Source organism: Triticum aestivum, chromosome 1A (assembly GCF_018294505.1).
Source record: "Triticum aestivum cultivar Chinese Spring chromosome 1A, IWGSC CS RefSeq v2.1, whole genome shotgun sequence".
NCBI lineage: Eukaryota > Viridiplantae > Streptophyta > Magnoliopsida > Poales > Poaceae > Triticum > Triticum aestivum.
The window spans coordinates 438,351,783-438,495,961 of NC_057794.1; positions in this window are offsets into that span (position 1 = coordinate 438,351,783).

The following is a 144,179-nucleotide window of genomic DNA, read 5'->3' on the forward strand; positions in this document are numbered from 1 at the left end:
ATAGTACGGTGCTCCTCGTCGATGGAGGCGCCGTCAAGCACCTCAAGCAGATTGTCCGGCACCTCCGGTTGGACGGAGGCCGCCGGCTCAGAAGGCTTGCTCCTCTTGGAAGGAGTTCGCCTACCGTGGTCCGGAACTGTTGAAGATTCCGGCGCGGTGTCCGGCACAAAGCCGGACTTGGAGCCCTGGGGGGTCTTGTCCCCTTTACTCCTGGGGTTCGGGAGGTCGCCTTGCGACTCCTCCAGGACCACCTCCTCCTACCCCGGAGCTCGTTGCGACGCCACTTCGGCGTCGTCCACAGTGCGGGGGGAGACAGCAAGTGGAACTGAGTTCACGTCTGATGAATCCAGGGAGCCGCTCGATGACTCGTTGAGTTCGGCCCAGGGCGGGCTGCATAATTATGTTCGACATTAGGGAAAGCTGTGCGACAAAGGAACATCATGAGTTACTCTGATATCCGAATACTTACGATTTCGCCGGATGCTTGGCCCTATCTGGCCACTCCTCTTCGTCCTCTTCGGCGTCGGGGGAGTAGTTCGGCGGAGGGGTCTTCCTCTTCCTGGACCCTTCGGCCTCCCCCGTTGGGGCGGCCTTCCTTTTCTTTCCTCCCCTCGCTGGAGGGGGAGAGTTTTCTTCTTCCTCCTCCTCGTTCTCACGGGAGGAGAGCGTCTCGGACTCGTAGGATGACGAGTCCGACACCACCACATTACGGGCACTCTTTCGAGTCCCCGTGGCCTTCTTCTTCTTGGCCTTATTCTCCGACACCACATAAGGCACCGGAACCAGCAGCTTCACTAGGAGAGCAGGGGCTCGGTCTTCGGGCAAGGGAGCCGGACAGTTAATCGATCCGGACTGCGCCTGCCAAGCCTGTCAAAGGTGAGGGAGTTTAGATCCCGCATAGAGTCAGACTATGAAAAAACTTAACATCCCGTAAAAGGTGAAAATAGCTTACCTCGCTAGCGTGACGCCACGAGCTGTATCCGCGGTCCTCGGAAGTGGATGTGGGAGCCTTGGCGCCTTTGGTTAGCACCTTCCAGACGTCTTCATACATCATGTCGAAGAGCCTGTTAAGGGTTTGGTGCTGCGCCGGGTCGAACTCCCATAGATTAAAGTCCCGTTGTTGACACAGGAGGATCCGGCGGACGAGCATAACCTGGACTACATTGACGAGCTTGATCGGCTTGCTCACCAGGGACTGGATGCATGTCTACAGTCCGGTCACCTCTTTTTCGTCGCCCCATGATAGGCTCGTCTCTTTCCAGGACATAAGCCGCGTGGGGGGTCCGGATCGGAACTCGGGGGCTGCGATCCATTTCGGATCGCGCGGCTCGGTGATGTAAAACCACCACGATTGCCACCCCTTCAGGGTCTCCATGAAGGAGCCCTCGAGCCAGAGGACGTTGGCCATCTTGCCCGCCATGGCGCCTCCGCACTCCGCCTGGCTGCCACGCACCACCTTGGGCTTGACGTCGAAGGTCTTGAGCCAGAGGCCGAAATGGGGGCGGATGCGGAGGAAAGCCTCGCACACGACGATAAACACCGAGATGTTGAGGATGAAGTTCGGGGCCAGATCATGGAAATCCAGGCCATAGTAAAACATGAGCCCCCGAACAAATGGGTGGAGTGGAAAACCCAGTCCGCGGAGGAAGTGGGGAAGGAATACTACCCTCTCATGGGGCCTTGGGGTGGGGAGAAGCTGCCCCTCCTCGGGAAGTCGGTGCATGATGTCTTTGGAAAAGTATCCGGCCTTCCTTAGCTTTTTGACATGGCCCTCCGTGACGGAGGAGACCATCCACTTGCCTCCCGCTCCGGACATTGCTGGAGAAGGTTGAGGTGGGAAGTGCGGGCTTGGGCACTGGAGCTCGAGTGTGCAGGAGATGGATAGGCAAAGGAGGAAGAAGGCGTAGGTAAAAAGGTGGATCCTTATCCCCTTATATGGGAGGATGCAGTTGTGCGTCCCCACCTGCCTAGTAAAACTCGCTTGCCTCCCAAGCGCCGTGATAAGTGGCACGATTGGATTACCCACGTCCGTATTGATGAGAATCCCGTAAAGGGGGTACACGATCTCTGCTATGACAAGACGTGCCAAGGAAACCGCCTCGCAAAACATGCTGAGGTGGAAAAGTAAAAATGATTCGAGTAAAGGACTTGGCTGTAGTGTGATTTCGCACTGCGGAATACGACAACAGATTTGATTTGTGTTAATACTATTCTCTCTATGGCAATATGTTGAAGCTTATTTTGCAGATCCAGACACTACTCTTGGTGTTTACAATCTTCTATGAAGGACTTGGAGGAGGAACCCGCCTTGCAATGTCGAATACAATTTGCGCGCCAGACTCGTCGTCATTGAAGCCTGGTTCAGGGGCTACTGAGGGAGTCCTGGATTAGGGGGTGTTCGGGTAGCCGGACTATACCTTCAGCCGGACTCCTGGACTATGAAGATACAAGATTGAAGACTTCGTCCCGTGTCCGGATGGGACTTTCCTTGGCGTGGAAGGCAAGCTTGGCGATGCGGATATTCAAGATCTCCTACCATTGTAACCGACTCTGTGTAACCCTAACCCTATCCGGTGTCTATATAAACCGGAGGGTTGTAGTCCGTAGGCAATCAACTCCATACACAACAATCATACCATAGGCTAGCTTCTAGGGTTTAGCCTCCTTGATCTCGTGGTAGATCTACTCTTGTACTACCCATATCATCAATATTAATCAAGCAGGACGTAGGGTTTTACCTCCATCAAGAGGGCCCGAACCTGGGTAAAACATCGTGTTCCATGCCTCCTGTTACCATCCGGCCTAGACGCACAGTTTGGGACCCACTACCCGAGATCCGCCGGTTTTGACACCGACACCAATCCTTTGTTTTGTTTTCATTGTGGTATTCGAGTTGCTTCGAAGTCAAATGTTGATTCCATACCTTTCCTAAGCAGTATTCTCATATTGCTATGTGAATACTAAACCTTCTTGACAATCGAGATTGTCATGTCAATCCTTTTCAGTCGGCGTGTTTCTCGTCAAGTGGATCCGATCATTTTCAACATCCGCAAGATGAACTCAATTTTCGTCAACGGTGTTTGTTTCATCCGTCTCCAAGTTGCCTTTGTTTTCTCGCCCTCCCACCCTTTTTCTTAGAGGACTAAGATTTCTTAATCAAGTATCCATCTTATTGATGTGAAGTCTTTCCATTCTTTTCCGTCAATGTTCTTATCCGGTGATTCTCAGGAAGATTGTAACGAAGCTTCAAGTTCATCATTCTTCGTTACTTTTTCTTCTCTGGTGGATTCAAGACAAGTTTTGGGTGTTGATCGTATTCCCTTCCTTGCTTCAAGTGCTTTCGTATGCCGGTGTATCTCTTAATCATTCACCTCTCGCTATTCATTTGTTCCGGAGTGCTGAAGATATCTCAGAAGATTCAAGTTTTCATTCTCAATTCGTTCAAGTTCTTTTGAGGACGTTTTCTCATTCAAGCCATTTAATTCAACCGGCGCTGTCGTGGGTTTGTCACGGCAGATGTCCTCGTGAAAGGACTTAGTCATGGAGCCATCGCAACTGGTTAGCTTAAAGGGGTTAAACTGGACAAGGGGACACGAGAGTTTATACTAGTTCAGCCCCTTCGATGAAGGTAAAAGCCTACGTCTAGTTGTGATTGGTATTGCTAGGGTTTCAAAGGCCAGGGAGTGAATCCGCTTTGTCTGGCTCTCGAGTTGTTGTTGTCTGTCCCTAAACCGCGGCCGGGTCGTCCCTTTATATACATAGGTTGACGCCCGCCGGGCTACAGAGCCCCAAGTCGGTTTATAAACGTATCCGGTTCAGCCTCTCTCTTTCTATCTTACTATACAAGTTACATGACTAGGCCGGTTTACATTTACAGACTGTAACCCGCCTTTGGGCCCTCCGTAAAGCGCCATCATCTTTACATCTTCATGGGCTTCTAATCTTCAAAGAGTCAACCCGGCTACATAAGGCCGGTTTACCTCCGGTAGTAATATCCCCAACATTAGGCCCCAGATTGGTTTGAACTTGTTCATGTCAATCTTCCACACTTTAGAAAAAATCTTCTCTCTTATCTTCATTTTTGATCTTGTAAACCGCCATGACGTCATACTTCAAAATTACGATAAACCATCCTGACGTCATCCATCCGTTGATGTCGGAGATTTCCTTCATTTAATATATATCCAGTCATCGAGGCGACACCTTTATTAACTTATCCATTTTTTGGGCTCCTCGATTCCCGTACTTGCCATTTTTCACTTTGCCTTATAAATAGGACTGAGGGGTCATTTTCACCGTTTCCCCCCGTGCCTCTTTGCGTCGTCTTCCTCGCGCCGCTCAGCCTCTAGAACTCCGTCGCCACCATCGACCGTCGTCTCTGCTCCGACCTTGGCCGCTGCATCGCCCTGAACGCACCAGAAAACTGCGGCGCCCTTCCGCTTCTTCACCAGCTCTGGTAAGTTCTCTACTTTTTTCACCATAGATATGTTCTAGGGTTTCGACATTCTTCGCAGTTCTTCCGAAGTTCATTAGTGCTATTCTTCCTTGTTCTTCCTTTAATAGATGGACACTTCATGCTTGATGCATCTCTTGCCGTAGCTTACCTACCATGGTCATCACAAATCCTTATGCGCAAAGAACTGATCTAATCTGTCAAAAATTGCTTCAGTTCTGCACCCCTTCAAGATCCAATTATTTTTGCTTTTCTGTCTTATCTTTAGATCCGAAAGTTTTATACATCACTGTGAGATCTGTTTCTATGTTCCTATGAGATCCGTTTCTCCTCGCACCAATATAAGCGGTTTATCATTGTATAAATAGTCTATGCCATTAGCCCTCTGATAAACCGGAAGAGCATGTTACCTTCATAATTATGCTCCGGTTTAACAGTGTTTGGTCAATCCTGCGCTAGCATTACCTTTCTTTATCATTATACTAGTCTCCGGGTTGTACCATTTATCATATCAGTATGTTTCTTACTCCCTTGTCTCTTGTGTATAATCATGCATAATTTGTAAACCGGCCTTTCATTTTCAGTTTGTTCGCTTTGCAATGGCCAAACAATTCACTACCTGCAACTGGGCTCGTTCCTGGGTTACTGAGGCTCAATTGAATGAGATGGTTAGCACTGGCTCTCTGCCTAAAAAAACTGAGATCAAATGGCGAGTTCCAGGAACTGAGAATCCTCCAACCCCAAGACAAGGCGAAGTGGTAATCTTTGTTGACCATATAGGCCGTGGTTTCAAACCGCCAGGGTCAAAATTTTATCGAGATGTGCTTGCCAGCTTCCAACTGCATCCACAAGATATTGGTCCCAACTCAGTCTCCAACTTATGCAATTTCCAAGTCTTTTGTGAAGTCTATTTACAAGAAGAACCAACTACAGAACTGTTCCGGGATTTCTTTCACTTAAACCGGCGCACAGAGTTTGTGAATGGCCCGAACACAGAGCTTGGTGGTGTCTCGATTCAAAAGCGGAAAGAAGTGGAATTTCCTCATGCCAAACATCATAGCCACCCAAAGGAATGGAACCAAACATGGTTCTATTGCAGAGACACTTCGCCTGAGGATGAAAATCCCCTCCCCGGCTTCCGTGATCATAGATTATCCAATACTCACCCAATGCCACAACGCCTGAGCTCTTCAGAAAGGGCAAAATACGCTCCTCAAATCGCCAAGCTCCGGGCCTTTATGGCAAACGGTTTAACAGGTGTGGATTTTGTGCGCTGTTGGATATCCTGGAGTATCTTGCCGCTAAGCCGGCGTCCCGGTTTAATGTGCGAATATACCGGTGAAGTTGACGATCTTCAACGCCACTGCAACATCCAATTATCCGAGGAAGAAGTTACTGAAGGTGTAAAGAAAATTCTGAATGAATCGGAACTGGTCTGTAGTCAAACCGGTCTGAATCCCTTCTACACCAAGAACAAACCGCCTGCTGTAAGCATTACACTTCCTCTTCATCTCTAATATCTTTGACTTATACAAGCTGTAACCCTTCTTCTTTATATGTATAGGGTGATGACCCTTTCTGGAAACGGAAATCCATAGAGAAAGCGGCAAAGCCAACTGGAGATAAAGTGGTCAAACCAACCCGCCCGAAGACCAAAGCCGTAAAACGGACGTCAAAGCGGAAAACGGCTGACCGGATTACTATGGAACTTGATGATGATACTGATGACCCAGAAGTTGAGGTAGAACTTGACTCACTTGGCTCTCTTTTTATGCATCTTGTTAACAATGATCTTCCTCAGGAGGAGGCAGAAGCTAGTCAGGCTGAGGACGTAGAGGTAATTACCCTTTCCTCCGGTTCAGACTCTATGCCAACACAAAAAACTCGCCAAACAATCCGGAAAGTAAGCTTTTCTCATCCTCTTGCTCACTTGGATCCAACATTTATTTTGAAGACTCAACAACATGAAGCTCGCCGGACAACCCGGCACAGTGGCCAACAGGTCACCTCTACCGGTTTACCTGATACTCCGGTTCGGAAGCGCCGGTCTGAGGTCTCTCCTACTTCTGACCATTCTTACCCCAAGGCAGGTTATTTCAGACAGCCTCTTAATCCGTCCGATTCAAATTATCAGGTGACACCTCCTTCCTCTTCTGGTGAATCGACAGCAACTCAACTCCCCCCTTTGAAAACTGTGTCCGGGTGAGTTATGAAAAACATTTCCTTTCGATGTGCCCTACATCTTTTGAACAGGATATTAATCCTTTTTTATTCTGTTTGCAGGGCCAAAGCCAGACCCAACAAGAAAGGTTGGGTCACCAATCCACTAGAAGACCCTGTTGCCGAAGAAGAAGAACCAAGAGGTGAACCGGAGCAGACTGGTGAACCAGAAGGCCTCCATCCTGAAACAACTTTTGATGATCCGCCCCTTGACGGCCAACATACTGACGAACCAACAGATGCTGAGCCTGCCGCCCCTGATACTGAACCGGCAGAACCAAACCGGGCTAATCCAATGAAAGACACTAAAATTCCATCATCATCCACCAAAAATCCTGAAGGCCAAGGTGATGACGTTATTATTACTGGAGCAGGCCATAGCTCTCCTGGTCATCCCGTCATTTTGGCTCAGCATAGTGCCAAAGAAGAGCAAATTGCCAGGGATAAAAGTAAATGGAGCAGCGACTTATCAAACTATGCTCATCTTAACGCTGATGAGCTTCATTCCGGCTTCTTGAACCGTCTACACTCAAACCGGGATTATGAAGCCGGTTTGGTGAATTTGATGAAAGAACGATATGAGGTAAATGCTTCTCCCTTGCACATTGATTTATAGCTGAAATACTATTCCAAGTAGCCTCCAAGAGCCGTTCTATGATTGTCAATCATAAATCGGGTCTTTGTAACACTTTAAGCATCCCATCATTGATCCTTGCCAAGGCGTGTCCTCAATCATAGATAAGACTCATGTTTGAAAAATTAGATAACGTTCTGCAGCATAGCCCCCAAAGGCCGGTTTAACTTGGCAAGTTAATCCGGTTTTTAATCCACACCGCCGGTTTAGAACAAACGTACATTAGCCCCCAAGTGTCAAGGATAATGCTTGCATTGTTCTGGAGACTTGCATAGAGGGTAGTATTTGAGAGCAAATAGGCATTAGCCCCCAAGTATGAAGTGGATAACTTGTTATATGCTTTATACTTAGTGCATAAATATGTTGTTTTGTTGAATATACCTTCAATGTTGCAGGCTGAACTGAGAAGCAAAGATGCCCAAAACTCTGACTTGCAAGAAAATGTGAAGTCTCAACAAGCCGAAGCTGCAAAAGCCAAAGAGGAGCTGACGCAGGCCCTGGCCGGAATGGAAAAATTGAAAGAATCCTTTAATCAAGATCGTGCTGAATGGGAAACCGAAAAAGCCGGTTTGACCAAAAGAGCTGTAGATGCCGAGGAAGCCCTGAAACCGGTGGTTGAAGAACTAGCCGGTTTGAAGCGCCAAATCAACGCTATGACCTCTGCTATCTTTGGTAAGTATCTGCTTATGTATGTTGCACCAGTCAATGAATCTTAAAACTGACCAAAATGTTGTTAAAATCTTTGGCAGGAACTCGGATCACCCATCTTGGTGCAGATATGCGGATGAAGCTCAAAGCGGCATATACATTGGTTGAGCAGCTATACTCTGGATCTCAGCGAGCCATTAGTACAGCGGCTTATAACAAACCGGCGCCAACGTTGATTAAAGAGACCCTTGAGAAGCTGAGCATGTTACCGGCGCGTATTGTCGAGTTGAAAAGAGCCGCTGCGAGAGCAGGAGCATTAACCGCCCTTATTCGAGCCAAGGCCTGGATTCCAGACCTTGAAGCGGAGGATATCATTAAAGGATATCCAGGCGTTAAAGAAGACGGTTCAAACTTTGACAATGATGATCTTCGGCGGCTGACCAAACAGATGCGGCCAGCGGCCAGCAAATTGGCTGAGGACACCGATTTGTCCCATTTTCAACCGTTTTATGATGCAGAAGGGAGAAGACAGCCGACCGAGATCCATGAAGTCGAAGAACTTGTGCCTCCGATTCGTAAGCACACTTATGCCCCTGATATTAACCCTTCTGATCTTATCCATGAGGAAGCAGTGTTCCAAGCTTTAACCGGAATCGATTGGTCAACGGCTGATTTCCAGCGGCTGGGGAGGGATGAAGAAGTGCCTACACCAACTGATCCGCAACCGTCAAACCGTCGTGATGAAGAGTCCTGATCCGGTCGCTGGTTTACATGGCTACTGCGAAAAACAATGGCACTGTTTGAGCCACTTTGAAGCTTCATGTAATAGGATAGCTGAAACTTTGTTTATCTGCCATGCCATCGAGCATGTTTCATAACACTTGGTGACAATCCATGCCGCCCTTCAGGATATATTTTATGCATAGCCTATGATGACTTGCCTTCCTGGGTCCAAAAAACTTAAAAAGTGTCTAGCGGCTTACTGCTAAAAATGTCACAATATCCAAGAAGTATATAGTACTTGAGCTGAGTAATCAAGTGTTTGTACAAAAAATAATGTACAGAACATACCTCATTGATTGACCAAACGTGTATATAGCAAAGGTGTTTAACACCAACCCGATACGTTTGATAATTTCATCTTCATAATGCTGGTCTATCTGTTAAACCAGACCGGTATAAGTACCGGATTTTCTTCATAACACTGGTGATTTAGTCAAACCAGACCGGGTCAATGACCACCGGTTTATAATTGATCATGTGCCAACAACTGGTGGTTGGAAAGCAAGCCGGGTCAAGGACGCCGGTTTATCAAAAAATACTTATGATTGTCAACAAACAAAATTCAAATAGGAAAATATGCGAGGCTTTTTACGAGCTGCCAGGCTCCAAATCGAGGCTTTTCATGGGCTGCCAGGCCTCTGAGTTAAACCATTTAACAAAGCCTTTTAAGATGGGCCTCCAATTAACCAATCATCGTTTTAACTGTGACAAGTTCAGGGTCTGTAAAAGATTGACTTGTCAAACGTTCGATGGGTCATGCCAGGATTACCTGGATAGGAGTGGCTTACTTGATGAAGGCAGGTTAACCCGGGGTTTTAGGTGAATACACCAGGCTTCCAAGCCGTGGCTTGATAGCCAATTACGAGGGTCCTTTCAAACTCTTTGTTGCTTTGCAAAAAAGAGCCCCCAAGTAACTTTGTGAGCGATGCTCAGCGTGTGCCTATGTTTGAGTTTGTACTGTGTACAATACTCTCTTTGGCTCCACAAATTTTTCCTTGTGTGGCTGAAATGCCTATCAAGAGGTGTAGCTGTGGTTCAAACATGACCAAGCCCCCTAGTGATTTTCCTTATCTTTATGCAGCTGCTAAAGCCGGTTTAACAAAGACTCCGCTTTGACCGTTAACTTGGAAAAGCACACACATGATATAAGAAAGAACAGATACCCCGCTTATAACGGAGGCTCCGGTTTATTATATGGTATATACACTGTCATAAATATGTACAGGTGAAGAGCCTATGGCTTCAAGTATAGTAAGGCCGAAGGAGAGCTATGTTCCATGGCCGCTTTGTCTCCTCCTCCGATTGACGTGAGTCTTCATGCTCTCGAACATCAATGAGGTAGTAGGATCCGTTGTGCAGATTTTTGCTGACCACAAAGGGTCCTTCCCAAGGGGGGGATAACTTGTGCATATCAGTCTGATCCTGGATGAGCCGGAGCACCAAATCACCTTCTTGAAAGGTTCTAGTTTTAACCCGGCGGCTGTGATAACGTCGAAGATCTTGTTGATAAATCGCCGAACGTGCTGCTGCAAGATCCCGCTCTTCATCCAACAGGTCCAGAGAATCCTGACGTGCCTTCTCATTATCAGCTTCAACATAAGCTGCCACACGGGGCGAATCGTGACGGATGTCACTAGGAAGAACCGCCTCCGCTCCATAAACCATGAAGAAAGGCGTGTAACCCGTAGACCTATTGGGTGTGGTGTTGATGCTCCATAACACAGAAGGTAGCTCCTCGACCCAACAACCCGGCGTCCGCTTTAAGGGAACCATAAGCCTTGGTTTGATACCCCGTAGAATTTCTTGATTTGCCCTTTCCGCTTGACCATTAGATTGGGGGTGAGCCACTGATGCTAGATCAAGCCGGATGTGCTCACGTTGACAGAATTCTTCCATCTCTCCTTTTGACAAGTTAGTGCCATTATCTGTTATAATGCTATGTGGAAAGCCAAACCGGAATATCACCTTTTTGATGAATTGAACCGCCGTGGCTGCATCACACTTGCTGACTGGCTCTGCCTCTACCCATTTAGTGAATTTATCAACTGCTACTAACAGATGGGTCTTCTTGTCCTTGGAGCGCTTGAAGGGTCCAACCATATCCAGCCCCCAAGTTGCAAACGGCCACGTAATTGGAATCATCCGCAACTCTTGAGCCGGAACGTGCGCACGGCGGGCAAACTTTTGACATCCATCACATCTTTTGACTAAATCCTCCGCATCAGCATGCGCCGTCAACCAGTAAAAACCGTGGCGAAAAGCTTTAGCAACCAACGACTTTGAACCGGCGTGGTGACCGCAATCCCCTTCATGAATTTCTCGCAAAATCTCACAACCTTCTTGAGGAGAAACGCATCGCTGAATTGCTCCTGAAACACTGTAACGATGTAACTCCCCGTTGAGTATGGTCATGGACTTGGAACGCCGGATTATCTGTCGAGCCAACGTTTCCTCAGCTGGTAACTCGCCCCGGTTCATGTAATCCAGATATGGGATCGTCCAATCCGGTATGGCATGCAGAGCTGCCACCAACTGAGCCTCCGGATCAGGAATAGCCAAATCTTCTTCGGTTGGTATTTTGACTGACGGATTGTGCAATACATCAAGAAAGACATTGGGCGGAACCGGTTTACGTTGGGAACCAAGACGACTTAAAGCGTCCGCCGCTTCATTCTTCCGCCGGTCTATATGGTCCACCTGATAACCTTTAAAGTGACCAGCCACTGCGTCCACCTCTCGCCGATATGCAGCCATGAGTGGGTCCTTAGAATCCCAAGTGCCAGACACTTGCTGAGCCACTAGATCTGAATCGCCGAAGCACTTAACCCGGCTCAAATTCATCTCTTTAGCCATCCGAAGACCGTGGAGTAAAGCCTCATATTCAGCTGCATTGTTAGTACAAGGGAACATTAAACGGAGGACATAACAAAACTTATCACCTCGTGGGGAAGTTAATACGACTCCAGCCCCCGAACCCTCTAACTGTCTGGACCCATCAAAATGAATAGTCCAATATGTATTATCTGGTTTCTCCTCAGGTGCCTGTAACTCCGTCCAATCGTTGATGAAATCTACGAGTGCCTGGGACTTGATCGCCGTGCGGGGTATATATTTGAGCCCGTGGGGTCCAAGCTCAATGGCCCACTTGGCAATCCGGCCAGTTGCCTCTCTGTTTTGAATGATGTCGCCCAGAGGAGCTGAACTGACCACTGTGATAGGATGGCCCTGAAAATAGTGTTTGAGCTTCCGGCTTGCCATAAACACCCCATACACCAGTTTCTGCCAATGCGGATACCTCTGCTTTGACTCAATGAGCACCTCACTGATATAATAAACCCGCCGTTGAACCGGATACTCTTTGCCAGGCTCCTTGCGCTCTACCATAATGGCTACGCTGACAGCCCGGGCATTAGCAGCCACATATAATAATAATGGCTCTTTATCGATCGGTGCTGCCAGCACGGGCGGTTCCACGAGCTGCCTCTTCAGATCTTCAAACGCCTTATCAGCTGCCTCACTCCAGACAAAGTTATCCGTTTTCTTGAGCATCTGATATAAGGGGATGGCCTTCTCTCCAAGGCGGCTGATAAACCGGCTCAAGGCTGTAATCCGGCCGGCCAGACGTTGCACATTGTTAATACACGCCGGTTTAGCCAAGGATGTAATTGCTGCAATCTTTTCCGGATTAGCCTCAATGCCTCTGTTTGAAACCAGAAAGCCTAAGAGCTTGCCTGCCGGGACACCGAAAACACACTTCTCCGGATTGAGCATCATCTTGTAAACCCGGAGATTGTCAAAGGTTTCCCGTAGATCATCTATCAAAGTCTCCTCCTTTCTGGATTTGACCACAATATCATCTACATACGCATGAACATTGCGCCCAATTTGCTTATGAAGGCAATTCTGAACACATCGCTGGTAAGTTGCCTGGGCACTCTTGAGTCCAAAGGGCATGGAAACATAGCAGAAGGCTCCAAAGGGAGTTATAAAGGCTGTCTTCTCCTGGTCCTTAACTGCCATTTTGATTTGATGATAACCAGAGTAAGCATCCAAAAAACACAAACGGTCACAACCCGCTGTAGCATCAATTATCTGATCAATGCGAGGGAGAGCAAAGGGGTCTGCAGGGCAAGCCTTGTTTAAATCTGTGTAGTCCACACACATGTGCCAAGTGCCGTTTTTCTTAAGAACCAGCACCGGATTGGCTAACCACTCTGGATGAAAAACTTCAACAATAAACCCAGCAGCCAACAAACGGGCGACCTCTTCACCTATAGTCTTGCACCTTTCCTCGTTGAAACGGCAGAGGAACTGTCGGACTGGTTTGAATTTAGGATCAATGTTGAGTGTGTGCTCAACGAGTTCTTTCGGTACACCTGGCATGTCAGAAGGTTTCCATGCAAAGATGTCCCGATTCTCACGGATGAACTCGATGAGCGCGCTTTCCTATTTGGGATCCAGGTTAGCGCTGATGCTGAACTGTTTGGATGAATCGCCAGGGACAAAGTCAACCATCTTAGTGTCTGTAGCTGATTTGAACTTCAATGCTGGATCATGTTCCGTAGTTGGCTTTTTTAAGGAGGTCATGTCTGCCGGATCAACTTGCTCCTTAGAGAATTTTAACTCCTCCGTGGCACAAACCGACTCAGCATAAGCCGCATCGCCTTCTTCACACTCCAAAGCAATCTTTCTACTTCCATGTACTGTGATAGTCCCCTTATGACCTGGCATTTTAAGCTGTAGGTAAACATAACATGGCCTTGCCATAAACTTAGCATAAATCGGCCGCCCAAATAAGGCGTGGTACGGACTTTTGATCTTCACCACCTCAAATGTCAATGTTTCTGACCTTGAATCGTAGTCATCTCCAAAAGCTACCTCCAAAGCTATCTTACCAACGGGATATGCAAACTTACCAGGCACCACACCATGAAATACCGTATTTGATGGTTTAAGATCCTTATCTGTCAACCCCATACGGCGGAATGTATCATAATACAAAATATTGATACTACTTCCCCCATCAATGAGCACTTTACTGAACTTGTATCCCCCAACTTGAGGGGCTACCACCAAGGCCAAATGACCTGGATTATCAACCCGGGGCGGGTGATCCTCTCTGCTCCACTAAATAGGTTGCTCCGAGCAGCGTAAATACTAAGGTACTATCGGCTCAACAGAGTTGACTGCCCTTTTGTGAAGCTTCTGATCATGTTTGCACAAACTAGTAGTGAAGACATGATATTGCCCGTGTCCGGTTTGATTGACGTGTCCGATTTGATTGCCTAGAAACCCTGAACCGGAACCACCGCCTCCGTAACCTGGCCCGTGGAAACCTCCTCCTGAACCGCCGGGCGGGCCGTTGTCATATTGGAACATATTGGAATTCTTGAAATCCCGCATGATATAACAATCTTTCCAGAGATGTGATGCCGGTTTCTCCTTCAATCCATGCTTTGGACAGGGCTGATTTAACAAACGCTCCAAATTGTTGCCTGGACCTCCACCCCTCTGGGGCTGCTTGCCTTTACGGCGCTGGACATTCTCCTGCGCGTTGGTATTTGCGACAAAGTCCAAACCACTATCAGCCTTGCGCTTACCAGCATTTCCATGGCCTACCGGATTGTGTTGTTGGCCTTTGGCATTGCCGGTCTTCTTACCCTTCTCCGGTTTGTCCTCCTCTGAATCCGGATCCTTGGTATTATCTGAATCGGCATATTTAACCAAAGCGGCCATGAGTGTTGACATGTCGTTACAGTGACGTTTGAGCCTTCCCAACTTCTGTTTTAATGGTTTGAAACGGCAATTGCCCTCTAACGTTAACACTGCGGTGTCTGCATTGATACGATCTGATGAATGCAAAATCGCTGAGACCCGTTTGACCCAATGGGTCGTGGACTCCCCTTCCTCTTGGACACAAGCGGCCAGATCTACAATTGACATTGGCTGCTTACACGTATCCTTGAAGTTCTGGATAAACAAGTGCTTCAGTTCGGCCCATGATCCAATAGAGTTGGTCGGCAAGCTCTTCAACCAAGTGCGAACTATTCCTTCCAACATCATGGTGAAATATTTAGCACACACCACCTCATCCACATCTAACATCTCCACTTCCATCTCATAGCTCTCCACCCACGCCTCTGGCTGCAAATCGGCGGTATAATTTTGTATCTTACGAGGTCCCTTGAAATGCTTGGGTAGTCGCACATTACACAAAGCAGGAGTTAAACACGGTATCCCTAAGGAACTGAACATCGCCCCTGGCTCCATGGAGGCGGTGGGGTGAACCGGAGTATGATGTCGTGCTTCATGTCGAGCTGTCAACTCGGCCTCTTGACGTGCGCGGCCATGGTCCACAACATCTTGCGCATTAGCACCTCCCCCAGCGGGGTTGTTCCCTCATGGTGAATTTCGGTGGCGTGCACTACTGGACACGGCCAGTTTGTCTTCTACGTGTCTGCTATAACTCCGGCTTGGATGGGGAGTGGAATGAATCCTCTCACGGCTGTGTGAATATGCTTGCTGTTGATTTAGTGCTGTCTGAAGGAGATCCCTGGCCTGACGTGCTTCCACTTCAACTGGTGACTCGTCGTCGGTTGGGAGGGCCGCCAGGCGTGAAGCGGCGGCCACAATGTTGTCCAACGGGTTGGAATAATGCCCGGGCGGCGTTGATGGTACAACATTGTTCTGGCGAGGCAGGTCCGTCATGCGCGGCTGAACCGGCGCTCTTGCTCCCAGCGCCCCCGCCCGATTTAGCGTGGGTTGGTTACCAGCTCCTGCACCTGGCGTGTTGAAAAGATTCTGCGGCTCATAAACCGACGGGAGACATGATCGGTACCTTCTTCTCATGACTTCCTCTGAAGCATTCTGATCCAGTCTAATCCGGTAAGCCTGTGCTTCCAACTCGGCCCGCTCTGTAGCCATCTTGGCGTTCTCTGCTGTCAGGTCCGCTTTAGCCTGGGCTATCTGATCTTTCACTTTTGCAATATCCGCATTGTGCTGATCCCTGGCTGCTGCGTCTACCTCCACGGACATCAATGTTGCCAGAGCGTCGGACAAATCAGACAAGACTTGGGCCAGAGGTGGCGCCGAGCTTCCTGCCCCTGCTGGTGTGGCCGTCGCTGAACCGGAGAGCATTGCTGCGGCGGTAGATGAATGAGGCGCTGATTGTGTGCCGGCCATGAAGATGGCGGCCCGGTTTGGCAAACCGAGGGAATCCAGAATACTGTTGCCCTCGGATCCTCCCTCAATCCGGCCGTCCTGCAACTGGTAAAGCGATTCGGTTTCTCCAGAAGACTCGTCATCAGGGTAGACTACGGTTTCCCCATCGGACACCGGTCCGTCCTCGTACCCTGATCCATGGATGACACCTATGAAAACATGCCTTGCCTCGGGCTGAACCGGCGAAGAACTTGCACGCCGAGCCGTTTCGATGATGTCAGTGCAGATGTCCGGCTCGGGGGCCGATTCGCCGGTCTTGCCGATGAAGACGTGAATCCCACCGAAGGGGACCCGGTACCCGTATTCGATTGAATCGGCCTCGGGACCCCATCCTGCATTGTTGATGTAGAGCTTGCCGCGGCGACTCTTCATCATCCGGCCCACAGCGTATCCCTTGAGTCCATCGAAGCTGCCCTTCAAGAACTCGAAACCATCATGCGATAGCCCCATGATGGGCGCCAACTGTCGTGGGTTTGTCACGACAGATGTCCTCGTGAAAGGACTTAGTCGTGGAGCCATCGCAACGAGTTAGCTTAAAGGGGTTAAACCGGACAAGGGGACACGGGAGTTTATACTAGTTCGGCCCCTTCGATGAAGGTAAAAGCCTACGTCTAGTTGTGATTGGTATTGCTAGGGTTTCGAAGGCTAGGGAGCAAATCCGCTTTGTCTGGCTCTCGAGTTGTTGTTGTCTGTCCCTAAACCGCGGCCGGGTCATCCCTTTATATACATAGGTTGACGCCCGCCGGGCTACAGAGTCCCGAAGCCGGTTTATAAACGTATCCGGTTCGGCCTCTCTCTTTCTATCTTACTATACAAGTTACATGACTAGGCCGGTTTACATTTATAGACTATAACCCGCCTTTGGGCCCTCCGTAAAGCGCCATCATCTTTACATCTTCATGGGCTTCTAATCTTCAAAGAGTCAACCCGGCTACATAAGGCTGGTTTACCTCCGGTAGTAATATCCCCAATAGGCGCAATCTCTCTTAAGTTGTTCAACGGTGTATCTTCGAGTGGGCCCTAACCCACAGGTATTTCCCAGGATCTTACCTGACTCTTCTAATTTTTCTAGAGTTACTCTCAAATTCTTCTCCAAGTTTGACGTAAGAATGAATTATCATCAGCCATATGTCTTCCTCCAAGATCTTTCAAATTCTTTCATCGTTGGCTCAACCTCTTCGCTTTTGATTCTCCCGGAGTGTCTAAACAATTCTTAGTGGTGGTTCTCGTCATCATTCTCAACATTTGAAGACCGAAGAAGATTTTCTCCTAAATCTTGCTTCGTTCTCTTGAAGATGCATAGTTCAAGCTTGATGCCATCCTCTCATAGTTGTTTTCGATTGTGAGAATTCTTTTCACCCATCCAAAGCATTTCAGGAGTCTTTTCAGTTTGTTTCTCCGGAGGCCATCATTTCGGGTTTATTCATTCCATGTTTTATCTCTAGTTCTTGAATTCTTTCGGTGCATCATTCAAGTATGATCTAACCAGCTTAGGATCTCTTCGTTAACTTGTACCTAAATTCTCTCAAGTATCTTCATTCATCTTCTAATTCTTCCCAGTGTTTCCTTATCTTTTCTTCATTCTTTTTCAATTCTTACGGTGTTTTGTTAAAGTTTCTTCTTCCTTCGTTTTCATATCAATTCATTCGTTATTTCCAAATCCTACCGGTGGTTCGTTGAAGGCCTCTCCAAGTTGGCGCTATATCTATCTTAATCCTTTCTACGAGAATAAGTAGTATGCCAAATCCGTTGCTTGTCATCAATTTAAATTGGTGAAGGATAAGCATAATGTAATTCTTATTCTTATTTCATCGAGTAAATTCAATTCCTTATTCCAGAGGTTCATCAAAATTCTTGGTTTCTAGTGTTTCATCTTTTCTTTTCCGGAGTTCCAAGTTTTTCTCGGTTATATCATCGTGAAGATCCATCTAATCATTGCAAGTCTTCACCTTGTGTTTTCAACTTCTCTTTCCTTTTGTTTGATCATTCTTTTCTTACCGGAGTTCTTCGTGGAGGCTCTACATGGTGATTCGTCAAGGATTCTTTTCATTCTTCAATTGTTCTTCAAGATTTCTCTCGGAATTTTGATCCGCCAAGCTATACTCTAAAATAAACATGGTGCTCAACACATGTTTTTTTAAGGAGTTCAAGTATTCTTCATCTTGCATTCCGAAGTGCAATTCTTTCTATCTTGTCTCTTGCGGTGGTGTTATGTCATTCTTGACAATTTCTTTCGTGTTTCATGACTCGCAAGTTGTCAGGAATGAGGTATTTAAACCCATCATTTTCTTCCTTCGAGTTATCTTGGTATAAATTTAACCTAAAGCCTTCCATTGGGAATGTTGCTCTTTGTGATGATTACCTATGATCCAAGTTCTCTTATCACCTCGGTGGGAGAAGCTTTCTATCATTTCTAGCTCTTAATCAACTCTTTTTCCCGTGAGTGGCAGGTTGTCACCCCATAATTTTGAGATGTCTTCCATAAGCCCACATCAAGCTTATGCTTTGGTTGTTGATAATCCAACAACTCTGTTCAACCTTTTCTTTGTAAACATGCTCTTTCAATTTTATTTGTGAGAGTTGTCATTCTTCTTCTCCGTTCTTTTCTTTCCAACCATCTAGTTTTCCATTCATTCGTTCCAGAGGCATTGTGATGTTGCTCTCTTCACTCATCATCTCGGATTGTCAGGACCATGTTCTTTTCGTGCTTATCCATTTAACCAGAGTGTCGTGCCATCTTTCCAAGTTCTCTCATCTTATCAAGTTTCGCCTTCCTTCTCAACCGGAGTGCTGTTTGAAATCTTTCTTATCCATTGTGCCATTCTTTCAATAGTTCCAGAGGCAGTGTGTTGTTGATTTCATCAAGTATCTTCTCATCTTGTCAAGTTCATGTTTGATTCCTTCCATTTTATAGTCGGTGTCGGTGTCAAAACCGGCGGATCTCGGGTAGGGGGTTCCGAACTGTGCGTCTAGGCGGATGGTAACAGGAGGCAAGGGACACAATGTTTTACCCAGGTTCGGGCCCTCTTGATGGAGGTAAAACCCTACGTCCTGCTCGATTAATATTGATGATATGGGTAGTACAAGAGTAGATCTACCACGAGATCAAGGAGGCTAAACCCTAGAAGCTAGCCTATGGTATGATTGTTGTATGATGAAGTTGTCCTACGGACTAAAACCCTCTGGTTTATATAGACACCGGAGAGGCTTAGGGTTACACAAAGTCGGTTACAATGGTAGGAGATCTTGAATATCCGCATCGCCAAGCTTGCCTTCCATGCCAAGGAAAGTCCCATCCGGACGTGGGACGAAGTCTTCAATCTTGTATCTTCATAGTCCTGGAGTCCGGCTGAAGGTATAGTCCGGCTACCCGAACACCCCCTAATCTAGGACTCCCTCAGTAGCCCCTGAACGAGGCTTCAATGACGACGAGTCTGGCGTGCAGATTGTCTTCGGCATTGCAAGGCGGGTTCCTCCTCCAAATTCTTCATAAAAGTTTGTAAACACCAAGAGTAGTGTCCGGCTCTGCAAAATAAGTTTCCACGTATTGCCACAGAGAGAATAATATTAACACAAATCTAATCTGCTGACGTATTCCGCAGCGTGACATCACACTACGGCCAAGCCTTTATTCGAATCCTTTTCACTTTTCCACCTCAGCATGTTTTGTGAGGCGGTTTCCTTGGCACGTCTTGTCAAAGCAGAGATCGTGTCCCCTTTATTTACGGGATTCTCATCAATACGGATGTGGGTAACCCAATCGTGCCCGTTAGCATGTCTTCTCGATTAAAGGCGAGTTCCAAATGGTTACGGAGAGGGCTCCTGGTATTCAACCTCTTATAAAGAGACCAGGGCCTTACTCCTTTTCCCCAATCTCAAAACAAGTTCGCCCGTTGCCTCGAGTTCCAACACCCTAGGCTCCAGATTCCAGGTGCTTCGGACCTTCGACAATGTCCTGTTCCGACCTTCAAGGCTGATGGATGCCCTCCTCCGTCATGGAGGAGGACGTGCTAAAGTTGAGAGAGGCTAAGTTCTTGACCGCCGAAATTTCGCATAGGTTGCCTGCTCAAAGGCAGGCTATTCCCAGTCCCTAGCCCGGTGAGAGCGTAGTGTTCATGTCTCACTTCCTTTGGGGGTTAGGCTTCCCAATGGATCCCTTCGTGAGGGGGCTTATGTTCTATTATGGGTTGGAATTTCATGACTTAGCTCCGGAGTCCATCCTCCACATTTCCTCATTTATCATTGTGTGTGAAGCGTTCCTCCGTGTTACTCCTCACTTCGGATTATGGCTCAAGACTTTTGGAGTGGAGCCGAAGATGATCGAGGGACGGCACGCAGAGTGCGGAGGCGCTGTCATAAGTAAGAATGCTGATGCTCCATGGCCCGAGGGCTCCTTTCAAGAGGAGCTCGGTTTGTGGCAACGATAGTGGTTCTATATCACCGCTCCCAGGAGCGCCAAGTGGGTGACGCCTCCTGCCTTTCGCTCGGGTCCCCCCTCCCACGGCTAGCGTCATGGGTTAACAAAGGATTAGATTGGGGGTTATCCAAAGACGTGCCCTTGTTGCAGGGGCGCATCAGGGATCTCTTAGAAAGAGACCTCAACCTGGTCAAGGTGATGCAGGTCATGCTGATTCGCCGAACGCTGCCCGGCAAACGTTGCTCCCTTCGTCTGTGGGAGTTTAATCCGGAGGGACCACGAGCTCTCCAGCATTTTATGGGCACAACGCCCGTGGAGATGTATAAAATGTTCTTCGGATCACAAGCAATGTGTTCGGATTTGACCGAGGACGCAGGTTTAAGCTGCAATCGCCCGGATACTCAAGTAAGTAACCTTGTGCCCGGACTCACTATCCGTAAAATTGTCATAAATTCGCCCCTAAAAGAGATGTCCTTTTAAACAGGAGTGGATAGCGAAGGCAAAGCTGATCAGGTGTCCGGCTCCCCTTCCTGAGACCAGGTCGGATCCCGTGCTAGTCAGGATGTTGAAGATCGTGCCTTTGGAGGGAAGTGAGGGGGAGGACAAGGAAACTATGGCCTCCTCAAAGGAGGCTGCTCCGAAGGGAGGAACCGACAATTCCTCTCCTAAGGGGAAGAAGAGGGCCGCCTCTGACGACCCGGAGACCATGGCCTCAAAGCGGGGGAAAAGTTCTCGTCACAGGGTCCGACGCCGGGGAGATCCTTGGCCAAACTACGCCCTCAAAGGGATCAGTCCTCCAGCGAGCCGTAAGTAGAGAAAGATTTTCCTTTAGAGGGATGAGAGAAATCCTTGCTTTTTATCTGAGAAGATTAACCGAAATTTTACTTTGTAGCTCGGACCTCAGCCCTTCTCAGCAGAGCTCGTCTTCGGGGGATCTTCTTCCGGAGATGATGGAGAGTGGAACACCTCCCCCTGCCGTACCGCCTGGCGAGGCGGGCGACCCTGAGGTGTCGTCGCGGAGGGTTTCTCCGAATCCGACTGGGGTGGAAGGTAGCCATATGTCCCCCCCAAGGTTCTCCGCGTCCGGCCTTCGATGGAGGTCATAGGACGAGTCCGACACCGTCCGATGCGCGGTCGGAGGAGCTAATGATTCTGCTGGGGCGAGCTTCTATCTCAGAGGAGCACCGTGCATTGATGGGTACGGTGATTGGAAGGATTTCATCCACGGAAAGCGGATTGCATGAGGCCGTCAGAAGTTTGCTGACGGGTTTTGAGGTACGTTTGATAATGTACTTCTTTGTCAGTTGCGCATGAACAAGATGCGCCCTATGTAGATAGTAGCCCCTGAGGCTCTGTGCGTTGTCAAAATTGACGGCGCGCAGAGGATCATAATCCCAGGTCTAAAATGTCGCCTTTGTATACAGGTGGCGAAGTGTCCGGAATCGAGCCGGACTGATGATTTTGCCGAACTAAAGCGGCAACTTGACGTGGCGGGTGCCGACATCGCGCTCGTCAACAAGCGGCTTGATGAGGCTCAAGGTATGCAATTCCTTGGGCGACAGCTGGTAAGAGGAGCTTTATGCCAGTATCTTACAATGAGTGTGCTTGACGCAGATGGTGCGGCCGTCGTGGAGAGTCTTCGGGCAGAACTTGCCCGAGCTAAGGAACAAGCCAGGAAAAGTGATGCGGCTGCCGAGAAGGCCCTTGAAGAGCTGAGAGCCGAACAGGCTACTCACTGCCGAAGCAAGAAGGAGATGGCCGTGAAGTTTAAAAGTTCTGCTGACCGTTGCAAGTTTCTTGAGAAAGAAGACTGGGCAAGACAGACGGACTTAGAGAAGGCCGTTGCTGATGCCAAGGGCGCTCGCTCTGCGATGAGAGCTGCGAAGGAGGAGCTGCGTCAGGCCGGACAGATTGCGGCTGGAAAGCCCTTTATGCTGCGGAGGAAGTTTTGCGATCCGAAGTTTGCTCCGTTGGACCGGATGTGGAGTGCGGAGGACACCTATATGGATTTGGCAGCGAGTGCTGCTGATGCAACCGAATACTTTCGAGATCGAGAAGATCACGAAGTGGAAAGGCTTTTCTGGTCGCAGTTCTAGAATCCAGAGCGTCCACTGGCAGTGGATGATCATCTGGCTCAATGGGCCGAACTGAATAGATTGTCCCGGACTCGCCATGAAGTACGTCATGGGTCATCTGTGGCCGGGGAAATCGGGGCCGAAAAGTTATTTCAGCTTGGTGCAGCAATTCCTTGACGCGGCGCCACGTATCAATGCAATGAAGAGGTCAGCATGCATAGAGGCGCGCATGGATGGCTCTTGACCGTGTCAAGACATACTGGGTAGAGATGGAGACCACCGTTGTTGCATCCCGAGATTCGGACAAAAGCCGAGTACCCTCCGAGCACTATTTACAGGAAGTCCTTGAAGGCGCTCGTGTAATAGAGGCGCAGTGCTCGAAGGATGCTATGTTCTGATAGCATATGTAATTATAAAGCAATATTTTGATGAATTGTAGTAGCCTTTTATACTTGTGCCTGCAAGTATTTGGAACACCTCCTATGCGGCCGTTTTAAGATATATATACAAAATCTGAAAGATTGCAGTCGTTGGCTTCAGCCCCCACGCACATAGTGCGGGGGTGCTCGCAGAAGGCGCATTTTCACACTTAATCCAACGTCTTGGTCCTACAAAGGAGGTGATAGCGCAACGAGCTAGGCAACCGGACTATAATGCTTTAACACTTTCACTTAGCCATAGGAGCTTGATAATGGGACTATTTAGGTAGCCCCTGGTGGCGACTGCGCTCGCCCGAATTCGGGGCGCGTATGTGCCTGGCCGGGAAACGACCCTTCATTAATGCGGAGGAATCCTACAGATTCCGGAGAGTTATCGAGTGGTTGACCAGTCTCACGCCATATCATGACAGTCGGTTTTTGGCTTTCTCTACTGTGGTGCTCGCCTGGCCGAACCAGGGCACAATCGCAGTAGTTCTCCCGGTGCCGCCTTAGCCGATAGAGCGGAACGTAAGGCGGCCGAACATAGGAGCCAGGCAACCCAACATTTGACCAAAATCATGACTCGGAGCTGATGCATATAAGGCCAAACTCGCGACGCCGAACACTCCCTAAGGTATTCGATCTTTATGAGAGCGGGCGAGGTAACGCCCTGAGGTATAAGCCCCTAGTGTCCAGGTACGCGCAAGAATTCTGACGTGGCCACATGCCAAGACGCCAGCCTCCTCCTTGGTCATAGAACCAGGGGATGTGTATCAACAAGAGACAGTAAAAAAGGTTTACACATGGTCTTAATCTGAAAAGAATCCTTGGAATGGGTCCCTACTGCACGTCTGCGCCCGTGTCTCCGTTGTGCCGTATCCTGGACGGGTGCAGCACGACATTCATCTGTAAAAAGAGAGCAACTAAGTTGAAAAAGGGGCGTGCCGAACAAAAGTTATATGAAATAAACAAAGTGTAAAGTAAAATATGGAAAATTGAGCTTTATTGTCTCTTATTTTATACGTGTGAAGCCCCTAGTGCAGGGGTATATGGCCACTAAGCCTTTATTAATGATACTTTTGTGCTGGACTCGTCTATCCGTGTCCGTGGTCTTAATGACCTGTTCCGATGTTCTGGCTGGTGAAGCCATTGTATTGTGGGGCTGTTAAAGCAGACGCACAATCCTCCACTTGGGGGAGGTGTTCTCATTGCTTCCCCTTTAAGGAGATGATGCCGCATGGACCGGGCATCTTAAGCGTAAGAGATGCATAATGCGGTATTGCGTTAAAGCGGGCGAAAGCTTCGCGTCCCAGTAGTGCTTGGTAGCGACTTGAGAATGGGACGATGTGGAAAGTCAGCTTTTCACAACGGAAGTTATCGGCAGAGTCAAAAATAACCTCGAGCCAGAGAAAACCCATGCAATGGGTGTCCGGACCTGGCGTTACTCCTTGAAAGGAGGTTTTGCTGTGGCGAATTCTTTTTGGTTGATCCCCATGTGGCGGATTGAGTCCTGATATATCAGGTTGAGTCCGCTGCCACCGTCCATAAGGACATTTGAAAACTGGAGTCCGCCAATTATTGGATCGAGAACCAGGGCAGTCCAGCCTGGGTTCCGGATACTTCTAGAATAATCCAGATGATCGAAGATGATTGGTTTTGACAACCAGTGGCGGGATTCCTTTGGGATAGGCCATGGGGCGTGTACCTTTATGGGTGTCGCACGTTTTGTTATGTGGAGTAAGTTTACTATTTTTACTTCTTGTGGGAAATTCTTTTGTTTCCTGGTACTCTGCTTTTGGGGTTCGTCCTCGTCTTCGCTTGGTGTGTCGAGCCCCTTGTGTTCGGCGTTGAGTCTGCCGTATTGTTTGAAAACCCAACAATCTTTGTGGGTATGGTTAGCAGGCTTTTCGGGAGTGCTGTGCATTTGACATATCCTATCCAAGATTTTGTTTAGGTTGGATAGGTCGTCCCTGTTATCTTGGAGGGGCGGCTTTTTCTGATTTTGTCGTGGGCTTTTGAATCCGGCGTTGACTGTCGTGCTCTTCGGACTTTTTTCCTTAGTCCGGCGACGGTCCTTATTGCGTCGCGGTTTTCCATTTCCGTCCCTAGTTTCGGATGTACTTGGGTCACTGGTGCTGCATCTTGCCAACCAGCTGTCCTCTCCTGCGCAAAAGCGAGTCATGAGGCTTGTTAGTGCGGCGATTGTTCTTGGCTTTTCTTGGCCGAGGTGTCTGGCGAGCCATTCGTCTCAGACATTATGCCTGAAAGCTGCTAAGGCTTCAGCGTCCAGACAGTCAACTATCTGATTCTTTTTAGTAAGAAATCGATTCCAGAATTGTCGAGCTGACTCTCCGGGCTGTTGAGTTATGTGACTAAGATCGTCTGCATCCGGAGGGCGGACATAGGTCCCTTGAAAATTTGCTTGGAAAGCGTCCTTGAGCTCTTCCCAACTTCCGATTGTGTTTTCAGGAAGGCTTTTGAGCCAATGCCGGGCTGGCCCTTTAAGCTTGAGGGGTAAGTATTTTATGGCGTGGAGGTCATCTCCTCTAGCCATATGTATGTGGAGGATATAGTCCTCGATCCAGACTCCGGGGTCTATTGTTCCATCATATGCCTCTATGTTTACGGGTTTGAATCCCGCTGGAAATTCATAATCCAGGACCTCATCGGTGAAACATAGGGGGTGTGCGGCACCCCTGTATTTGGGTGTGCCGGATTCTGATAATGGCTTTATTGCATTGCTTACAAGAGCTTGCTTTCTTGGCCCATAAATGGACCTGGCTGGGCCATGATGTGAATCCTTAAGTGGGTCGCATGCCGGCTTAAGTGCAGCGCTGCTTGCCGCTTTATGCTGGCCATGGGGTCGTCTATCCAACCGTGTGGCTTTCTCACTTTTGGAATGCGAGGGCTCTAAGGCCTCCTCGTCGAATTCAGGCAGTAGCTTTCTCTTCGGATAGCTTTTAGTGCGGCGACTATCGCTGTATTTGTCTGCGGTATTGATTACTTTACTCCATCTGATCCTGAGCGCATCTTCCGCAGTTTTTAGCTTCCGCTTCTGCTTTTTCAGGCTGTGTGCTGTTGCAACGAGCCGTTTGTGGAGGTTATTCTGCTTCGTGGGCTTGTCCGGCGTAGGGTCGTCCGGAATGCCATTTTCGCCGGGGGAGGGATGTTCGGTTTCTCTATCCGGGTTGTCCTGTTGGGACGGTTGCTCTAAGGCATGCTCGTCGTCTACCGGCTCATCCTGCTCTATGGCTGGGTCTTTATCGAGGTGGGGCTTGGGTCGGCGTTTACGCCGACGCTTTGATTGTTTTTCGAGAGATCGATCCCTCTTTCCATCCCTGTTTTCCTCATTGTTGCTTCCTTTAGGGGTATCCACCATGTACACATCGTGAGATGAGGTGGCTGTCCGATGCCCTATAGGCGTTGGTTCTTGGTTGTCTCCTGCATCGTCGTCCATACCGTCGATGTCTTTGGAGTCGAAGTCGAGCATGTCGATTAAGTCATCGACAGTGGCTACAAAGTGGGTGGTGGGTGGGTTTTGAATATCTTCATCATCCGAATCCCATCCTTGTTGACCGTAGTCTGGCCAGGGCTCTCCTGATAAAGAGAGAGACTTTAGCGAATTCAGGATGTCGCCGAAGGGCGAGTGCTGAAAGATGTCTGCGGCGGTGAACTCCATTATCGGCGTCCAATCGGATTTGATCGGCAGGGGTGCGGGGGGCTCGGAGTTCGGAGAGGAATCCGGCTCCTTGGAGTCACGGGCCATGCAGAGTGCGGGGCTGGAGTTCGACTCGATCACCTCTGAGATCACAGCCCCTGAGGCAGCGTCCAACCGCTGATCCTCGATCGGCGCAGTAGGCTCCGAATCAATGGTCGGAACCGATGCGTGTGCGGCCTCCAAGGCGCTGTTCGGCGGCAGAGCTATATCATGCCCATCGAGACAGTGCGGCGCGCTTGGTTGTGGCTCGAATCCATCGAAGATCAAGTCCCCGCGGATGTCAGTCGTATAGTTTAGGCTTCCAAACCTGACCTGATGGCCAGGGGCGTAGCTTTCGATCTGCTCAAGGTGGCCAAGCAATTGGCCCGCAGTGCGAAGCCGCCGAAGACGAAGATCTGTCCGGGGAGAAAAGTCTCAGCCTGGACTGCATCGTTGTTGATGATCGAAGGAGCCATCGGGCCTAAAAGCGATGACACAGAGGAACTCTCAGTGAAAGCACCAATGTCGGTGTCAAAACCGGCGGATCTCGGGTAGGGGGTCCCGAACTGTGCGTCTAGGCGGATGGTAACAGGAGGCAAGGGACACAATGTTTTACCTAGGTTCGGGCCCTCTTGATGAAGGTAAAACCCTACGTCTTGCTCGTTTAATATTGATGATATGGGTAGTACAAGAGTAGATCTACCACGAGATCAAGGAGGCTAAACCCTAGAAGCTAGCCTATGGTATGATTGTTGTATGATGAAGTTGTCCTACGGACTAAAACCCTCCGGTTTATATAGACACCGGAGAGGGTTAGGGTTACACAAAGTCGGTTACAATGGTAGGAGATCTTGAATATCCGCATCTCCAAGCTTGCCTTCCACGCCAAGGAAAGTCCCATCCGGACACGGGACGAAGTCTTCAATCTTGTATCTTCATAGTCCTGGAGTCCGACTGAAGGTATAGTCCGGCTACCCGAACACCCCTAATCCAGGACTCCCTCAGTCGGAGTGCTGCCCAAATTATATCATTCTTATTCCTTTCTCTATCTTGTTTTAACCGGAGTGTTATGTCTATCATTCCTCTTTTAACCGGAGTCTTCATCCAAGTGCTTTCGTTTTGCCAAGTTCATATTCTATGCCTTCCATTTTCAACCGAAGTGTTGTCGTAATTGATCCTTATCATTCCTTGTACATCTCGTTCAACCGGAGTGCTTGCATGTACTTCTTATCCATTGCACCCTTTTTCTTATGTCTTTCAACCTACAAGGTTCTCGTAATGTTCCTTGTTCCTATTTTCTAACGGAGTGCTTTCAACTTCGTTCATCTCTGTTGCATTCTTTCTTTCAAGTTGTTCAACCTCTAAGGTTCACCGGTTTCACTCTTTTGTCAAAGAAGCAACTTAGTTTTACCTCTTCTCTTCCCCTTCCGTTTCTCTCCGATGCCATCCTAGATCTCGGGACGAGATCCTCTCGTAGTGGTGGAGTGTTGTGACGCCCCGAGACCGTTGCGCCAGCTGTCTTCGAGTTTTTCGCTGTCTTTGCCATGTCTTTCGCTTGCGTGCTGCATCATTCACATTGCATCATGCCATCATGTCATAAATCTTTTGCATCTCAACTAAATAATTTGTGTGGATCTTCGATCCATTTAAATCAAAGGAAGAGTGACTTCTCTTCATAACATATCCTCCTAATATTTAGGGAGCTATTATAAATATTCCATTAATTTGGAATCACCAAAACACACTTGCAAGTAATTCCCCAGGCCTTTGTTATCTCACATCTTGACCTCAAACGTTGTCCATAAATTCTTTCATCACTTTTCCAATCTCCACCAAAATTCCCAACATTTTGGACTTCTCAAACACCCCATTCCTATTCAAATCCATTTGAATTAAATTCAAATGAATATGAATTCAATTCTTGCAATCTTGCCAATTCATTTTTTCTGGGATCATACACATTTTTGTGAGTCCGGGAAAATAGCCCCCACGCACAAATTCTTTCCCTAAACCCCTCTTCCTTTTCTTCTCTCTAATGCGTTTTTGTTAAAGGAAATAAGAGAGGGAGAAGAGAGCCCAGCCCAGGCCGGCCTCCCTAGGCCATCCCTGCCAAGGCCCATGTCCTTTAAGGCCCACCTAATCCCTTCTAAACCCTAACCCGACCGAACCCCACTCCCTCTCGATCCCCAGCGCCGCCTCCTCTCGATCACCACTCCTCTTCTCTTCCGCCTCGACTCAGAAGAGGAGCCCCCGCGCCCATTTCCCCAGCGACATCGGCGACAACCAAGCCTCCCCTCCCGGCGCACCTCTTCTCCTTCCTCCGCCTAGAACCTGCGGAACCCGCGGAGCCCCGCGCCCCTGACATCCCCACGCTCGTCGCCTCCCCTTCGCTCAAGCCCTGCGTCCCTGCCGAGGAAAGCGCCAAGTTCCCTCGCAAGCCGCCGCCCGGATCAGGCCGTCCCCGTGTCATCCCTGTCGTTAAGTTCGTCGCCCGCAATGGCGCAGCCGCCTCGTTCCCCTGCTTCATCGGAGTTCCTCGCAGCCAGACCCTTCCTCAAGGAGCGCCGCTGTCCTGCTGCCATGTTCCGCCGCTGCCGGCTGCCGCCTCGTCACCACGCGGTTCTCCTCGCTGCACCTCCCCGAGCTAGAGCCTCCTCTCCTCCCTGCGCCCTTCGCCAAGGCCGCCCGTCCATGGCTGCTGCGCAGCCCCAACCTTCACCGCCGCCCGCTGGAGTAGTCCAGTGCCTCCGCTGTCACCACCGGCGACCGCGCCACCCAGACCCTCGTGACCTCAAGTCCCTCGCCGTACAAGGTGCTCCGCTTTGCCGCCCCTGCTCCGACCTGCAAGCTCCGCCGCCGCTCACCCTCGGCGCCATGGCCTCTGCCTCCTTTAGATGACCCGTTGCCGCCGTGCACAACTTCTGTCGTGCCCTGTTATGCGTGCTCTTCGCAGCCTATCACTGTTGACGTGAAGACCATGGGTGCCAAGTTCCTCTTCCAGAGTCGTTAAAGTGCATGAGGACCTCGATGTACGACTACACGATTACGCGCCAAGTTCCCCTCCGACCGTGTACAACTACTCATGCTAAAGACCACGTGTACCTCTACCGTTGCCAAGTAGCCCTCGGATCCGTCAAGTTTGACTACCCTCGTGTGTACCACTACCGTCGTCCCGAAGACGTTGGAGTCATCAAGTGCCTCTCCGAACGGACGTGAACGACTACCGTCGCAAGAACGGGACCGACAAGGCCGAAGACCCCAAGTACCACGACACCAATAACATGAACATCTATGGAATGTGTGCGGCTATGCGATGTGACGCCAAGTCCGATGACGACCGTGTTGTTGGGGAACGTAGTAATTTCAAAAAAATTCCTACGCACACGCAAGAACATGGTGATGCATAGCAACGAGAGGGGAGAGTGTGATCTACGTACCCTCGTAGACCGATAGCGGAAGCGTTATGACAACAACGCGGTTGATGTAGTCGTACGTCTTCACGGCCCGACCGATCAAGTACCGAAACTACGACACCTCTGAGTTCTAGCACACGTTCAGCTCGATGACGATCCCCGGACTCCGATCCAGCAAAGTGTCGGGGAAGAGTTCCGTTAGCACGACAGCGTGGTGACGATCTTGATGTTCAACTGTCATAGGGCTTCTCCTAAGCACCACTACAATATTATCGAGGACTATGGTGGAAGGGGGCACCGCACACGGCTAAGAGAACGATCTTAGAGATCAACTTGTGTGTCTAGGGGTGCCCCTGCCTCCGTATATAAAGGAGCCAAGGGGGGGTGCGACCGACCCTAGTAGGAGGCGCGCAGGAGGAGTCCTACTCTTTCCTTGTCCAAGTAGGAGAGGGGGAAGGAAGGGAGAGAGGAGAGGAAGGAAAGGGGGGCGCCGCCCCTCCCTCCTTGTCCAATTCGGACTAGGGGGAGAGGGGGCGCGCGGCCTGCCCTGGCTGCCCCTCCTCTTCTCCACTTTAGGCCCATGAGGCCCATTAACCCTCCGGGGGGTTCCGGTAACCCCCCGATACTCCGGTTTTATCCGAAACTTCCCCGGAACACTTGCGGTGTCCGAATATAGCCGTACAATATATCAATCTTTATGTCTCGACCATTTCGAGACTCCTCGTTATGTCCGTGATCATATCCGGGATTCCGAACTAACTTCGGTACATCAAAACTCATAAACTCATAATATAACTGTCATCGAAACCTTAAGCGTGCGGACCCTACGGGTTCGAGAACAATGTAGACATGACCGAGACACGTCTCCGGTCAATAACCAATAGCGGAACCTGGATGCTCATATTGGCTCCCACATATTCTATGAAGATCTTTCTCGGTCAGACCGCATAACAACATACGTTGTTCCCTTTGTCATCGGTATGTTACTTGCCCGAGATTCAATCGTCGGTATCTCAATACCTAGTTCGATATCGTTACCGGCAAGTCTCTTTACTCGTTTCGTAATACATCATCTCGCAACTAACTCATTAGTTGCAATGCTTGCAAGGCTTATGTGATGTGCATTACCGAGAGGGCCCAGAGATACCTCTCCGACGATCGGAGTGACAAATCCTAATCTCGAAATACACCAACCCAACATTTACCTTTGGAGACACCTGTAGAGCTCCTTTATAATCACCCAGTTACGTTGTGATGTTTGGTAGCACACAAAGTGTTCCTCCAGCAAACGGGAGTTGCATAATCTCATAGTCATAGGAACATGTATAAGTTATGAAGAAAGCAATAGCAACATACTAAACGATCGGGTGCTAAGCTAATGGAATGGGTCATGTCAATCACATCATTCTCCTAATGATGTGATCCCGTTAATCAAATGACAACACATGTCTATGGTTAGGAAACATAACTATCTTTGATTAATGAGCTAGTCAAGTAGAGGCATACTAGTGACGTTTAGTTTGTTTATGTATTCACACAAGTATTATGTTTCCAGATAATACAATTCTAGCATGAATAATAAACATTTATCATGATATAAGGAAATAAAATAATAACATTATTATTGCCTCTAGGGCATATTTCCTTCAGTCTCCCACTTGCACTAGAGTCAATAATCTAGATTACACAGTAATGATTCTAACACCCATGGAGCTTTGGTGTTGATCATGTTTTGCTCGTGGAAGAGGCTTAGTCAACGGGTCTGCAACATTCAGATCCGTATGTATCTTGCAAATCTCTATGTCTCCCACCTGGACTAGATCCCGGATCGAATTGAAGCGTCTCTTGATGTGCTTGGTTCTCTTGTGAAATCTGGATTCCTTTGCCAGGGCAATTGCACCAGTATTGTCACAAAAGATTTTCATTGGACCCGATGCACTAGGTATGACACCTAGATCGGATATGAACTCCTTCATCCAGACTCCTTCATTTGCTGCTTCCGAAGCAGCTATGTACTCCGCTTCACATGTAGATCCCGCCACAACGCTTTGTTTAGAACTGCACCAACTGACAGCTCCACCGTTTAATGTAAACACGTATCCGGTTTGCGATTTAGAATCGTCCGGATCAGTGTCAAAGCTTGCATCAACGTAACCATTTACGATGAGCTCTTTGTCACCTCCATATATGAGAAACATATCCTTAGTCCTTTTCAGGTATTCCAGGATGTTCTTGACCGCTGTCTAGTGATCCACTCCTGGATTACTTTGGTACCTCCCTGCTAGACTTATAGCAAGACACGCATCAGGTCTGGTACACAACATTGCATACATGATAGAGCCTATGGCTGAACATAGGGAACATCTTTCATTTTCTCTCTATCTTCTGCATTGGTCGGGCATTGAGTCTTACTCAATTTCACACCTTGTAACACATGCAAGAATCCTTTCTTTTCTTGATCCATTTTGAACTTCTTCAAAACTTTGTCAAGGTATGTGCTTTGTGAAAGTCCAATTAAGCGTCTTGATCTATCTCTATAGATCTTAATGCCCAATATGTAAGCAGCTTCACCGAGGTCTTTCATTGAAAAACTCTTATTCAAGTATCACTTTATGCTATCCAGAAATTCTATATCATTTTCGATTAGTAATATGTCATCTACATATAATATCAGAAATGCTACAGAGCTCCCACTCACTTTCTTGTAAATACAGGCTTCTCCAAAAGTCTGTACAAAACCAAATGCTTTGATCACACTATCAAAGCGTTTATTCCAACTCCGAGAGGCTTGCACCAGTCCATAAATGGATCACTGAAGCTTGCACACTTTGTTAGCTCCGTTTGGATCGACAAAACCTTCCGGCTGCATCATATACAACTCTTCTTCCAGAAATCCATTCAGGAATGCAGTTTTAACATCCATCTGCCAAATTTCATAATCATAAAATGCGGCAATTGCTAACATGATTCGGACAGACTTAAGCATCGCTACGGGTGAGAAGGTTCTGCAGACTCAAGGGTCATCTTTATTTTAAACCCCCGGGCCAATGCTCCTCTGAGTGTTGGTCCAAAACAGAGCTACTTGCAGCGCCACCTCAGGGAAACTTGAGGGTTGGTTTTAGTTGTACGTAGTGTTCATCCGGTGTGCCCTGAGAACGAGATATGTGCAGCTCCTATCGGGATTTGTCGGCACATCGGGCGGCTTTGCTGGTCTTGTTTTACCATTGTCGAAATGTCTTATAACCGGGATTTCGAGTCTGATCAGGTCGTCCTGGGAGAAGGAATATCCTTCGTTGACCGTGAGAGCTTGTGATGGGCTAAGTTGGGACACCCCTGCAGGGTTTTGAACTTTCGAAAGCCGTGCCCGTGATTATGGGCAGATGGGAATTTGTTAATATCCGGTTGTAGAGAACTTGACTCTAAACTTAATTTAAAATGCATCAACCGCGTGTGTAGCCGTGATGGTCTCTTTCCGGCGGAGTCCGGGAAGTGAACATGGTTCTTGTGTTATGCTTGAACGTAAGTAGTTTCAGGATCACTTCTTGATCACTTCTAGTTCACGACCGTGCTTTGCTTCTCTTCTCGCTCTTATTTGTGTATGTTAGCCACCATATATGCTAGTGCTTGCTGCAGCTCCACCTCACTACCTTTTTCCTACCCATAAGCTTAAATAGTCTTGATCTCGCGGGTGTGAGATTGCTGAGTCCCCATGACTCACAGATTACTTTGAAACAGTTGCAGGTGCCGATGATACCAGTGCAGGTGACGCAACCGATCTCAAGGAGGAGATCTATGAAGACCTTGGTCATTGTTTTGTTTTTGTTTCTTTTTGATCAGTAGTGGAGCCCAGTTGGGGCGATCGGGGATCTAGCATTAGGGGTTGTCTTTCTTTATTTGGTTCCGTAGTCGGACCTTAATTGTATTCTGGTTGATGTAATGCTATATTTATGTTTTGTGTGAAGTGGCGATTGTAAGCCAACTCTTTATCCCTTTCTTATTCACTACATGGGATGTGTAAAGATTACCCCTCTTGTGACATGCCTACTATGCGGTTATGCCTCTAAGTCATGCTCCGACACGTGGGAGATATAGCCGCATCATGGGTGTTACAGTTTGTGTTATCATGAGATATGATGTTAATGTGTGAGAACATACATTAGTTTCTATTCTCTCCAATCTGCTTGTCACTCGATGGCTTCACCCGAAGAAAACATCTCCAAAGCTTTCTGAATATGATGATTAGATCTTGTTGTTTCTCCTAATAGTTCTGTAAGAAAAGTCATCAATAACCACATCAGTATTTATTTCATCAAACTTTTCTTTCTCAATACATAAAGTAGCAAGAATATACTGTTTTTTTCACTTCCTTTTCTCACTTATAACATTTTTCAGAAGACATGTCACCAAACAATTGCAAAAAAACAGTCAGTACAGGGAACAAAAGCATCTGAATATGGGCATATGGCTTGATGTCGAATTGTCGATGTAGCTTCCCATATCTGCAAGGGTGCAAACTGTTGGAAATATGCCCTAGAGGCAATAATAAAAGTATTATTATATTTCAATGTTCATGATAAATGTCTTTTATTCATGCTATAACTGTATTATCCGGAAATCGTAATACACGTGTGAATACTTAGACCACAATATGTCCCTGGTGAGCCTCTAGTTGACCAGCTCGTTGTGATCAACAGATAGTCATGGTTTCCTGACTATGGACATTGGATGTCGTTGATAACGGGATCACATCATTAGGAGAATGATGTGATGGACAAGACCCAATCCTAAGCATAGCATAAAAGATCGTGTAGTTCGTTTTGCTAGAGCTTTGCCAGTGTCAAGTATCTCTTCCTTCGACCATGAGATCGTGTAACTCCCGGATACCGTAAGAGTGCCTTGGGTGTATCAAACGTCACAACGTAACTGGGTGACTATAAAGGTGCATTACAGGTATCTCCGAAATTAGCTGTTGGGTTGACACGGATCGAGACTGGGATTTGTCACTCCGTATGACGGAAAGGTATCTCTGGGCCCACTCGGTAATGCATCATCACAATGAGCTCAATGTGACCAAGGTGTTGGACACGGGATCATGCATTACGGTACGAGTAAAGTGACTTGCCGATAACGAGACTGAACAAGGTATTGGGATACCGACGATCGAGTCTCGGGCAAGTAACGTACCGATTGACAAAGGGAATTGCATACAGGGTTTGATCGAATCCTCGACATCGTGGTTCATCCGATGACAACATCGAGGAGCATGTGGGAACCATCATGGGTATCCAAATCCCGCTGTTGGTTATTGACTGAGAGCGTCTCGGTCATGTCTGCATGTCTCCCGAACCCGTAGGGTCTACACACTTAAGGTTCGGTGACGCTAGGGTTATTAGGAAGACTAGTATGTGACTACCGAATGTTGTTCGGAGTCCCGGATGGGATCCTGGACGTCACGAGGAGCTCCGAAAGGGTCCGGAGGTAAAGATTTATATATGGGAAGTTGTCAAACGGACACCGGGAAGTTTCGGGGTCATACCGGTATTGTACCGGGGCCACCGGAAGGGTACCGGGGGTCCACCGGGAGGGGCCACCCCTCCCGGGGGGCCACATGGGCTGCGTGGGGCAGGGAGCCAGCCCCTGGTGGGCTGGCCGCACCCCCTCCCTTGGGCCCATGCGCCTAGGGTTGAGGGGGGAACCCTAGAGGGGGCGCCCCCCTTGGCTTGGGGGGCAAGCCACCCTCTCCCCTCTCCCCTAGGCCGCCGCACCCCCCTAGATGGGTTCTAGGGGGCCGGCCCCCTTCTCCCTTCCCCCTATAAATAGAGGGGTGAGGGGAGGGCAGCCGCACCACCCTCCAAGGCGCAGCCCTCCCCTCCCCAACACCTCTCCTCCTCCGTTGTGTGCTTGGCGAAGCCCTGTCGGAGTACTGCCTCTCCACCATCACCACGTCGTCGTGCTGCCGGTGGAGTTGTCTTCCTCAACCTCTCCTTCCCCCTTGCTGGATCAAGAAGGAGGAGACGTCTCCCGTCCCGTACGTGTGTTGAACGCGGAGGTGCTGTCCGTTCAGCACTTGGTCATCGGTGATTCGAATCACATCGAGTACGACTACATCATCACCTTGCAAGATTCCGCACGCGATCTACAAGTGGTATGTAGATGCAAACTCTCTCCCTTGACTCGTTGCTTAGATGAACTCATAGATGGATCTTGGTGAAACCGTAGGAAAATTTTTAATTTTCTGCAACGTTCCCCAACAGTGGCATCATGAGCTAGGTCTATGCGTAGTTCTCTTTGCACGAGTAGAACACAACTTTTGTTGTGGGCGTGGATTTTGTCATCTTACTTGCCTCTACTAGTCTTTTCTTGCTCAACGGTATTGTGGGATGAAGCGGCCCGGACCAACCTTACACGTACGCTTACGTGAGACCAGTTCCACCGACTGGCATGCACTAGTTGCATAAGGTGGCTGGCGGGTGTCTGTCTCTCCCACTTTAGTTGGAGCGGAATCGATGAACAGGGCCCTTATGAAGGGTAAATAGAAGTTGACAAAATCACGTTGTGGTGATTCGTAGGTAAGAAAACGTTCTTGCTAGAACCCAATTGCAGCCACGTAAAAGATGCAACAACAATTAGAGGACGTCTAACTTGTTTTTGCAGCGATTGATCATGTGATGTGATATGGCCAGAAGTTGTGATGAATGATGAATTGTGATGTATGAGATCATGTTCTTTGTAATAGGATTCACGACTTGCATGTCGATGAGTATGACAACCGGCAGGAGCCATAGGAGTTGTCTTTATTTTTTGTATGACCTGCGTGTCATTGAACAACGCCATGTAAACTACTTTACTTTATTGCTAAACGTTAGTCATAGAAGTAGAAGTAGTCGTTGGCGTGACAACTTCATGAAGACACGATGATGGAGATCATGATGATGGAGATCATGGTGTCAAGCCGGTGACAAGATGATCATGGAGCCCCGAAGATGAAGATCAATGGAGCTATATGATATTGGCCGTATCATGTCACAACTATATAATTGCATGTGATGTTTATTATGTATTATGCATCTTGTTTACTTAGGACGACGGTAGTAAATAAGATGATCCCTTATAAAATTTCAAGAAGTGTTCTCCCCTAACTGTGCACCGTTGCTACAGTTCGTCGCTTCTAAGCACCACGTGATGATCGGGTGTGATGGATTCTTACGTTCACATACAACGGGTGTAAGACAGTTTTACACAGCGAAAACACTTAGGGTTAACTTGACGAGCCTAGCATGTGCAGACATGGCCCCGGAACACGGAGACCGAAAGGTCGAACACGAATCGTATGGAAGATACGATCAACATGAGAATGTTCACCGACGATGACTAGTCCGTCTCACGTGATGATCGGACACGGGCTAGTCGACTCGGATCGTGTAACACTTAGATGACTAGAGGGATGTCTAATCTAAGTGGGAGTTCATAATTTGATTAGAACTTTATTATCATGAACTTAGTCTAAAACCTTTGCAAATATGTCTTGTAGATCAATGGCCAACGCTAATGTCAACATGAACTTCAACGCGTTCCTAGAGAAAACCAAGCTGAAAGATGATGGCAGCAACTATACGGACTGGGTCCGGAACCTGAGGATCATCCTCATAGCTGCCAGGAAACAATATGTCCTAGAAGGACCGCTAGGTGACGCTCCCGTCCCAGAGAACCAAGACATTATGAATGCTTGGCAGTCTCGTGCTGATGATTACTCCCTCGTTCAGTGCGGCATGCTTTACAGCTTAGAACCGGGGCTCCAAAAGCGTTTTGAGCACCATGGAGCATATGAGATGTTCGAAGAGCTGAAACTAGTTTTTCAAGCTCATGCCCGGGTCGAGAGATATGATGTCTCCGACAAGTTCTACAGTTGTAAGATGGAGGAAAACAGTTCTGTCAGTGAGCACATCCTGAAGATGTCTGGGTTGCACAACCGTATGACCTAGCTGAACATTAACCTCCCAGATGAGGCGGTCATTGACAGAATCCTCCAGTCGCTCCCACCAAGCTACAAGAGCTTTGTGATGAACTACAACATGCAGGGGATGGAAAAGACCATTCCTGAAGTGTTCTCAATGCTGAAGTCAGCAGAGGCTGAAATCAAGAAAGAACATCAAGTGTTGATGGTCAATAAGACCACTAAGTTCAAGAAGGGCAAGGGTAAGAAGAACTTCAAGAAGGACGGCAAAGATGTTGCCGCGCCTGGTAAGCCAGTTACTGGGAAGAAGTCAAAGAATGGACCCAAGCCTGAGACTGAGTGCTTTTATTGCAAGGGGAAGGGTCACTGGAAGCGGAACTGCCCCAAATACTTAGCGGATAAGAAGGCCGGCAACACCAAAGGTATATTTGATATACATGTGATTGATGTGTACCTTACCAGTACTCGTAGTAACTCCTGGGTATTTGATACCGGTGCCGTTGCTTATATTTGTAACTCACAGCAGGAGCTGCGGAATAAACGGAGACTGGCGAAGGACGAGGTGACGATGCGCGTCGGGAATGGTTCCAGAGTCGATGTGATCGCCGTCGGCACGCTGCCTCTACATTTACCTACGGGATTAGTTTTGAACCTTAATAATTGTTATTTAGTGCCAAGTTTGAGCATGAACATTGTATCTGGATCTCGTTTAATACGAGATGGCTACTCATTTAAGTCTGAGAATAATGGTTGTTCGATTTATATGAGAGATATGTTTTATGGTCATGCTCCGATGGTCAATGGTTTATTCTTAATGAATCTCGAGCGTAATATTACACATGTTCATAGTGTAGATGCCAAAAGATTTGAAGTTGATAACGATAGTCCCACATACTTGTGGCACTGCCGCCTTGGTCACATTGGTGTCAAGCGCATGAAGAAGCTCCATGCCGATGGACTTTTAGAGTCTCTTGATTATGAATCGTTTGACACGTGCGAACCATGCCTTTTGGGCAAAATGACCAAGACTCCGTTCTCCGGAACAATGGAGCGAGCAACCAACTTGTTGGAAATCATACATACCGATGTGTGCGGTCCAATGAGCGTTGAGGCTCGCGGAGGATATCGTTATGTTCTCACTCTCACAGATGACTTGAGTAGATATGGGTATGTCTACTTAATGAAACACAAGTCTGAGACCTTTGAAAAGTTCAAGGAATTTCAGAATGAGGTAGAGAATCAACGTGACCGAAAGATAAAATTCTTACGATCAGATCGTGGAGGAGAATACTTAAGTCACGAATTTGGTACACACTTAAGGAAATGTGGAATCGTTTCACAGCTCACGCCGCCTGGAACACCTCAGCGAAACGGTGTGTCTGAACGTCGTAATCACACCCTATTGGATATGGTGCGGTCTATGATGTCTCTTACCGATTTACCGCTATCATTTTGGGGATACGCTCTAGAGACAGCTACATTCACTTTAAATAGGGCACCGTCTAAATCCGTTGAGACGACACCGTATGAATTATGGTTTGGAAAGAAACCTAAGCTGTCGTTTCTAAAAGTTTGGGGATGCGATGCTTATGTCAAGAAACTTCAACCTGAAAAGCTCGAACCCAAGTCGGAAAAATGCGTATTCATAGGATACCCTAAGGAAACTGTCGGGTATACCTTCTACTTAAGATCCGAAGGCAAGATCTTTGTTGCCAAGAACGGATGCTTTCTGGAAAAAGAGTTTCTCTCGAAAGAAGTAAGTGGGAGGAAAGTAGAACTCGATGAAGTACTACCTCTTGAGCGGGAAAGTGGCGCAGCGCAGGAAACCGTTCCTGTGATGCCCACACCAACTAAAGAGGAAAACAATGATGATGATCAAGGTACTTCGGATCAAGTTACTGCTGAACTTCGTAGGTCCACAAGGACACGTTCCGCACCAGAGTGGTACGGCAACCCTGTCCTGGAAATCATGTTGTTAGATAACAATGAACCTTCGAACTATGGAGAAGCGATGGCGGGCCCGGATTCCAACAAATGGCTTGAAGCCATGAAATCCGAGATAGAATCCATGTATGAAAACAAAGTATGGACTTTGACAGACTTGCCCGATGATCGGCGAGTGATAGAAAACAAATGGATCTTTAAAAAGAAGACGGACGCAGATGGTAATGTTACAATCTATAAGGCTCGACTTGTCGCTAAGGGTTATCGACAAGTTCAAGGGATTGACTACGACGAGACTTTCTCTCCCGTAGCGAAGCTGAAGTCCGTCCGAATCATGTTAGCAATTGCCGCATACTATGATTATGAGATATGGCAAATGGACGTCAAAACGACATTCCTTAACGGGCATCTTAAGGAAGAACTGTATATGATGCAGCCGGAAGGTTTTGTCGATCCTCGGAACGCTAACAAAGTATGCAAGCTCCAGCGATCCATTTATGGACTGGTGCAAGCATCTCGGAGTTGGAACATTCGCTTTGATGAGATGATCAAAGCGTTTGGGTTTATGCAGACTTATGGAGAAGCCTGCGTTTACAAGAAAGTGAGTGGGAGCTCTGTAGCATTTCTCATATTATATGTAGATGACATACTCTTGATGGGAAATAATATAGAATTTCTGGACAGCATTAAGGCCTACTTGAATAAATGTTTTTCAATGAAGGACCTTGGAGAAGCTGCTTATATATTAGGCATCAAGATCTATAGAGATAGATCGAGACGCCTCATAGGTCTTTCACAAAGCACATACCTTGATAAGATTTTGAAGAGGTTCAAAATGGATCAGTCCAAGAAGGGGTTCTTGCCTATGTTACAAGGTGTGAGATTGAGCTCGGCTCAGTCACCGACCACGGCAAAAGATAAAGAAGAGATGAGTGTCATCCCCTATGCTTCAGCCATAGGATCTATTATGTATGCCATGCTGTGTACCAGACCCGATGTAAACCTTGCCGTAAGTTTGGTAGCAAGATACCAAAATAATCCCGGCAAGGAACACTGGACAGCGGTCAAGAATATCCTGAAGTACCTGAAAAGGACGAAGGACATGTTTCTCGTTTATGGAAGAGACGAAGAGCTCGTCGTAAAGGGTTACGTCGATGCTAGCTTCGACTCAGATCTGGATGACTCTAAGTCACAAACCGGATACGTGTATATGTTGAATGGTGGAGCAGTAAGATGGTGCAGCTGCAAGCAGAGTGTCGTGGCGGGATCTACGTGTGAAGCGGAGTACATGGCAGCCTCGGAGGCAGCGCATGAAGCGATTTGGGTGAAGGAGTTCATCACCGACCTAGGAGTCATACCCAATGCGTCGGGGCCGATCAAACTCTTCTGTGACAACACTGGAGCTATTGCCCTCGCCAAGGAGCCCAGGTTTCACAAGAAGACCAGGCACATCAAGCGTCGTTTCAACTCCATCCGTGAAAATGTTCAAGATGGAGACATAGAGATTTGCAAAGTGCACACGGATCTGAATGTCGCAGATCCGCTGACTAAACCTCTCTCGCGTGCAAAACATGATCAACACCAGAACTCTATGGGTGTTCGATTCATCACAATGTAACTAGATTGGTGACTCTAGTGCAAGTGGGAGACTGTTGGAAATATGCCCTAGAGGCAATAATAAAAGTATTATTATATTTCAATGTTCATGATAAATATCTTTTATTCATGCTATAACTGTATTATCCGGAAATCGTAATACACGTGTGAATACTTAGACCACAATATGTCCCTGGTGAGCCTCTAGTTGACCAGCTCGTTGTGATCAACAGATAGTCATGGTTTCCTGACTATGGACATTGGATGTCGTTGATAACGGGATCACATCATTAGGAGAATGATGTGATGGACAAGACCCAATCCTAAGCATAGCATAAAAGATCGTGTAGTTCGTTTTGCTAGAGCTTTGCCAGTGTCAAGTATCTCTTCCTTCGACCATGAGATCGTGTAACTCCCGGATACCGTAAGAGTGCCTTGGGTGTATCAAACGTCACAACGTAACTGGGTGACTATAAAGGTGCATTACAGGTATCTCCAAAAGTAGCTGTTGGGTTGACACGGATCGAGACTGGGATTTGTCACTCCGTATGACGGAAAGGTATCTCTGGGCCCACTCGGTAATGCATCATCACAATGAGCTCAATGTGACCAAGGTGTTGGACACGGGATCATGCATTACGGTACGAGTAAAGTGACTTGCCGGTAACGAGACTGAACAAGGTATTGGGATACCGACGATCGAGTCTCGGGCAAGTAACGTACCGATTGACAAAGGGAATTGCATACAGGGTTTGATCGAATCCTCGACATCGTGGTTCATCCGATGACAACATCGAGGAGCATGTGGGAACCATCATGGGTATCCAGATCCCGCTGTTGGTTATTGACTGAGAGCGTCTCGGTCATGTCTGCATGTCTCCCGAACCCGTAGGGTCTACACACTTAAGGTTCGGTGACGCTAGGGTTATTAGGAAGACTAGTATGTGACTACCGAATGTTGTTCGGAGTCCCGGATGGGATCCTGGACGTCACGAGGAGCTCCGGAAGGGTCCGGAGGTAAAGATTTATATATGGGAAGTTGTCAAACGGACACCGGGAAGTTTCGGGGTCATACCGGTATTGTACCGGGGCCACCGGAAGGGTACCGGGGGTCCACCGGGAGGGGCCACCCCTCCCGGGGGGCCACATGGGCTGCGTGGGGCAGGGAGCCAACCCCTGGTGGGCTGGCCGCACCCCCTCCCTTGGGCCCATGCGCCTAGGGTTGAGGGGGGAACCCTAGAGGGGGCGCCCCCCTTGGCTTGGGGGGCAAGCCACCCTCTCCCCTCTCCCCTAGGCCGCCGCACCCCCCTAGATGGGTTCTAGGGGGCCGGCCCCCTTCTCCCTTCCCCCTATAAATAGAGGGGTGAGGGGAGGGCAGCCGCACCACCCTCCAAGGCGCAGCCCTCCCCTGCCCAACACCTCTCCTCCTCCGTTGTGTGCTTGGCGAAGCCCTGTCGGAGTACTGCCTCTCCACCATCACCATGCCGTCGTGCTGCCGGTGGAGCTGTCTTCCTCAACCTCTCCTCCCCCCTTGCTGGATCAAGAAGGAGGAGACGTCTCCCGTCCCGTACGTGTGTTGAACGCGGAGGTGCTGTCCGTTCAGCACTTGGTCATCGGTGATTCAAATCACGTCGAGTACGACTACATCATCACCTTGCAAGCTTCCGCACGCGATCTACAAGTGGTATGTAGATGCAAACTCTCTCCCTTGACTCGTTTCTTAGATGAACTCATAGATGGATCTTGGTGAAACCGTAGGAAAAATTTTAATTTTCTGCAACGTTCCCCAACACAAAACTCATTCCCCGTCCCCCCTTCTCATCTCTGGATCTAATGAAGCTTTGAAAACTAGGCTAACTGAAGAGTAGGAACTAGGAAGAGAAGAATTGAAGATGTCAGATAGAGACATGGAGCAATCAGAGGCGGAGCGCCGGGCTATTTAACAGCGACTCAAAATAGTACTTTTTTTACATCAAATCAAAAGAGTGCTTGATTAGGGGAATGGGGTAGACGTACCATCTCTGATGCGGTGATGACTCAAATGTCTCCTTGATGGGGAAGGGAATAGCACCGTTGGTCTCCATTGATGGATGCACGGAGCGGCGCCTCGAATTTGGAAGTGCACGGGAGCGGCGACGCTGTTCACTTGGATTGGATAATTTGGGGGAGCAGCCAAGGAGGCGAGGAGACTAATGTAGATTGATGGACTGCTGCAGCAGTGTAGCGAACTAGCGATCGAGTCTTTTTGGGTCCGTGAGTGCTAGCTACATGGTGGGCTTGGGCCTTATTTTTTCCACTTTTTTTCTGGATCTAAAGAAGAAATATCCTAATACTGTACTGTACTACTACTTGGCCAGGGCCTCTGTCAGGGCGGTCGCCGCGTTGCCCCGGCCTATGGGCCGACCCTGCCGGCGCCTCGTCGCCGCGACATGCATCGACGCCGTTGGGCCTGATGGAGGACCAATAACGCGACATACCCGCCGCGCGCGCCGACGAGGCCTTCGTATTTGCCTCCGCAGCCGACAATGCGTCCATCTTCGCTGCCACGCCTGTCGTCGTCTATTCAAACACACTCCATAGATACGATACATACATATACAAGGCATCGTGCATGACCGTTTCTTAAACTAACGGTCATGCACAAGCACAGGCGCACAGCCCAATCACCATTAATGGTCAACGCGGAGCTTGATCATGAGCTCAAGGTAGTAGGTGCGGCTATGATCAAGCTCTTGAGGACTTGCAGCGATGATGCAGCGAATGACGAGCTCAGGTTATTTACTTTCTCATCTCTATTTAGTCCATTGATGACCCACAAGTATAGGGGATCTATTGTAGTCCTTTCGATAAGTAAGAGTGTTGAAACCAACGAGGAGCAGAAGGAAATGATAAGCAGTTTTCAGTAAGGTATTCTCTGCAAGCACTGAAATTATTGGTAACAGATAGTTTTGTGATAAGGTAATTTGTAACGGGTAACAAGGAATAAAAGTAAATAAGGTACAAAAAATGGCCAAATCCTTTTTGTAGCAAAGGACAAGCCTGGACAAACTCTTATATAAAGGAAAGCGCTCCCGAGGACACATGGGAATTATCGTCAAGCTAGTTTTCATCACGTTCATATGATTCACGTTCGGTACTTTGATAATTTGATATGTGGGTGGACCGGTGCTTGGGTACTGCCCTTCCTTGGACAAGCATCTCACTTATGATTAACCCCTATTGCAAGCATCCACAACTACAAAATAAGTATTAAGGTAAACCTAACCATAGCATGAAACATATGGATACAAATCAACCCCTTACGAAGCAATTCATAAACTAGGGTTTAAGCTTTTGTCACTCTAGCAACCCATCATCTACTTATTACTTCCCAATGCCTTCCTCTAGGCCCAATCAATGGTGAAGTGTCATGTAGTCTACGTTCACATGACACCACTAGAGGAGAGACAACATACATCTCATCAAAATATCGAACGAATACCAAATTCACATGACTACTTATAGCAAGACTTCTCCCATGTCCTCAGGAACGAACGTAACTACCCACAAATCATATTCATATTCATAATCAGAGGGGTATTAATATGCATAAAGGATCTGAACATATGATCTTCCACCAAGTAAACCAACTAGCATCAACTACAAGGAGTAATCAATACTACTAGCAACCCACAGGTACCAATCTGAGGTTTTGGGACAAGGATTTGATACAAGAGATGAACTAGGGTTTGAGATGAGATGGTGCTGGTGAAGATGTTGATGGAGATTGACCCCCTCCCGATGAGAGGATGGATGGTGATGACGATGGTGATGATTTCCCCCTCCCGAAGGGATGTTTCCCTGGCAGAACAGCTCCGTCGGAGCCCTAGATTGGTTCCGCCAAGGTTCCGCCTCGTGGCGGCGGAGTTTCGTCCCGTGAGCTTGCTTATGATTTTTCTCAGACGAAAGACTTCATATAGCAGAAGATGGGCACCGGAGGCCTGCCAGGGGGCCCACGAGACAGGGGGGCACGCCCAGGGGGTAGGGCGCGCCCCCACCCTCGTGGCCAGGGTGTGGGCCCCCTCTGGTAAATTCTTTCACCAGTATTTTTATATATTCCAAGACATGCTCCCGTGAAGTTTCAGGACTTTTGGAGTTGTGCAGAATAGGTCTCTAATATTTGCTCCTTTTCCAGCCCAGAATTCCAGCTGCCGGCATTCTCCCTCTTCATGCAAACCTTGTAAAATAAGAGATAATAGGCATAAGTATTGTGACATAATGTGCTGTAAGTGCATCTAGTGCCACCCCTAGTTTGTTTTGGAGTATTGACGAAAAACCTGGTTGAGGGACTAATGTGTTTGTGAGAATTGCAGGATAACATAGGTAGTAGTCCCTCATTGATTCGTTTTACCTACCGGAGATGACCCCTAAAAATATGTGAAGACATTAAAGACAATGGTGGTATGTGAAGATATTCACACTGAAGACTATGACATGAGAAGACATCGCATGAAGACTTTGGAGCGTGAAGACATAGTTGTTTCGTAGTTTCATCTTCTTCTTTGTTGAGTCATAGGAACCATCGTACTGTTAAGTGGGGTCCAAGTGAACATAGTGAGAATGACTAAAGTGATGCTCAACCAAATCCTAAGTCTTCGAGCCAAGACAATGAGAGCAAATCTTATCCAGAGCTGGATAAGTCAGCTTTACTTGTAGCCCAAGTCAAGCTGCCGCGTGTGTTTGAAAACTGACCGTTGGAACACATGTCAGTTCCTTAGTGACCCAGGGTCATTTCGGACAAATTAGGTCGGGTTTCCTAGTGGCTATAAATAGCCCACCCCCTACACCATAAATTGGTGGCTGCTCAGAGTTAGTGCACGAATTTTGTCGTTTGAGAGCAACCCACCTCCGAAGCCTTTGAGAGAGAAATCCTCGCGAGGACAAAGCCCTAAACACCCAGAGCCAAAGAGTGTTAGGCATCACTGAGTCTTCCTGTCTGTGTGATCTGAAGACTTGTTACACTTGAGGACTCTGAATCCTCCAACTGGTTAGGCGTCACGTTCTGAGCATCCAATAGTCATTGTGGATCGCCGGTGAACGAAGTTTGTGAAGGTCTGGAAGTCTACCTTGAAGACTTACCTGAGTGATTGGGCAAGGACTGTGTGTCCTTAGCTCAAGGGGAATAAGGTGAAGACACGGTCTTCTGAGTTAAATCTCAGCCTCCCTAACCAGACGTACAGTGTCACAACAACTGGAACTGGTCCAACAAATCCTTGTCTTCACCAAGCAACTGGTTCTATCCTTTCCTTCTATTTATCTACAGTTGGTCCTTGTGAAGTCATTGCCTGCTTGCATTATCTGTCTGTCTTCACTATGTGACTGTTTGTTCTGATTGGCTTCATACTATCTTCCATCCTGATCCATACTGCCTAGCTGCTATTAGTCTTCATGCTTTCACTTCATTGTATACTTGACTATGGCTTGCTTAGAGTAGTATACCTTCCGCTGCATGTTAATAGGTTCATTTCTATCGTTTGTCTTCAAAACTTCCATGTTTTGAAGACTTTCATAAAAATCGCCTATTCACCCCCTCTAGTCGATAACTAGCACTTTCAATTGGTATCAGAGCAAGGTACTTCCTTGTTCTGTGTGATTCGGTTTAACCACCTGGAACTTTAGCTATGTCGACTGCATGGATAATCAAAGTCTCGGCTGCGTGCCCTGTCTTTGATTGAACTGAATATCCCTACTGGAAGAATAAGATGCGCATGCATCTTGAAGCCATTGATGTCGACCTCTGGTATGTCGTCAAGATGGCGTTCCCAAGACTGGTGAAGGTGTCACCCCTGCTGATGTCAAGGAGTTCGTTCAACTGGATTCTACTACCAAGAACATCATCTGTGGTCATCTGACCAAAGGACAGTATGGCTGTGTGAGTGCTCTGGAAACATCAAAGCTAGTCTGGGACTGGCTCTCCAAGGTCAACGAAGGCGTCTCAACCCAGAGAGATCAAAATATCAGTGTCCTTCGCAACCTCTTCAACCGCTTCAAGAGAAACGACAATGAGAATGTTCAGCTCATGTTTGATCGCCTCACTGACATCACAAATGAGCTTCAAGCTCTCGGCGCTACTGAGATCACCAAGCATGAAATCGTCAAGACGCTCCTGAGATCACTTGACAGCTCTTTTGACACCCTATCCCTGATGATTTAAGAACGCCCTGACTTCAATACACTCGATCCGTCTGACATACTTGAAAGGCTCAACACACATGAGTTTCAGCTTTCTCAGAAAAGAGATATCTATGGTCCCAAAATATGGCCGAACTCGCGCTTTGAAGGCAAAAGCTGTTTCCTCATCTAAAGAAGAATCTTACTGCAGTTCTGCTGATCCTGAAGATATAGGAAAGGAGCTTGCTATGCTTGTGAAGAAGTTCCAGAAGTTCACTAGGAAGAAAGGCTTCAGAAAGTCTTCACGATCCAACTCAAGGAATGATGAAGCTTCTACTCATGACTACAAGAAGAGAACATGCCACAAGTGCAAGAAACCTGGTCACTACATCTCTGAGTGTCCGCAGTGGGACAATGAGAACAAGAAGAAGAAGAAGAAGAGCAAGGAATATGATTCTAATGACAAGAAGAAGAAGAAATACTCAAAGTCTTCTTCCAAGTCTTCCTCAAAGTCTTCATCACACAAGAAGAGCTCATCTGTCAAGGCTCGTGCATTTGTCGGCAAGGAAATGGATTCAGAGGAGGAGTCTTCTTCTGAGGAGGCGGAGGTGGAGTCAGAGGAGGAGTCCGACTCTGGCGTTGCAAGTCTAGCTACAGCCTATGTTGCCAAGTCCATCCTCAACACTGAAGATAATGGCCTCATCACCTACATTGATGCTAATGACAAGGACGACTCCGCTCCCACCTATTGCTTCATGGCACGTGGTACCAAGGTAAACTCACACAATGCTCACTATCAAACATCCAGTGAAGACGACTCTGATTGTGATTCCAAACCCAGCTACAAAACACTTGCTAAAATTGCAACTGAACAACAGAAAGCTATGGAACATATTCAAAAACTGTTAGACAAAAGCGATGACCTGTTGGACGCGGAAATGACTCAATCTCAGTCCTTAATTGAAGACATAAAAAATCTTCATGTTAAGTATGAGGAACTTGAAAGTCATCATGAAACGCTCCCAACAATTCATGAAAAGATTTCCTATGATTATCTTCAAAGGAAGCAAGAACTTGAGAAATTGAGAGCAATTCATGAAGATCTTCAAAAGGAGAACGAGTCACTTAACGCTCAACAGATCAGTCCCGCTCAGGAAGGATTTGAACCACCATGTCTAAAATGCCTTGAGCATGATAACACTACTTCTGTTGCTGAATGTTCTACTGCTGCTACTGTTGCAATATCTTCAACTTTTGATGTGGTAACTAACCCCTCTGCTGAGGATGCCACTGCTATTGCTGATGAAAATGCTAGGTTGAAGACATTGCTTGAAACAGGGATGTACAAAAGTCTCAAAGGGCATCAGACACTATGTGATGTCCTCAAAAGGCAGATTCTGAACCGAAACCCTATGAAAGAGGGTGTTGGGTTCAAAAGGAAAATGAATGCTGATGGCTCTTACTGGAAGCTTGAGCAGTACCCCAAAACCACATGGGTTTCTGCAAAGGAACCTTCAGTTGATCCATCCACCTTATCTGGCTTCACTTGTGCTAACCCTATTATCGTTGATGAATCCTTTGATGCAAACTATAAACTTTTTAAGAATCAGAATGGTGAAGTGTTTGCCAGGTATATCGGTACTAACTACAGGAATGGGCCACTTATGAAGAAAGTCTGGGTGCCCAAAAGGTGTCTGGAGAATCTTCCTGTGAATGTCGTCATGACACCACAAGGGAAGAAGACAAACCCCAGACCACATGCTTCATATGGTCCAAAGGCTTCATACAGACAAAGGACTCACCAGAGTCGCACTAACACAAATGTTTTGCAGGGAAACCATACTCAGGCCTATGAACATGAGCATGTTTCATCAAACCGCCATGTTCATAAGACCAAGAACTACTCTGCTTATTCTTATGAGTATTATTCACCTCCTGCAAGACTATTTGCTAGGGCTCCAAAGCCAAAATTCTCAGATGTTGCACTTAGACTCATTGCTTCGAAGCCACCCCTGAAGATGTGGGTGGCTAAGAAAACTTAACTCTCTTCGCAGGGAAAGGTCTCTAGCCGGAAATGAAAGGCGTCTAAAGCTATTGCTGGGGACCTAAAACATCTTGTGGGGCACAAGATAAAATGCCCAAATGGTCTTATTATGTATTTCGTTCCTGAGTCGCTTGCTATTCATCCTATCAGTCCTAACCTCGATCTAAGCTTTCATAATCCACTTGCTCGTCAAATGTTTATGCTTCACAATGCTCTTCGTGAAGCCTATCCCCCTAACTGCACTGTAGGGTATGACACCAGCGGCTTCAGAATGGATTATTGATAGTGATGCACTAACCACATGACTGGCGAAGAAAGTCTTCTCATGGACTCAACCTTACATCCATCTGACAAGAGTCACATCACATTTGTTAACACTGGTAAAAGCAAGGTATTGGGTCTAGGTAGAGTTGCAATCTCAAAGGATCAACACATGGATAAAGTGATGCTTGTTGAATCCCTTGGTTTCAACTTAATGTCTGTCTCAATGCTTTGTGACTTGAACATGATTGTGATATTTGGAAAATATCGATGCCTTGTTCTAATGGAATCTGACAAGTCTCTAGTCTTTGAAGGGTATCGCAAAGATGATTTGTACATGGTAGATTTCTCAGCAGGACCACAGCTTGCCATATGTCTTCTTGCAAAAGCTTTAGAGTGCTGGCTCTGGCATCGGGGGCTAGGGCATGCTGGCATGAGGAACTTGCATACTCTCGCAAAGAAGAAGCACGTCATAGGCATCGAGGGCATCAAGTTCAAGAAGGATCACTTATGCGGTGCCTGCGAAGCTGGAAAGATGATGAGGGCCAAGCATCCCTCAAAGACAATCATGACAACAACTCAACCCTTCGAACTGCTACACATGGACCTTTTCGGCCCTACTCACTACTCTACTCTAACTACTACTGCTTGTCTATATGGCTTCATCATTGTTGATGATTATTCAAGATATACATGGGTACACATAATCCTCTACAAGACTGAAGTGCATGATGTCTTCAGACGCTTCGCCAATCGAGCCATGAACAACTATGGCGTCAAGATCAAGCACATCAGAAGTGACAATGGCATAGAATTCAAGAACACCGGCCTCGACACTTATCTTGACACCTTGGGTATCACTCATGAGTTCTCAGCTCCATACACGCCGCAGCAGAATGGCATCGTGGAACGCAAGAACAGAACACTCATTCAGATGACAAGGAAGATGCTTGATGAATACAAGACTCCAAGAAAGTTCTGGCCCAGAGCCATTGATACTACATGCCATGTCATCAACCATGTCTATCTTCACAAGCTTGTGAAGAAGACATCCTATGAACTCCTTACTGGTAAGAAGCCAAATGTCAGTTACTTCAGAGTATTTGGTGCTAGGTGCTGGATCAAGGATCCACATCACACTTCAAAATTTGCACCGAAAGCACATGAAGGTTTTATGATTGGTTACGAAAAGGATTCGCACTCCTACACAGTCTTCAACCTCTTTCACTATAAAGTGGTTGAAACTGTGGATGTGCGGTTCGATGAGACTAACGGCTGATGTCTACTACACAACCTTCTTCTTGTAGACGTTGTTGGGCCTGCAAGTGCACAGGTTTGTAGGACAGTAGAAAATTTCCCTCAAGTGGATGACCTAAGGTTTATCAATCCGCGAGAGGCGTAGGAGGAAGATGGTCTCTCTCAAACAACCCTGCAACCAAATAACAAAAAGTCTCTTGTGTCCCCAACACACCCAATACAATGGCAAATTGTATAGGTGCACTAGTTCGGAGAAGAGATGGTGATACAAGTGCAATATGGATGGTAGATATGGGTTTTTGTAAACTGAAAATATAAAAACAGCAAGGTAACAAGTGGTAAAAGTGAGCGTAAACGGTATTGCAATGGTAGGAAACAAGGCCTAGGGTTCATACTTGCACTAGTGTAAGTTCTCTCAACAATAATAACATAGATAGATCATATGACAAGCCCTCAACATGCGACAAAGAGTCACTCCAAAGCCACTAATAGCGGAGAACAAACGTAGAGATTTTGGTCGGGTACGAAACCACCACAAATCTATTCTTTCGGATCAATCTATAAAAGAGTTCGTACTAGAATAACACCTTAAGATACAAATCAACCAAAACCCTAATGTCACCTAGATACTCCATTGTCACCTCAAGTATCCGTGGGCATGATTATACGATATGCATCACACAATCTCAGATTTATCCAACCAACATAAAAGTACTTCAAAGAGTGCCCCAAAGTTTCTACCGGAGAATCAAGAATGTGTGCCAACCCCTATGCATAGGTTCCCAATGTCACGGAACCCGCAAGTTGATCACCAAGACATACATCAAGTGTTCTCATAAAGACTCAATCCGATAAGATAACTTCAAAGGGGAAACTCAATTCATCACAAGAGAGTAGAGGGGGAGAAACATCATAAGATTCAACTACAATAGCAAAGCTCGGGATACATCAAGATCGTGCCATAGAGGGAACACGAGAGAGAACACGAGAGAGAGAGATCAAACACATAGCTACTGGTACATACCCTCAGCCCCGAGGGTGAACTACTCCCTCCTCGTCATGGATAGCACCGGGATGATGAAGATGGCCACCGGAGATGGATCCCCCCTCCGGTAGGGTACCGGAAAGGGGTCCCGATTGGTTTTTCGTGGCTCTGGAGGCTTGCGGCGGCGGAACTCCCGATCTAGGTTCTGTTCTGGAAGTTTTAGGGTATGACGGTATATATGGGTGAAAGGAGTACGTCGGTGAAGCTACGGGGGCCCCATGAGGCAGGGGGGCGCGCCCGGGGGGAGGACGCGCCCCCCACCCTCGTGAGCACCTCCCGTATCTTCTGACGTGGAGTCCAAGTCCATCAGGTGGGTTTCCTTCCAAAAATAACTTCTCCAGTTGATTTTGTTCCGTTTTGACTCCGTCTGATATTCCTTTTCCTCGAAATACTGAAATAGGCATAAAACAGCAAATCTGGGCTGGGCCTCCGGTTAATAGGTTAGTCCCAAAAATAATATAAAAGTGTATAATAAAGCCCAATATTGCCTAAAATAGTAGATAATATAGCATGGAGAAATCAAAAATTATAGATACGTTGGAGACGCATCAAGCATCCCCAAGCTTAATTCCTGCTCGTCCTCGAGTAGGTAAATGATAAAAAAGATAATTTTTGATGCGGAGTGCTACTTGGCATAATTTCAATGTAATTCTTCTTACTTGTGATATGAATATTCAGATCCAAAAGATTCAAGACAAAAGTTCATATTGACATAAAAATAATAATACTTCAAGCATACTAATCAAAGTAATCATGTCTTCTTAAAATATCATGGCAAAAGAAAGTTCATCCCTACAAAATCATATAGTTAGGCTATGCTTCATTTTCGTCACACAAAGATGTTCCCAACTTCTATACCCCCGATGACAAGCCAAGCAATTGTTTCATACTTAAGTAATCTCAAACTTTTTCAACCTTCACACAATACATGAGCGTGAGCCATGGATATAGCACTATGGGTGGAATAGAATATGATGATGGGGATTGTGTGGAGAAGACAAAAAGGAGAAAGTCTCACATTGACGAGGATAATCAACGGGCTATGGAGATGCCCATCAATTGATATCAACATGAGGAGTAGGGATTGCCATGCAACGGATGCACTAGAGCTATGAATGCTCAACAAAAGAAAACTAGTGGGTGTGCATCCAACTTGCTTGCTCATGAAGACCTAGGGCATTTTGAGGAAGCCGATCGTAGGAATATACAAGCCAAGTTCTATAATGAAAAATTCCACTAGTATGAACAAGACAACTCACTATATGAAAAACATGGTGCTACTTTGAAGCACAATATATGAGACTCACTACATGAAGAACAAGATGCTACTTTGAAGCACAATATATGAGACTCACTACATGAAGAACAAGGTGCTACTTTGAAGCACATGTGTGGAAAAAGAGATAGTAGCATTGCCCTTTTTATTTTATCTTTTTTTGGGCCTTTCTTTTTTTCCTTTCTTTTTGGCCTTTCTCTTTTTTTTGATTGGGCAATGCTCTAATAATGATGATCATCACACTTCTATTGATTACAACATAATGATTACAACTCGATACTAGAACAAGATAGGACTCTATATGAATGCCTCCGGCGGTGTACCGGGATGGTGCAATGAATCAAGAGTGACATGTATGAAAAATAATGCATGGTGGCTTTGCCACAAATACGATGTCAACTACAAGATCATGCAATGGCAATATGACAAAGTAAAGCATGTCATGATGATGATGATGATGATGATGGAAGTTGCATGGCAATATATCTCGGAATGGCTATGGAAATGCCATGATAGGTAGGTATGGTGGCTGTTTTGAGGAAGATATAGGGAGGTTTATGTGTGAAAGAGCGTATCATATCACGGGGTTTGGATGCACCGGCGAAGTTTGCACCAACTCTCAATGTGAGAAAGGGCAATGCACGGTACCGAAGAGGCTAGCAAATGGCGGAAAGGTAAAAGTGCGTATAATCCATGGACTCAACATTAGTCAAAAGAACTCATATACTTATTGCAAAAATTTAGAAGTCATCAAAAATCAAGTACTACGCGCATGCTCCTAGGGGGATAGATTAGTAATAAAAGACCATCGCTCGTCCCCACCCGCCACTCATAAGGATGCACAAGCCAGGTACACTTCATGTTTCAAATTTGTTACACAACTTTAACCATACGTGCATGCTACGGGACTTGCTAACTTTAACACAAGTATTTCTCAAATTCACAACTACTCAACTAGCACAACTATGATATTATCACCTCCATATCTCAAAACAATTATCAAGCATCAAACTTATCTTAGTATTCAACCCACTAAAAAGAAAGTTTCACATATCTTGAATACCAAGTATATTAACATTAAGCAAATTACCATGCTATTAACGACTCTCAAAATAATCTAAGTGAAGCATGAGAGATCAAGTTTCTTTAAAACAAACCACCACCATGCTCTAAAAGATCTAAGTGAAGCACTAGAGCAAAAATTATCACGCTCAAAAAGATATAAGTGAAGCACATAGAGTAAACTATCAAGATCAAAAGATATAAGTGAAGCACATAGAGTATTCTAACAAATTTCAATTCATACATGGCTCTCTCAAAAGGTGTGTACAGAAAGGATGATTGTGGTAGACTAACAAGCAAAGACACAAATAATACAAGACGCTCCAAGCAAAACACATATCATGTGCTGAATAAAAATATAGCTCCAAGTAAATTACCGATGGAAGTGGACGAAAGAGGGGATGCCTTCTGGGGCATCCCCAAACTTTGACTTTTTGGTGTCCTTGGATTATCTTGGGGGTGCCATGGGCATCCCCAAGCTTAGTCTCTTGCCACTCCTTGTTCCATAATCCATCAAAAGAATTCACCCAAAACTTGAAAACTTCACAACACAAAACTCAATAGAAATCTCGTGAGCTCCGTTAGAGAAAGAAAACAAAAGACTACTTTAAGGTACTGTAGTGAACTTGTTCTTTATTTGTATTGGTGTTAAACCTACTGTATTCCAACTTCTCTATGGTTTATAAACTATTTTACTAGCCATAGATTCATCAAAATAAGCAAACAACACACGCAAAACAGAATCTGTCAAAAACAGAACAGTCTGTAGTAATCTGTTACTAACGCAAACTTCTGGAACCCAAAAAATTCTACCAAAATTAGACGACCTGGGAAATTTGTTTATTGATCAGAAGCAATTGGAATCACTATTTTATCACGTTCTGGTGATTTTCGACAATTCGGACACTGAGCGCAAAGATTCTGGAAATTACAGCAAGATCAAATAACTATCTTCCAAGAAGATCTAATAGGTTTAACTTGGCACAAACACTAATTAAAAGATAAAACCACATCTAAACAGAATCTAGATGGATTATTTATTCCTAAACAGAACCAAAAAAAACACAAAATAAAATTGGGTTGCCTCCCAACAAGCGCTATCGTTTAACGCCCCTAGCTAGGCATGATGATTTCAATGATGCTCACATAAAACATAGGAATTGAAACATAAAGAGAGCATCACGAAGAATATGACTAGCACATTTAAGCCTAACCCACTTCCTATGCATAGGGATTTTGTGAGCAAACAACTTATGGGAACAATAATCAACTTGCATAGGAAGGTAAAACAAGCATAACTTCAAAACTTTAAGCACATAGAGAGGAAACTTGATATTATTGCAATTCCTACAAGCATATGTTCCTCCCTCATAATAATTTTCAGTAGCATCATGAATGAATTCAACAATATAACCAGCACCTAAAGCATTCTTTTCATGATCTACTTGCATAGAAAATTTACAACTCTCCACATAAGCAATTTTCTTCTCATGAATAGTAGTGGGAGCAAACTCAACAAAATATCTATCATATGATTGAAAATTAAGATCAAGATGACAAGTTTCATGGTTATCATTATTCTTTATAGCATACGTGTCATCACAATAATCATCATAGATAGGAGGCATGCTTTCATCATAATAATTTTGCTCATCAAAGCTTGGGGGACAAAATATATCATCTTCCTCAAACATAGATTCCCCAAGCTTGTGGCTTTGCATATCATTAGCATCATGGATATTCAAGGAATTCATACTAACAACATTGCAATCATTCTCATCATTCAAAGATTTAGTGCCAAACAATTTATAGATTTCTTCTTCTAGCACTTTGGCACAATTTTCCTTTCCATCATACTCACGAAAGATATTAAAAAGGTGAAGCATATGAGACAAACTCAATTCCATTTTTTTGGTAGTTTTCTTTTATAAACTAGACTAGTGCTAAAACAAGAAACAAAAAGATTTGATTGCAAGATCTAAAGATATACCTTCACTTACCTAGCCTCCCCGGCAACGGCGCCAGAAAAGAGCTTGATGTCTACTACACAACCTTCTTCTTGTAGACGTTGTTGGGCCTGCAAGTGCACATGTTTGTAGGACAGTAGCAAATTTCCCTCAAGTGGATGACCTAAGGTTTATCAATCCGCGAGAGGCGTAGGAGGAAGATGGTCTCTCTCAAACAACCCTGCAACCAAATAAAAAAAGTCTCTTTTGTCCCCAACACACCCAATACAATGGCAAATTGTATAGGTGCACTAGTTCGGCGAAGAGATGGTGATACAAGTGCAATATGGATGGTAGATATGGGTTTTTGTAAACTGAAAATATAAAAACAGCAAGGTAACAAGTGGTAAAAGTGAGCGTAAACGGTATTGCAATGGTAGGAAACAAGGCCTAGGGTTCATACTTGCACTAGTGTAAGTTCTCTCAACAATAATAACATAGATAGATCATATGACAAGCCCTCAACATGCGACAAAGAGTCACTCCAAAGCCACTAATAGCGGAGAACAAACGTAGAGATTATGGTCGGGTACGAAACCACCACAAAGCTACTAGAATAACACCTTAAGATACAAATCAACCAAAACCCTAATGTCACCTAGATACTCCATTGTCACCTCAAGTATCCGTGGGCATGATTATACGATATGCATCACACAATCTCAGATTTATCCAACCAACATAAAAGTACTTCAAAGAGTGCCCCAAAGTTTATACCGGAGAATCAAGAACGTGTGCCAACCCCTATGCATATGTTCCTAATGTCACGAAACCCGCAAGTTGATCACCAATACATACATCAAGTGTTCTCATAAAGACTCAATCCGATAAGATAACTTCAAAGGGGAAACTCAATTCATCACAAGAGAGTAGAGGGGGAGAAGCATCATAAGATCCAACTACAATAGCAAAGCTCGGGATACATCAAGATCGTGCCATAGAGGGAACACGAGAGAGAGAGAGAGAGATCAAACACATAGCTACTGGTACATACCCTCAGCCCCGAGCGTGAACTACTCCCTCCTCGTCATGGATAGCGCCGGGATGATGAAGATGGCCACCGGAGATGGATCCCCCCTCCGGCAGGGTACCGGAAAGGGGTCCCGATTGGTTTTTCGTGGCTCTGGAGGCTTGCGGCGGCGGAACTCCAGATCTAGGTTCCGTTCTGGAAGTTTTAGGGTACGAAGGTATATATGGGTGAAAGGAGTACGTCGGTGAAGCTACGGGGGCCCCACGAGGCAGGGGGGCGCGCCCAGGGGGGAGGGCGCGCCCCCCACCCTCGTGAGCACCTCCCGTATCTTCTGACATGGAGTCCAAGTCCATCAGGTGGGTTTCCTTCCAAAAATAACTTCTCCAGTTGATTTCGTTCCATTTTGACTCCCTCTGATATTCCTTTTCCTCGAAATACTGAAATAGGCATAAAACAGCAAATCTGGGCTGGGCCTCCGGTTAATAGGTTAGTCCCAAAAATAATATAAAAGTGTATAATAAAGCCCAATATTGCCTAAAACAGTAGATAATATAGCATGGAGCAATCAAAAATTATAGATACGTTGGAGACGTATCAACGGCTTGCAAAGAGAGCACCTGCCAAATGTGCTAGATGAAATTCCACCTAGTGAATCCATCAAGCTTATGGGAACTAGAGAAATAATACCGCCTGAAGCTCAGGTTGAAGAGGAACTTATCATTTCTGCACCTAATCAACATGAAGACAATGCTCAACCTGAAGACAATCCTCCTAATGATGGCAATGATCAGCAAGGGCACAATCTTCATCCAGTTCATCCCCGTGTTGCAAATTAAGTACAAATTGAGAAGATAATTGATAGAATCAATGCACTTGGTCCACTCACTCGTTCAAGGGCAACACAACTAGCAAATTTCTGTGGGCACTTTGCATTTGTCCCAATATCTGAACCCAAGAAAATTGTTGAAGCCTTCATAGAACCTGAATGGATTCAAGCTATGCAAGAAGAGCTTCAACAGTTCGAGCTGAACAATGTGTGGGAACTGGTTAAGCGTCCTGATCCTCGTAAACACAATATCATAGGCACTAAATGGATATATCACAACAAGCAAGATGAGCACGGTCAAGTTGTCAGAAACAAGGCTTGTCTCATTGCTCAAGGATACACTCAAGCTGAAGGAATTGACTTCGATGAAACATTTGCTCCCGTGGCTAGGCTTGAAGCCATTCGCATACTGCTAGCCTACGCAAATCATCATAACATCCTCCTGTATCAAATGGATGTGAAGAGTGCTTCTCTCAATGGCAAGATTGAAGAAGAAGTGTATGTTGCACAACCGCCTGGATTTGAAGATCCAAAACACCCTAATATGGTATACAAGCTCAATAAGGCACTGTATGGCCTCAAACAAGCCCCTCGTGCTTAGTATGACACACTCAAAGACTTCCTGAAGAGCAAAGGCTTCAAACCTGGTTCCCTGGATCCCACACTCTTCATGAAGACATATGATGGTGAACTGTTTGTGTGCCAAATATATGTGGATGATATTATCTTCGGGTGCACTAATCAAAAATACAGTGATGAAGTTGGACACATGATGCAAGAGCAATATCAGATGTCCATGATGGGTGAGCTAAAGTTCTTCCTTGGTCTTCAAATAGGGCAGCAAAGCAACGACATCTTCATATCTCAAGAGAAATATCTCAAAGACTGCCTAAAGAAGTTTGGAATGCAAGACTGCAAAGGTTACACGACGCCAATGCCAACCAAAAGTCATCTGGGTCCTGACGCCAATGGTAAAGAGTTCGATCAAAAGGTATATCATTCCATGATTGGTTCTTTACTTTATTTATGTGCATCTAGGCCAGATATCATTCTTAGTGTTTGCATGTGTGCCCGATTCCAAGCGGCACCAAAGGAATCGCATCACTTGGCTGTGAAGCAAATTCTTCGATATTTGGCTTACACCCCAACACTAGGATTATGGTATCCAAAGGGCTCAGAGTTTGATCTAGTTGGATTCTCGGATGCTGATTATGTTGGTGACAAGGTGGATCGCAAGTCTACATGAGGCACATGTCACTTTCTGGGACGATCACTTGTTTGTTGGTCTTCAAAGAAGCAGAACTGTGTATCTCTCTCCACTGCTGAATCTGAATACATTGCTGCTGGATCTTGCTGCGCTCAGCTTCTATGGATGAAGCAAACACTCAAAGACTATGGCATCCATCTGAAGCAAGTACCACTCTACTGCGACAATGAAAGCGCCATCAAGATTGCCAACAACCCAGTTCAGCACTCGAAGACAAAGCACATTCAGATCCGTCATCACTTTCTCAGAGATCATGTCATGAAGGAAGATATTGATATCGTTTGTGTCAACACTGAAGAGCAACTGGCAGATATCTTCACAAAGCCCTTGGATGAGAAAATGTTTTGCAAGTTGCGGTGTGAGCTAAATATCTTGGAATCCTCAAATGTCTTGTGATCAGGCACACATCCTAACACTTAGCATGTTGATGACTTAGATGTGCAACACACGAAGTAACGTATATCTTCAGTTAATGAAGACTTACACTCTAAGTGTGAATACATTAATGCGGAATTTGACTTCGGAGCGCCACGATAATTGTGCGCCGTGTCTGGGTCTAATACTTCCTATACGGTGGGTAACGCCACCACCAAACTTTTGCTTGGAGTGTTTTCTGTTGGCATTACGTTTGCAAAATCTTCGCGTTTGGTTTGTCTTCAATATTAACATGACTTCATGTTTATCTTCACTATATTGATTTGGTCTTATTCGGATATATTCATATATTAGCGTTCTTTCCTCTACAACATTCACTTATAGCTATGTCTTCTCATTTGAATCTTTTGAACTAAGTGAATGTGATCATATCCTAACCTCTCTATGCTCCCGTCTCAAATATATCTATCCAAATCATATGCATTCTATTGAAACTGTCGAATGTCTTCTCAGTGTCCTTGTCAGCAGAAGACACAGAGACAAACATTAAATCTCATTTAAATGCTCAATCCTTTTGCCTGAAACCCGGAGAAGCGGGAACGACCACCTGACAATCCAGGCGTGCGTGGGAACATGAACAACCTCCAATGTGTTGCACGTTCGCCACATGTCCTTCATATGTGAACCGCCAGGGGCACCTGTGTAATAATGATGTGCTGCCCCTGACCTTATAAATACACGCCACACCCCAGTCATTATCTCTTCTTCCACTTCTCCTTCTCGCACAAACCCTAGCGCCACCGCTAGCTCTCGACGACGTCGGCGATGGAGCGCTTAGCTGCCGCAACCTCACCGACGTCATCCTCACGCCGGCTACGGACATCATCTTCTCCGCCATCACCATAGGTGTCCTCCGTCGCTAAGTTAGGGCACGAAAGATTGAACTGCTCGGCCTCATCTTCTACTCCCTCTACAGTTCTTCGTGTGGTAAATAAAACCTCTTTTTACAGTCCTTTTAATCCGATAGATTCATCCTTTTCAACCACAACTGGTTTCTATCCCTACAAATTTGGATCTATCCTGTTTTGCATCTCATAACATGCCTAGTATATTCACTTATGCTTCACAAAGTAGTTAGATTCCTCACTTGTACTTATTCTTGGATTCATACAAATCTGGAACCAACTCTCATCATATGAGTGAATGTCTTCGCACTATGAGGTCAATGTCTTCTAAACTGATTTATCTTCAAAATCTTCTAAGAATGCATATGACCTCTCCCCCTTCCCTCGCATCTCTAAATGCTGTCACAGGTACATGTCCGTGGGAGAATCCCTTGGTTATCATAGTCTGCATTCATTTGCAGAGTTCTTATAGCGTCACATCAATTCTCCCGAAGCCAGTTCCTGTCTGACCAGCATACGGAAGCCTTTGCAAGTTCTGAAGCCATTCAGTCTGAACTTCATGGCAACAAAGAAATCAGTCAGGAAGGGCGACAGACAGCACTGTGGGAACACAGCTAAGGACCTGCCACCAGATCTCTATGAGCTATATAAGTCAGATCTAGAAGAGACCTATGGAGAACGCAAGAACCAAATCCAGTGGATTCGAAGATATTGGGCAGAGGAATGGTTCAAGTACAAAATTTTCACTGACAAATATGCTGAAAAGAATGCCATCAAGGGGCCCTGGGGAGATATTATATACAAAGGGCTTCAGCCCAAGTCGAAGCCCGAAGCCATTGCTCAAGGCTTCTACCCCTGCATGGTCTGTGGACTTCAGCCTGCTGATGCCGACCCATCCTCTCTGTTATGGTGTCGTGAAGACAATCTCTTCAAGCGCAACTTCCACTTTGCCAAAGAGTCTGCAAAGAAGAACAAGAAGGACCTTGGTCTGGACTTCAACCCCAGTCCATCTGCTCCTCATGCCGACGGCACACGCGATGCTGAACCCAACATTGTTGGGCCCTTCTACAACCTTGAAGGTCTTGTCACTCACATTATGGTTCAAGGGGCAGTCGTGGATCACTCTGTAGATGACGCTGATTCTGATGAAGCGCCTGCACCACCGAAGCCTGTGAAGCAGAAGAAACCCAAGGCTTCAAAGCCATCCACTGCACCAAGTGTTTCACGATCGAAGCCTCTGGCCACTGCTCCTCCTACCCCAAATGTGCATTCTGAAGATCTCTCTCGCATCTCCAAGTCTGAGAAGAGGAAGAAACCCATGCAAACTACTGGTCAAGCATTGACCCCAGCTGCCATTCTGAGGAATGAGAACGAAGCCATTGATCTGTCAAGTGACGACGATCTTGGTGATGATGCTCTTGAGCTGCTAATAAAGAGCAAGAAAGAGGCGGAAATCTTCAATGATCTCCCCCTCTTTGATGTGAACATCCTGAACAAGTTCATTGACGAGTGGTTTGACAACCCAAACCTCAGTTTTGATGATCTTCAACTCCCTATTGGCCTCAGCATCTCCTTCCGTGGAGCCATTGCTCCTGAGCTGGCTCTAGCTCAGAGAATTGTTGAACTGAAGCACAAGATTGACTATGAAAAGGCTCAGTTCAAGAAGCACATGGCCCATTCAGTGTGACAGACGTCCAAAACTTCAAGCAAATGATGCATGAGCTCAAGGAGGCGTTTCACAAGAAACGTGACAAAGCTAAAGGTTCTCAAGAGCGCATGAAACACCTGGCTGCCAAATGTGTTCAAGCCTACAATGAAGCTGAGAAGCGCAAGGCACTTGGGCGTCCTGGCATTGACCCCAAGATGGCTGCCAAGAAGAAGAAGCCTACTGTGGCCCTAGCTGAAGCATCCAGGCGAGAATAACCTCGTATTGTCTTCCCCGCCAGTATGACAGGCGTGAAGCCTAAGGTCCCCACAGTGGCTTTGGAGCTCAAGAAAACAAGGGCAGTCGAAGCCGAAGCCAGAAAGCGCAAAACCAAGAACACCACTGATGAGGCTCCACCAACCAAGAAGAAAGATTGGACTGCTCCCATAGAGCCCCTTGTCGTCAAGCCAATCTCAGTGGTTCTTCATGCGTCTGAACACCGTGTGCGCCAGTTGATAGTTCATGAGCCTGCTACCACAGAGGCTCCTCAAGCTGAAGAAGATCCAGCTGTTGACCCCACTGCAGCTGAAGACATTGGTCCCCAAGACAATGTTGAAGATGATGGAGTCCTTCCTCAGATCGAGCACAACATGGTATCATCGCCTATTCTAACGAACAACGAACTCATCAGCATTGGTCGTCCTCTGGCACCAATTGCTCAGGATGATTCATGGGTTGATCACCCTCAAGACTCCCCCCGTCAAGAATCACCAAGTACTCCCCCACCTCAAGCCACCACTCCGGTGCTTGAAGATGATGACTTTGTGGCCTAGTCGACTCCCTCTCCAAAGGCGTCGCCAGCGTTTCGTAGGCTTCGCAAAGGTCCAAGGCCACAAGTCACTCTTTCGAGTGTTCCAGAAGGAGAATAGCACCACCACTTAGTATCGCGCCAAGTGTTTCCTGAAACCACTCCAACTGCGAACATCTCAGAGTCTGAAGCCAAAGCTGCTGAAGACATTTCGGCTGCATCAGCTGATGAACAAGAAGAACCAAGTCAAGAAGAAGAACGTGTTGCTACGCCCCCGTCCAACTAAGAAGTTGTTCTCGAGGAGGACGTGTCCGACCCTCCAGCTACTCAAGTGGAGGTTGAAAATATTGAGGCGGCAACAAACACCAATACTGAAGCCAATGACGTTGTCATGGCCGAAGCAAATGTGGCGCCTGAAGCTAATGTGGCGCCAGAAGTGCATGTGAACCCCGAAGCCATTGTGCAGCTCGAAGCCCACGTCAATGCCAATGCTCCCGTGCCTCCTCCAAGGCCTCATGCCATTGAGGTGGCTTTTGACCGCGGCCAACCTGTCATGGTTCGTTGGCCCATTCTGGTACCTCCTCCTGCTCTCGGACCACAATTCGACGATCATGTGGAGCATATGCCTCAGGTCCAGAAGCCAAAGCCTAGGCTGCCAAGGTTTCCCGGTACTGCAACTTCATCAGGATCATTTAATCTGAATGGCTTCAAGGCACACAACACATTCTTTGACAGTGCCAAGAATCCCTACACAAGGCCAAGAATTTCATCAGATTGATTCTGGAGTTATCAGCAGCGCAGTTACTATTCCTGCATCTTATACAATCAGGGGCGCATTTTCCCTCATATGTGTCTAGACTGCGAAGCCATGGCTGGCCTGCCCTGCCTAGAAGAAGCCCTTGACTGCTTCAGAGATGCTAGACTTCTATAGTTTGGGACTGCCAAAGAACATTGGAATGAAGAGCTTCTGCTACAATTTTATGCTACCCTCCACATTCGCGGCTACAACAGGGATCCGAAGACTTGGATCCTTGAGTGGATGACAGGCGATGTACACCATGAAGCTAAAGCCCAAGACATAATTGAGCTTACTGCCCTGCCCACTCCTGGCGAACATTATGAACCAGGCTTTCAGCTACACCAGAATGCTTTGGAGAGCATCTTCCAGAAGCCAGAGCCTAACATGAGCCAAATGCTGAGCATGATGAAGCCATTGCCCCATGACGCTGACTATCCCAAGGAGTTCTTGGTTGAAGACCTAGAGTATCTACCCCGCACTATTTACCATATCATCAGGCGAACTCTATGGCCCGTCAAAGGACATTCTCATACAACGAAGCTTGAAGGAGCAATGAAGACATTGGTTTTCTATATCTTCAATGCCATCAGCTTCAATGCTCAAGACTTCTTCATCAGACAATTGGCTGCATCTGGCTCTGATATCTTTGGTCTGAAGTTCTATGCTTCATGGGTAATGCGCCTCATCAAGCTTCACTCTGCAATCAACTATCAGCCTTCTGCATGCAATCATCTCATATTCTTGCCAGAGGTTGATCTGTCTGTCGAAGCCATCTACCTAGAGCCTGCCAAAGAGCCTATTTATCTTCACAATGCTGATCACCAAAGCTTCACACAGCCCATTGAAGGAGTTCAGGCCGTCACTCATGTTTATCCTTTGGTTGGCAATACACGTGCCCCTCGTACCCAAACTGAAGCCATTGAGAGCACAATTGCCCAAAGGCCTCGGAAGCGATCTCGTGTTCTCAATGACCGAGAGCTTCTAGTCGCCCTACATCAGAAACATGATAAGCATCATGATTGGCTCAAGCGTCAAATGCAGAGCCTCATGGTGGATGTCAATCGGATTCGCAACCTTGCCACCAAGAATGCCTTTGTCATTCATGAAACCTGTCGCCGATCGTGGAAGAGTCTGACTCTGCTGAGCTCTGAAGATGATCTTCAACAGGATGGCTTCACGGAGAGATTCAAATTTGACTCCACTCCTCCCGGAACGCTCACTTGTGTCGGACTCCCTCACTCGAAGACTCTGAATATTCTTCCTCAGCTGCAACAGTCAGTGCCAGAGTCATTGATGACCAATATGATGCTACTTCACAACCTCCAACTTCGGCGCATATCGACACTGCACCAAGTTCTTCTGCACCACCAAACCTCAACGACGACCCTGCTGCTTTGCCTACTCCTCATGGGAACGAGTAGCAAGCTCTATGTCTTCAAACCTTTTTGGTCATTACTGACAAAAGGGGGAGAAGCATATGAGTTGATAGTCTTCAAGCGGGTCCATAAGGGTGGTTGCTATACTTTTGCTACATTTGACAAGTGCTTACAACTCTCGCTTTTGATACATTTGGTTCTTTTGAGTTGTAACACTTAAACTTGATGGTCGTCTGCTACCTTTTCTGTCAACTATGTGATGCGATGATAAATTCCGCATGTGCGACGATAAATTCCGCATGAAGCATTTTGTAGACGTCCATTTTTCATTATGCACGTCATTATCTTCGTTATATCTCTTCATGCATGATGAGTTGTCTTCATAAGTAGAAGAGGATCTCCGCAAGTACAACCTGCCATGTGCATTTGCATTCAAAAGCAAAATACTTATATGCACATCTTCAGGGGAAGCCCTTTTGCTACTTACAAAGACAATACCTCAATACTTTACAATTTCACATACGTTTATCCCCGTCGAAAACTTCAACCAGTTTGTCATAAATCACCAAAAAGGGGGAGAATGTAAGTGCATCTAGTGCCACCCCTAGTTGGTTTTGGAGTATTGACGACAAACCTGGTTGAGGGACTAATGTGTTTGTGAGAATTGCAGGATAGCATAGGTAGTAGTCCCTCATTGCCTCGGTTTACCTACCGGAGATGACCCCTAAAAATGTTGAAGACATTGAAGACAATGGTGGTATGTGAAGATATTCACACTGAAGATTATGACATCAGAAGACATCCCATGAAGACTTTGGAGCGTGAAGACATAGTTGTTTCGTAGTTTCATCTTCTTCTTTATTGAGTCATAGGAACCATCGTACTGTTAAGTGGGGTCCAAGTGAACATAGTCAGAATGACTAAAGTGATGCTCAAGCAAATCCTAGGTCTTCGAGCGAAGACAATGAGAGAAAATCTTATCCAGAGCTGGATAAGTCAACTTTACTTGTAGCCCAAGTCAAGCTGCCGCGTGTGTTTGAAAACTGACCGTTGGAACACGTGTCAGTTCCTTAGTGACCCAGGGTCATTTCGGACAAATCAGGTCGGGTTGCCTAGTGGCTATAAATAGCCCACCCCTGCTACCTCTTGAGCATTGCGTTGGTTTCCCTTGAAGAGTAAGTATTTCCCTCAGTTTTTGAGAACCAAGGTATCAATCCAGTAGGAGGCTACGCGCGAGTCCCTCGCACCTGCACAAAACAAACAAATCCTCGCAAACAACGCAATAAGGGGTTGTCAATCCCTACACGGCCACTTATGAGAGTGAGATATGATAGATATGATAAGATAATATTTTTGGTATTTTTATGATAAAGATGCAAAGTAAAATAAAAGGCAATGAAAATAACTAAGTGTTGGAAGATTAATATGATGAAGATAGACCCGGGGGCCATAGGTTTCACTAGTGTCTTCTCTCAAGAGCATAAGTATTTTACGGTGGGTGAACAAATTACTGTTGAGCAATTGACAGAATTGAGCATAGTTATGAGAATATCTAGGTATGATCATGTATATAGGCATCACATCCAAGACAAGTAGACCGACTCCTGCCTGCATCTACTACTATTACTCCACACATCTACCGCTATCCAGCATGCATCTAGAGTATTAAGTTCATAAGAACAGAGTAACGCCTTAAGCAAGATGACATGATGTAGAGGGATAAACTCATGCAATATGATGAAAACCCCATCTTGTTATCCTCGATGGCAACAATACAATACGTGCCTTGCTGCCCCTACTGTCACTGCGAAAGGACACCGCAAGATTGAACCCAAAGCTAAGCACTTCTCCTATTGCAAGAAAGATCAATCTAGTAGGCCAAACCAAACTGATAATTCGAAGAGACTTGCAAAGATACCCAACCATACATAAAAGAATTCAGAGAAGATTCAAATATTGTTCATAGATAAATTTGATCATAAACCCACAATTCATCGGTCTCAACAAACACACCACAAAAGAAGATTATATCAAATAGATCTCCACAAGAGAGGGGGAGAACTTTGTATTGAGATCCAAAAAGAGAGAAGAAGCCATCTAGCTAATAACTATGGACCCGTAGGTCTGAGGTAAACTACTCACACTTCATCGGAGAGGCTATGGTGTTGATGTAGAAGCCCTCCGTGATCGATGCCCCCTCCGGCGGAGCTTCGGAATAGGCACCAAGGTGGGATCTCATGGATATAGAAAGTTACTGCGGTGGAATTAGGGTTTTGGCTCCGTATCTAGTCGTTTGGGGGTACGTAGGTATATATACGAGGAAGAAGTACGTCGGTGGAGCAACAGGGGGCCCACAAGGGTGGAGGGCGCACCTGGGGGGGGGGGTAGGCGCGCACCCTACCTTGTGGCCTCCCTGTTGGTTGCTTGACGTAGGGTCCAAGTCTCCTGGATCTTGTTCGTTCCAAAAATCACGTTCCTGAAGGTTTCATTCCGTTTGGACTCCGTTTGATATTCCTTTTCTTCGATACCCTAAAATAGGCAAAAAAAACCAGCAATTCTGGGTTGGGCCTCCGGTTAGTAGGTTAGTCCCAAAAATAATATAAAAGTGTATAATAAAGCCCAATAATGTCCAAAATAGTAGATAATATAGCATGGAGCAATCAAAAATTATAGATACGTTGGAGATGTATCAAGCATCCCCAAGCTTAATTCCTGCTCGTCCTCGAGTAGGTAAATGATAAAAACAGATTTTTTGATGTGGAATGCTACTAGGCATAATTTCAATGTAATTCTTCTTAATTGTGGCATGAATATTCAGATCCAAAAGATTCAAGATAAAAGTTTAATATTGACATAGAAATAATAATACTTCAAGCATACTAACTAAGCAATTATGTCTTCTCAAAATAACATGGCCAAAGAAAGTTCATCCCTACAAAATTGTATACTTTAGTCATGCTCCATTTTCGTCACACAAGAATGCTCTCATCATGCACAACCCCGATGACAAGCCAAGCAATTGTTTCATACTTTAGTAATCTCAAACTTTATAAACCTTCACGCAATACATGAGCGTGAGCCATGGATATAGCACTATGGGTGGAATAGAGTATAATGATGGGGGTTGTGTGGAGAATACAAAAAAGGGAGAAAGTCTCACATGAACGAGGCTAATCAATGGGCTATGGAGATGCCCATCGATTGATGTTAATGCAAGGAGTAGGGATTGCCATGCAACAGATGCACTAGAGCTATAAATGTATGAAAGCTCAACAAAAGAAATTAGTGGGTGTGCATCCAACTTGCTTGCTCACGAAGACCTAGGGCACTTGAGGAGGCCCATTGTTGGAATATACAAGCCAAGTTCTATAATGAAAAATTCCCACTAGTATATGAAAGTGACAAAACAAGAGACTCTCTATCATGAAGATCATGGTGCTACTTTCAAGCACAAGTCTGGAAAAAGGATAGTAGCATTGCCCCTTTTTATTTCCCTTTTTTTGGTCCTTCTTTTTTATTTGGCCTTTCTCTTTTTTTATTGGGACAATGCTCTATTAAATGATGATTACCACACTTCTATTTATTTACAACTCAATGATTACAACTCGATACTAGAACAAGGTATGACTCTATATGAATGCCTCCGGCGGTGTACCAGGATATGCAATGAATCAAGTGTGACATGTATGAAAAAATATGAACGGTGGCTTTGCCACAAATACAATGTGAACTACATGATCATGCGAAGCAATATGACAATGATGAATGTGTCATGATAAACGGGATGGTGGAAAGTTGCATGGCAATATATCTCGGAATGGCTATGGAAATGCCATAATAGGTAGGTATGGTGGCGGTTTTGAGGAAGATATAAGGAGGATTAAGTGTGGAAGAGCGTATCATATCACGGGGTTTGGATGTACCGGCGAAGTTTGCACCAACTCTCAATGCGAGAAAGGGAAATTCACGGTACCGAAGAGGCTAGCAATGATGGAAGGGTGAGAGTGCGTATAATCCATGGACCCAACATTAGTCATAAAGAACTCACATACTTATTGCAAAAATCTACAAGTCATCAAAAACCAAGCACTACGCGCATGCTCCTAGGGGGATAGATTGGTAGGAAAAGACCATCGCTCGTCCCCGACCGCCACTCATAAGGAGGACAATCAAAGAACACCTCATGTTTCAAATTTGTTACATAACGTTTACCATACGTGCATGCTACGGGACTTGCAAACTTAAACACAAGTATTTCTCAATTTCACAACTACTCAACTAGCATAACTTTAATTTCACTACCTCCATATCTCAAAACAATCATCAAGCATCAAACTTCTCTTAGTATTCAAAACACTCATAAGAGAATTTTATTATTAATCTTGTTTACCTAGCATATTAGGATTATTTAAGAAAATTACCATGCTATTTAAGACTCTCAAAATAATCTAAGTGAAGCATGAGATATCAATAGTTTCTATAAAACAAATCCACCACCGTGCTCTGAAAGATATAAGTGAAGTACTAGAGCAAAACTATATAACTCAAAAGATATAAGTGAAGCACATAGCGTATTCTAATAATTTCTGGATCATGTGTGTTTCTCTCAAAAGGTGTGTACAGCAAATATGATTGTGGTAAACTAAAAAGCAAAGACTCAAATCATACAAGACGCTCCAAGCAAAACACATATCATGTGGTGAATAAAAATATAGCTCCAAGTACAGTTACCGATGGAAGTAGACGAAAGAGGGGATGCCTTCCGGGGCATCCCCAAGCTTTGGCTTTTTGGTGTCCTTAGATTATCTTGGGGGTGCCATGGGCATCCAAAAGCTTAGGCTCTTGCCACTCCTTGTTCCATAATCCATCAAATCTTTACCCAAAACTTGAAAACTTCACAACACAAAACTTAAAGTAGAAAATCTCGTGAGCTCCGTTAGTGAAAGAAAACAAAAGACCACTTCAAGGTACTGTAATGAACTCATTCTTTATTTATATTGGTGTTAAACCTACTGTATTCCAACTTCTCTATGGTTTATAAACTATTTTACTAGCCATAGATTCATCAAAATAAGCAAACAACACATGAAAAACAGAATCTGTCAAAAACAGAACAGTCTGTAGTAATCTGTAGCTAGCGCAAGATATGGAACCCCAAAAATTCTAAAATAAATTTATGGACTTGAGGAATTTATATATTAATCATCTTCAAAAAGAATTAACTAAATAGAACTTTCCAAATAAAAATGGCAGCAGTTCTCGTGAGCGCTAAAGTTTCTGTTTTTTACAGCAAGATTAACAAGACTTTCCCCAAGTCTTCCCAACGGTTCTACTTGGCACAAACACTAATTAAACAAAAAAACAACCAAAACAGAGGCTAGATAAATTATTTATTACTAAACAGGAGCAAAAATCAAGGAATAATAATAAAATTGGGTTGCCTCCCAACAAGCGCTATCGTTTAACGCCCCTAGCTAGGCATAAAAAGCAAGGATAGATCTAGGTATTGCCATCTTTGGTAGGTAATTATTCAATGAGGCATCTACCATCCTTAGGAATTTCTTTCCTTTTATTGATTATCAAACTTTTAGGCACAAGATCGAAAAAATCATTGGCAGCAAATGGTTCCTTAATGATAAAAAGATTAGGGTGAACACTAATAGATTTGAGATCCGCAGTTTCTTTGCTAGAGGATTCACCTTTATTTTTAGTAACATACATAATCTTGACAATTTTAGTTGGAGGACTTGGAGTATTCTTTACGAAAGAAAAAGCAGTTCCCAAGTTGGTAATGATACCCTCAAGTTTATCGATTCTAATGGAATCATGATTTATTCTTTCATTAACTATAGGTTCCTTCTCTTTAATATTTTTCAAAGTTACTCCTACTTTAGATCCATATTGGGTAATTTGGTTGTGGACCTTTTTATCGAAATTTTCAATTAACTCAATGGTAGAAACTTTATTTTCAATAATATCAAGTTTTTGCATTAGTTCCATTAACCAAAAGAGGTGGTGAGCCAAACAAATCTATCATAGCATTGTAAGAATCAAAAGTATGGCTACCCAAGAAGTTCCCTCCGGTAATGGTATCAAGGATATATCTGTGCCAAGGAGTAACGCCTACTTAAAAATTGCGAAGAAGAACAGAAGTAGATTGCTTCCTGGTAGATCTATTTTGAGCATTGCAAATTCTATACCAAGCGTCTTTTAGATTTTCTCCCTCCCTTTGCTTAAAATTTAGAACTTCATTCTCGGGAGACAACGGAGAAGATAGAGGACTCGCCATAATGACAAGCAAAGGGGAACGGGCAAAAAGAGGCAAATAGAGAAAGAGAGGGAGGATAGAGAGAGAGAGGGCGAATAAAACGGCAAGGGCGAAGTGGGGGAGAGGAAAACAAGAGGCAAATGGCAAATAATGTAATGCGGGAGATAAGGGTTTGTGATGAGTACTTGGTATGTTTGACTTTTGCGTAGACCTCCCCGGCAACGGCGCCAGAAATCATTCTTGCTACCCCTTGAGCACTGCATTGGTTTTCCCTTGAAGAGGAAAGGGTGATGCGGCAAAGTAGCGTAAGTATTTCCCTCAGTTTTTTAGAACCAAGGTATCAATCCAGTAGGAGGCTACGCGCGAGTCCCTCGCACCTGCACAAAACAAATAAATCCTCGCAACCAACGCAATAAGGGGTTGTCAATCCCTACATGGTCACTTACGAGAGTGAGATCTGATAGATATGATAAGATAATATTTTTGGTATTTTTATGATAAAGATGCAAAGTAAAATAAAAGGCATGAAAATAACTAAGTGTTGGAAGATTAATATGATGAAGATAGACCCGGGGGCCATAGGTTTCACTAGTGTCTTCTCTCAAGAGTATAAGTATTTTACGGTGGGTGAACAAATTACTATTGAGCAATTGACAGAATTGAGCATAGTTATGAGAATATCTAGGTATGATCATGTATATAGGCATCACGTCCAAGACAAGTAGACCGACTCCTGCCTGCATCTACTACTATTACTCCACACATCGACCGCTATTCAGCATGCATCTAGAGTATTAAGTTCATAAGAACAGAGTAAGCCTTAAGCAAGATGACATGATGTAGAGGGATAAACTCATGCAATATGATGAAAACCCCATCTTGTTATCCTCGATGGCAACAATACAATACGTGCCTTGCTGCCCCTACTGTCACTGGGAAAGGACACTGCAAGACTGAACCCAAAGCTAAGCACTTCTCCTATTGCAAGAAAGATCAATCTAGTAGGCCAAACCAAACTAATAATTTGAAGAGACTTGCAAAGATAACCAATCATACATAAAAGAATTCAGAGAAGATTCAAATATTGTTCATAGATAAACTTGATCATAAACCCGCAATTCATCGGTCTCAACAAACACACCGCAAAAGAAGATTACATCGAATAGATCTCCACAAGAGAGGGGGAGAAATTTGTATTGAGATCCAAAAAGAGAGAAGAAGCCATCTAGCTAATAACTATGGACCCATAGGTTTGAGGTAAACTACTCACACTTCATCAGAGAGGCTATGGTGTTGATGTAGAAGCCCTCCATGATCGATGCCCCCTCCGGCGGATCTCCGGAACAGGCACCAAGATGGGATCTCGTGGATACAGAAAGTTACGGTGGTGTAATTAGGGTTTTGGCTCCGTATCTGATCGTTTGGGGGTACGTAGGTATATATAGGAGGAAGAAGTACGTCGGTGGAGCAACAGGGGGCCCACGAGGGTGGAGGGCGTGCCTGTGGGGGGTAGGCGCGCCCCCTACCTCGTGGCCTACATAAGGGTCCCTGTTGGTTGCTTGACATAGGGTCCAAGTCTCCTGGATCTTGTTCATTCCAAAAATCACGTTCCCGAAGGTTTCATTCTGTTTGGACTCCGTTTGATATTCCTTTTCTTTGAAAACCTAAAATAGGCAAAAAAAAAAACAATTCTGGGATGGGCCTCCGGTTAGTAGGTTAGTCCGAAAAATAATATAAAAGTGTATAATAAAGCCCAATAATGTCCAAACTAGTAGATAATATAGCATGGAGCAATAAAAAATTATAGATACGTTGGAGATGTATCAACCCCCTACACCATAAATTGGTGGCTGCTCAGAGTTAGTGCAGGGCTTTTGTCGTTTGAGAGCAACCCACCTCCGAAGCCTTTGAGAGAGAAATCCTTGCGAGGACAAAGCCCTAAACACCTAGAGCCAAAGAGTGTTAGGCATCACTGAAGTCTTCATGTCTGTGTGATCTAAAGACTTTTTACACTTGAGGACTATGAATCCTCCAGCCAGTTAGGCGTCGCGTTCTGAGCATCCAAGAGTCATTGTGGATCGCCGGTGAACGAAGTCTGTGAAGGTCTGGAAGTCTACCTTGAAGACTTACCTGAGTGATTGGGCGAGGACTGTGTGTCCTTAGCTCAAGGGGAATAAGGTGAAGATACGGTCTTCTGAGTTAAATCTCAGCCTCCCTAACCAAACGTACAGTTGTCACAGCAACTAGAACTAGTCCAACAAATCCTTGGCTTCACCAAGCAACTGGTTCTATCCTTTCCTTCTCTTTATCTACAGTTGGTCCTTGTGAAGTCATTGCATGCTTGCATTATCTGTTTGTCTTCACTGTGTGACTGTTTGTTTTGATTGGCTTCATACTATCTTCCATCATGATCCATACTGCCTAGCTGCTATTAGTCTTCGTGCTTTCACTTCATTGTATGCTTGACTATGGCTTGCTTAGAGTAGTCTACATTCCGCTGCATGTTAATAGGTTCATTTCTATCGTTTGTCTTCGAAACTTCCATCTTTTGAAGACTTTCATAAAAATCACCTATTCACCCCCTCTAGTCAATGACTAGCACTTTCATGTGCAATAATAGCACATCATGCAATAATTATTGATATAAAAGCATGATGCAAAATGTATGTATCAACTCCCCCTAGCTTAGACCTCGCTTGTCCTCAAGCGGAACCCGATAACGAAAAATATGTCCACATGTTTAGAGATAGAGGTGTCGATAAAATAGTATACAGACATGAGGGCATCATGATCATTCTTATAGCAGCAACATATATATATTGTCATATGATTTCTTATGCTAAAGTAACAATTCATTCACAATGTCAAGTATGAATCAGAAACTTCATTGAAAACTAACAAACTATAATCTCAGTCATTGAAGCAATTGCTATTTATCATAACATCGGAAAGAGTCAATATAAGAGCTTTTCAGCAAGTCCATATACTCAACTATCATTTAGTCTTTCACAATTGCTAACACTCACGCAATATTTATGGGTATGAAGTTTTAATCAGACACAGAGAAAGATAGGGGCTTATAGTTTTGCCTCCCAACCTTTTACCTCAAGGGTAATGTCAACAATAATAGTTCATGAAAACTCACATCCAATTAGCTATATATATCAGGATCTTTCCAACACCCAGTGCTTGCCAAAGGATAAAATGTAAAAAGGAAAGGTGAAAATCACCATGACTCTTGTATGAATTATAACACAAAAGTAAAAGATAGTCCCTTCGCAGAGGGAAGCAGAGGTTGTCATGTGCTTTTATGGTTGGATTCACAAAATCTTAATGCGAAAGAACGTCACTTTATATTGCCACTTGTGATATGGACCTTTATTATGCAGTCCGTCGCTTTTATTTCTTCCACATCACAAGATCATATAAAGCTTATTTTCTCCACACTAATAGATCATGCATATTTAGAGAGCAATTTTTATTGCTTGCAACAATGACAACTTACTTGAAGGATCTTACTCAATCCATAGGTAGATATGGTGGACTCTCATGGCAAAACTGGGTTTAAGGATATTTGGAAGCACAAGTAGTATCTCCACTTAGTGCAAAGAATTTGGCTACCATGAGGGGGAAAGGCAAGCTCAACATGTAGGATGATCCAAGACAATATAATTTATTTCGGATTTAAGAAAACATAACCCATTATGTTGTCTTCCTTGTCCAACCTCAACTTTTTAGCATGTCATACCTTAATGAGTGCTCACAATCATAAAAGATGTCCAAGATAGTATATTTATATGTGAAAACCTCTCTTTCTTTATTACGTCCTATTAATTGTAACGATGACCAAAACTATGTTTGTCAACTCTCAACAACTTTTATTCATCATACTCTTTATATGTGAAGTCATTACTCTCCATAAGATCCATATGATCTCTTTATTTATTTTTATTCTTCCTCTTCTCTTTTATTTTTATTACCTCAAGATCATGGCAAAATAATCAGGCCCTTGACTCATAACTAATCTTTATTATATATAGCTCACGGACTCGATTACATGGAAGGGTCATAAAGGAAAACTCAAAACTTGATCATACTAAAACTTTATTCTACTAGATCAAGATGTAACCAAAAGGATCAAACTAAGAAAAACGGTAAAGATAAAAGTGTGATGGTGATACGATACTGGGGCACCTCCCCCAAGCTCGGCAGTTGCCAAGGGGAGTGCCCATACCCATGTGTTTATGACTCTTTCTTCGGGGGGGGGGGGGGGTGATGTGATATTCTTGGCGATGATGCCCCTCAGGATGCGATTCTCTTCCTTGAGCTTATTAACTTGCTGCTTGAGGTCCATTATTTCCTTACGGAGCTTGCTCATGACGGCTAAAGCTCCTTTCACCCAAGGATGTTGCATAGCTGCGGGAGAACAAGTAACACTCTTTTTCATATTTTCATAAGAAATCTAACATTGGAAGGGATGACCGAGTTTGGAATAGCTGAGCTCTGTAGTTCCCCCATCATGAATCTGGCTCGGAAACGAGAAGTAACTTCTTGATCCTCCTTCATGGCATCTATCCTTTTCAAGTCGGCCTCCATCTCTTCCTTAGTCGATGGCCCAAAGTGGTCAGCATCGCTGTTTGCTCTTGGCCGCGGTATCGGATGAGACACCCGACTCTCCCCGACCGACTCTTGAGAAGACATCTTGCTCTAGATCTGCTGCAAAAATAGCTCGAAACAAAAACAGAGGATATTTGCATGGTACGGTGGTCAAAACCTTCAGGAGAATATATAGTGAATTTTTACCGACCAAAAGAAGTATCGTGCAAGAAAACGGAGTCCGGAGAGCACACGAGGTGCCCACGAGGTAGGGGGTACGCCCTCCACCCTCGTGGAAGCCTCGTGTCCTTCTCGGACTGCTTCTTATTTTCCTATTTTCTTAAATATTCCAAAACGGAGAAAAAATGCCATTAGAACTGTTTTGGAGTCGGTTTACTTATGGTACCACATACCTCTTCCTTTTCGGAGTCTGAAACGTTCTGGAAAGTATCCCTTATGTATTCCTCCGGGGTTAAGGTTTCAATAACATTAGTTTCAACATTTATGGGATTACCTGAGATATAATGTTTGATTCTTTGACCGTTCACCACCCTCGGATTTGTGCCTTCGAAGTTGTTGTTTTTTATGGCACCGGAACGATAGACCTCCTTGATGACGTAAGGACCTTCCCATTTAGAGAGGAGTTTTCCTGCAAAAGTTCTTGAACGAGAGTTGTATAACAATACATAATCACCTACATTAAACTCATGTTTTTGTATCCTTTTGTCATGCCATCTTTTAACTTTTTCTTTAAACAGTTTGGCATTCTCATAGGCCTGGGTTCTCCATTCATCAAGTGAGCTAATGTCAAATAGTCTCTTCTCACCAGCAAGTTTGAAGTCATAGTTGAGATCTTTAATGTCCCAATATGCCTTATGTTCTAGTTCGAGAGGTAAGTTACATGCTTTTCCATAAACTATTTTATAAGGAGGCATACCCATAGGATTTTTATATGCAATTCTATAAGCCCATAATGCATCATCAAGTTTCTTGGACCAATTCTTTCTAGATCTATTAACAGTCTTTTGCAAAATTAATTTAAGCTCTCTATTACTCAATTCTACTTGACCACTAAATTGTGGATGATATGGAGATGCAATTCTATGATTAACATCATACTTAGCAAGCATTTTACGAAAAGCACCGTGAATAAAATGTGAACCACCATCAGTCATTAAATATCTAGGGACTCCAAACCTCGAAAAAATAACTTCTTTAAGCATCTTGATAGAGGTGTTATGATCAACACTACTAGTTGGAATAGCTTCTACCCACTTAGCAACGTAATCAACAACAACTAAAATATGTGTATACCCGTTAGAGGAAGGAAACGGTCCCATATAATCAAAGCCCCAAACATCAAATGGTTCAATAACAAGTGAATAATTCATAGGAATTTCTTAACGTCTACTAATATTACCAATTCTTTGACATTCATCACAAGACAAGGCAAACTTATGGGCATCTTTAAAGAGAGTAGGCCAATAAAAACTAGATTGCAATACCTTATGTGCAGTTCTATCTCCAGCATGGTGTCCACCATAAGCCTCGGAGTGACACTTGCGTAGGATCTGTTCCTGTCCATGCTCAGGTACACAATGTCTAATAACCCCATCTACTCCTTCTTTATAAAGGTGTGGGTCATCCCAGAAGTAATGTCTTAAATCATAGAAAAACTTTTTCTTTTGCTGGTATGTTAAACTAGGTGGTATAAATTTAGCAACAATATAATGAGCATAATCAGCATACCATGGTGCAGTACGAGAAGCATTTATGATAGCTAATTGTTCATCAGGAAAGCTATCATCAATAGGTAGTGGGTCATCAAGAACATTCTCTAACCTAGACAAGTTGTCTGCAACGGGGTTCTCAGCTCCCTTTCTATCAATAATATGCAAATCAAATTCTTGTAGTAGGAGAACCCATCTAATAAGTCTAGGTTTAGCATCTTTCTTTTCCATAAGATTTTAATAGCAGCATGATCAGTGTGAATAGTTACTTTAGAATCAACAATATAAGGTATGAACTTATCACAAGCAAATACAACTGCTAAAAATTCTTTTTGAGTAGTAGCATAATTTCTTTGGGCACTATCTAGTGTTTTACAAGCATATTGGATAACATTTAATTTCTTATCAACTCTTTGTCCTAAAAATAGCACCTATAGCATAACACTAGCATAACACATAATTTGAAATGGTAAATTCCAATCAGGAGGCTGAACAATGGGTGCAGAAATCAAGGCTTTATTAAGTATTTCAAATGCTTCTACACAATCATCATCAAAGACAAAAGGAACATATTTTTGTAAGAGATTAGGTAGAGGCATGGAAATTTTTGAGAAGTCTTTAATGAATCTCCTATAAAAATCAACATGACCAAGGAAAATTCTTATACCTTTAATGTCCTTAGGACACGACATCTTTTCAATAGCATCAACTTTAGCTGTATCAACTTCAATACCTCTTTCAGAAATTTTATGCCCCAAGACAATACCTTCATTAACCATGAAGTGGTACTTCTCCCAATTCAAGACAAGATTAGTTTGTTCACATCTCTATAAAACTCGATCAAGGTTGCTTAAGCAATCATCAAAATAAGTTCCATATATGGAGAAATCATCCATGAAAACCTCAACAATCTTTTCACAAAAGTCAGAGAATATAGCAGTCATACATCTTTGAAAGGTAGAAGGTGCATGCTACGTCTTGAGCTTGTGTTGGTTTTCCCCGAAGAGGAAGGGATGATGCAGCAGAGTAGCTAAGTATATCCCTCAGTTTTTGAGAACCAAGGTATCAATCCAGCAGGAGCCCACGCTCAAGTCCCTCGTACCTGCACAAAGCGATAGCTACTCGCAACCAGCGCGATTAGGGGTTGTCAAGCCCTTCACGGTCACTTACGAGAGTGAGATCTGATAGATATAATATTTTTTGGTATAAAGATGCAAAGTAAAAAGTAAAGGCAAAGTAAAAAGCAAAGCAAGATTAAAGTAATGGAGATTGATATGATGAGAATAGACCCGGGGGCCATAGGTTTCACTAGTGGCTTCTCTCAAGAGCATAAGTATTCTACGGTGGGTGAACAAATTACTGTTGAGCAATTGACAGAATTGAGCATAGTTATGAGAATATCTAGGCATGATCATGTATATAGGCATCACGTCCATGACAAGCACATTGAAATGATTCTGCATCTACTACTATTACTCCACTCATCGTCCGCTATCCAGCATGCATCTAGAGTATTAAGTTAAAAACAGAGTAACGCCTTAAGCAAGATGACATGATGTAGAGAGATAAATTCATGCAATATGAAATAAACCCCATCTTGTTATCCTCGATGGCAACGATACAATATGTGCCTTGCTGCCCCTTCTGTCACTGGGTAAGGACACCGCAAGATCGAACCCAAAGCTAAGCACTTCTCCCATGGCAAGAACTACCAATCTAGTTGGCCAAACCAAACGGATAATTCGAAGAGACTTGCAAAGATAACCAATCATACATAAAAGAATTCAGAGAAGATTCAAATATTATTCATAGATAGACTTGATCATAAACCCACAATTCATCGGTCTCAGCAAACACACCGCAAAAAGAAGATTACATCGAATAGATCTCCACAAGAGAGGGGGAGAACTTTGTATTGAGATTCAAAGAGAGAGAAGAAGCCATCTAGCTACTAACTATGGACCCGAAGGTCTGAGGTAAACTACTCATACTTCATCGGAGAGGCTATGATGATGTAGAAGCCCTCCGTGATGACGGCCCTCTTCCGGCGGAGCTCCGGAACAGGCCCCAAGATGGGATCTCGTGGATACAGAAAGTTGCGGCAGTGGAATTAGGTTTTTGGCTCCTGTTCTGATCGTTTGGGGGTACGTGTGTATATATAGGAGGAAGAAGTATGCCGGAGCTCCTTGTTCCATGATCCATCAAAAGAATTCACCCAAAACTTGAAAACTTCACAACACAAAACTCAAAATAGAAAACTCGTGATCTCCGTTAGCGAAAGAAAACAAAAGACCACTTCAAGGTACTGTAATGAACTCATTCTTTATTTATATTGGTGTTGAACCTACTGTATTCCAACTTCTCTATGGATTATAAACTATTTTACTAGCCATAGATTCATCAAAATAAGCAAACAACACACGAAAAACAGAATCTGTCAAAAACAGAACAGTCTGTAGTAATATGTAGCTAGCGCAAGATCTGGAACACCAAAAATTATAAAATAAATTGCTGGACGTGAGGAATTTATCTATTAATCATATGAAAAAATAATTAACTAAATATCACTCTTCAAATAAAAATGACAGCAGTTCTCGTGAGCGCTAAAGTTTCTGTTTTTTACAGCAAGTTCAACAAGACTTTCCCCAAGTCTTCCCAACGGTTCTACTTGGCACAAACACTAATTAAACCCAAAAAAACACAACCAAAACAGAGGATAAATAATTTATTTATTACTAAACAGGAGCAAAAGGCAAGGAATAAAAATAAAATTGGGTTGCCTCCCAACAAGCGCTATCGTTTAACGCCCCTAGCCAGGCATAAAAGCGAGGATAGATCTAGGTATTGCCATCTTTGGTAGGCAATCCATAAGTGGCTCTCATGATAGTTTCATATGGTAATTTTATTTTCTTTCTTGGAAAGTGTTCCATGCCCTTTTTAATGGAAATTGAAATCTAATATTCCCTTCCTTCATATCAATAATCGCACCAACCGTTCTAAGAAAAGGTCTACCAAGAATAATAGGGCAAGAAGGATTGCAATCTATATCAAGAACAATGAAATCTACGGGCACATAATTCCTATTTTCAACAATAAGAACATCATTAATCCTTCCCATAGGTTTCTTAATAGTGGAATCCGCAAGATGCAAGTTTAGAGAACAATCATCAAAGTTACGGAAATCTAGTAAATCACGCAAAGTCTTGGAAATAGTAGAGACACTAGCACCCAAATCACACAAAGCATAAAACTCATGATCTTTAATTTTAATTTTAATAGTTGGTTCCCACTCATCATAGAGTTTTCTAGGGATAGAAACTTTCAACTCTTCATAAGATTGCATCAAGGCATCAACAATATGTTCGGTGAAGGCTTTATTTTGACTATAAGCATGTGGAGAAGTTAGCACGGATTGCAACAAGGAAATACAATCAATTAAAGAGCAACTTTCATAATTAAATTCCTTGAAATCCAATATAGTGGGTTTAGCAACATCTAGATTTTTATTTCTTTCAATCCCACTTTCATCAATTTCATCATTAAGATCTAAACACTCCGAATTTTTAGAATGCCTTCTAGGTAAAGGGAGGTCATATTGAGTTTCATCAAGATTCATATTGAAAAATAAAGATTTAATAGGAGACACATCAATAACTTTTAGATCTTCATCTTGATTTTCATAGGTATTGGAAGAACACGCTTTAATAAAGGCATCTTTGGAAGCACGCATCCTAGCGGTTCTTTCCTTACAGTCATCAATTGAAATTCTCATGGCTTTTAGAGACTCATTGATATCATGCTTAGGTGGAATAGATCTAAGTTTCAAAGAATCAACATCAAGAGCAATTTTATCAATGTTCCTAGCCAAATCATCAATCTTAAGCAATTTTTCTTCAATCATAGCATTAAAATTCTTTTGCAAAGAAATAAATTCTTTAATATTAGATTCAAAATCAGAGGGTATCTTATTATAATTTCCATAAGAGTTATTGTTGGAATTCCCATAATTATTAGAAGGATTACTAGGGTATGGCCTAGGATTAAAATTCCCTCTATAAGCGTTGTTACCAAAATTATTCTACCAACAAAATTCACATCCATAGATTCATTCTTATTCTCAATCAAAGTAGACAAAGGCATATCATTAGGATCAGAAGAAACACTCTTAGTAGCAAATAATTTCATAAGTTCATCCATCTTTCCACTCAACACATTAATTTCTTCTATCGCATGCACTTTTTTATTAGAAGATCTTTCAGTATGCCATTGAGAATAATTAACCATAATATTATCTAGGAGTTTAGTAGCATCTCCTAAAGTGATTTCCATAAAAGTGCCTCCCGCGGCCGAATCTAAAAGATTTCTAGAAGCAAAATTCAATCCGGCATAAAATTTTTGTATAATCATCCACAAATTCAAACCATGAGTAGGGCAATTACGTATCATTAATTTCATTCTCTCTCAAGCTTGTGCAACATGTTCATGATCAAGTTGTTTAAAGTTCATAATATCGTTTCTAAGAGAGATGATCTTAGCGGGAGGAAAATATTTAGAGATAAAAGCATCTTTGCACTTGTTCCAGGAATCAATACTATTCTTAGGCAAAGACGAAAACCAAGCTTTAGCACGATCTCTAAGAGAAAAAGGAAAAAGCTTCAATTTAACGACATCGTTATTGACATCTTTTTTTCTTTTGCATATCACATAAATCAACGAAGCTATTCAGATGAGTAGCGTCATCTTCACTAGGAAGGCCGGCGAATTGATCTTTCATAACAAGATTCAACAAAGCAGTATTAATTTCACAAGATTCAGCATCGGTAAGAGGAGCAATCAGAGTGCTAAGGAAATCATTATTATTTGTATTGGTGAAGTCACACAATTTAGTAGTATCTTGAGCCATCGCAACAAACAAGCAAACTAACACATGAGCAAACAAAAAGCAAACGGGCAGAAAGAGGCAAATAGAGAGGGAGGTTAGAGAGAGAGAGGGCGAATAAAACGGCAAGGGTGAATTGGGGGAGAGGAAAACGAGAGGCAAATGGCAAATAATGTAATGCGAGAGATAGGGATTGTGATGGGTGCTTGGTGTCGTGGTTTTGTCACGGCAGATGTCCTAGAGAAAGGACTTAGTCGTGGAGCCATCGCGACGGGTTAGCTTGAAGGGGTTAAAGCGGACACAGGGACGCAAGAGAGTTTATACTAGTTCGGCCCCTTCGATGAAGGTAAAAGCCTACGTCTAGTTGTGATGGAATTGATGGGGTTTCGATGACTAGGGAGCAAACAAGCTTCGCCTATGTCTCGAGTTGTTGTCTGTTGTCCTTGAACCGCCGCCGGGTCGTCCCCTTATATACACGGGTGACGCCCGTCGGTTCACAGAGTCCCAATACCGGCTCATAGATGTGTCCGGTTTGGTCTCTACTTATTCCTAACTTACAATACAAGTTAACTACCAACGCCGGTTTACGGCTACAGGCCTTGAACCGACCATGGGCCTTGAGCCCTCATCTGCCTTCTTGGGCTTTAACATACTTAACTACTGACGAAGTTAACCCGGCCCAGATAGGCCGGTTTACGCCCAGTAGTAATATCCCCAACATTAGGCCCCAGATTGATTTGAACATGTTCATGTCAATCCTTTAGCAAAAATCTTCATCTTCAATATCTTCTTGTAGTTTGTTGAACCGCCGTGATGTCATCTTCTCTGGTCGTTGTAAACCGGCGTGACGTCACCTGTTATAAAGGACCTTAATAGGTCTGCGACAATTAAGGCGACATCTTCGTTTCCAAACCCTCGGTCCCTTGATTTTCGCGCCTGACTCCTGTCCCTTGCCTTATAAATAGGACCGAAGGGTCATTTCTTTTTCCCCTCCGTGCCCTTCTGCTTCGTCTTCCTCGCGTCGCCCAGCTTCGGAGCTCCGCCGCCACCGTCAACCTCTGCATCAACCTTGGCCGCTGCATCAACCTGGGCGCACCAGAGTACCGCGGCAACCTTCCGCGTCTTTCTCATCTCCAGTAAGTCTTCTGTTCTTTTCAACACAGATCTGTTCTAGGGTTTCATGTTCTTCTAGTGTTCATCGCCTGTTTCGTGTTCATACGATAGCTCCTAGATGCATCTGTGAATCCTTGCTCTGTGTAGCGGTAGGTTTTAGCATCCGCCTTCAGTTTCATGCCTCAAGACCATAGATCTATATGTATCTCTGCCCATTGATTCAGTACTGTTCTTTTTTGAACCTTGAATATTTTCCTTCTTTTCTGAACTTGCTTCAGATCCGTTGCTGTAGAGAAGTCTTGTGAAATCTGTTTCTGTAAACTTACTCATCTGCTTCAATGTTTAGACCAGGCGGTTTAACTTTGTAGAAAAAATTGCCAAACCGGTATATACCATTAGTCCCCTTGTTGAACCGCCAGATGTTGTTGCTTCATAAAACTCCGGTTTAGATAGATCTGTCTCCGGTTTAACATTGCACATACCAATGTACCTTAATCAATGCATTTTTGAACCGGGATCATCTACCTTGTAGATTTCATCATGGCCAAGCAAGTATATGAGTGCAACTGGGTTCCTTCTCGCGTCACAGAGGCTCAACTGGACGATTTAGTCCTGATCGGCGCCTTAGGCAGCAAAGATACCATCCATTGGAGGGCTCCTGGCAAAGAATGCCCTCCCACACCTCAAGAAGGAGAGGTCGTCGTTTTCGTAGATCACTTAGCCCGGGGCTTTAAGCCGCCCGGTTCTAAATTTTACCGGGACGTTTTAGCCGATTTTCAACTCCATCCACAAGATACTGGCCCCAACTCTGTTACAAACATGTGTCACTTCCAAGTGCTCTGTGAGGCGTTCTTTCAAGAGGAGCCCACAGTGGAATTGTTCAGAGACTGTTTCCATCTAAACCGCCGTACTGAGTTTACTGACGGCTCCAATACGGAGTTGGGTGGCGTGGCGATTCAGAAAAGGAAAGAGGTCACATACCCTCACGCCAAACTGCACAGCCACCCCAAAGAGTGGAATCAAACATGGTTCTATTGCAAAGACACCTCCCCTGCTGGTGAAAATCCCTTGCCTGGCTTTCGTCCGGAGCGGCTCAGCAATACACACCCCTTTCCGCAAAGGTTGACTGCCCAGGAGAGAAGCAAATATGCTCCTCAACTGTCGAAGCTCAGAGCCTTTATGGCCAACGGTTTAACAGGGGTTGATCTCGCCCGCTGTTGGATATCATGGAGCATACTGCCCCTTAGTCAGCGCTCCGGTTTGATGTGCGAGTATACTGGCAGTGTTGATGACCCACTGCGACATTCCAACATCCAGCTCACCGATGAAGAAATCACAGAGGCTGTGAATAAGATGCTGAATGAACCGGAACACATCTGTGCTAAAACCGGCCTGCTTCCCTTCTGTGCCACCAACAAACCGCCAGCTGTAAGAGTTTGATTTTTCTTTTTGCTAAATCTGCTATTGATATATCTGGTCATTGTTTAATATCAGTGTCTGTGTAACCAGGGCAATGATCCGTTTTGGAGCAAGAAACTGCCGCAGGAGAAACCAGAAAAACCAGACAAACCGGAAAGAGCAACCCGGCAAAAGACTAAAGCTGTGAAGAAGACTGCCCACAGGAAAAGAACCACTGCATCCTCTAATCCGGCCCCTGATGATGATGTGGATAATCCGGACCTTGAGGTAGGGCTTGACTCACTTGGCTTATTTTTCATGCGTCTTATTGATGATGATATTTGTCAGGATGATGCCGAAGCCAGCCATGCTGATGCTGCAGAGGTAATTATTCTCTCTTCCGATTCAGAACCTTTGCCTTCACTAAAAATCCGTCAGGCAAACCGGAAAGTTAAATTTTCTCATCCTCTTGCTTATTTGGATCCCAAATTTCTTATGAAGACCCAACAGCACGAAGCTCGTCGCACAACCCGGCACAGCGGCCAGGTAGTTACCTCCGCCGGTTTACCGAACAGTCCGGTTCGGAAACGCCGTTCAGAGGTCTCTAATTTGCTTGTCAGTGCTTGTCCTAAAGCGGGCTGCTTTCGTCAACCTCTTAATCCATCTGACTCCGATTACCAGGTTACTTCCCACTCATCCTCTGGCGAGTCATCGGCTACTCAGCTGCCACCGCTCAAAACGGTGCTTGGGTAAGCTATACTTATCATAATATTTGCAGCACATCGCCTTGGAACATATGCTGTATTTGATTTTGTTATTCCTTTCAGGGCCAAGCCTAGGCCAAGCAAGAAGGCTCGTCTGGACAAAGCGGCCGAAGAGGATGCCGTCCTTGAACCGGGCAAAACACCAGATCTTGAAGCGGCTATTCCTGAGGATATACCCAATGATCCACCGCAGCAAGACGACGATCTTATTGCTGAAGAGAGACCTATTGATACCTCAAGTCCTGTCAATCAGCCCACAAGCTCCATCCGGATTGAGAAATCCACCGGTCCAACAAAGCCTACTGACAAGCCAACAGCCCCAGTGCAAACCGGCGATACCAAGGATGATGAGGTTGTCATTACTGGCATTGGCCATACAGAGCCAAGCAATCCTGTCGCTTTGTCCAAACATTCTGCCAAGGAAGAATTTGCTGCCTTTGGCAAAGGCAAGTGGAATGCTGATCTGGCGACTTACGCTGCTCTGAACGCCCAAGATATCCATTCCGGCTACCTGAACCGGCTGTATACCAGTCGTGACTATGAAGCCGGTCTGGTTAATATGATGAAAGATAAATATGAGGTAACTTCCATATGCTCTTTCCTGCTTGTATATTTCAATTCTTGTTGACGCTCCTAGCCCCCGAGGGCCGGTTTGTAATCTTCTTTCAAACCGGGACTTACTAATATAAATCTTAATGCTTTGAAATTCGCTGATGTAGTCCCCAAGGGCCGGTTCAACTTAGCGTAGTTAAACCGGGACTTTAAGTAATTGAGATCGCCGCATCAGAATATATACGAGCAAATAGCCATTAGCCCCCAAGTGCCAAGTTGAATACTTGTATTGATCTTGGGACTTTGTAAGCAATTGAAAGATGAAGATCGAATATGCATTAGCCCCCAAGTGCCAAGTGCATAACTTGTTATGTGGTTGGTACTTCAATCCTTGTACCGTTTTGCTGAATCATATAACTGTCTGCATGCAGGCTGAGCTGAAGACGAAAGAAAGCCAAGTCGCCGATCTCCAAGATAATCTGAAATCCCAACAAGCTGAAACCTCCAAAGCAAAAGAGGAATTAACCAGCGCTTTAAGCGCCATGGAACAGCTTAAGGAGAGCTTCAAGAAGAAGCGGGCGGATTGGGCCACTGAAAAATCCGCTTTAATCAAACGAGCAGAAGATGCCGAGGCTGCACTAAAACCGGTGGCGGATGAACTGACCAGCATAAAGCGGCACGTGCATGCCATGACCACTGCTATCTTTGGTAAGCCAGTTTGACTTCTGAATTGATTCTGCCGTCTTACAGAGCTGCCGGTTTGTTAACCCTTTATGATATTTCAGGGACACGCATTGGTCACTTGGGGTCAGATGTGCGGAAGAAATTGAAAGCCGCCTACACGTTGGTCGAACAACTGTACACTGGTGCACAGCGGATCATCTGTACTGCATCCCACAACAAGCCGGCGCCCACTTTGATTCAGGACACTCTGATGAAACTGTCGGTGCTTCCTGCCCGGGTTGAAGAGCTGAAGAAATCTGCTGCTCGAACCGGTGCGATCAATGCCTTAATCCGGGCAAAGCTTGGGTGCCGGATTTTGATCCTATTGAAGCGGCTCAGGGCTATCCCAGCTTGAAGGAAGACGGGTCAGAGTTTAGTGAAGCGGATCTGCGAGCAATAACCCGGGAGGTGCGTCCGCTAGCTTGTCAATTGGCGGAAGAAGCAGACTTGTCTCGTTATCAAGCCCAATATGACAATCAAAACAAGCGAATAGCTGCACCAATTCATGAAGCGGAAAATCTTATCCCTCCAATCCGTAAGCATACTTACGCTCCTGATATTGACCCGTGGTTGCTGATCCATGATGAAGTTGTCTTTCAAGCATTAATGGGAATCGACTGGACAACTGTTGATTTCCAGCCGCTGGGTAGAGAAACTGAAGCTGAAGCGGCGCAGGATGATCCACAACCATCAGGCCAGGCTGGTGACCAAGCTTGAACCGGAAGCCGGTTTAAAACTGCTTCTCCCTTGCGAAAAATAATGATCTTATTGTGGCACTGTGTTGCCTTGTAATAGGCTAGCTGATACTTTTGATGTTGATATGCCTTCGTGCATAACTACTGCAAGTTGCTCTTCCTTTGGGTGATGAACTTTCCAAAGTACTTTCTACAATAAAAAATCTTAAAGTGCCACCGCGGTTGTACCGTCAGGCGGAATATGATGTCTGCATACATGAAATCAAAACATCCGAAATTTTTAAGTATATGACCAAATTTTTGAGATACATAATACCTGCCATCGTTGAGCGTGAAGTTGGCTTGGCCAATCTTGAAGCGGAATTTTATAAACCCACACTGTTGGAGGAGATAGCAGCTCCCTTATATATATGATGCCGGTTTACCATGTAAACCATGCCGGGTTATAATAAACACTGTGTTACTCCATACTAGGATGTTTTTTTAAAAGAAATCAAACCGAGCAAATAGTCTCCGGATTAAAATGAACCGTGTTCTGTCAATTGACAGTTTAAACAGGCTTAAAACTTTGTCGGTTTAAAAAACGCAATAAAAAGAAAGAAATATCTTTCAAAGAAAAATGTGAAGCAAAGGCAATGACAAAACCGTTTGCAAAAAGAGGCTTATTTGAGCTAATCAGATGGCGTTACCATGGTCGAACACGACCAAGATCCCGATAGGTGTAGCTATGGTTCAAGTCAGCCAGGTCCCCAAATGAAACCGTGGCATTTATGCCGATCAAGTGGCATGGCAATGGTTCGGGTTCGACCAAGCCACCAAGTGATTCTGTGGCCTTAGGCCGATCAAGAGGCATGACTGGTTCGGACGTGACCAAGTCCCCAAGTGATCTGGTGGCTCTCGCCTATCAAGAGGTATTGCATTGGTTCGGACACGACCAAGCCCCCAAGTGATATAACATGACGCTTTTGAAAAGCTAACTAAAGGGGTAAACCGGAGGCCGCTTTAGAACAACTCCGTGTAACCACACATGATGTAAAAGAACAGATACCCCGCTTTAGCTGAGGTTCCGGTTTATTATATTTAATCATAATATATACATCATCGTAATATGTACATAAGTAGAGCCAATGGCTCAGGTATAGTAAGGCCAAAGATGAGCTATGTTCCATGGCCTGTTGGTCTCCTCCTCTGATGTACGTGAGTCTTTATGCTCTCGAATATCGATCAGATAGTATGACCCATTGTGCAGATTATTGCTGACCACGAAGGGCCCCTCCCAAGGTGGGGATAGCTTATGCATATCAGTCTGATCTTGGATGAGCCAAAGCACCAAATCTCCTTCCTGAAAGGTTCGGGTTCTGACTCGGCGACTGTGATAACAACGAAGATCTTGTTGGTAAATTGCCGAGCGGTCAGCTGCTATGTCACGTTCTTCATCCAACAGGTGCAAAGCGTCTTGCCATGCTGTCTCATTGTCCACTTCAACATAAGCCGTCACACGGGGCGAATCATGATGGATATCACTAGGGAGAACCGCCTCTGCTCCGTAAACCATGAAGAACGATGTGTATCCTGTTGATCTGTTGGGTGTAGTATTGATGCTCCATAACACAGATGGTGTCGGATTTCGGGTTCCGGCAGACCCTTGAGGTTCGAACACTGGGGTGCGCATGGAGATTTTGCCTCCTACCTACCTGCACCCCTCCGCCGTGCTAGGATCAAAACTATCGAAAGAACAACACAAGAGACACATGGTTTATACTGCTTCGGGCCACCGTTGTGGTGTAATACCCTACTCTAGTGTGTGGTGTGTGGATTGCCTCTTGGGCAGATGATGATGAACAATACAAGGAAGAACAGCCTCGCGAGGGTCTGTTCTTGGCTGGGGCGATGAACTGCTAGGAGGAGTTCAGCCACCTTTCTCTCTCTCTCTCTCTCTGCTTCCCACCGGCCGTCCTTCCTCCTTTGTTGTGTGGGTGGCTGGTCCTATTTATAGAGGCCTTGGTCCTCTTCCCAAGTATTGAGCGGGAAGGGAGCCAACAATGGCGGGCTAATTTGAAGGTGGATAGCAAGCATCAGCTATCCTGACAAAAGTAGTCTTCGCCTGCGCAAAGCTCTGGTGATGACGCCGTCTTGGGCTCCACGGTGACCTCCGTCTCGTAGTCCTCCTGGTCTTGGTCTCGTTGCACCGGAATGGCAACCTTTGCCTGATGCCTCGGTACTCCGCGGCTGCGCTTGCCCCATTTGCACCAAAGAGGAAAGGAGGACGCTGCGCGGGCTGGCACCCGCCTGGAGCCCTTGGTCGTCATGGCTTGCGTCACAGGCACCTCGTGAGGTACCCCGCCTTGATATCTCCGCCTCATCGCAAGCCAGCCTGACGAGGCCGTGCTTGAGGAAGCTCCGTGTCGTCCGCCCCGCGAGGCTTGGCCCCTCGCGAGGGTCTTGAGTTTGCGTTGGTGCAGATGGGCCGTGCTGGGCCCCCCTTGAGCCACGCCGCAGGCCGCAGGCAGGCAAGTCTGGGGACCCCCGTTCCCAGAATGCCGACAGTAGCCCCCGGGCCCAAGGCGCGCCCGGACTTGGCCGTGCAGGGAGGCGGAAGGGCAAGAGCGAAGCGCCGCGGGCCCTAACAGCCTGCGGCCTTGGGCGCCGCGTGGCGGTTGATTGGACGTGGGCGTCTCCACTTCCCCACGGCGCCTCGGCAACTGCGCGGGTTGGACAAGTCCATGCATGCAAAACGGGTCATGATTACCTGCGATCGTGGTGGTCGGCGGTCGGCCTCCGCCAGTTATAAGTACGGAATGTCGTGCGCCCTTCTAGTCCATCCCTCCTTGCTTCTCCTTCTTCCCGATTCTTGCTCCGTCTTGCCGTGATGGCTCCAATCCGCCGGTTCTCGACGGCAGAGAAGGGAAAGGCTCCCCGAGAGGGACCAGACCCATTTCCGCCGAAGAAACGGCATGTCCACCGTGGCCCGGACGAGGGGGCCCTTCAGGTAGTGTCGAGGCCTTGGGGCGAGTGGCGCCTCTGGGGTTCCCGCTTCCATTGTACGCCCATGTCGAGGGCCCCGAAGGAGCTGATGCCAACCGCCACGGGCGGCGCCGCCGTCGGCGCCGACGGGTCATGAAGGTGTGGGTCATCCCCCCTGGGGCCCACACCGAGGGCTCCTCCCAAGAGTTCGTGCTCCACGTCGCCATTCCTCTTCAGTCTTGGATCGGCCTTCCTCCCTTCTTCGCCTTTGTCATCCCGCAGGGGGAGCCCCTGGAGCTTTGGCTGCAGCACGCCGACTGCAGCACCCTCGCGACCGAGGCAGAGGTCGCGGTCGTCGCCCCGGGCGAGGTCCACATGACCCGGGGCTGGAGAGAGATTGCCCGGGTTTGCAGGACAAGGGGCGTCTTCGTGATCCACTTGGACTACGACGGTGCTTCGGTGATGCTCCTCAAGGTCTTTGACGCGAACGGTTGCCGGGTGGAGTGCTGCCCCGGTGAAGGCGGCCAGGGCCCTGCTGCGACGAGGACTAGGCTCGCCAATCGCTCCCTTGGCGGCTCCTCAGGCGGTGGAGATGTCGGAGGCTCCAGCGACTCCGGCGAGCCCTTCGCGACTCCGGAGACGAGCGACGACAGCTATGAGCCCTCGAGGCGGCGCCGCTCCCGGAGCAGGGCAGGCTCGTCAGGTCGCCGCCGACTCTGATCTGGATGGGGTTGGCGTCGGTGCTTGACGGCCCACTGTTGATGATGGCGTCTTTTGTAGCGATGCGCGTAGGTTGCGTCTCTTTAGGATCTGTTCCCTGCGAGGAACCAAAAACGCGCCCCGTGGGGGCTTGTAAGGTGCCTGTGATCCTGTTTTGTTAATATAACCCTTGTCGTAGATTTGCGTGAGTTGCTCATCCCGTCTTAGCTCGGTCCTCCCTTTCGAACCTCACGAGGGCTTGGTGCTCTGCGCCGACAGGTCCCAGTCCCAAAGCGGCTTCAGCCGTCGCTGGTATGCTAGGTCGCGATGCCGTGGTCAAGGCCAGGAGGTGAGCGACCCGGAGTCCGGTAAGATCCCCTGAGTCGCGATGCTCAGGAGGTCCTCTTTGGCGCCCAAGCAGTCGTCGTTCGATGAGAAAGGGGAGCGACGTCGCTAACATGGGATAGCATTAGGTGCAGGGATGGTGCCACGGTAGCTGGCGCTTCCGGGCGATAACTTATCTCGAGGATCAGGGGCCGCTCTCTGGTGTGTGGCCGGGTCCGTGCGTCGGCAGGCGCGAGGTTGCTCGGCGAGGTCCTCGTGTGTCTCTCCCCTCTCGCCTTTGCTCCCCTTTCTGCTCTACATCCTCGGGTCCCGGCCCTCGAGCGAGTCTCAGCCATCGCTGGTATGCCAGGTCGCGATGCCGTGGTCAAGGCCAGAGGGTTAGGGCTGGAGAGCCAGTAGGAGCCCTGAGTCGCGATGCTCAGGCACCCCCCTTTAACGTGCAAGTGGTTCGCGCGGAAGAGAGCGAAGGAAACACAACAAGAGCCTCGCCTGACGCAGCTCCTTCAGGAGGTCCTGCAGGTCCATCATAGAAAAAGCAAGGGGTTGCCATAACAATTGACGGTCAGCCGTTGGTTGCTTCCGAAGGGTAGTGAGGCACTGAAGGCTTGACGAGGTGACGCTATGCGGGGCTGCCGCGGCCAGAGCTCAGCCATCCAGGTTTGTCGGCGTTGCAGGGACGGACCCATGCGCAAGCGTCGTGCCGTTTGGGAGCAGCTCCGTTAGTTGGTGTCAGCTGAGCAGGCAACTAGGTAAAGCACATTAGCCGCGAAGGAGTGGATTCATTCAAAAATATGCTGGGAATGCAGAGATCACTGGGTCAGGCCCGAGCGACTTGGGGGTCATGCTGCCCGAGGGGCGCCCCCAACAAGGTAAGCTAACAACATGGAATGTAAAGGGATACACGCCGCAGGGACGGACCCACGCGGCCTGGGAATAATGCAGCCCTGGGGGCGCTCCCAGCCGGAAGTGAAACTTGAAAGATGTCACCTGATGATGCTGAAGACGAAGGGGTGTTGGTGTAGCTGGCTCGGTGGGCTGCGGAAGCCGATCCTCATGAGCCCCCAGGCCCAGGGGCCTCGGGAGGCTCCGGAGGCGTTGGCGGTTCCTCGCGGGCCATCTTCATCTCCGCAAGGGTTGTGGAGTGCCTGGCCTCTTGAGCCTCCGTGGTGCCCCTTATGAGGTGCTGGTGTGTGTCAGCCGCGCTCGGCAAGCCGTAAGGCATGCGAACGTAGCTGTGGGGTGGACCTCCGCAGCGCCCCACTCGCGAGGGCCAGAGGCGCCCCAGGGAGGTGACTCGGTTGAGCCCTGGTATGTCGATGCAGACGCGCAGCCCGCCATCCTCGCCTGGATGGGGAGCCACTGCTGGTAGGCGGCGGGCGCCCTCATGACTCTGGACTCCTGTAGCTCCTGAATGGCCTTGCTGACGAACTCCTGTGGGTCTGGATCTCCTTGCCTTGCTCCTTCTTGAGGGAAACGTGCTTCAAAACACGCCTCCATGTGGTGCCCCAGCGCCTCCCTCGTGACCCTGGCTAGGTCGATGGGCCTCCAGGGGAGAGCCCCCGAGCCCTGCCTGAGGAGGGCGCTGGGCACGCTTTCCTATGCGATGGAAGGAGGTTCCCCCTGGGTAGGCACGGGCCTAGAGGGGCCTGCCTCCTGAGGGGCCAGGCCGGACGATGTCTTCTTCTTCTTGGGGGCGGCCTCAGGAAGCCTCCTGCTTCCGCGATCCGGGTCTTCCAGTGATGCGGCCTGAAAGGCTCGCTCCAGGGAACACACCGCGTCCTTCTCTTCAAAGGGCACCGTGATGACTCCGCCGCTTCCTGGCATCTTGAGGACGTTGTAGCTGCGGTGAGTCACGGCCATGAACTTGGCCAGCGCCGGGTACCCGAGGATGGCGTTGTACGACAGGCGGATGTGAGCGACGTCAAAGTCGATGAGCTCGGTGCGGTAGTTGTCGCGTGCCCCGAAGGTGACAGGGAGGCGGACCTGCCCGATCGGGACCGTGGAGCTGTCGGTGATACCGGAGAAGGGCTTGGTTGGCTGAAGCTGGCTGTAGGGCACTTGGAGGTTGTTGAATGTCTCTACGGACAGGACGTTGAGCCCTGCCCCGCCATCGATGAGGGTCTTGGTGGCCACCACATTGCTGATGATTGGGGAACAAAGCATCGGGAGGACTCCGGCTGTAGCTGCGCACTTGAGTTGATCTGCTGAGCTGAATGTGATGGAGTCGGTTTTGGAGTCGGTTTACTTACGGTACCACATACCTCTTCCTTTTTGGAGTCTGAAACGTTCTGTAAAGTATCCCTTATGTATTCCTCCGGGGTTAAGGTTTCAATAACATTAGTTTCAACATTTATGGGATTACCTGAGATATAATGTTTGATTCTTTGACCGTTCACCACCCTCGGATTTGTGCCTTCGAAGTTGTTGTTTTTTATGGCACCGGAACGATAGACCTCCTTGATGACGTAAGGACCTTCCCATTTAGAGAGGAGTTTTCCTGCAAAAGTTCTTGAACGAGAGTTGTATAACAATACGTTTTTGTATCCTTTTGTCATGCCATCTTTTAACTTTTTCTTTAAACAGCTTGGCATTCTCATAGGCCTGGGTTCTCCATTCATCAAGTGAGCTAATGTCAAATAGTTTCTTCTCACCAGCAAGTTTGAAGTCATAGTTGAGATCTTTAATGGCCCAATATGCCTTATGTTCTAGTTCGAGAGGTAAGTTACATGCTTTTCCATAAACTATTTTATACAGAGACATACCCATAGGATTTTTATATGCAATTCTATAAGCCCATAATGCATCATCAAGTTTCTTGGACCAATTCTTTCTAGATCTATTAACAGTCTTTTGCAAAATTAATTTGAGCTCTCTATTACTCAATTCTACTTGACCACTAAATTGTGGATGATATGGAGATGCAATTCTATGACTAACATCATACTTAGCAAGCATTTTACGAAAAGCACCGTGAATAAAATGTGAACCACCATCAGTCATTAAATATCTAGGGACTCCAAACCTCGAAAAAATAACTTCTTTAAGCATCTTGATAGAGGTGTTATGATCAACACTACTAGTTGGAATAGCTTCTACCCACTTAGCAACGTAATCAACAACAACTAAAATATGTGTATACCCGTTAGAGGAAGGAAACGGTCCCATATAATCAAAGCCCCAAACATCAAATGGTTCAATAACAAGTGAATAATTCATAGGAATTTCTTAACGTCTACTAATATTACCAATTCTTTGACATTCATCACAATACAAGGCAAACTTATGGGCATCTTTAAAGAGAGTAGGCCAATAAAAACTGGATTGCAATACCTTATGTGCAGTTCTATCTCCAGCATGGTGTCCACCATAAGCCTCGGAGTGACACTTGCGTAGGATCTGTTCCTGTTCATGCTTAGGTACACAATGTCTAATAACCCCATCTACTCCTTCTTTATAAAGGTGTGGGTCATCCCAGAAGTAATGTCTTAAATCATAGAAAAACTTTTTCTTTTGCTGGTATGTTAAACTAGGTGGTATAAATTTAGCAACAATATAATGAGCATAATCAGCATACCATGGTGCAGTACGAGAAGCATTTATGACAGCTAATTGTTCATCAGGAAAGCTATCATCAATAGGTAGTGGGTCATCAAGAACATTCTCTAACCTAGACAAGTTGTCTGCAACGGGGTTCTCAGCTCCCTTTCTATCAATAATATGTAAATCAAATTCTTGTAGTAGGAGAACCCATCTAATAAGTCTAGGTTTAGCATCTTTCTTTTCCATAAGATATTTAATAGCAGCATGATCAGTGTGAATAGTTACTTTAGAATCAACAATATAAGGTATGAACTTATCACAAGCAAATACAACTGCTAAAAATTCTTTTTTAGTAGTAGCATAATTTCTTTGGGCACTGTCTAGTGTTTTACAAGCATATTGGATAACATTTAATTTCTTATCAACTCTTTGTCCTAAAATAGCACCTATAGCATAACACTAGCATAACACATAATTTGAAATGGTAAATTCCAATCAGGAGGCTGAACAATGGGTGCAGAAATCAAGGCTTTCTTAAGTATTTCAAATGCTTCTACACAATCATCATCAAAGACAAAAGGAACATATTTTTGTAAGAGATTAGGCAGAGGCCTGGAAATTTTTGAGAAGTCTTTAATGAATCTCCTATAAAAATCAACATGACCAAGGAAACTTCTTATACCTTTAATGTCGTTAGGACACGACATCTTTTCAATAGCATCAACTTTAGCTGTATCAACTTCAATACCTCTTTCAGAAATTTTATGCCCCAAGACAATACCTTCATTAACCATGAAGTGGCACTTCTCCCAATTCAAGACAAGATTAGTTTGTTCACATCTCTATAAAACTCGATCAAGGTTGCTTAAGCAATCATCAAAATAAGTTCCATATACGGAGAAATCATCCATGAAAACCTCAACAATCTTTTCACAAAAGTCAGAGAATATAGCAGTCATACATCTTTGAAAGGTAGAAGGTGCATGCTACGTCTTGAGCTTGTGTTGGTTTTCCTCGAAGAGGAAGGGATGATGCAGCAGAGTAGCGTAAGTATTTCCCTCAGTTTTTGAGAACCAAGGTATCAATCCAGTAGGAGCCCACACTCAAGTCCCTCGTACCTGCACAAAGCGATAGCTACTCGCAACCAACGCGATTAGGGGTTGTCAAGCCCTTCACGGTCACTTACGAGAGTGAGATCTGATAGATATAATATTTTTTGGTATAAAGATGCAAAGTAAAAAGTAAAGGAAAAGTAAAAAGCAAAGCAAGATTAAAGTTATGGAGATTGATATGATGAGAATAGACCCGGGGGCCATAGGTTTCACTAGTGGCTTCTCTCAAGAGCATAAGTATTCTACGGTGGGTGAACAAATTACTGTTGAGCAATTGACAGAATTGAGCATAGTTATGAGAATATCTAGGCATGATCATGTATATAGGCATCACTTCCATGACAAGCACATCGAAATGATTCTGCATCTACTACTATTACTCCATTCATTGACCGCTATCCAGCATGCATCTAGAGTATTAAGTTAAAAACAGAGTAACGCCTTAAGCAAGATGACATGATGTAGAGAGATAAATTCATGCAATATGAAATAAACCCCATCTTGTTATCCTCGATGGCAACGATACAATATGTGCCTTGCTGCCCCTTCTGTCACTGGGTAAGGACACCGCAAGATCGAACCCAAAGCTAAGCACTTCTCCCATGGCAAGAACTACCAATCTAGTTGGCCAAACCAAACGGATAATTCGAAGAGACTTGCAAAGATAACCAATCATACATAAAAGAATTCAGAGAAGATTCAAATATAATTCATAGATAGACTTGATCATAAACCCACAATTCATCGGTCTCAGCAAACACACCGCAAAAAGAAGATTACATCGAATAGATCTCCACAAGAGAGGGGGAGAACTTTGTATTGAGATTCAAAGAGAGAGAAGAAGCCATCTAGCTACTAACTATGGACCCGAAGGTCTGAGGTAAACTACTCATACTTCATCGCAGAGGCTATGATGATGTAGAAGCCCTCCGTGATGACGGCCCTCTTCTGGCGGAGCTCCGGAACAGGCCCCAAGATGGGATCTCGTGGATACAGAAAGTTGCAGCGGTGGAATTAGGTTTTTGGCTCCTTTTCTGATCGTTTGGGGGTACGTGTGTATATATAGGAGGAGGAAGTACGCCGGAGCTCCTTGTTCCATGATCCATCAAAAGAATTCACCCAAAACTTGAAAACTTCACAACACAAAACTCAAAATAGAAAACTCGTGATCTCCATTAGCGAAAGAAAACAAAAGACCACTTCAAGGTACTGTAATGAACTCATTCTTTATTTATATTGGTGTTGAACCTACTGTATTCCAACTTCTCTATGGATTATAAACTATTTTACTAGCCATAGATTCATCAAAATAAGCAAACAACACACGAAAAACAGAATCTGTCAAAAACAGAACAGTCTGTAGTAATATGTATCTAGCGCAAGATCTGGAACCCCAAAAATTCTAAAATAAATTGCTGGACGTGAGGAATTTATCTATTAATCATCTGAAAAAAGAATTAACTAAATATCACTCTTCAAATAAAAATGAAAGCAGTTCTCGTGAGTGCTAAAGTTTCTGTTTTTTACAGCAAGTTCAACAAGACTTTCCCCAAGTCTTCCAAACGGTTCTACTTGGCACAAACACTAATTAAATACAAAAAAACACAACAAAAACAGAGGATAAATAATTTATTTATTACTAAACAGGAGCAAAAGGCAAGAAATAAAAATAAAATTGGGTTGCCTCCCAACAAGCGCTATCGTTTAACGCCCCTAGCTAGGCATAAAAGCGAGGATAGATCTAGGTATTGCCATCTTTGGTAGGCAATCCATAAGTGGCTCTCATGATAGTTTCATATGGTAATTTTATTTTCTTTCTTGGAAAGTGTTCCATGCCCTTTTTTAAGGGAAATTGAAATCTAATATTCCCTTCCTTCATATCAATAATCACACCAACCGTTCTAAGAAAAGGTCTACCAAGAATAATAGGGCAAGAAGGATTGCAATCTATATCAAGAACAATGAAATCTACGGGCACATAATTCCTATTTGCAACAATAAGAACATCATTAATCCTTCCCATAGGTTTCTTAATAGTGGAATCTGCAAGATGCAAGTTTAGAGAACAATCATCAAAGTTACGGAAATCTAGTAAATCACGCAAAGTCTTGGGAATAGTAGAGACACTAGCACCCAAATCACACAAAGCATAAAACTCATGATCTTTAACTTTAATTTTAATAGTTGGTTCCCACTCATCATAGAGTTTTCTAGGGATAGAAACTTTCAACTCTTCATAAGATTGCATCAAGGCATCAACAATATGTTCGGTGAAGGCTGTATTTTGACTATAAGCATGTGGAGAATTTAGCACGGATTGCAACAAGGAAATACAATCAATTAAAGAGCAACTTTCATAATTAAATTCCTTGAAATCCAATATAGTGGGTTTAGCAACATCTAGATTTTTATTTCTTTCAATCCCACTTTCATCAATTTCATCATTAAGATCTAAACACTCCGAATTTTTAGAATGCCTTCTAGGTAAAGGGAGGTCATATTGAGTTTCATCAAGATTCATATTGAAAAATAAAGATTTAATAGGAGACACATCAATAACTTTTAGATCTTCATCTTGATTTTCATAGGTATTGGAAGAACACGCTTTAATAAAGGCATCTTTGGAAGCACGCATCCTAGCGGTTCTTTCCTTACACTCATCAATTGAAATTCTCATGGATTTTAGAGACTCATTGATATCATGCTTAGGTGGAATAGATCTAAGTTTCAAAGAATCAACATCAAGAGCAATTTTATCAATGTTCCTAGCCAAATCATCAATCTTAAGCAATTTTTCTTCAATCATAGCATTAAAATTCTTTTGTGAAGAAATAAATTCTTTAATATTAGATTCAAAATCAGAGGGTATCTTATTATAATTTCCATAAGAGTTATTGTAGGAATTCCCATAATTATTAGAAGGATTACTAGGATATGGCCTAGGATTAAAATTCCCTCTATAAGCATTGTTACCAAAATTATTCCACCAACAAAATTCACATCCATAGATTCATTCTTATTCTCAATCAAACTAGACAAAGGCATATCATTAGGATCAGAAGAAACACTCTTAGTAGCAAATAATTTCATAAGTTCATCCATCTTTCCACTCAACACATTAATTTCTTCTATCGCATGCACTTTTTTATTAGATTATCTTTCAGTATGCCATTGAGAATAATTAACCATAATATTATCTAGGAGTTTAGTAGCATCTCCTAAAGTGATTTCCATAAAAGTGCCTCCCGCGGCCGAATCTAAAAGATTTCTAGAAGCAAAATTCAATCCGGCATAAAATTTTTGTATAATCATCCACAAATTCAAACCATGAGTAGGGCAATTACGTATCATTAATTTCATTCTCTCCCAAGCTTGTGCAACATGTTCATGATCAAGTTGTTTAAAGTTCATAATATCGTTTCTAAGAGAGATGATCTTAGCGGGAGGAAAATATTTAGAGATAAAAGCATCTTTGCACTTGTTCCAGGAATCAATAATATTCTTAGGCAAAGACGAAAACCAAGCTTTAGCACGATCTCTAAGAGAAAAAGGAAAAGCTTCAATTTAATGACATCATTATTGACATATTTTTTCTTTTGCATATCACATAAATCAACGAAGCTATTCAGATGAGTAGCGTCATCTTCACTAGGAAGGCCGGCGAATTGATCTTTCATAACAAGATTCAACAAAGCAGTATTAATTTCACAAGATTCAGCATCGGTAAGAGGAGCAATCGAAGTGCTAAGGAAATCATTATTATTTGTATTGGTGAAGTCACACAATTTAGTAGTATCTTGAGCCATCGCAACAAACAAGCAAACTAACACATGAGCAAACAAAAAGCAAATGGGCAGAAAGAGGCAAATAGAGAGGGAGGTTAGAGAGAGAGAGGGCGAATAAAACGGCAAGGGTGAATTGGGGGAGAGGAAAACGAGAGGCAAATGGCAAATAATGTAATGCGAGAGATAGGGATTGTGATGGGTGCTTGGTGTCGTGGTTTTGTCACGGCAGATGTCCTAGAGAAAGGACTTAGTCGTGGAGCCATCGCGACGGATTAGCTTGAAGGGGTTAAAGCAGACACAGGGACGCAAGAGAGTTTATACTAGTTCGGCCCCTTCAATGAAGGTAAAAGCCTACGTCTAGTTGTGATGGAATTGATGGGGTTTCGATGACTAGGGAGCAAACAAGCTTCGCCTATGTCTCGAGTTGTTGTTTGTCGTCCCCTGAACCGCCGCCAGGTCGTCCCCTTATATACACGGGTGACGCCCGTCGGTTCACAGAATCCCAATACCGGCTCATAGATGTGTCCGGTTTGGTCTCTACTTATTCCTAACTTACAATACAAGTTAACTACCAACGCCGGTTTACGGCTACAGGCCTTGAACCGACCATGGGCCTTGAGCCCTCATCCGCCTTCTTGGGCTTTAACATACTTAACTACTAACGGAGTTAACTCGGCCCAGATAGGCCGGTTTACACCCAGTAGTTATATCCCCAACATTAGGCCCCAGATTGATTTGAACATGTTCATGTCAATCCTTTAGCAAAAATCTTCATCTTCAATATCTTCTTGTAGTTTGTTGAACCGCCGTGATGTCATCTTCTCTGGTCATTGTAAACTGGCGTGACGTCACCTGTTATAAAGGACCTTAATAGGTCTGCGACAATTAAGGCAACATCTTCGTTTCCAAACCCTCGGTCCCTTGATTTTCGCGCCTGACTCCTGTCCCTTGCCTTATAAATAGGACCGAAGGGTCATTTCTTTTTTCCCTCCGTGCCCTTCTGCTTCGTCTTCCTCGCGTCGCCCAGCTTCGGAGCTCCGCCGCTACCGTCAACCTCTGCATCAACCTTGGCCGCTGCATCAACCTGGCGCACCAGAGTACCGCGGCAACCTTCCGCGTCTTTCTCATCTCCAGTAAGTCTTCTGTTCTTTTCAACACAGATATGTTCTAGGGTTTCATGTTCTTCTAGTGTTCATCGCCTGTTTCGTGTTCATATGATAGCATCTGTGAATCCTTGCTCTGCGTAGCGGTAGGTTTTAGCACCCGCCTTCAGTTTCATGCCTCAAGACCATAGATCTATATGTATCTCTGCCCATTGATTCAGTACTGTTCTTGTTTGAACCTTGAATATTTTCCTTCTTTTCTGAACTTGCTTCAGATCCGTTGTTGTAGAGAAGTCTTGTGAAATCTGTTTCTGTAAACTTACTCATCTACTTCAATGTTTAGACCAGGCGGTTTAACTTTGTAGAAAAAATTGCCGAACCGGTATATACCATTAGTCCCCTTGTTGAACCGCCAGATGTTGTTGCTTCATAAAACTCCGGCTTAGATAGATCTGTCTCCGGTTTAACATTGCACATACCATTGTACCTTAATCAATGCATTTTTGAACCGGGATCATCTACCTTGTAGATTTCATCATGGCCAAGCAAGTATATGAGTGCAACTGGGTTCCTTCTCGCATCACAGAGGCTCAACTGGACGATTTAGTCCTGATCGGCGCCTTAGGCAGCAAAGATACCATCCATTGGAGGGCTCCTGGCAAAGAATGCCCTCCCACACCTCAAGAAGGAGAGGTCATCGTTTTCGTAGATCACTTAGCCCGGGGCTTTAAGCCGCCCGGTTCTAAATTTTACCGGGACGTTTTAGCCGATTTTCAACTCCATCCACAAGATACTGGCCCCAACTCTTTACAAACATGTGTCACTTCCAAGTGCTCTGTGAGGCGTTTTTTCAAGAGGAGCCCACAATGGAATTGTTTAGAGACTGGTTCCATCTAAACCGCCGTACTGAGTTTACTGACGGCTCCAATACGGAGTTAGGTGGCGTGGCGATTCAGAAAAGGAAAGAAATCACATACCCTCACGTCAAACTGCACAGCCACCCCAAAAGAGTGGAATCAAACATGGTTCTATTGCAAAGACACCTCCCCTGCTGGTGAAAATCCCTTGCCTGGCTTTCGTCCGGAGCGGCTCAGCAATACACACACCTTTTCGCAAAGGTTGACTGCCCAGGAGAGAAGAAAATATGCTCCTCAACTGTCGAAGCTCACAGCCTTTATGGCCAACGGTTTAACAGGGGTTGATCTCGCCCGCTGTTGGATATCATGGAGCATACTGCCCCTTAGTCAGCGCTCCGGTTTGATGTGCGAGTATACTGGCAGTGTTGATGACCCACTGCGACATTCCAACATCCAGCTCACCGATGAAGAAATCATAGAGGTTGTGAATAAGATGTTGAATGAACCGGAACACATCTGTGCTAGAACCGGCCTGCTTCCCTTCTGTGCCACCAACAAACCGCCAGCTGTAAGAGTTTGATTTTTCTTTTTGCTAAATCTGTTATTGATATATCTGGTCATTGTTTAATATCAGTGTCTGTGTAACCAGGGCAATGATCCGTTTTGGAGCAAGAAACTGCCGCAGGAGAAACCAGAAAAACCAGACAAACCAGAAAGAGCAACCCAGCAAAAGACTAAAGCTGTGAAGAAGACTGCCCACAGGAAAAGAACCACTGCATCCTCTAATCCGGCCCCTGATGATGATGTTGATAATCCGGACCTTGAGGTAGGGCTTGACTCACTTGGCTTATTTTTCATGCATCTTATTGATGATGATATTTGTCAGGATGATGCCGAAGCCAGCCATGCTGATGCTGCAGAGGTAATTATTCTCTCTTCCGATTCAGAACATTTGCCTTCACTAAAAATCCGTCAGGCAAACCGGAAAGTTAAATTTTCTCATCCTCTTACTTATTTGGATCCCAAATTTCTTATGAAGACCCAACAGCACGAAGCTAGTCGCACAACCCGACACAGCGGCCAGGTAGTTACCTCCGCCGGTTTACCGAACAGTCCGGTTCGGAAACACCGTTCAGAGGTCTCTAATTTGCTTGTCAGTGCTTGTCCTAAAGCGGGCTACTTTCGTCAACCTCTTAATCCATCTGACTCCGATTACCAGGTTTCTTCCCACTCATCCTCTGGCGAGTCATCGGCTACTCAGCTGCCACCACTCAAAACGGTGCTTGGGTAAGCTATACTTATCATAATATTTGCAGCACATCGCCTTGGAACATATGCTGTATTTGATTTTGTTATTCCTTTCAGGGCCAAGCCTAGGCCAAGCAAGAAGGCTCGTCTGGACAAAGAGGCCGAAGAGGATGCCGCCCTTGAACTGGGCAAAACACCAGATCTTGAAGCGGCTATTCCTGAGGATATACCCAATGATCCACCGCAGCAAGACATCTTATTGCTGAAGAGAGACCTATTGATCCCTCAAGTCCTGTCAATCAGCCCACAAGCTCCATCCGGATTGAGACATCCACCGGTCCAACAAAGCCTACTGACAAGCCAACAGCCCCAGTGCAAACCAGCGATACCAAGGATGGTGAGGTTGTCATTACTGGCATTGGCCATACAGAGCCAGGCAATCCTATCACTTTATGCAAACATTCTGCCAAGGAAGAATTTGCTGCCTTTGGCAAAGGCAAGTGGAATGCTGATCTGGTGACTTACGCTGCTCTGAACGCCCAAGATATCTATTCCGGCTACCTGAACCAGCTGTATACCAGTCGTGACTATGAAGCCGGTCTGGTTAATATGATGAAAGATAAATATGAGGTAACTTCCATATGCTCTTTCCTGCTTGTATATTTCCATTCTTGTTGACGCTCCTAGCCCCCAAGGGCCGGTTTGTAATCTTCTTTCAAACCGGGACTTACTAATATAAATCTTAATGCTTTGAAATTCACTGATGTAGTCCCCAAGGGCCGGTTCAACTTAGCGTAGTTAAACCGGGACTTTAAGTAATTGAGATCGCCGCATCAGAATATATACGAGCAAATAGCCATTAGCCCCCAAGTGCCAAGTTGAATACTTGTATTGATCTTGGGACTTTGTAAGCAATTGAAAGATGAAGATCGAATATGCATTAGCCCCCAAGTGCCAAGTGCATAACTTGTTATGTGGTTGGTACTTCAATCCTTGTACCGTTTTGCTGAATCATATAACTGTCTGGATGCAGGCTGAGATGAAGACAAAAGAAAGCCAAGTCGCCGATCTCCAAGATAATCTGAAATCCCAACAAGCTGAAACCTCCAAAGCAAAAGAGGAATTAACCAGCGCTTTACGCGCCAAGGAACAGCTTAAGGAGAGCTTCAAGAAGAAGCACGTAGATTGGGCCACTGAAAAATCTGCTTTAATCAAATGAGCAGAAGATGCCGAGGCTGCACTAAAACCGGTGACGGGTGAACTGACCAGCATAAAGCGGCACGTGCATGCCATGACCACTGCTATCTTTGGTAAGCCAGTTTGACTTCTGAATTGATTCTGCCGTCTTACAGAGCTGTCGGATTGTTAACCCTTTATGATATTTCAGGGACACGCATTGGTCACTTGGGGTCAGATGTGCGGAAGAAATTGAAAGCCGCTTACACGTTGGTGGAACAACTGTACACTGGTGCACAGTGGATCATCTGTACTGCATCCCACAACAAGCCGGCGCCCACTTTGATTCAGGACACTCTGATGAAACTGTCGGTGCTTCCTGCCCGGGTTGAAGAGCTGAAGAAATCTGCTGCTCGAACCGGTGCGATCAATGCCTTAATCCGGGCAAAAGCTTGGGTGCCGGATTTTGATCCTATTGAAGCGGCTCAGGGCTATCCCAGCTTGAAGGAAGACGGGTCAGAGTTTAGTAAAGCGGATTTGCGAGCAATAAACCGGGAGGTGCGTCCGCTAGCTTGTCAATTGGCGGAAGAAGCAGACTTGTCTCATTATCAAGCCCAATATGACAATCAAAACAAGCAAATAGTTGCACCAATTCATGAAGCGGAAAATCTTATCCCTCCAATCCGTAAGCATACTTACGCTCCCGATATTGACCCGTCGTTGCTGATCCATGATGAAGTTGTCTTTCAAGCATTAATGGGAATCGACTGGACAACTGTTGATTTCCAGCCGCTGGGTAGAGAAATTGAAGCTAAAGCGGCGCAGGATGATCCACAACCATCAGGCCAGGCTGGTGACCAAGCTTGAACTGGAAGCCGGTTTAAAACTGCTTCTCCCTTGCAAAAACAATGATCTTATTGTGGGCACCGTGTTGCCTTGTAATAGGCTAGCTGATACTTTTGATGTTGATATGCCTTCGTGCATAACTACTGCAAGTTGCTCTTCCTTTGGGCGATGAACTTTCCAAAGTACTTTCTGCAATAAAAATTCTTAAAGTGCCACCGCGGTTGTACCGTCAGGCGGAATATGATGTCTGCATACATGAAATCAAAACATCCGAAATTTTTAAGTATATGACCAAATTTTTGAGATACATAATACCTGCCATCGTTGAGCGTGAAGTTGGCTTGGCCAATCTTGAAGTGGAGTTTTATAAACCCACACTGTTGGAGGAGATAGCAGCTCCCATATATATATGATGCCGGTTTACCATGTAAACCATGCCGGGTTATAATAAACACTGTGTTACTCCATACTAGGATGTTTTTTAAAAGAAATCAAACCGAGCAAATAGTCTCCGGATTAAAATGAACCGTGTTCCGTCAATTGACAGTTTAAACCGGCTTAAAACTTTGTCGGTTTAAAAAACGCAATAAAAAGAAAGAAATATCTTTCAAAGAAAAATGTGAAGCAAAGGCAATGACAAAACCGTTTGCAAAAAGAGGCTTATTTGAGCTAATCAGATGGCGTTACCATGGTCGAACACGACCAAGCTCCCGATAGGTGTAGCTATGGTTCAAGTCAGCCAGGTCCCCAAATGAAATCGTGGCATTTATGCCGATCAAGTGGCATGGCAATGGTTCGGGTTCGACCAAGCCCCCAAGTGATTCTGTGGCCTTAGGCCGATCAAGAGGCATGACTGGTTCAGACGTGACCAAGTCCCCAAGTGATCTGGTGGCTCTCGCCTATCAAGGGGTATTGCATTGGTTCGGACACGACCAAGCCCCCAAGTGATATAACATGACGCTTTTGAAAAGCTAACTCAAGGGGTAAACCGGAGGCCGCTTTAGAACAACTCCGTGTAACCACACATGATGTAAAAGAATAGATACCCCGCTTTAGCTGAGGTTCCGGTTTATTATATTTAATCATAATATATACATCATCGTAATATGTACATAAGTAGAGCCAATGGCTCAGGTATAGTAAGGCCGAAGATGAGCTATGTTCCACGGCCTGTTGGTCTCCTCCTCTGATGTACGTGAGTCTTTATGCTCTCGAATATCGATCAGATAGTATGACCCATTGTGCAGATTCTTGCTGACCACGAAGGGCCCCTCCCAAGGTGGGGATAGCTTATGCATATTAGTCTGGTCTTGGATGAGCCGAAGCACCAAATCTCCTTCCTGAAAGGTTCGGGTTCTGACTCGGCGACTATGATAACGACGAAGATCCTGTTGGTAAATCGCCGAGCGGTCAGCTGCTATGTCACGTTCTTCATCCAACAGGTCCAAAGCGTCTTGCCGTGCTGTCTCATTGTCTGCTTCAACATAAGCCGTCACACGGGGCGAATCATGACGGATATCACTGGGGAGAACCGCCTCTGCTCCGTAAACCATGAAGAACGGTGTGTATCCTGTTGATCTGTTGGGTGTAGTATTGATGCTCCATAACACAGATGGTGTCGGATTTCGGGTTCCGGCAGACCCTTGAGGTTCGAACACTTGGGTGCATGCAGAGATTTCGCCTCCTACCTACCTGCACCCCTCCGCCGTGCTAGGATCAAAACTATCGAAAGAACAACACAAGAGACACATGGTTTATACTGGTTCGGGCCACCGTTGTGGTGTAATACCCTACTCTAGTGTGTGGTGTGTTGATTACCTCTTGGGCAGATGATGATGAACAATACAAGGAAGAACAGCCTCGCGAGGGTCTGTTTTTGGCTGGGGCGATGAACTGCTGGGAGGAGTTCAGCCACCTTTCTCTCTCTCTCTCTCTCTCTGCTTCCCACCGGCCGTCCTCCCTCCTTTGCTGTGTGGGTGGATGGTCCTATTTATAGAGGCCTTGGTCCTCTTCGCAAGTATTAAGCGGGAAGGGAGCCAACAATGGCGGGCTAATTTGAAGGGGGACAGCAAGCATCAGCTATCCTGACAAAAGTAGTCTTCGCCTGCGCAAAGCTCTGGTGATGACGCCGTCTTGGGCTGCACGATGACCTCCGTCTCGTAGTCCTCCTGGTCTTGGTCTCGTTGCACCAGAATGGCAACCTTTGCCTGATGCCTCGGTACTTGGCGGCTGCGCTTGCCCCATTTGCACCAAAGAGGAAAGGAGGATGCTGCGCGGGCTGGCACCCGCTTGGCGCCCTTGGTCGTCATGGCTTGCGTCACAGGAACCTCGTGAGGTACCCCGCCTTGATATCTCCGCCTCCTCGCGAGCCAGCCTGACGAGGCCGTGCCTGAGGAAGCTCCGTGTCGTCCGCCCCGCGAGGCTTGGCCCCTCACGAGGGTCTTGAGTTTGCGTTGGTGCAGATGGGCCGTGCTGGGCCCCCCTTGAGCCATGCTGCAGGCCGCAGGCAGGCAAGTCTAGGGACCCCCATTCCCAGAACGCCGACAGTAGCCCCCGGGCCCAAGGCGCACCCGGACTTAGCCGTGCAGGGAGGCGGAAGGGCAAGAGCGAAGCGCCGCAGGCCCTAACAGCCTGCGGCCTTGGGCGCCGCGTGGCGGTTGATTGGACGTGGGCGTCTCCACTTTCCCACGGTGCCTCGGCAACTGCGCGGGTTGGACAAGTCCCTGCATGCAAAACGGGTCATGATTACCTGCGATCGTGGTGGTCGGCGGTTGGCCTCCGCTGGTTATAAGTACGGAATGTCGTGCGCCCTTCTAGTCCATCCCTCCTTGCTTCTCCTTCTTCCCGATTCTTGCTCCGTCTTGCCGTGATGGCTCCAATCTGCCGGTTCTCGACGACAGAGAAGGGAAAGGCTCCCCGAGAGGGACCATACCCACTTTCGCCGAAGAAATGGCATGTCCACCGTGGCCCGAACGAGGGGGCCCTTCAGGTGGTGTCGAGGCCTTGGGGCGAGCGGGCGCCGCCGGGGTTCCCGCTTCCATTGTACGCCCATGTCGAGGGCCCCGAAGGAGCTGATGCCGACAGCCACGGGCGGCGCCGCCGTCGGCGCCGACGGGTCATAAAGGTGTGGGTCGTCCCCCCTGGGGCCCACACCGAGGGCTCCTCCCAAGAGTTCGTGCTCCACGTCGCCATTCCTCTTCAGTCTTGGATCCGCCTACCTTCCTTCTTTGCCTCTGTCATCCCATAGGGGGAGCCCCTAGAGCTCTGGCTGCAGCACACCGACTGCAGCACCCTCGCGACCGAGGCAGAGGTCGCGGTCGTCGCCCCGGGTGAGGTCCACATGACCCGGGGCTGGAGAGAGATTGCCCGGGTTTGCAGGACAAGGGGCGTCTTCGCGATCCACTTGGACTACGACGGTGCTTCGGTGATGCTCCTCAAGGTCTTTGACGCGAATGGGCGCCGGGTGGAGTGCTGCCCCGGTGAAGGCGGCTAGGGCCCTGCTGTGACGAGGACTGGGCTCGCCAATCGCTCCCTTGGCGGCTCCTCAGGCGGTGGAGACGTCGGAGGCTCCAGCGACTCCGGCGAGCCCTTCGCGACTCCGGAGACGAGCGACAACAGCTACGAGCCCCCAAGCAGGCGCCGCTCCCGGAGCAGGGCAGGCTCGTCAGGCCGCCGCCGACTCTGGTCTGGATGGGGTTGGCGTCTGTGCTTGACGGCCCACTGTTGATGATGGCGTCTTTTGTAGTGATGCGCGTAGGTTGCGTCTCTTTAGGGTCTGTTCCCTGCGAGGAACCAAAAACGCGCCCCGTGGGGGCTTGTAAGGTGCGTGTGATCCTGTTTTGTTAATATAACCCTTGTCGTAGATTTGCGCGAGTTGCTCATCCTGTCTTAGCTCGGTCCTCCCTTTCGAACCTCACGAGGGCTTGGTGCTCTGCGCCGACAGGTCCCAGTCCCAAAGCGGCTTCAGCCGTCGCTGGTATGCCAGGTCGCGATGCCGTGGTCAAGGCCAGGTGGTGAGCGACCCGGAGTCCGGTAAGATCCCCTGAGTCGCGATGCTCAGGAGGTCCCCTTTGGCGCCCAAGCAGCCGTCGTTTGGTGAGAAAGGGGAGCGACGTCGCTAACATGGGATAGCATTAGGTGCAGGGATGGTGCCACGGTAGCTGGCGCTTCCGGGCGATAACTTATCTCAAGGATCAGGGGCCGCTCTCTGGTGTGTGGCTGGGTCCGTGCATCGGCAGGCGCGAGGTTCCTCGCCGAGGTCCTCGTGTGTCTCTCCCCTCTCGCCTTTGCTCCCCTTTCTGCTCTACGTCCTCGGGTCCCGGCCCTCGAGCGAGTCTCAGCCATTGCTGGTATGCCAGGTCGTGATGTTGTGGTCAAGGCCAGAGGGTGAGGGCTGGAGAGCCAGTAGGAGCCCTGAGTCGCGATGCTCAGGCACCCCCCCCCTTTAATGTGCAAGCGGTTCGTGCGGAAGAGAGTGAAGGAAACACAACAAGAGCCTCGCCTGACGCAGCTCCTTCAGGAGGTCCTGCAGGTCCATCATAGAAAAAGCAAGGGGTTGCCATAACAATTGACGTCAGCCGTTGGTTGCTTCCGAAGGGCAGTGAGGCACTGAAGGCTGGACGAGGTGACGCTATGCGGGGCTGCCGCGGCCAGAGCTCAGCCATCCAGGTTTGTCGGCGTTGCAGGGACGGACCCATGTGCAAGCGTCATGCCGTTTGGGAGCAGCTCCGTTAGTTGGTGTCAGCTGAGCAGGCAACTAGCTTAAGCACATTAGCCGCGAAGGAGTGGATTCGTTCAAAAAGATGCTGGGAATGCGGAGATCACTGGGTCAGGCCCGAGCGACTTGGGGGTCATGCTGCCCGAGGGGCGCCCCCAACAAGGTAAGCTAACAACATGGAATGTAAAGGGATACACGCCGCAGGGACGGACCCACGCGGCCTAGGAATAATGCAGCCCTGGGGGCGCTCCCAGCCGGAAGTGAAACTTGAAAGATGTCACCTGATGATGCTGGAGACGAAGGGGTGTTGGTGTAGCCGGCTCGGTGGGCTGCGTATGCCGATCCTCATGAGCCCCCAGGCCCAGGGGCCTCGGGAGGCTCCGGAGGCGTTGGCGGTTCCTCACGGGCCATCTTCATCTCCGCCAGGGCTGTGGAGTGCCTGGCCTCTTGAGCCTCCATGGTGCCCCTTATGAGGCGCTGGTGTGTGTCAGCCGCGCTCGGCAAGCCGTAAGGCATGCGAACGTAGCTATGGGGTGGACCTCCATAGCGCCCCACTCGCGAGGGCCAGAGGCGCCCCAGGGAGGCGACTCGGTTGAGCCCTGGTACGTCGATGCAGACACGCAGCCCGCCATCCTTGCCTGGATGGGGAGCCACTGCTGGTAGGCGGCGGGCGCCTCTCATGACTCTGGACTCCTGTAGCTCCTGAATGGCCTTGCTGACGAACTCCTGTGGGTCTGGATCTCCTTGCCTTGCTCCTTCTTGAGGGAAACGTGCTTCAAAACACGCCTCCATGTGGTGCCCCAGCGCCTCCCTCGTGACCCTGGCTAGGTCGGTGGCCCTCCAGGGGAGAGCCCCTGAGCCCTGCCTGAGGAGGGCGCTGGGCGCGCTTTCCTATGCGATGGAAGGAGGTTCCCCCTGGGTAGGCACGGGCCCAGAGGGGCCTGCCTCCTGAGGGGCTAGGCCGGACGATGTCTTCTTCTTCTTGGGGGCGGCCTCAGGAGGCCTCCTGCTTCCGCTATCCAGGTCTTCCAGTGATGCGGCCTGAAAGGCTCGCTCCAGGGAACACACCGCGTCCTTCTCTTCACAGGGCACCGTGATGACTCCGCCGCTTCCTGGCATCTTGAGGACGTTGTAGCTGTGGTGAGTCACGGCCATGAACTTGGCCAGCGCCGGGTACCCGAGGATGGCGTTGTACGGTAGGCGAATGTGAGCGACGTCAAAGTCGATGAGCTCGGTGCGGTAGTTGTCGCGTGCCCCGAAGGTGACAGGGAGGCGGACCTGCCCGATCGGGACCGTGGAGCCGTCGGTGATACCGGAGAAGGGCTTGGTTGGCTGAAGCTGGCTGTAGGGCACTTGGAGGTTGTTGAATGTCTCTACGGACAGGACGTTGAGCCCTGCCCCGCCATCTATGAGGGTCTTGGTGGCCACCACATTGCTGATGATTGGGGAACAAAGCATCGGGAGGACTCCGGCTGTAGCTGCGCACTTGAGTTGATCTGCTGAGCTGAATGTGATGGCGCACGCCGACCACCTGAGAGGGCGCGTGGCTTCGAGCCTGGGGAGGACTGCATTCACTTCGCGGGCGAACTGCTTGAAGATGCGTTGAGAGGCTGGGGCTTGAGCTTCGCCCAGTATGCAGGCGATTGTGCGCGGCTCCTGGAAGCCCCCAGCCTCCTCGTCCTGGTGGCAGTCCTCGTTTCTCCTTGGCTGCGGCGGCAGCAGTGGGAGGCCTGCGTTGCCTTGCGGGCGATCCTCGCGAGGATGATCCCTCCAGCCTCCCTCGTGAGGTGGGTCTTGCCAGCGATCCTCGCGAGGTTGGTCGCGCCACCCCTGGCGCGGGCCACGGTCTTCCCAGCGTCCTGCGTTCCTTCCTCCTCCTCGGTCGTATCCCCGGTCACCACGGTCAGGGCGACGGCCGATCCTTCCTTCACGCACGGCTCGGAGTTCTTGGCATTCGCTGGTGTTGTGGGTGTGGAGGTCGTGGTACACGCAGTACCGGCTGCCCTTGGGAGGTTCGGGCTGATCTTTGCCCCGCTTGGTGTCTGGTTCTGCCGCGAGCACGACAGCCCCCTTGCGCTTCACTTCCTTGGCCTTGAGCTTCTTCCCTTCTGGGTCTACGGCAGGCAGCTCAAGGAGGGAGAGACGCCCTTCCTCAGCCCTGGTGCACTTGTTCGCCAAGTTGAACAGCTCCAAGGAAGTGCACAGGTCTTCATGCATTGCCAGCTCCTCCTTCATCTTGACGTTGCGCATGCCGTCGGAGAAGGCTGAGATGATGGCCTCTTCAGTCACCTTGGGGATCTTGAGGCGTGCGTTGTTGAAGCGCTGGATATATTTCTGCAGGGTCTCCCCGGGTTATTGCTTGATGCGGCGCATGTCGCTCATGATGGGTGGCCGGTCGCGAGTACCTTGGAAGTTGGCGATGAAGCGGGTGCGCATCTCTTCCCAGGAGGAGATTGTGCCTGGAGCCAGGTTCAGGAGCCAGGTGCGGGCCCCGTCCTTGAGCGCCATGGGAAACCAGTTCGCCATGACCTTCTCGTCTCCGTTGGCAGCTTCGATGCCCAGCTCGTAGAGCTGGAGGAACTCCGCAGGGTCGGCCGTGCCATCGTAGCGAGGAGGCAGGTCCGGCTTGAACTTGCCTGGCCATGCGACGCTGCGCAGCTTGGTGGTGTAGGCGCGGCAGCCTGCTGTGGCCACGGGAGGGCTTGGGTCATGGAGAGCCTGGTCTTGCGGAGCAGGAGGATGGTCACGACGTGCTGGAGCAGGGAGCGCCCGGGCAGCTTCTGGCGGGCGAGGGACTTCTTGGCAGCTCTGCTCTTGCTGCGCTGGCACCTGACGGAGCGGGTTCCGCCCAGGGGCCACGCGCCTTGGTGCCATGGTGTCTTCTTGAGGAGGAGGCGGCCGGGGCGCCGCCGGAGCCTCGTCGCCCGTGCGGGGCGAGGTGCGGTGCAGCAGAACGGACGGCGCGGAGGAACCCCCTGCGGCGCGGACGAGCTCGGTGACGCGGCCGAGCCATTCTTCATAGACGTCGTTGACGGGATGGTAGCGCAGGAGCTCGTTCGCCGCGATGAGTGCAGCCCGAGCCTCCATGGGCATGCGGAGCGCGCGGGACGAAGATCCAGCTGAGGCGAGCGAGGGAGTTGCGGTGCGGCCGTCTTGGCGCACGGATGGATGCTGGGATGATGCCTGCTGCTCATCCCCCGCCGGTCCGGTGGCGGCGTTGACGGCGGGTGACAGGGAACGGCGAGGACGCCCGCCGACAGGGGCTGTCTGGGCGACGCGGGAAGCGAGGGTGGCCCGGCGCTTCGCGCGGGCCCGACGTGCGTCAGACATGAGCGCGATGGTCGGAGGAGAATGGGGCGGTGGAAGACGAATTCCGGCGCACCCCTACCTGGCGCGCCAAATGTCGGATTTCGGGTTCTGGCAGACCCTTGAGGTTCGAACACTGGGGTGCGTGTGGAGATTTCACCTCCTACCTACCTGCACCCCTCCGCCATGCTAGGATCAAAACTATCGAAAGAACAACACAAGAGACACATGGTTTATACTGGTTCGGGCCACCGTTGTGGTGTAATACCCTACTCCAGTGTGTGGTGTGTGGATTGCCTCTTGGGCAGATGATGATGAACAATACAAGGAAGAACAGCCTCGCGAGGGTCTGTTCTTGGCTAGGGCGATGAACTGCTGGGAGGAGTTCAGCCACCTTTCTCTCTCTCTCTCTGCTTCCCACTGGCCGTCCTCCCTCCTTTGCTGTCTAGGTGGCTAGTCCTATTTACAGAGGCCTTGGTCCTCTTCCCAAGTATTGAGCGGGAAGGGAGCCAACAATGGCGGGCTAATTTGAAGGGGGACAGCAAGTATCAGCTATCCTGACAAAAGTAGTCTTCGCCTGCGCAAAGCTCTGGTGATAACGCCGTCTTGGGCTCCACGGTGACCTCCGTCTCGTAGTCCTCCTGGTCTTGGTCTCATTGCACCGGAATGGCAACCTTTGCCTGATGCCTCAGTACTCCGCGGCTGCGCTTGCCCCCTTTACACCAAAGAGGAAAGGAGGACGCTGCACGGGCTGGCACCCGGCTGGCGCCCTTGGTCGTCATGGCTTGCGTCACAGGCACCTCGTGAGGTACCCCGCCTTGATCTCTCCGCCTCCTCGCGAGCCAGCCTGACGAGGCCGTGCCTGAGGAAGCTCCGTGTCGTCCGCCCCGCGAGGCTTGGCCCCTCGCGAGGGTCTTGAGTTTGCATTGGTGAAGATGGGCCATGCTGGGCCCCCCTTGAGCCACACCGCAGGCCGCAGGCAGGCAAGTCTGGGGACCCCCATTCCCAGAACGCCGACAGATGGTAACTCTTCTACCCAACAACCCGGTGTTCTCTGCAAAGGAACCATAAGCCGGGGCTTGATGCCTCTCAAGATCTCTTGATTAGCCCTTTCTGCTTGACCATTGGACTGCGGGTGTGCCACCGATGAAACCTCGAGACATATGTGCTCCTGTTCACAGAACTCCTTCATGGCACCTTTGGACAAATTGGTACCATTATCTGTGATGATACTGTGTGGAAAGCCAAACCGGAAAATCACTTTTTTGATGAACTGAACCGCCGTGGCCGCATCACACTTGCTAACAGGTTCCGCCTCCACCCACTTTGTAAACTTGTCAACCGCCACCAGGAGGTGGGTCTTCTTATCTTTGGACCTTTTGAAAGGCCCAACCATATCCAGCCCCCAAGTAGCAAACGGCCAAGTAATTGGAATCATTCTCAATTCTTGAGCCGGCACATGAGCACGTCTTGAAAACTTTTGGCAACCATCACATCGTCTGACCAGATCCTCCGCATCAGCATGAGCAGTTAACCAATAGAAGCCATGGCGAAACGCTTTAGCCACCAGAGATTTTGAACCGGCATGGTGACCATAATCTCCTTCATGGATCTCACGCAAAATTTCACGACCTTCTTCAGGAAACACACAGCGTTGAAACGCCCCTGACACACTACAATGATGCAACTCGCCGTTGATAATAGTCATGGACTTGGACCGCCGGATTATCTGTCGGGCCAGAGTCTCATCCTGTGGTAACTCGCCCCGGTTCTTGTACGCCAGGTAAGGAAGCGTCCAATCCGGAATAACATGAAGAGCTGCCACCGATTGAGCCTCCGGATCAGGAATAGCCAAATCCGCCTCACCAGGGATCTTGATCGACGGGTTGTGCAGCACATCCAGAAAGACATTGGGCGGGACCGGTTTGCGCTGAGAGCCCAGCCGGCTTAAAGCGTTTGCCGCTTCATTCTTCCGCCGGTCCACGTGGTCCACCTGATAGCCTTTAAAATGACCTGCAACAATATCCACCTCACGACGATATGCTGCCATGAGTGGGTCCTTGGAGTCCCAAGTGCCAGATACTTGCTGAGCCACAAGGTCCGAGTCACCGAAACACTTAACTCGACTTAGATTCATCTCCTTAGCCATCCGGAGACCGTGGAGCAAGGCTTCATACTCAGCTGCATTGTTAGTACAAGGGAACATTAAGCGGAGAACATAACAAAACTTATCACCTCGTGGGGAAGTTAACACGACTCCAGCCCCCGAGCCTTCCAATTGCCTGGATCCGTCAAAATGGATGGTCCAATATGTGTGATCCGGCTTTTCTTCAGGTGCTTGCATTTCTGTCCAATCATTGATGAAATCAACAAGTGCTTGAGACTTAACCGTCGTTCGAGGCACATACTTCAAACCGTGCGGCCCAAGCTCTATAGCCCACTTGGCAATCCGGCCAGTTGCTTCCCGGTTCTGGATGATATCCCCCAAAGGAGCAGAACTGACCACTGTAATTGGGTGCCCTTGGAAGTATTGTTTAAGCTTCCGGCTTGCCATAAAAATCCATACACCAGCTTCTGCCAATGCGGATACCTTTGCTTGGACTCAATGAGTACCTCGCTGATGTAATAGACCAGACGTTGAACTGGATGCTCCTTACCTGCCTCTCGCTCCACCACAATAGCCACGCTGACCGCACGAGCATTAGCAGCAACGTATAGTAGTAACGGCTCCTTGTCAATGGGAGCGGTGAGCACAGGCAGATTGGCCAATTGCCGCTTTAAGTCCTCAAATGCTTCATCAGTAGTGGAACTCCAGACAAACTGATCCGTCTTCTTCAACATCTGATACAAAGGGATTGCCTTCTCACCAAGACGACTGATAAACAGGCTTAACGCGGCAATCCGGCCTGCCAAGCGTTGAACATCATTGATACACTTCGGTTTAGCCAGGGAGGTGATGGCTGTAATCTTCTCCGAATTGGCCTCAATTCCCCTGTTGGACACCAGAAAACCCAATAACTTGCCTGCCGGTACACCAAAGACACACTTGTCCGGATTAAGAATCATCTTGTATGTCCTCAGGTTATCAAAGGTTTCCTTCAAATCATCAATCAGAGTCTCCTTCTCCCTGGACTTAACCATGATATCATCCACGTAAGCATGTACATTATGACCAATCTGCTTGTGAAGACAATTTTGCACACACCGTTGATAAGTTGCCTGGGCACTCTTGAGCCCAAAGGGCATAGACACATAATAGAAGGCTCCAAAGGGAGTTATGAATGTCGTCTTCTCCTGGTCCTTAACTGCCTTTTTGATCTGATGATAGCCAGAATATGCATCCAAAAAACTTAAATGCTCACAACCCGCCGTAGCATCAATAATTTGATCAATACAAGGGAGGGCAAAAGGATCTGCTGGACAAGCCTTATTAAGATCTGTGTAATCCACACACATGCGCCAGGTGCCGTTTTTCTTAAGGACTAGCACCGGATTGGCAAGCCACTCAGGGTGAAAAACTTCAACAATAAAGCCAGCTGCTAAGAGCCTGGCTACCTCTTCTCCAATCGCCTTGCGTCTTTCTTCGTTAAACCGGCAGAGGAACTGTTTCACCGGTTTATATTTAGGATCCACATTAAGGGTGTGCTCGGCGAGTTGCCTCGGTACACCTGGCATGTCAGAGGGCTTCCATGCAAAAATGTCCCGATTCTCACGGATGAACTCGATGAGCATGGTTTCCTATTTCGGATCCAAGTTGGCACTGATGCTGAACTGCTTGGACGAATCGCCAGGTATGAAGTCAACAAGCTTAGTTTCTGCTGCCGATTTGAACTTCAGGGCCGGATCATGCTCCATAGTTGGCTTCTTTAATGGAGTCATGTCCGCCGGATCAACATTGTCCTTATAATACTTCAGCTCCTCGGTGGCACAAACCGACTCTGCATAGGCCGCATCTCCTTCCTCGCACTCCAAAGCGATTTTGTGTCTTCCGTGAACCGTTATTGTCCCCTTGTGACCCGGCATCTTGAGCTGCAAATACACATAACAAGGCCGTGCCATAAACTTGGCGTAGGTCGGTCGCCCAAACATGGCGTGATATGGACTTTGGATTTTCACCACTTCAAACGTCAATGTCTCCGACCTGGAATCATGATCATCCCCAAAGGCCACTTCCAGAGCTATCTTACCAACAGGATATGCTGATTTGCCAGGTACCACACCGTGGAACACCGTATTAGACGGTTTGAGACTTTTTTCTGTTAGTCCCATACGACGGAAGGTCTCATAGTACAAGATATTAATGCTGCTCCCTCCATCCATGAGCACTTTGGTAAACTTGTAACCTCCCACCCGAGGCGCCACCACCAGAGCCAACTGACCCGGATTATCAACCTGGGGAGGGTGATCCTCTCTGCTCCATATGACTGGCTGTTCAGACCAGCTTAGACAATGGGGCATGGCCGGTTCAACAGAGTTGACCGCCCGCCTCTGAACCTTCCGGTCTCGCTTGTCCAAGCTAGTGGTGAAGACATGGTACTGCCCACTACTCAACTGCTTTGGGTTGCTCTGGTAACCTGACTGTTGCTGCTGTTGGTTGTAACCACCCTGGTTGTTCTGACTATTTTGCTTATTATGTCCGCCCGGATTACCATTAAATCCTGAACTGGAATTTCCTCCACCGTAACCCGGCCCGGATCCTGAGCCACCGCCGGAGCCATGATCATACCGGAAAGCATTAGAATTCTTGAACTCCTGCATAATGAAGCAATCCTTCCAAAGGTGGTTTGCTGGCGCCTCCTTCGTCCCATGTCTTGGACAGGGCTGGCTCAGTAGATAGTTTAGGCGGTCCAGGTTAGGGTTGGGTGCCCCACTGCGATTTTTCGGTTTACCCTTGCGTCACTGGCCATTGTCCTGTGCGTTGGTATTAGCTACAAAGTCCATGTTACCATCTGCTTTGCACTTGCCTCCACCACCATTGCCTGCCCAGTGATGCGGCTGACTTTTGGAGTTGTTGTTCCTCTTTCCCTTCCCTCCCTTGTCATCATCAGATTCGGGATCCTTGGTACTATCAGAATCAGCATACTTTACCAAAGCAGCCATGAGGGTCCCCATGTCAGTGCAATGACGCTTCATCTGTCCCAACTTCAGCTTTAGGGGCCCAAACCGATAGTTGCCTTCTAGGGTTAATACTGCGGTGTCTGCGTTGATGCGGTTGATGAATGCAACACTTGTGAAACCTGGCGCACCCAATGAGTCGTCGATACTCCTACCTCCTGGACGCGGGCAGCTAAGTCCACTATCGACATAGGCTGTTTACATGTATCCTTGAAATTGCTGATAAACCGGGCTCGTAATTGGGCCCATGAACTGATAGAATTAGCCGACAAGCTTTTTAACCAAGTACGGGCCATTCCTTCAAGCATCATGGTGAAGTATTTCGCACACGCCGCGTCATCCACATCAAGCATCTCCGTGGCCATCTCATAGCTCTCTACCCATGTTTCTGGAGGTTGATCCGCCGTGTAATTTGGTACTTTGTGCGGGCCTTTGAAGTCCTTGGGCAGGCGCACATTGCGTAAAGCGGGGACAAGGCAAGGCACCCCCAAAGAACTAGAAGTAACACCAGGTTCTATCGAGATAGTTGGACGAACCGGCATGAGCTGCCGAGCCTGATGTTGTGCGGCTAACTCGGCCTCCCTGCATGCTTGGGCCCGGTCCACCACTTCCTGAGCGTTATCAACACCACCGGCCGGGTTGTTGCCACGAGGTGCTCCACGTTGTTCATTACTCGATACTGCCGGTTCATCCATATGTCTGCTATAGCTCCGGCTTGGACGGGGGGTCGAGTGGATCCGGTCGCGGTTGTACGAGTATGCTTCCTGTTGGACCAAAGCTGTCCTCAGAAGCTCCTTGACCTGTCGCGTCTCTACTGCCTGCGGCGAGTCACCTTCAATTGGAATGGCCTCCAGCCGTGCAGCAGCGGCAACGAGATTGTCCATCGGGTTGGAGTAGTGACCCGGAGGTGTCGAAACAGCCTGAGGTATAACAGTATCTTGACGAGGCAGATCCATCCGACGGGGCTGAACCGGCACGCCGGTCGCAGGGGCCTCCGTCCGGTTTACCTCCAGCGGATTACCAGTTCCTACTCCTGGGGTGTTGAAAAGATCTCTGGCCTCAAAAACCGAAGGCAAACAGGATCGGTACTTCCTCTTCATGACTTCATGCGACGCGTTCTGGTCCAACATGAGCCTGTAGGCTTGTGCGTCTAAAGCGGCCCGCTCTACGGTCATCCTGGCATCCTCAGCTGCCAGGTCCGCCTTGGCCTGGGTGATCTGTTCCTTCACCTTTGCAATCTCCGCGTTGTGGACTTCCTGATCCGCCGGATTGTCCTCTGCCATAAGCACAACCAATGCAACAAATAGATCTGATAGAACTTGAGCCGGCGGGTGCGCAGAGCTCCCTGCCCCAGCAGCTGTCGCCGCTGCTGAACCGGAGGTTATTGGCGCAGTAGTCGAAGAATGAAGTGCTGCTTGTGTGCCAGCCATGAATATTCCAACTCGGTTGGGTAGATCAGAGGGGTGCAGAATACTGTCACCATCGGAACAGCCCCCAATCCGGCCATCTTGTAGCTGATAAAGAGATTCGGTTTCTCCGGATGACTCATCACCGGAGTAAATGACGGTCTCGCCGCCAGATCCCGATCCGTCCTCCTGACCTCCTCCATGGATGACTCCCACGAAGGCATGCTTCATGGCCGGTTTAACCCGGGCAGATCGCGCACGCTGAGCCGTTTCGACGAGGTCGGTGCAGATAACCGGCTCAGGGCCTGGTTCTCTGATCTTGCCGATGAAAACGTGTATGCCACCAAAGGGGACCCAGTACCCGTACTCACCTGAGCCGGCCTCGGGGCCCCAGCCTGCATCATTGATGTAGAGCTTGCCGTGACGACTCTTAGTCATCCGGCCCACGGCGTAGCCCTTGAGTCCTTCAAAGCGGCCCTCCAAGAACTTGAAACCTTCGTGCGATAGCCCCACGGTGGGCGCCAACTGTCATGGTTTTGTCATGGCAGATGTCCTAGAGAAAGGACTTAGTCGTGGAGCCATCGCGACGGGTTAGCTTGAAGGGGTTAAAGCGGACATAGGGACGCAAGAGAGTTTATACTAGTTCGGCCCCTTCAATGAAGGTAAAAGCCTACGTCTAGTTGTGATGGAATTGATGGGGTTTCGATGACTAGGGAGCAAACAAGCTTCGCCTATGTCTCGAGTTTGTCCGTCGTCCCCTGAACCGCCGCCGGGTTGTCCCCTTATATACACGGGTGACGCCCGTCGGTTCGTAGAATCCCAATACCGGCTCATAGATGTGTCCGGCTTGGTCTCTACTTATTCCTAACTTACAATACAAGTTAACAACCAACGCCGGTTTACGGCTGCAGGCATTGAACGGACCATGGCCCTTGAGCCCTCATCTGCCTTCTTGGGCTTTAACATACTTAACTACTGACGGAGTTAACCCGTCCCAGATAGGCCGGTTTACACCCAGTAGTAATATCCCCAACACTTGGTATGTTGACTTTTTGCGTAGACTCCCCAGCAACGGTGCCAGAAATCCTTCTTGCTACGTCTTGAGCTTGCGTTGGTTTTCCCCGAAGAGGAAGGGATGATGCAGCAGAGTAGCGTAAGTATTTCCCTCAGTTTTTGAGAACCAAGGTATCAATCCAGTAGGAGCCCACGCTCAAGTCCCTCGTACCTGCACAAAGCGATAGCTACTCGCAACCAACGCGGTTAGGGGTTGTCAAGCCCTTCACGGTCACTTACGAGACTGAGATCTGATAGATATAATATTTTTGGTAGTTTTGGTATAAAGATGCAAAGTAAAATGTAAAGGCAAAGTAAAATGCAAAGAAAGATTAAAGTAATGGAGATTGATATGATGAGAATAGACCCGGGGGCCATAGGTTTCACTAGTGGCTTCTCTCAAGAGCATAAGTATTCTATGGTGGGTGAACAAATTACTGTTGAGCAATTGACAGAATTGAGCATAGTTATGAGAATATCTAGGCATGATCATGTATATAGGCATCATGTCCGTGACAAGTAGATCGAAACGATTCTGCATCTACTACTATTACTCCACTCATCGACCACTATCCAGCATGCATCTAGAGTATTAAGTTAAAAACAGAGTAACGCCTTAAGCAAGATGACATGATGTAGAGAGATAAATTCATGCAATATGAAATAAACCCCATCTTGTTATCCTCGATGGCAACGATACAATACGTGCCTTGCTGCCCCTTATGTCACTAGGTAAGGACACCGCAAGATTGAACCCAAAGCTAAGCACTTCTCCCATGGCAAGAACTACCAATCTAGTTGGCCAAATCAAACTGATAATTCAAAGAGACTTGCAAAGATAACCAATCATACATAAAAGAATTCAGAGAAGATTCAAATATTATTCATAGATAGACTTGATCATAAACCCACAATTCATCGGTCTCAACAAACACACCGCAAAAAGAAGATTACATCGAATAGATCTCCACAAGAGAGGGGGAGAACTTTGTATTGAGATTCAAAGAGAGAGAAGAAGCCATCTAGCTACTAACTATGGACCCGAAGGTCTGAGGTAAACTACTCACACTTCATCGGAGAGGCTTTGATGATGTAGAAGCCCTCCGTGATGACGGCCCTCTTCCGGCGGAGCTCCGGAACAGGCCCCAAGATGGGATCTCGTGGATACAGAAAGTTGCGGTGGTGGAATTAGGTTTTTGGCTCCTGTTCTGATCGTTTGGGGGTACGTGTGTATATATAGGAGGACGAAGTATGACGGGGGAGCAACGAGGGGCCCACGAGGCAGGGGCGCACCCTACGGGGGGTGCCCCCCACCCTCGTGACCGCCTCTTTTCTTTCTTGGAGCAGGGTCCAAGTCTCCTAGATCATGTTCGGTGAGAAAATCACGTTCTCGAAGATTTTATTCCGTTTGGACTCCATTTGATATTCCGTTTATCCGAAACACTGAAATAGGCAAAAAAAGCAATTCTGGGTTGGGCCTCCGGTTAATAGGTTAGTCCCAAAAATAATATAAAAGTGGAAAATAAAGCCCAATATAGTCCAAAACAGTAGATAATATAGCATGGAGCAATCAAAAATTATAGATACGTTGGAGACGTATGAGTGCATTGCATAAACCAAAAGGCATACGTCTACAAGCAAAGGTACCGAAAGGGCAAATTAAAGTTGTCTTTTCTTGATCTTATTTTGACACAGGTATTTGAGAAAAACCAGAATAACCATCTAGAAAGCAAAAATGTGTATGTTTGGATAATATTTCTAGCATTTGATAAATGAAAGGTAAAGGGTAATGATCCTTTTTAGTAGCTTTATTTAATTTGCAGAAATCAATTACCATTCTATAACCTGTAACAATTCTTTATCGGATCAATTCATCTTTATCATTAGGAACAACAGTAATACCTCCCTTAGGGACACAATGGACTGGACTTACCCACTGACTATCGGTAACAGGATAAATTATACGTGCCTCCAGAAGCTTTAGTATTTCTTTTTTTACCACTTCTTTCATCTTAGGATTTAACCGTCGTTGGTGATCAACAATCGGTTTCGCGTCTTTCTCCAATTTTATTTTGTGCTGGCATAGAGTGGGACTAATGCCCTTGAGATCATCAAGAGTATATCCAATAGCAGCACGATGCTTCTTTAGAGTTTTCAATAATTTCTTTTCTTCATGCTCTGAAAGGTTAGCACTAATAATAACAGGATATATCCTCTTTTCATCAAGATAAACATATTTAAGAGTATCTGGCAATGGTTTAAGCTCAAACACGGGATCACCCTTGGGTGGAGGAGGATCCCCTAAGATTTCAACAGGCAAATTGTGTTTCAAAATAGGTCCTATTTAAAGAATACTTCATCTATTTACCTTCTTTCATTCATAAACATATCATTTTCATGGTCGAGCAAATATTGTTCTAAAGGATCATTAGGAGGCACGACAATACAAGCAAGACCAATAATTTCATCTTTACTAGGCAATTCTTTATCATGGGGTTGTCTACAAAATTTACCAAAATTAAACTCATGAGACATATTCCCTAAACCAACAGAAACAATATCCTTTTTGCAGTATATCTTAGCATTAACAGTATTCAAGAAGGGTCTACCAAATATAATGGGACAAAAGTCATCTTGTGGGGAACCAAGAACAAGAAAATCAGCAGGATATTTAACTTTCCCACACAAGACTTCAACATCTCTAACAATCCCAACTGGTGAAATAGTGTCTCTATTGGCAAGCTTAATTGTAACATCAAATTTCTCTATCTCAGCAGGTGCAATATCATGCATAATTTCTTTGTATAAGGAATGAGGTATTGCACTTGCACTAGCACCCATGTCACATAAGCCATGATAGCAATGATCTCCTATTTTAACAGAAATAATAGGCATGCCTACAATAGGTCTATGTTTATTTTTAGTGTCAGGTCTAGCAATTCTAGTAGCTTCATCACAAAAGTAAATAACATGCCCATCGATATTATTGGCCAAGAGATCTTTAACCATAGCAATACTAGGTCCAACTTTAATTTTCTCAGGGGGTGTAGGTGTTCTAGTATTACTCTTACGAACCACAGTTGAAGCTTTAGCATGATCCTTTATTCCCATAGGTAAAGGTGGCTTCTCAATATAAGCAGTAGGAACAACAGGATCAACATTATAAGTAGTAGTATTTTCTTCAACTTTAATAGGTGCAACTACTTTTAATTCAATGGGAGGATTATATTTAAACCACTTCTCCTTAGGGAAATCAACATGAGTAGCAAAGGATTCACAGAAAGAAGCTACTATCTCAGAGTCAAGTCCGTATTTAGTGCTAAATTCATGGAAAACATCGGTATCCATAAAAGATTTAACACAATCAAACTTGGGTGTTATACCTGACTCCTTACATTCGCCGAGTTCCCAATCTTCAGAGTTGCATTTAATTCTTTCCAATAAATCCCATTTGAATTCAATAGTCTTCATCATAAAAGAACCAGTACAAGAAGTATCGAGCATGGAGCGGTTATTGAGAGAAAGCCGAGCATAGAAATTTTGAATAATAATTTCTCTTGAGAGCTCATGATTGGGGCATGAATATAACACTGACTTAAGCCTCCCCCAAGCTTGAGAGATGCTTTCTCCTTCGCGAGGCCAAAAATTATATATATAATTACGATCACGATGAACAAGATGCATAGGATAAAACTTCTGATGAAATTCCCATTTCAATCGGTTGTAGTTCCATGATCCCATATAATCACATAGCCTAAACCATGTCAATGTCTTTCCCTTCAAAGATAAAGGGAAGAAATTCTTCTTGATAACATCCTCGGGCATACCAGCAAGCTTAAACAATCCACAGACTTCATCCACATAGATTAGGTGCAAATCAGGATGTAATGTTCCATCACCTATGAAAGGATTAGCTAGTAGTTTCTCTATCATACCCGAAGGAATTTCAAAGTAAACATTTTAAGTAGGTTCAGTAGGTTGAGGAGAAACTCTTTGCTCTACTAGTTGGGGTGAAGATACCCCGAACAAGCCCCTCAAAGGATTATGTTCCATAGTAACAAGTGACAGTAAATTTCAGCACACTATAAAAAATTTTCCTTACCAAATTCCACCTACCAAAGGCACTTCACTCCCCGACAACGGTGCCAGAAAAGAGTCTTGATGACCCACAAGTATAGGGGATCTATCATAGTCCTTTCGATAAGTAAGAGTGTCGAACCCAACGAGGAGCAGAAGGAAATGATAAGCATTTTTCAGTATGGTATTCTCTGCAAGCATTGAAATTATCGGTAACAGATAGTTTTATGATAAGGTAATTTGTAACGGGTAACAAGTAATAAAAGTAAATAAGGTGCAGCAAGATGGCCCAATCCTTTTTGTATCATAGGACAAGCCTGGACAAAATCTTATATAAAGGAAAGCGCTCCCGAGGACACATGGGAATTATCGTCAAGCTAGTTTTCATCACGTTCATATGATTCGTGTTCGGTACTTTGATAATTTGATATGTGGGTGGACCGGTGCTTGGGTACTGCCCTTCCTTGGACAAGCATCCCACTTATGATTAACCCCTATTGCAAGCATCCGCAACTACAAAAGAAGTATTAAGGTAAACCTAACCATAGCATGAAACATATGGATCCAAATCAGCCCCTTACGAAGCAACTCATAAACTAGGGTTTAAGCTTCTATCACTCTAGCAACCCATCATCCACTTATTACTTCCCAATGCCTTCCTCTAGGCCCAAACAATAGTGATGTGTCATGTAGTCGACGTTCACATGACACCACTAGAGGAGAGACAACATACATCTCATCAAAATATCGAACGAATGCCACATTCACATGACTACTTATAGCAAGACTTCTCCCATGTCCTCAGGAACGAACATAACTACTCACAAATCATATTCATGTTCATAATCAGAGGGGTATTAATATGCATAAAGGATCTGAACATATGATCTTCCACCAAGTAAACCAACTAGCATCAACTACAAGGAGTAATCAACACCACTAGCAACCCACAGGTACCAATCTGAGGTTTTGGGACAAATATTCGATACAAGAGATGAACTAGGGTTTGATATGAGATGGTGCTGGTGAAGATGTTGATGGAGATTGACCCCCTCCCGATGAGAGGATCGATGGTGATGACGATGCTGATGATTTCCCCTTCCCGGAGGGATGTTTCCCCGGCAGAACAGCTCCGCCGGAGCCCTATATTGGTTTCGCCAAGGTTCCTCCTCGTGGCGGCGGAGTTTCATCCCATGAGCTTGCTTATGATTTTTTCTCGGACGAAAGACTTCATGTAGCAGAATATGGGCACCGGAGGCCTACCAGGGGGCCCACGAGACAGGGGGCGCGCCCAGGGGGTAGGGCGCGCCCCCACCCTCGTGGCCAGGGTGCGGGCCACCTCTGGTAAATTCTTTCACTGGTATTTTTTATATATTCCAAAATGTGATGCCGTGAAGTTTCGGGACTTTTGGAGTTGTGCAGAATATGTCTCTAATATTTGCTCCTTTTCCAGCCCAGAATTCTAGCTCCTGGCATTCTCCTTCTTCATGTAAACCTTGTAAAATAAGAGAGAATAGGCATAAGTATTGTGACATAATGTGCAATAACAGCCCATAATGCAATAATTATCGATATAAAAGCATGATGCAAAATGGACGTATCATCCACCCCTGCCAGCCCGTGCCCATGGTTGGACCTAGCTGCACTCTGCGCACATTCCGGTGCATTCCTTCTCGACGTGCCCACAGTCAGACCTGGTTGGGGTGGGGCTGAACACGCACACTCTGACGGGAGCAGGGAGCCCGATCACCATGCTCTAGCACGACCACGACGCACGGGGCTGCGGGCGCTCCAGGCCATCGTCTGGGTGCCCGTACACTCTGTCTGGTGTGCTCTGTGTGCTCCGTATGCTCGTTCTCTACCTCATCAACTTGCTCAGAGGTGCTCACCAACAACAGTACAAGAGTGTCGAGCACCGAGAAGCTCGGCTTGCTGCCATAGTTTGTTATCAACACTCACAGGGCAATGGCGAGTACAGTCGGCAGGGGTAGGTAGGGCAAAAGGGAGACGAGCTGAGGTGAAAAAATAGACCCCCTTGAGCGAGTCCACGAGTGGGACTGGACTGCTGATACTTCCATGACTGCTGATACGTCCATTTTGCATCATGCTTCTATGTTGATATTTATTGCATTATGGGCTATTATTACACATTATATAACAATACTTATGTCTACTCTCTCTTATTTTACAAGGTTTACATGAAGAGGGAGAATGCCGGCAGCTGGAATTCTGGGCTGGAAAAGGAGCAAATATTAGATACCTATTCTGCACAACTCCAAAAGTCCTGAAACTTCACGGAGCATGTTTTTGAAATATATAAAAAATATTGGGTGAAGAAAGTACCAGAGGGGGCCATCAGCCAGCCACAAGGGTGGAGGGCGCTCCTGATATGTCTCCAATGTATCTATAATTTTTGATTGTTCCATGCTATTATATTATCAACCTTGGATGTTTTATATGCACTTATATGCTATTTTATATGATTTTTGGGACTAACCTATTAACCTAGAGCCCAGTGCTAGTTTCTATTTTTTCCTTGTTTTAGAGTATCGCAGAAAAGGAAAATCAAACGGAGTCCAATTGACCTGAAACTTTACGAAACTTATTTTTGGACCAGAAGAAGCCCACGGAGTATCGGAGATGGACCAGGAGAGTCCCGGGCTGCCCACGAGGGTGGGGGGAGCGCCCACCCCCCTGGGCGCGCCCCCTGCCTCGTGGACAGCCCAGAGATCCACCAACATACTTCTTCCTCCTATATATACCCATATACCCTAAAAACTTCGGGGAGCAGAATAGATCGGGAGTTCCGCCGCCAGAAGCCTTCGTAGCCACCGAAAACCAATCTAGACCTGTTCCGGCACCCTGCCGGAGGGGGCAATCCATCTCCGGTGGCCATCTTCATCATCCCGGCGCTCTCCATGACGAGGAGGGAGTAGTTCACCCTCGGGGCTGAGGGTATGTACCAGTAGCTATGTGTTTGATCTCTCTATCTCTCTCGTGTTCTTGAGGTGGTACGATCTTGATGTATCGCGAGCTTTGCTATTATAGTTGGATCTTATGATGTTTCTCCCCCTCTACTCTCTTGTAATGGATTGAGTCTTCCCTTTGAAGTTATCTTATCGGATTGAGTCTTTAAGGATTTGAGAACACTTGATGTATGTCTTGCGTGGGATACCCGTGGTGACAATGGGGTATTCTATTGATTCACTTGATGTATGTTTTGGTGATCAACTTGCGGGTTCCGCCCGTGAACCTATGCATAGGGGTTGGCATACGTTTTCGTCTTGACTCTCCGATACAAACTTTGGGGCACTCTTTGAAGTTCTTTGTGTTGGTTGAATAGATGAATATGAGATTGTGTGATGCATATCGTATAATCATACCCACGGATACTTGAGGTGACATTGGAGTATCTAGGTGACATTAGGGTTTTGGTTGATTTGTGTCTTAAGGTGTTATTCTAGTACTAACTCTACGATAGATTGAACGGGAAAAATAGCTTCGTGTTATTTTACTATGGACTCTTGAATAGATTGATCAGAAAGGATAACTTTGAGGTGGTTTTGTATCCTACCATAATCTCTTCATTTCTTCTCCGCTATTAGTGACTTTGGAGTGACTCTTTGTTGCACGTTGAGGGACAGTTACATGATCCAATTATGTTATTATTGTTGAGTGAACTTGCACTAGTGAAAGTGTGAACCATAGGCCTTGTTTCAACGCATTGCAATACCATTTGTTCTCACTTTTATCATTAGTTACCTTGCTGTTTTTATATTTTCAGATTACAGAAACCTTTATCTACCATCCATATACCACTTGTACCACCATCTCTTCGCCGAACTAGTGCACCTATACAATTTACCATTGTATTGGGTGTGTTGGGGACACAAGAGACTCTTTGTTATTTGGTTGTAGAGTTGCTTGAGAGAGACCATTTTCATCCTACGCCTCCTACGGATTGATAAACCTTAGGTCATCCACTTGAGGGAAATTTGCTACTGTCCTACAAACCTCTGCACTTGGAGGCCCAACAACTTCTACAAGAAGAAGGTTGTGTAGTAGACATGAAGCTCTTTTCTGGCGCCGTTGCCGGGGAGGTTAGCGCTTGAAGGTATATCTTTAGATCTTGCAATCTAATCTTTTTGTTTCTTGTTTTAGCACTAGTTTAGTTTATAAAAGAAAACTACAAAAAAATATGGAATTGAGTTTGCCTCATACGCTTCATCTTTTTAATATCTTTCGTGAGTATGATGGAATGGAAAATTGTGCCAAAGTGTTAGAGGAAGAGTGCATTAAAATGTTTGGCACTAAATCTTTGAATGATGAGCATGATTGCAATGTTGTTAGTATGAATTCCTTGGATATCCATGATGCTAATGATATGCAAAGCCACAAGCTTGGGATGCTATGTTTGATGAAGATGATATTTTTTATCCCCCAAGTTTTGATGAGAAAATTTATTAAGATAATAGGATGCCTCCTACTTATGATGATTATATTGATAAAAGTAGATTTGGAGAGGTCATGACTTTATTTAGTAATGATTCCACTATTTCGGAAGAGGTTCCAATTGATTATGAGAACAAAGTTGCTATCTATGATGATTATTGTGATGACTTGTATGCTATAAATAATAATGATAACCATGAAAATTGTCATCATGATTTTAGTTTTCAATTGGATTATGCCTCACATGATAGTTATTTTGTTTAGTTTGCTCCCACTACTATTCATGGGAAGAAATTTGCTTATGTGGAGAGTAATAAAAATTATATGCTTGTAGATCATGAAAAGAATGCTTTATGTGATAGTTATATTGTTGAATTCATTCATGATGCTACTGAAAATTATTATGAGGGAGGAATATATGCTTTTAGGAGTTGCAATAATACCAAGTTTCCTCTCTATGTGTTGAAAATCTTGAAGTTATGCTTGTTTTACCCTCCTATGCAAGCTGATTCTTGTTCCCACAAGTTGTTTGCTCACAAAATCCCTATGCATAGGAAGAGGGTTAGACTTAAATGTTCTAGACATATTATTCATGATGCTCTCTTTATGTTACAATTCTTATCTTGTATGTGAGCGTCATTGAAATCATCATGCCTAGCTAGGGGCGTTAAACGATAGCGCTTGTTGGGAGGCAACCCAATTTTATTTTTATTTCTTGCTTTTTGCTCCTGTTTAGTAATGAATAATTCATCTAGCCTATTTTTAGATGTGTTTTTATTTTTTAATTAGTTTTTGTGCCATGTAAAGCCTTTAGGACCTTCTTGGGTGATTGTTATCTGATCTTGCTGTAAAAAATAGAAAGTATGCGCTCACGAGAATAATTTTCATTTTTTACCAGAGAGCGATAAAATACAAATTCCAACTGAAGTAGATCATTAAACAAATTACATAGAACTTCCTAATTTCTCAGGATTTTGGGAGTTACAGAAGTATTCAGAACCTATAGATTACTACAGTCTGTTCTGTTTTTGACAGATTCTGTTTTCTATGTGTTGTTTGCTTATTTTGATGAATCTATGAGTAGTATCGGAGGGTATGAACCATAGAAAAGTTAGAATACAATATATATTACACCAATATGAATTTATAATGAGTTCACAACAGTACCTAAGTGGTGATTTATTTTCTTATACTAACGGAGCTTACGAGTTTTCCGTTAAGTTTTGTGATGTGAAGTTTTCAAGATTTGGGTAAAGATTCGATGGACTATGGAAAAAGGAGTGGCAAGAGCCTAAGCCTGGGGATTCCCAAGGCACACCAAGGAAATATTCAAGGACAACCAAGAGCCTAAGCTTGGGGATGCCCCGGAAGGCATCCCCTCTTTCGTCTTCATTCATCGGTAACTTTACTTGGAGCTATATTTTTATTCACCACATGATATGTGTTTTGCTTTGAGCGTCAATTTATTTTTTTAGGATTTTCTTGCTATTATTTAGAACAATGTTTTTCATCTTTTATTTCAATAAAAGTGGCATTGATAGCCTTTACTATGCCTATTTTACAAGTCCACATGTTGATGTTTGAAAACAGAAAGTTTACCTCTGTTGCAAAAATTCCCTAGAAAAGTCAGAATGTGATAAAATGTTGAAACCTTTTGCATAATAATCTCTGATAAATTTAATACAGTGGGAATTTTCTTTCATAATTTTTGGAGGTAGGGAAGTATAGATCTTGCTGCACTCTTTACAGACTGTCCTGTTTAGGCAGATTGCTGTTATGTTTGCATATGTTTGCTTCTTTAATGATTCTATTTGAGGATACGACTATTAAATATGCAGAGGCATTTAGTATTAAATGTTGAATAATAATTTTTGTGATTTGCTACAGTAGAGTATGATAAGGTTTTTGCATTGGTTTATACTAACTTATCTCACGAGTCCTTGTTGAGTTTTGTGTGGATGAAGCTTTTGAGATTTAGGGAGACCGTGATATGAGAGGAATTAAGGAGACACAAAAGCTCAAGCTTGGGGATGCCCAAGGCATCCCAAGATAATATTTCAAGAAGTCTCAAGCGTCTAAGCTTTGGGATGCCCCGGTTGGCATCCCACCTTTCTTCTTCAACAACTATCGGTTAGTTTCGGTTGGTCCTAAGTTTTTGCTTCTTCACATGATGTTTGCCATTCTTAGAATGTCATTTTCTTTTGCTTTGCTTGCTGTTTGAATAAAATACCAAGATATGAAATTCTTAAATGTTAGAGAGTCTTCACATAGTTGCATAATTATGCGACTACTCATTGATCTTCACTTATATCTTTCGGAGTAGTTTGTTGTTGCTGCTTCACTTATATCTTTTTAGAGCATGGTGGTGGTTTTATTTTATAGAAACAGATGAACTCTCATGCGTCACTTATATTATTTTGAGAGTCCTAAACAGCATGGTAATTTGCTTTGGTTATGAATTTAGTCCTAATATGATGGGCATCCAAGAGGGATATAATAAAAACTTTCATATAAAGTGCATTGAATACTATGAGAAGTTTTGATATTTGATGATTCTTTTGAGATATGAAGATGGTGATATTAGAGTCATGCTAGTTGAGTAGTTGTGAATTTGAGAGATACTTTGCTAAAGTTTGTGATTCCCGTAGCATGCACGTATGGTAAACCGTTATGTGATGAAGTCGGAGAATGATTTATTTATTGATTGTCTTCCTTATGAGTGGTGGTCGGGGACGAGCGATGGTCTTTTCCTACCAATCTATCCCCTAGGAGCATGCGCATAGTACTTTGTTTCGATAACTAATAGATTTTTGCAATAAGTATAAGAGTTCTTTATGACTAATGTTGAGTCCATGGATTATACGCACTCTCACCCTTCCACCATTGCTAGCCTCTCTAGTACCGCGCAACTTTTGCCGGTACCATGAACCCACCATTTACCTTCCTCAAAACAGCCACCATACCTACCTATTATGGCATTTCCATAGCCATTCCGAGATATATTGCCATACAACTTACCACCATTCCATTTATTATGGCACGCTCCATCATTGTCATATTGCTTTGCATGATCATGTAGTTGACATCGTATTTGTGGCAAAGCCACCATTCATAAATCTTCCATACATGTCACTCTTGATTCATTGCACATCCCGATACACCGCTGGAGGCATTCACATAGAGTCATATTTTGTTCTAGGCATTGAGTTGTAATTGTTGAGTTGTAAGTAAATAAAAGTGTGATGATCATCATTTTTAGAGCATTGTCCCAAGTGAGGAAAGGATGATGGAGACTATGATTCCCCACAAGTCAGGATGAGACTCCAGACTAAAAAAAAGAGGCCATAAAAAAAGGAGAAAAGGCCCAAATAAAAAAGAGAGAAAAAGAGAGAAGGGACAATGCTACTATCCTTTTACCACACTTGTGCTTCAAAGTAGCACTGTGATCTTCATGATAGAGAGTCTCTTATGTTGTTACTTTCATATAGTAGTGGGAAATTTTCATTATAGAACTTGGCTTGTATATTCCAATGATGGGCTTCCTCAAAATGCCCTAGATCTTCATGAGCAAGCGAGTTGGATGCACACCCACTTAGTTTCTTTTTGAGCTTTCATACACTTATAGCTCTAGTGCATCCGTTGCATGGCAATCCCTACTCACTCACATTAATATCCATTGATGGGCATCTCCATAGCCCGTTGATAAGCCTAGTTGATGTGAGACTATCTTCTCCCTTTTTGTCTTCTCCACAACCACCCTTCTATTCCACCTATAGTGCTATGTCCATGGCTCACGCTCATGTATTCCGTGAAGATTGAAAAAGATTGAGAACATCAAAAGTACGAAACAATTGCTTGGCTTGTTATCGGGGTTGTGCATGATTTAAATATTTTTTGTGATGAAGATAGAGCATAGCCAGACTATATGATTTTTTAGGGATAGCTTTCTTTGGCCATGTTATTTTGAGAAGACATAATTGCTTGGTTAGTATGCTGGAAGTATTATTATTTTTATGTCAATATTAAACTTTTGTCTTGAATCTTATGGATCTGAACATTCATGCCACAATAAAGAGAATTATTTAGAGAAATATGTTAGGTAGCATTCCACATCAAAAATTCTGTTTTTATCATTTACTTACTCGAGGACGAGTAGGAATTAAGCTTGGGGATGCTGATACGTCTCCAACGTATCTATAATTTTTGATTGTTCCATGCTATTATATTATCAACCTTGGATGTTTTATATGCACTTATATGCTATTCTATATGATTTTTGGGACTAGTCTATTAACCTAGAGCCCAGTGCTAGTTTCTGTTTTTTCCTTGTTTTAGAGTATCGCAGAAAAGGAAAATCAAACGGAGTCCAATTGACCCGAAACTTCACGAAACTTATTTTTGGACCAGAAGAAGCCCACGGAGTATCGGAGATGGAGCAGGAGAGTCCTGGGCTGCCCACGAGGGTGGGGGGCGCGCCCACCCCTCGTGGGCGCGCCCCCTGCCTCGTGGACAGCCCGGAGATCCACCAACGTACTTCTTCCTCCTATATATACCCATATACCCTAAAAACTTCGGGGAGCAGAATAGATCGGGAGTTCCGCCGCCAGAAGCCTCCGTAGCCACCGAAAACCAATCTAGACCCGTTCTGGCACCCTGCCGGAGGGGGCAATCCATCTCCGGTGGCCATCTTCATCATCCCGGCGCTCTCCATGACGAGGAGGGAGTAGTTCACCCTCCGGGCTGAGGGTATGTACCAGTAGCTATGTGTTTGATCTCTCTCTCTCTCTCTCTCTCTCGTGTTCTTGAGGTGGTACGATCTTGACGTATCGTATGCATAGGTGTTGGCACACGTTTTCGTCTTGACTCTAAGGTAGAAACTTTGGGGCACTCTTTGAAGTTCTTTGTGTTGGTTGAATAGATGAATATGAGATTGTGTCATGCATATCGTATAATCATACCCACGGATACTTGAGGTGACATTGGAGTATCTAGGTGACATTAGGGTTTTGGTTGACTTGTGTCTTAAGGTGTTATTCTAGTACGAACTCTACGATAGATTGAACGAAAAGAATAGCTTCGTGTTATTTTACTACGGACTCTTGAATAGATTGATCAGAAAGGATAACTTTGAGGTGGTTTCATACCCTACCATAATCTCTTCGTTTGTTCTCCGCTATTAATGACTTTGGAGTGACTCTTTGTTGCATGTTGAGGGATAGTTATATGATCCAATTATGTTATTATTGTTGAGGGAACTTGCACTAGTGAAAGTATGAACCCTAGGCCTTGTTTCAACGCATTGCAATACCGTTTCTGCTCACTTTTATCATTAGTTACCTTGCTGTTTTTATATTTTCAGATTACAAAAACCTTTATCTACCATCCCTATACCACTCGTATCACCATCTCTTCGCCGAACTAGTGCACCTATACAATTTACCATTGTATTGGTTGTGTTGGGGACACAAGAGACTCTTTGTTATTTGGTTGCAGGGTTGCTTGAGAGAGACCATCTTCATCCTACGCCTCCTACGGATTGATAAACCTTAGGTCATCCACTTGAGGGAAATTTGCTACTGTCCTACAAACCTCTGCACTTGGAAGCCCAACAACGTCTACAAGAAGAAGGTTGTGTAGTAGACATCAGCGCCCTACCCCTCTGGGCGCGCCCCCGACCTTGTGGGCCCCTTGGCAGGCCTCCGGTGCCCACCTTATGCTATATGGTGTCTTTTACCCTGGAAAAAATCAGAGAGAAGTTTTTGGGATGAAGCGCCGCTGTCTCAAGGCGGAACCTGAGCAGAACCAATCTAGGGCTCCGAGGGAGCTGTTCTGCCGGGGAAACATTCCTCCGGGAGGGGAAAATCATCACCATCGTTATCACCAACGATCCTCTCATCGAGAGGGTGTCAATCTGCATCAACATCTTCACTAGCAACATCTCCTCTCAAACCCTAGTCCATCTCTTGTATTCGATCTTGATCCCAAAACCTCAGATTGGTACCTGTGGGTTGCTAGTAGTGTTGATTACTCCTTATATTTGATGCTAGTTGGTTTATTCGGTGGAAGATCATATGTTTAGATCCTTAATGATAATTAATACTCCTCTGATTATGATTGTGGATATGCTTTGTGAGTAGTTACATTTGTTCCTGGGGACATGGGAGAAGTCTTTTCATAAGTAATCATGTGAATTTGGTATTTGTTCGATATTTTGATGAGATGTATGATGTCTTTCCTCTAGTGGTGTTATGTGAACGCCGACTACATGACACTTCAGCATTATTTGGGCCTAGGGGAAGGCATTGGAAAGTAATAAGTAGATGATGGGTTGCTAGAGTGACAGAAACTTAAACCCTAGTTTATGCGTTGCTTCGTAAGGGGCTGATTTGGATCCATATGTTTCATGCTATGGTTAGGTTTACATGAATACTTCTTTTGTAGTTGTGCATGCTTGCGAGAGGGGTTAATCATAAGTGGGAGGCTTGTCCAAGGAAGGGCAACACCAAAGCACCGATCCACCCACATATCAAATTATCAAAGTAATGAACGTGAATCATATGAGCATGATGAAAACTAGCTTTACAACAATTCTCATGTGTCCTCAGGAGCGCTTTGCATTATATAAGAGTTTGTCCAGGCTTTTCCTTTGCTACAAAAAGGATTGGGACACCTTGCTGCAGCACCCTGTTTACTTCTATTACTTGTTACCCGTTATGATTTATCTTATCACAAAACTATTTGTTACCGATAATTTCAGTGCTTGCAGAGAATACCTTGCTGAAACCACTTGTCATTTCCTTCTGCTCCTCGTTGGGTTCGACACTCTTACTTATCGAAAGGACTACGATAGATCCCGTATACTTGTGGGTCATCAACTACCGGACTGGGGAACCTCGTGTCATGCACAGACGGGGCAATGGCCCATGCAGGGCTAGAAGGCACATGAGGGAGTCCTGGATTAGGGGGTCTCCGGACAGCCGGACTGTATCCTTTGGCCGGACTGTTGGACTATGAAGATACAAGATTGAAGACTTCGTCCCGTGTCTGGATAGGACTCTACTTGGCGTGGAAGGCAAGCTAGGCAGTACAGATATGGATATCTCCTCCTTTGTAACCGACCTTGTGTAACCCTAACTGAGGGAGTCCTGGATTGGGGGGTCTCTGGACAGCCGGATTATATCCTTTGGCCGGACTGCTGGACTATGAAGATACAAGATTGAAGACTTCGTCTCGTGTCCGGATGAGACTCTACTTGGCGTGGAAGGCAAGCTAGGCAATACGGATATGTATATCTCCTCCTTTGTAACCGACCTTGTGTAACCCTAGCCCCCTCCGATGTCTATATAAACCGGAAGGGTTTTAGTCCGTAGGACTACAGACAATCATACCATAGGCTAGCTTCTAGGGTTTAGCCTCTCTGATCTCGTGGTAGATCTACTCTTGTAATACCCATATCATCAATATTAATCAAGCAGGACGTAGGGTTTTACCTCCGTCAAGAGGGCCCGAACCTGGGTAAAACTTCGTGTCCCCTGCCTCCTGTTACCATCCGCCTAGACGCACAGTTTGGGACCCCCTACCCGAGATCCACCGGTTTTGACACCGACAATGGTGCTTTCATTGAGAGTTCCTCTGTGCCGTCGCCAGAAGGAAGGATGTCTCGTCTTGTCTTTAAAGACGGTACTACTGTCGGGGGAACTTTGGCTGTCGGCCAAACTCTCCGGCTAGGCGATTTCATCATGACCGCCTGTTCGGCCACCGCGCCGACGATGACTTCTCGGATCATCGAAAACAGCCTCCATGTCAAATCGGCACTCGCTGAACAGATGGATCCAATGGAGCTCGCCTCCTTAAACGAGCTCTTGGATCGCATCGCCCCTTGGGAGTCGCTATGGACTATGATTGGATTGGGCTTAAACCCGATTAAAGGAAGATTAACTCTCCACCGGTCACCCATCATGTTGCAGTGGTGGAGGAACAATGTGGTGACCTTTCCTCCATCTTGAGGACCAACTATGTCCGGATTCCCGAGCTCTCTGAGCCGGACGCCCGTTCGCGGGAGGACAACACCCGATCCCTGAACTTAGAGTCAGGCAGCGGGCCAGGATTATCGGGTCACACCCCGGAACCAGAACTTCCAAAATTGGAAATTCCTCGGCCCCTGGATCCCAGATCAGGTGAGGGTTCGGATTCAATTCCACCCATCCACCCAAACATAAGCGATCTTTCCCACATCAGGCAAGAGCCCCAGGAAACAGTACATCACTATTGGGCCAGATTCCTCCTTGCGATGAACAAGGTTAAGGACTGTCGTGAGGAAGACGCAATCCTATTTTTCTGCAATAATTGCACGGACAAGGGAATCCTTAACGCCATAAATCGCCATGAGATAACACGCTTCGCTGACTTAGCGTCCATAGTACGAAAGTACTATGCGATGGAAAGTTCCTGGAGAACCGAAATAAACTTTGGGATAGTCCGGCCCTGAATACAAACCCAGTCCAAAACAAAAGGGTGCATTATCACAATACACCCGGGTCAACCACCAAAAAGCAAAAACCCTCTACAGGGTATGGAACCGTACTGGAGGGATGGCTCAACGGACCCTGCAAAATTCATAGTACAGCGGATACAATACCAACGCACAGCCTCAGAGCATGTTGGATACTCCGGCAGGTGGCCAAAAGTGGTGAGGATCTTCTTCTCCCAAATACCACAGAGCACTATCCCGTGGATAACAATACAATGTTAACGGTCTTTGAGACCTTCGCGTCAAATAATAGGTGCAAGCGAACACTCCGCAACATGGACGAAATCTGCCACGTAGCAGCAATAAATCCATGGAGTAACACGGCTATTACCTTCAATGCCAGTGACGAACCTAAATTCCGAAACGGCCCGAGCACCAGCCGCACTGGTCCTTAGTCCAATCATGGATGGCTTTCGACTCACCAAAGTACTTATGGACGGCGGTAGCGGATTAAACCTCATCTATGAGGAAACTCTTCAAAAGGTGGAAATAGACTGGAACTGCATTGAGCAAAGTAGCACAACCTTTAGAGGAATCATCCCCAGTCGGGAAGCACGCTGCGCTGGGAAAATCACACTAGATGTGGTACTCGGCACGCCGGATAATTACAGGTCCGAAGAAATTACATTCCAAGTGGCCCCGTTCAGCAGTGGTTATCACGCTCTTTTAGGACGGGAGGCGTTCACAATCTTCCAAGTCGTACCCCATTACGGGTACATGAAGCTCAAAATGCCCGGGCCCAATGGAATCATCACTCTCGCTAGTGATCCGGACACACCACTCCGCGCCGAAAACAAAATAGCCGCACTAGCCCTTGAGGCATTATCCAAAGCCCTCTCGGCCGAGGAATTAACCACGCTACGCTCCATAGTGGACAGGGACGACGTGATACTCGAAAAGAGATCCAAGTCCACCTCTTTTAAACCAGCAGATGAAATAGTCATTCCAAGTCCACCCAACAGACCCTACAAAACAGCCTCCATCGGGGCACAGTTAAACCCCGCTATGGACGCCGCACTACGAGAGTTCTTGCTCAAGAACTGGGACATATTCGCCTGGCATCCCTCAGACATGCCTGGAATCCCAAGCAGGCTGGCCGAGCATGGCCTCAATATCCTAAAGGGATTCAAGCCGGTCAAGCAAGATCTTCGGCGTTTCTCCAAACCTAAGAGATAGGCCATGGGAGAGGAACTAGCCAAGTTATTGGAGGCCGGATTCATCAGAGATATAAAACACCCGGACTGGCTAGCAAACCTGGTGATGGTACTAAAGAAGGACAAATCCTGGCACCTTTTTGTCGATTTCAAAGACCTCAATAAAGCTTTCCCAAAGGACCCCTTCCCCCTCCCACGCATCGATCAAATCATTGATGCTACCGCAGGACACGAGTCATTGCGTTTCCTCGACACATACTCCGATTATCACCAAATCAAGATGGCGGAGCCCGACCAAGCCTCAACGGCATTCATCACACCATACGACCCCTTCCGTTTTAACACAATGCCTTTTGGGCTCAAAAATGCCGGCGCAACATATCAGCGCATGATTCAGACATGTCTGGAGAAACAAATCGGCAAAATAGTAGAGGCATACGTAGACGATGTGGTCGTCAAAACCAAACACGTCGACTCTTTGATAGACGACTTGAGGCTCACATTCGACAACCTCCAAACATACGACATCAAGCTCAATCCGGAAAAATGCGTTTTCGATGTACCAGCCGGAAAGCTCCTGGGTTTCATTGTCTCCAGTAGAGGTATTGAAGCTAATCCGGCCAAAATCCGAGCTTTGTCACAGTTGGCTACCCCAACAGACCTCAAACAAATCCAAAAGTTAACTGGATGTGTGGCGGCTCTAAGGCGCTTTATCTCCCGCTTAGGAGAAAAGGCTTTACCCCTTTATCGCCTCCTTCAGCGCACCAAACACTTCGAGTGGACGGACGCGGCCATAGCCGGACTGGAAGAAATAAAGACCATTTTGGCAACCAACCCAATCCTGGCCGCGCCAAACATCGTTGAACCAATGTTGTTGTACATTGCGGCAACTCATCAAGTTGTCAGCACAGTGCTCGTCGTCGAACGAGAAGCAGATGGACACAAATTCCCTCTTTAAAAGCCGGTATACTATGTATCCACTGTCCTCACTCCATGCAAATCATGGTACCCACATTATCAAAAGATAGCCTATGCGGTATTCATGGCATCCCGGAAGCTGCGACACTACTTTCAAGAGTGTTTGATTACAGTAGCTCGGAAGTGCCACTTAATGATATCATAAACAACCGCGACGCTATGGGCCGGATTGCCAAATGGGCCATTGAGATCCTCCCGTTCGACATACCATACAAACCTCGACGAGCCATCAAGTCGCAAGTATTGGCTGACTTCGTCGCCGAATGGACGGAGGCCGAACTCCCTAACGAGTACGGCGCATACTCCAATTGGATCATGCACTTCGACGGTTCTAAAATGCTGGCTAGTCTAGGGGCTGGCGTCGTCCTGACGTCCCCAACCAGAGATACCGTTCAGTACATGCTGCAAATATTGTATACATACTCCAACAATGCAGCCGAATACGAAGCTCTGTTGCATGGTCTTCGGATGGCAGTCTCCATGGGCATTCGACGTTTGGAGGTGCGCGGGGATTCAAACCTCGCAATATCCCAAATAAATGGAGACTTTGATGCCAAGGATCCAAAAATGGCGGCCTATCGAAACAGCGTCCTAAAAATGTCAGCTTGGTTCGAGGGGCTCGAATTTCACCATGTCGCTCGGGAAAACAATCAGGCGGCGGATATCCTCACCCGCATTGGCGCAAAATGCGATGCAGTCCCCCCAAAATGCGAGGCTCCGTCACCAAAATAACACCTTCAGCCCACGAAATAATGGCCATTATTGCCCCGTGGACAGAACCATTCCTGGCCTACCTAACTAGACAGGAACTTCCGGAGGACCAAAATGAGGCACACTGCATAGTGCGGCGATCCAAGGCCTACAGGGTCCATGAGGGAGAATTGTACAAAAAAGTACTACCGAAGTCCTTCAAAGGTGCATCTCTGAAGTGGAAGGGCGGAATCTTTTGGCGGAAATTCACGCCGGACTCGGCGGTCATCACGCTGCAGCCCGGGATCTTGTAAGCAAGGCCTTCCGTACAGGATTCTATTGGCTAACGGCCCAGGCAGATGCACATGACTTGGTCCAATGTTGCGCCGGTTGCCAGCTCTTTGCAAATCAAAGCCACATGCCACCCACTGCCCTCCAAACAATCCCCATTACATGGCCCTTTGCGGTCTGGGGGCTTGACATGGTTGGACCCCTTAAAGGGGGAACCCACAAGAAAAAATACTTATTGGTCATGGTGGATAAATTCACCAAATGGATAGAGGCCAAACCTGTTAAAACAGCCGAATCCGGACCAGTGATAGACTTCATATCCGGGGTTGTACACCGTTATGGCGTCCCCCACAGCATCATCACTGATAATGGCACGAACTTCACGGCCGACGAGGTAAAACTCTGGTGCAACAAAATGGGCATCAAGCTCGATTATGCTTCAGTCTATCACCCACAAACCAACGGTCAAGTCGAGCGAGCAAATGGTCTTATAATGAGCGGCATTAAACCCATATTAGTACGCTCCTTAACGGAGTCTAACACGCACTGGGTAGAGGAGCTCGACTCCGTACACTCGGGGCTCCGGACCACGCCGAATCGTAGTACCAGATATACAACCTTCTTTATGGTGTACGGCGCAGAGGCTGTCTTGCCTTGTGACATAATTCGTGACTCACCTCGAGTGCGCATGTACGAAGAAAGAGAAGCCGAGCTCGATCGGCAGGACAGTCTAGACACCCTGGAAGAGGAGCGCGACGTAGCCAAAGCCCGTTGCGCATTTTATCAGCAACTTGCTCACAAATACCAAAGCAGAGAAGTACGGGACAAAACTTATAACATTGGTGAACTAGTTCTACGCCAGCCGGATAAGAAAAAGAACAAGCTCGAGCCCAAATGGGAAGGTCCTTTCATTATTGACCAAGTTATGACCGGTGGAGCGTACCGGCTGCGGGATGCATCGACTAGTCGACTCGAGCCGAACCCATGGAACGCGGCCAGGCTCCGAAGATTCTATGCCTAGCACCGGACTCTATGTTAGTCCCCTCCCTTTGTCCATTTTCTGCATATACATCATCTGTCTTGTTTCCCTTTATTTCTTTCTTTTATTATTTCTCTAGGCCTTCAAGGGTCACCTTGTGCCTTGCTTGTACATTACAGATGCGCTAGCTGCACTCTTCATACCTGGGGGCTTCTTTCACAGAAGCTTAAATTATTTATCTGGGCCTCATGCCCAACACTTGTGTTATACTTCCGCATGTACCTTTTTTCACCATTATATGCATCGATATGACTTAAGTTTTGGCCAAGCTGGGTTGCGAAGCTCTTGTATTTCTGACCTACATTTCCGTTAATTCGGCTAGGGCATAAGGGGAGCACCTCTGCGATTGTTACTGCTGGGTCAGCCGGATGTGTACTTCAGACTGGGTGAAGCCGAAAGCTAGCGTTCTTATGGGAATATTCGATCGGTGAACAAAAGATGATGTTTATTTATTGTCCATATCTACCCCAGATGTTTTTTCTGCGTTTCCTATCGCAGTCCAGACATGCACTTTAGGGCATGCTTACCCAGGGAAAGGAACCCTTAACGGAACTATTCTCCCTGGAAGATGTTTCTTACTACCCATGTAATATAACATAACTAGTTGGGCACTTGTTCGATAAAGCACTAATGACCCCTACGCCTGGTCTCCACGCATACCCCGGTTTTATATAACTGAGCGGGTATTTGGATTCACTCCGGACTATCGGGTCCGAAGGTTGAAGCGAAAAAGTCCGCAACGACAAATGATCTACAATCCGGCTAGAAGGCATTATACATGTCACTTTAATTACATAGTCATGCACACTGACTAAATTCCTCCTCTATGCCATCCAACAGGCGGTCTAGCTTACAATCATGTTGGGAATACTTTGCAGCTAATTCTACTTGCCCATAAACTAAGCTAACGGGGATCTCTTTTCTATCGGGCCCCACAGGTCCGACATCGGCCATGTGATTTGGGTCTGCCTTGGTATACCGCGTCTTCACCATGGCCCAGGCTTCTCTGGCACCCTGTCGGCAGGCTGATATCTTCCATAATCGGAAGCGCCGCCGTGCTCCCTTCAGCTTCTCCGCAAGCTCTGCAACGCCTTCTGGCAGGGAGACGGACGACCACAAGGCCTGGGCAACACCCTGCATCACCTGCCGAACTTGTTCGTGCAGATGTGACAGCTCGGACAGATGATCACCTGCAGACCCGGGTATTTCCTCCGCAGGACGACCCGCCAGCATACCTACAGACATAACGCTGTTAGTCAGCTTCTTCACCGAACTCCTTTAAAAGGATTCGATCAAACACTTAATGAAAATGTCACGCCGAAGCCGCTTATTCTCCTTCTCGGAGTCCGCAAGCTGGCCCCGAACGTCTTTTAGTTCCACGTTCAGCTTAATATTGGCGTCTTGGATATTGTTTTTCTCCCGCATAATCTCA